We start from the raw sequence: 144,179 nt of genomic DNA on the forward strand, positions 1-144,179 counted from the left end.
ATGGATAGATAGATGGATGGATGGATGGATGGATGGATAGATAGATAGATAGATAGATAGATAGATAGATAGATAGATAGATAGATAGATAGATAGATAGATAGATAGATAGATAGATAGATAGATAGATAGATAGATAGATAGATAGATAGATAGATAGATAGATAGATAGATAGATAGATAGATAGATAGATAGATAGATAGATGGATGGATACTTTATTCACCCCCATAGGTTGATTCCCACCTAGGTGCTCCGTGGGTTGTTAACGGGTCCTCGAGGAGACTGAGGTGACGCTGGGGGAGAAAACAGATCCAGACTATTATGAAGGCTAGGCTACAGAACAACTCTCTTACGCCACTTCTGATGATCCTCACCAATGCCAGACCTATTACCCATGAAACAGATGACCTGGTAAGAAATCCCATGGAAAACCGCTACATTCGTGACTCTTGTATTTTAGTCATCACGGAGACCTGGTACAACGTACGATCCCCGATACTGGCGTGCAGCTAGCTTGTCGCTCTCTACTTCACGTTTTTACACTGAGGGGAGAAGCCCTCCAATTTCATTGTATGGTGGTACCTCTACTTACGAATGTCCCTACATACGAAACTTTCAGGTTACGAAGTACCTAAACAGGAAAATATTGCCCCAGTTAATAAAACGCTTCTGGATACGAAGTCAAATATTCAGTACAGTACGCCCTGCTATTGGCCTATTCCAGGGTTTCCCCGGACATAAACAAACTGTCTATTGCTTAAAATCTCCCTGGCAACCCAGTGCGCTTGTGTGCTACAAGCATGCTCTTCGTGTCACAGTTCAGAGTTGACGAGGAGGAGGAGGGAGGAGGACGCAGCCATCTTTCACTCAGCCCAATTTAAAGACATTTCAGCAAAATTTCATGAAGTCTTGGTCTTGGAATTTATCAAACGGAATCACCCGGAAAAAGTTTTGACACGTTGGGCTATCGCTACATTTGACTGGCGCATTTCTGAATGATTGTCATAAACTGGCCAAAGCAGATATCATTCGATCAGTTTTCCAAGAAACACTAAGCCTAAAGGTAAATCATTTTTTTTCATTATATCTTTTAATCTTTTTTTAACATGAATTCCTTTACATTTTATGTTTGCTCTGCGGTAATCTAATTTTAACATGTATTTATTTCATGTTCTCTTTATGATTCATTTGAAAAATCATACTGTACTTTTCCGGTTTGGAACAGATTAGTGCATTTACATTCAAAAAGCGTCTGTACTTATGAAGTTTTCATCTTACGAAGCTACTTTCAGAACCAATTAAATTTGTAAGTAGAGGTACCACTGTACTATTGTATAATGATAATAAAGACCATTCATTCAACTTCAATTCTGTGCTTTTGTATTTCTGTTTTTAGATCCTTGGTTGTTAGTTTGTTACAGTCTTATACATTGTATGTTACTGATATCTATAAAATTGGTTTTGACTAACGCGGGCTTTTTTAAACGCAAACCCCGCGCAAAACAGAGGATTACTGTAGAAACATATTTATCGGGGTCCATTGCCCCCACATTAGTGCTGGTCACATGGGGTCATTACACATCCCCCCTTTTTCTTTTTCCTGCCTTGCTTCCTTTCTTCCTTTCTTCCTGCCTGGTAGTCTTGCAAGCTGACACAGCGCCTTTGCGGCGTTAGCTGCTTTATGGCTAATAGGATGTGGCGGGCTTAAAGTGTCATCTGATAAAACTAAGATGCTTGCTAGCTACACGGTGCCCGCTTAACCAATTTGGACTCAATTAGGATAATGGTGCGGGAAACAAGCAAAGAGGGACAGCTTTAATATATTAATGTGATAACATGATTATCAATTTCGCTAGCCAATGACTCTGTGCATGTCACCATTGGCTTCTTGCTCATTTCAGGATTTACAATCAACTGTATTTTTATCAGATGGGGTTTGGAATGGCGTGAAAAAATATTTTTATGGGGACACTGTAATATTTGAACATTAGATGTGGCTGTGTTAAGTAGTACAACCTTAAATGAGTTCTACAAAGCACAAGGAAGGAATCACACTACGGAGACTGAAAGTAAAAATACACGCGCATTTTTCTTCTCGTTTTTTATGCCCAGCCTTAATTTGACCACTAGATGTCGCAGTATCGTGTAGTGAAACCGAAAACAAGTGCTAAGAACCACATAGGAGAACACATAAAAACATGGAGAGTAATCAAAACAGCCCAGAAGATAGCCGGCTGCTCTCGACCTAGTGTACAGGAAATTGCCGGCTTGTGATACCGTAGCAGAGCCATCCACATTAAAAAAGGCACTTCCCACCCCAAGCCATCGCCTCTTTGACCTGTTGCCCTCTAGTAGGCACTACTGGTCCATAAAACAAGGTCAAACAGGCTCAGAAACAGATTCTTCCCCAGGGCCATCATCACTCGAAACAAGCGCACAAAACTGTGAAAACATATCTTGGGACTTTTTTTTTAATGCACAATTGTTAATCACTCAATGTTCCTTTAAATTATAAACAGGAAGAGTTCTTTATGGTAAGGCCTGTGGCATTCATTGTTTTGCCCAAAACATATTTTTTTGTATTGTTTTTAATTGTTTACCTCCAATATTAGGTTGAGAGATCACATTGTTTTGTTGATTCATGATTTTTTTCATTTAAATATAGTCATCAAATATGTTTTTTGTCCTTTGAAATCTACAAATAGGATTTCATTAATTTGGTGAATTAAATTTTTTAAATTGCATGACAGTTTGCGAGCTGTGGCTGTGTGGTTAGCATGTCCGCGGCACAGTTCTGAGGTCATGGGATCAAATCCTTTACCAGCCTTTCTGTGCGGAGTTGATATTTTCTCCCCGTCCATGCATGGGTTTTCTTCGGGCACTACGGTTTCCTCTCACACTCCTGAAACATGCCTGTCAGGTTAATTGCCCAGTCTTAATTGTCCCGAGTTGTGAATGAGCGAGTGAGTTGTCTGTCTTTGCAAGTGGCTGGCAAGTTTAGGTTGTCCCCTGCCCACTGCCTGGGGACACCTGGGATAGGCTCCAGCACCCCCGCAACCCTACTGAGGATCAGCGGTACAGATAATGGATAGATTTTTGCAAGCAAGGATTTGTCAAAGAGCTGCTCGGGGTGGCGCAGAAGCACAGTGCAGAAGCAAGGATTAGGGCAACAATGCTTCGTTTATTCAGTCCTGGTTTAGTACACAGGTGAGACAAAAAAAAACCGAGGCAACAGTATCTTCGATCACCAGAGGCAGTTGCCGAGGTCCAGGGGAAGGCAAAGTGTCGGTGATCTGGTAAACTCACACAGGCGAAAGCAACAGCCCACATGTTCAGCAGGCAGAATTTGTGGTCGGGAAAGGTGACAAGGACTCGGTACACTGAGAACACGACAAGGCTCAGACAACGCTAGAACGAAAAAAAGTCGCAAAGAACTGGCAAACGTGCACTAAAAAAGGAGTGCCCAAACAGTAAGCAGGAAAGGTGATTAGGGTGCTATCAGAGCAAGTGACACATGATATGAGTGGAAATCAGAGCCAAGGAGGAAGTGACCAAAAAAGGCAATGGAAAGCGAGGGGGGTAGAGAAAGTAAACCAAACCTGACACCCAGACTGAGACAGAACCATTTTCTCCAAAAACCAGAGCGACAATTCTTCTGACCGAAAATGACAATGACAGAAGCTACAATAAGTTATAAAGCGGGAGGTGAATGGTCTGCTGCAAATGGAGAAAACCCATGCTTGTTGTTGGCAAAGTGGCTTTAATTTTGTCAGCTAGCCTTTGGACTAAAATAAATACAACACTCAAAGGACGACATTGTCTTTTGAGATTGTCCTGTCCAAGACCGTAACGATAAATTTCAATGTAATAAAACATTCCCCCCCCAATTGAAATGATTTAATACATGATTTATATGGTCCAGTCTTCCCCCAAGAGGGATTGTTATACTGTAATGTGTATTCAATGAGCTTTGCTGCCTCCTGTTTACGGCACTTGTATTTGGAAATTAATTGCGGAGGGTAAAGAACATATTTGTCATGTCCTGCACGGTTGTCATGGCGCCCAGCTGGCCCCGCCCCTTGACACCGGCTGAGACGCATTCGACTGATTTCTTTAGGAGTACTTAAATGCCCCTTTTGGGACTGCCTGTTGCCAGACCATTGTTTAAAACCTCGTTGAAACCCTGTTCATGCTTGTTTGATCTGAGTAATGCCTAGTTTGTCATTTTAATTGCCTTTGAACCAGTTTTGTTTTGGGTCCGTTTGTGTGTTTGACAACTTTTATTTCTCAATTAAAGTGACAGATCGGCTATGCAAATGAGTTCCGACTTCCTGCTTCCCGGCCTGTTTCCTGACAATATTTCTTTCGAAATAAGGACTAACAGATTAAGTCAGCTTATTCCTTGAGGCCATCACCACCCTAAATAAGCGCAGAAGACTTGGAAAAATTAGTGTGCCTATGTATGGCTAAAGGGGTATTCATATCTTATTCTGGAGCCTGTATCTCACCAACGTCAGATCCATTCCTCATGAAACAGATGACGTGAAGCTACAACACGAGATAAACCACTACATTTGTGAAATTTGTATTTGAATCATTGTGGAGACCAGGCTGATTCTAAGGATCCCCAACGCTAGCGTACAGCTAGACACCTGCTTTCTGCACTGAAAAGAGTAGACCTCATTGTACAATTTTATAAAAACAATAAAGACCATTCATTCATTCAGTCATGTGGAATTCTGTGGTCTGTGATTTGATTTGTAGATCTATAGTTGTTATTTTGTTACAGTCATATACATTGTATGTTAAGATAAGATAATATAATCCTTTACTCGACAATACAATGGGGACTTTTCTTTTGTTACAGCATTAGGACAGTGAATAATGAATAACAGCTAAGAATATGAACAGTATAAACAAGTATTTATAAATATTAAGAATAAAAACCAGTATATTTCCAATGGAAGGTATGCAGAAATATTTAAGGTAAAGTGGCCAGCAATATGCAAATATGCAAAGTCATGGGGGGTGTGCAGTCTATCAGAAGAACTGCTTATTATATAGTCTGATGGCTGCAGGAAGGAAGGACCTGCGGAATCGCTCCCTCACACACTTGGGGTGAAGCAGCGTGTCACTAAAGGAGATCTCCAGAGTAGATATGGTGTCCTGCAGGGAATGGGAGATGTTCCTAGCAATGGATGACAGCTTAGCCATCATCCTCCTCTCCCCTACTACCTCCACTGAGTCGAGGGTACATCCCAGGACAGAGCTGGCTTTCCTGATCAGACTGTCCAGTCTTTTCCTGTCAGCCGTCGAAATGCTGCTCCCCCAGTATACCACTCTATAAAAGATGGCTGATATCACCACGGTGTCATAAAAGTTCTTCAGGAGTGCCCCTTGTACTCCAAAATACCTGATATCCAATAAATATATGCAGGTCTCTACTCGGGTTACGAGCTGGAAAAAATAACAGCTGGTTCATGTAAGTTGCGCTTGGTGCCGTTGAAAATATACGCGCACACATTTTCCCCCCGATTTTTACGAGTCATTAGATGACCAAACCCCCTAATTCCAACACCTATTGCTGAGGGCCAAGCAGGGAGGCAATCGCTACCAATGGTGTCTTAAGTCTTATGTAAGGCTCAAACCTGTGACACCCAAGTCTTGGACCACCGAGCTATTCATACACAAAATAGGATGGGAAATTGTATGAAGAGAAAAGACTTATTGCCTGTAAAATCCTGTGCAATGCTTTTGATACTTTCAGAGTCTCAGGTCAACATCAGCAAGGAAAGGACACGCTTGTCCATTTTTGGTAACAATTCCCTCTTTTTTTATTTCTCTTACACGTAGAATGTAAATAACCAAGCTTAAGAGGAATACCTAGCAGACATGTTTTTGGTGACAAATTAAAAAAATGGAATGACACTACAGGTGCTTTCCATTGGCTTCGCCTTCAAGTTAAAAGTCTTGTCCTCCGTCACTTGCGACACTGCAGCCCATAATGAAGGGATTAGTGCACAACTCTCGCTTCGTGGCCTTTATCTGGCACACAATGGCTTTTTTGAAAGAAAGTTTTGTCAAGGCTTCATTAGCGATGGACCCCAACTGGGTCCTGAATGCAGCGCACATTCGGAGCAATTACTTGCGGGCAGAAAACAAGTGTCAGTCATCCTTAAAGGGGAAGGATCCCCATTCAGAGACCTCTTGGAACCGCCTGCGTTTGTCTTAATTTTCGCAGCTATTGTTTTTTTCTTTCTTTTTAACAAAGAGTTTCTTTTGACGGAGGAAGACGGGACACTGTCTTCACATTTGCTCACTTGGGGAGGAGGCGAGTGTGTGGGGAGTGGTGGGGTAGGATTTGGAGGACTTAAGTTGGAGCAACAAGTGCCACTCACAGCCAGATAGTGTCAGTAGACCAATTTGACTAGGTTGGATTGTCTTGTTTCTTGGAGTTCATGACTCTTCGATGGTTATCGAAGACAAATATGTCCGTCCGGCGGTGGTTCTGCAGTACAAATCGCTAAAGACCTCTGAGCATCGGCATTCCGGTCCACAGCGCAAGTCCCCCCTTCCTCCAAAAGGCTCGAATGCATTTACCAATGGATACCCTAGCAATGGTGGAAGATGGTTGCATGGACAATTATGACCTAGTGAAGGGCCCTGGCGGGTCCAGTACCGGGGGCCGGGTGCACAGCATCGATGTCATCCTGGGTTTCGCCAAGGAGCAAGACTGTCTGCTCCACCACGAGCACCACCACCGAGACGACCACAGAGACAGCCGGGAGGAAGACCTCAGGCCAAAAGCTACGGAGGAAAACCCGCAACCTCAGAACAAGCAGGATTCGTACGGGCAACTTTCGGAACTGGCTGAGAATTCCCAACTTTCCACCTATCACGGTGAGCGGTCACAAGAAGAGTTAATATTTTACAAGTCAAACCTAAGGGATTTTGCATTCTAGAGAACATTTGGAAAATAGTTTGGAGGCAGAATTGGTACTTTGCGTACATGAATTATTCCAACTACTGACAACAAACAAAATCTAAAATGGACAAATAAAAATGTCCCAGTTTTAAGTGATTAGTGACAAGATCATTCAAAATAGATACAATTCATTTCAATTGATCAAAATTCTAAACACTGTTGTGTGAAAGCGTAAAGCAGAGGTCTCCAATGTGATGCCTGCGAGCATCAGGGTGCCCCCTAAAGACAGCTTGGGTGCCTGTGGACCTATTCTGGAAAAAGCTTTCCAGTAATTAGTGTTTGTGAATTTCTAGTAAATTATTTTTAGTGGTTGATTAAGTCTATTTAACCTGACTTCCAATAGTTAACCTGGTAGTAACATAGTATCAACATATTAATAATATGATATGTTGTTATTTCCGAAATGCATATGAAACTGGGTGCCTTTTGCGCTAATTAGGAGCAAAGGTAAGCTTTCATCAGACCCCTGGGATATAGAAAAAAATATATAAAACTGGCTTAGGAATAAATAATGCCTCATATTTGTAAAATATCTACATTTTATCGACACTCTTGACTCAGATATGAAACGGTTAAAATTATTTTTTAATCCTGCATTTGTCTGCTCTTTAAAAATAACATTTTTGATGTTTTTTTTTACATTTTAAAAGTTATAAATATACTCAACTTTATTTGTTTATAAATTTGACATGAATAAGAAATCTGTATAGGTCGAATAAAACAGAGGATTTGACATTTGTTTAAGAATTCAAATAACATATATAAAACAAAATTGCCATGATAATTTCACTCATGTGAACCTGTGTGAAAGAGCGAGGGAGCGAGGAAGAATGATGGAGATTGAGGGAGCGAAAGATAGAAAGAGAGAGAGAGAGAGAGAGAGCGGGAGAAAGAGAAAGAGAATTTGATAATCAAAATTAATATTTAAGAAAAACGTGAATATATTTTGATGCTTAGCTTACCTGGCTGAAAAAAATAAAATTCAGGTATCTTTCCTCACATGATTATTCTGTGCCTTGCTATAATCCTATTCTATTTCTATTCTTATTCATTTGAATTTTTTTGTTATATTTTAACCATTATGTCTGTCTGTGTATGAGGTGTTTTGGGTTGTTGGGTGGGGATAAAGAAGGGGATTTTATTGTCTTATTGTATACTGAATATTTTATACAGCACTTTGGGGGGAAATGTATTGCCTGAATCTGCTTTACAACTACATTTGATTCTAAAATTCAAAGAAGATATTACTTCTTAATTGATATGAGAAGTATTTCTACTACCACACTGTTCATTCATTCATTTATTCATTCATTCATTCATTATCTGCACCGTTTATCATCAGTAGGGTCGCGGGAGTGCTGGAGCCCATCCCAGCTGTGGGCAGGGATCACCCTGAACTGGTTGCCAGCCATTGGCAGGGCACACAGACAGACAACTTACTCACTCATTTAAACCTATGGACAATTTGGATCAGCCAATTAACCTGAAACGCATGTTTTTGGAATGTGGGAGGCAACCGGAGTGCCCGGAGGAAACCCAAGCAAGCACGGGGAGAACATGCATACTCCACACAGTACGATTCGATCTCACGACCTCAGAAATGTGCTGCACACGCGCTAACCACTGCTCCGCCGTGCTGCCCCGCACTGTTCATATTATTTCTAAAAAAACAATTGTGCCGGCTACACCAGCAGATACTAATTTGTTACTGGGTTAATGTCTGCAGTATACAATAATAAATTTTGTTTGGTATCAATACTTGTACTTTTTTGTTTAAAATATATTTTTGCAGTTCTGTCTTTTAATCATTTGCCATTTTATTGTCCATAATTGCAGACATGTTTTAAATAATCTTTAAGCTATTGGAAAAGTATGACCTATTACAAAATTATATTCAATTTGAAGATAAATTCCGCTTTTTTTTTTTTTTTTTTGTCTTTGATTTTAAAGAAATACCCAAGTGTGTCAAAATAAACTGAGTAAAGATGTGCAATCAGGCAAGGATATGACCAAGGTAGATAGATAGATAATTATTATTTTTTTGCCGTGAGAATATAGTCAACTATTTGTATTGCTGGAGACGTAACAAAGCGTCCTTTAATACAATTAAAAGTTTCTTATATCTTCATTGATACAGTCTGACCAGTTTCTAATCACTTAGAGGCCCAAACTACAAATGACGATCATCACAAGTCAGTACCTGCCACGACAATGTTCGTTTTTAGTAGACACAATGCGAACTTCGTGGAAGGATTATAGTGGGACTTAACTAGTAGGTAGCATCTGTCCCTGTGGGATTACTTTAAGGAAGGAATTCAGTGAAAGATGTCATGTCACTTGGGGCTTGCCAGGACCCCCCATGGTAAGAACCCAAGGTAAGGACAGATTTCACTACTCCTTCCACCTGGACCTCATTTCAAGTGACGCTTTCCAATAATCTGACAATATCGTCTATTTTTTCAGATGCTGACCTGTTCTCCAGCGACAAGTGCGATGGGGAGATGGGCGTCGATCAAAAGGATCCGGTTGAGGACTCCCCCAAGGGCCTCCTGGAGGAAGAGCACGGCAAGAAGAAGCACCGCCGCAACCGGACCACCTTCACCACCTACCAGTTACATGAGTTGGAGCGGGCTTTTGAGAAGTCCCATTACCCGGACGTCTACAGCCGAGAGGAACTGGCCATGAAGGTCAATTTACCAGAGGTCCGAGTGCAGGTGAGCACACGGTAGAGGTAAGAGCCCGACCTGATTTTTAGCCAGAGTCGGGCATAAAGTGTCAATCATTACAGTTGGGTCGGGCTAGACTTCTCTCTTTTTGATCATTTAAAAAAATTACCTTGTGTGCAAGAAAAAAAACGTGATTTAATCATTAACTTATCGCAACTCACTGTCCTATTACACTGAGGCATTTCGAGGCTGTGAGTAGTTTTGGCCACAAGGGACCATGGTCCTCAAAAAAACAGGGGTTGCCTCATCACAACACGCAATGTACTAAACTATTGCAACATCAATTCAAAGAACTCCTTCCTGTCTCTGTCTATTATCCACTTGTAATTGTTCTTCTTTGTCTCCCTGGCTCTCTCTGCTAAGCTAAATTCTTAAGGACGAACTGTCGTTGTAGTTTATGGCACAATTTTCAACCCGTCAAAATGAGAGACGGCCTTAAAGTTTTCCCGTCACACTTAGAAAAACTCTGTTCAGTGAAAGAAAGTTGTCGGTTAATGTGACCTCTGCGGGGACAGAATTATAAAATAGGTTTTGTTTAACTGAGGTTTCATTACAAAAGACATGGTTTAAAGTGATATCAAGAATCACTTCTCTTGTCACAAATGAAATATGAATTTTCAGGTTTGTTTCGGGCCTAGTCCTGCGAATCAGGTTAGTTGGTCAGTCTCGGGCTAGGTCAGGCTTTAATACCCAACGGCCTTGGTTGGGTTGGGCTGGATTTCTTTTAGACCGATTTTACCTCTGGCTCACAGGGAATGCTTAGGGGCCAGGATCCCAAACGTCTAACTAAAACTGGACAGATAGAACTGCTCTATTTTAGGTCATTGCTTTGTTGCACCATGGCGGTATATGCAACTGACCTCTTTTGTCCATTTTGCAACAGGCATAGCAGGTATTTTTTTCAAGGGTTTATGCTACTACCCGTTTAATAGCTAGCTTTTAGTGCCATTTTCAATAGCATGCCCACTTGGAAAACAATCTGTTTTCATCATATTGCAGCTCTAACCAGCCACGCTTTATGGTAACACACCAAATTCGAATAATAAAACGCTAGTTCAGAACTATCCCTTTATATACCTGTCAACCTCTGCTAATTGATCCACTTATTAATATCGCAATTCCCCTTATTAAGCCACAAACACAACGAGTCAACTGTTTACTCACAGAAAGACAGACCACATGCAACAATATTAGCAATCTATAATGATGTTGTCTGGTACAAGTGACCGAGATGCTCCGGGTTGGAGCCAAAAAGGGCAAGACAAAATGGGTCTAACAAAAAACGAGCTTAGACAAAAAGAAAAATGCTCCAGTCCAAACATTTTTATACGGTGTACACCAATTGAAACGATAAAAAAAAAAAAAAAAAAAATATGGAGAAAATGAACAAGTTGACAGTTATGCCGTTACTAATTATTAGTGCAACATGTGCCCAGTTAAAAACAAATCATATTAAAAACGCTCATAATGTTGTGTTATTGATGTGTTATTACAGTGTTATAGTTAACTCTGTCAAATGGACCACAAAAATCATTAAAGCATTGGCTTACAAACAGTAGGGCGTGAGGCTCCGTCAAGGGGGGCGTGTTTGACATCAGGGAACTTTTTCAACCGGTAGTGCAATAGCATCTCCACTACACTAGAGGAGCAGTGGTGCTCTCTTACCGCTTCCATATAACATATAGCACGGAGTAAGAGCAATGAGTTTTGTAGACACAATGTGGAGCAGACCCTCATGTGACCCCTTCAAAATAGTTTAACCCAGATGAGGAGACAAGTGAAGAGAGACAGGGTAAAAGGAAACAAAAGTCTCCTCGTGAGACGAGGAAGTTTGACGTGGCGTACCGCAGCCGTTCGACCATGGAGGTGGAGACAAGGAAAAGACTATTGTTGACAGCAGACAGCATGAAGGCAAATAATTAAATAAATAATTAAAGTGTTACTTGAACACATTACACCCCAATCACGCCGATAAGACGTTCGGGTTTTTTTCTGCAAAAACCTGCTGAAAGGCGGAGATTTGGCTTGTACGGAGCTTACCTGTTCCCTCAAAATGAAGCACTTGTTGTTTTGTCCCTCTAATATTATGTGATCATTGAATGATCATTTGATCAAAGCAGCACTGAAAGGGTTCAATCACACTCTCTCCTAAAGCATAAGACCAATATTTAGTACCTGCCCATACCTTATTTCATGTGACTCTTGTGTTTTGTTATGATATGGTTCTCAGTGAGAATTGAACTAGTAAATTAACGGCAATGCCTTAGCTGGGATGCTGGGGGTATTTTTAGAAGTAAACCTAACACTTTTTCTTTTTTTTTCAATGCTTTATTGAAGAAATGCATAAGCAAACATCCTACAATGTTGCGTAAACAGTACACTCAAACTGTACAACAAACTAAAATAACCCGAAGCTTTACGGTAGAAAAAACATTCTCACATGGGCCAGACTAGTAAATTAATGGCAATGCCTTAGTTGAAATGCTGCGTGTCTTTTTGGAGGCTACCAATCAAATTGTGATTCAGGGATGTAAGTTTCCTTTACTTAGATTGAATCTCTTGTAGTGTTCATCAACTGTGCATTTGAAAAAACAAAGGAGAAAAAAAAAAGCAAAACAACAATTAGATTAATTTCCACTTAACTTTGTTTAACTTGGGAAACTGGAATGTGAAAAAATAGAGATACAAACAAAAATTTTAATGATCGATTCAATTATTTAAAAGTCTTTCTGCTTTTTAATTTTAATGAAGATGTTTAGCAGAATTCGGGAACTTCGCTGTTAGATCTCATATTTATTATACCAAGGTGGCGAAGTATAGGTCTCAAACACGCAATGATCGTTTGTAGACCCGGTCTTAAAATAAATAAATAAATGAATAAATAAATAAATAAATATATAAATAAATGCTTGTTTTATTAATGGTACTGAGAAAATACAGCTACAGTGGGTGCTTTGCGAGTCTTGCTTTGATGACATCCAGTAGACATATTTAAAAGTTATTGTGGCTGTTTTTTCTCTTGTGCTTCTCTCAGCATTGTCTTACATGCCACATAAAATGATGAGGCAGACCTTTTTTGACACATGGATACTAAGTGAAGTGTGTCTACTTCCAGGTGTGGTTCCAGAATCGTCGTGCCAAGTGGCGACGTCAGGAGAAGATGGACTCCAGCGCCATGAAGCTGCAGGACTCCCCCATGCTCTCCTTCAACAGGCCCCCGATGACGGCGGGCGTGGGGCAGGTGGGCAACCCAGGGCCCTTGGATCCGTGGCTCACCTCGCCCCTACCCAGCAGCACGCCCATGCATGCCTTCATGGGCTCGCCGCAGCCCTACATGGGCCACAACTTCCTGGGGCCTCCCGGCATGGTGCAGGGCATGCAGCCGGTTGGGGGACCGCCGCCCTACCAGTGCCCGCCCAGCTTCAACGACAAGTTCCCCATGGAGGATGACAGAAGCTCCAGTATTACAGCGCTCAGGATGAAGGCCAAAGAGCACATTCAATCCATGGATAAAACCTGGCAACACATGTGATCTTCTTTTTTGTTTCTTTTGTTTTGTGCTGCTCCAGTGAATGTTTACAATCAGATGATGAAACAAAGAAGACCTGAGATGTCTTCTTCCCCCAAGACCTTTGAGAAGAAATTCTGCCTGACTTCAGTCTTACCGAGGGTCCTTTGTCCATTTCTTTTTTTTAGGTCCAAGAACCCTTTGGGTGGGGCTTTACCTTCAAACTATATGTTCAGACAAAGTTGAATTTTTTTTTTTTAATTTATATTTTCTTAAGTATCAGGTGGAAATGGGGAATTGTTTTTTTACTGTATGTATTACCCTGAAGAACCCAAGAACCCTTTTCTTCTTTGGAAACTCATGAGCCATGGGTGCTCCAGGGTTAAAGAGGGGAAAGTCTGACACGTCTTTTTAACCTGCATTTAAAAACATTTTGAGCATCTATGTTTTAACGCAGGCTTGTCAAACGTAAGGCCCGCAGGCTGGACCCGGTCCATTGGAAGAATCAATTCGGCCTGCCATAAATTCCCGAGTATGTCAAAAAAAAGCTAGTCTTCGGGTCATTTTTATCAAAAGTTATGATTTTCTAAATAAATAAAACCAAATGCTCCATATGGCCGCTGGAGGGCTGTAAAGTATCTGCTCTCAACTTCTGTAGGGCCAGCCAAGTCGTTTCATCTGATTTAGTCAAATCTTACTTCCCATGCACAGCTAAAACTTTTATTTTGTATTGCATTTTTATTAATTTCTAACCAGGATGTCAATTAAGTCAAATATTACATCCTTTTTCAAAGATCCTACTGAAATTGTATAGCGTGGTGAGTTGGTTCTTATGCAGGGGTGGCGAACACGTGGCCCTAGAGCCGCATGCGGCTCTTGGCCAATAAGAATGCGGCTCTTTGCCTCGTCATATTTTCTATATACTGTGGCTCTTTGCCTTGTTTCATTTTTAGTTTTTTGTGTGTATTGAGGGTGGACACTTTCCTTGAAATCAACACAAGAACAATACTTGTTGCATTGTAAGGAAAGGAGTGTGATATGGGAAATAATGTTTTTTTTTATTGTTGGTTTTGTGTATGTGTCTGTGTGTCATGGCAGGTGAGTGCGTGGTGAGGCTCTTTGACTCTCACAGTTAAACATTTTGGCTCTTTGTGTCAAACTTGTTCGCCACCCCTGTTCTTATGTAAAGCTGCATTAATTCAACTGTTAAAATAAACCTGTTAACACATTCAATGCCAAACATGAAAATCAGCTTTTCCCATTGTTTTTGAACGAATGTTTTATGCTTAGAAAAGATCCCTTGTCATTCATAATCATAATATATAGGGTAGGTTAATAAAACGGGCTGAGTGAAAAAGTGTTATATAGAAAAACTACAATCAACTAAGAATGTTAAGTTGACATACTTTTACTGATCTAGCCCGCCTGGGAACAGAAAGGCTAGAACCAAACTGGGTTTGACATCGTCGTTTTAACGAAAAGAAAAGAAAATGTCGGTCTCATTAGCTGCTGGTGAGAATTTTTTTGGGTGATATTTTTTTAACTGAGCCATCAGCTGAACTGCATCCATCTACTGATACTAACCGTGTATGTCCTGTTAGAATAAAACAACTACTGCTTTGATTTAAAAGTTTGACCTTGCTTGTTTTGCCTCTTGAAACCAAACAACATAGTCTTAAAAATTTTGCATAAACATGAAATTTGTAAAAGGTTCTTTTGATTTCGGGTTTGAGGTGGCCGGATTTGCACAAATTAAATGCCAAAGAGGAAAATGCTGAATTACAACATGTTTTAATTATCATTAGAAGTGGGTGAGGGACAGTGGCAGAATCTTCATCCATCCACTATCCGTGCCGCTTATCCTCAGTAGGGTCGTGGGGGTGCTGGAGCCCATCCCAGCTATCTTCGGACACGGGACACCCTGAACTGGTTGCCAGCCAGGGCACACAGAGACAAACAAATCACTCGCTCATTCACACTTTGGGACAATTTAGACAGGACAGATTACTTGGCATGCATGTTTTTGGAATGTAGGAGGAAACTGGAGTGCCTGGAGGGGGGAAAACCCACGCAAGCACGGGGAGAACAAGCAAACTCCGCACAGGAGGATTCGATCCTATGACCTTAGAACTGTGCCACAAACGCGCTGACCACTCATCCGCCGTGTCGCCCAGTGGCAGACTATTATCACCCGGAATCAGCTTATTTTTTTTCTAAAAATAAATAAGTTGAGGCAAGAAAATTCAACCAGACCAAAGAACACAAGCCCCAAAAGACAAGAGAGTGTTTCATTTTAGAAACTAAGATTTGACAGACGGAAACATTGAAAATTGACACACCTGTACACTGCAAAAATAAATTGTAAAATAAATCACATTGGCTCTCATGGTTTGCGGATTCACACGTTTTATTTTACTTGTTTTTCTCTCTCTTTTTCTTTTTTTTTTTTTTTTTTTTTTTAAATAGAAAAAAACTCCATTCAGTCTAGAAAAATAGTCTTGATAAGATCTTATATAATTTTGATCATTTTCACAAATATTTTCTACCGAGATGAAAAAAAATCCGAACATGGGCAAAACAGTCCACTATCTTCTTTATGAGACTATTTTACTCATTTTAAGTTTGCATTTTTAAAATTCATTAGCAAAAGACATCAAATATCTTAATACAAGTAAAACTACAATGCTAGTAATATTTCCGTTTGTCTGTTACAAGATCAAGACATCTTAACATACGCAGGAAAATATATCTAAACGCTTTTTGAGTGAAAAACTTTAAGATCTTCAAATTTTGTTTGTGCATTATTTTCAATACTTGTAGGTTGAGAAAGTAGCATTTTTCATAACAGTTGGTTCAGGTGTAAAACTACATTAACTCAACTGTTAAACTAAACCAGTTAATGCATTTAATGCCAAACATAAAGATATTTTTTCCCATTATGTAAACAAATAAGTAATAATTAGCCTATTACACTTTTTGGGTGAACCCAAGTGCAGCGAAATGGGAAGTAAGGCAGGGCTGCTCAAAGTAAGGATGGTATTTAATAACAAAACTAGGAACAAAGTAACAAACACATAAAGGGGTCACATAACTAATAACCTGTTCAAAAACAAAACTAAACCTTACAATATCAGACCAACAAAACAAAACAGAAAGTTCTTGGGATAACTAGGAACAGGTGTGTGGAAATTTGGATCAGGAATGTCTTGCTCCACACCTGACTTGTGTCCTGTATGGGAAGGTGGCATGCCAGATGCACACAGCTGAAATGATTGTCCATTATCATGCTGCTACAGGTACCTTTCAAAACCATAAACTTTGTGATAGGCTACTCAAATAAAGAAAATAAAAGAAAAATGGTTTGCTTACACTGAGTCCTCATAGTTTGCACTTCTCCATATGCGCTGTAGCACTCGTTTTTGGTTCCACTAAACCAGGGGTCTCCAAAGTGGTGTCCTTAGGGGGCACCAAGCTGAAGTGCCCGCGGACTGCTTCTAAAAATAGCTCACCATTGCCGGGTCATTGTTATTTTTTAGAAAAATGTCCTTTTTGTATTTTTGACCCTATTTCCAAATAACCTGGTAATAACATAGTAATCACATAGTAACATGATCAGGTGGTATTTTAGAAATGCATATCCAACTGGGTGTCTTTTGCGCACAAAAAGTATCCCTCAGCTTGGAGACTCCTCCTCCTACGAAATACAGGAATATTTAGTGAGCAAATATGGCACAGTGTCTTTTAAGGCATTCTAAGATAGTTTGAGACATGATGATGGCTGGACATGTGTTTTTGAGGACTAGACCCCTGCAACCAATATTTCTAAATATTTAATATGTCTACAAATCTGTAATTTGCCTAAAAGAGGAGCCTCCTGAATTTCATTTTGGGTGTTTTAGAACATTCTCATCACAGACAAAACTTTCTTTTTTTCCTTTTATTTCACATTATTGGTTCAGTTCAACTGACTATCGGTGCTTTCTTTGGCATTTTGGTGGCGAGCACGTCTATGCGGCCCTGCCTCAAAGTTAAAGAGTGCAATCTGGACACTCAGAGGCTAATTTGAACAGACAGGCTTGGCTCTTAACACCTAATTACTGCTTTTAAAGCGATTAGGTCCAGATCCTCTGTCAGAGACGGAATGTCCTCACATGCCCCTGAATACAATTTAAAAAAAAAAGCCATTTCATGACCTGATTGTTAGCTCAAATGGACCCCTTAGCTTATTTTGAAGATGGATCATCTTTAAACATTGTTCAAAAAAAAGCAGAGGGAATCACAGCTTTTTGGTAGTATTGCCACCTCACATCCCCGGCCCTAACATCCCCCCCAGACAATACCTCCCCACTCCTTTCCTCCTCCACACACAAAAAAACCAACTTAAATTACAGTAGCTCCAGTGTAAGCCTTGTTTTTCTTGACTCGGCTGCTCTTAATGAGGGTCCGTGTACAATGGGTGGGATGGCAGCCCACCGTGGATATTTGCCAGGCTGTTAGCAAGATGAGGCTCCACTCCATCAGACCCAAGAGGGGGGACGACACCAGAGCCCCTTCCTACTACGCTAATTGCCCTCCCATAAACTTCAACCAACAGCATCTTGTTGTCTTTTCCTGAAGATTAAAACTTTGGGACGGGTGAAGTCACGTGAGAATCATTTTACCTGGACCATCCGGACAATTGGCTGATTTGTTGGGGTCTTATTGTGTGTGGTTTTTGATTTACTGAGATGAGCGGCAATTTCACAAAAATGACTCAATTATCAATACATCGTGTACAAAGTCATCTATACTTGTCGTGATAACTTGGAGATGTTTCATCCACCCATCAATTTCCTGCACCACTTATCCTCACTAAGGTCGCGGGGTGTATATATTAAAGAAAAAAAGGAAAAGTCGATCTAATTTTCCAGAAAAAATAAAAGAGGGAAGATTTAATTTCCAGTAAAAAACGAACTAATTAACCAAAAACTACCGTTTTCAATTGATAAGTTGTGGAACGCCCTTCAGCGGTACAAACATATATCAATTTTTTTCCCATGAGTTTATACATGCAAATATATTTTTGTTATAAGAAATTAGAGGACTATATACCATTACAATAAAAAAGGTAGATTTGTAAGTTGCTCTCTGATTACCCTCACCTGCGCTCACTCCTTCAGCCCCAGCTATCCCTCATGTCCTCATTATTCCTCTCCCTATTTAAGTTCTTCCTGTCCGGTCACTCTTTGTCAGTCCATCAGCGAACTGTCCGCCTCGCCACCTGTCACCAGCCGCGGGGGCTTCCTGTTTAACCTGCCCAGCGAGCACCAGATCGTTGTCTTTTCCTCTCTCCTTGATCCCCCCAATTCCTTGATAAAGTGTCGTGTGAAACGTTACTCATTTGGGTCCACTGTTTGTTCTTGACACTAATAGATAATTACAAAATTAGGGGAAACCTTTTCTGTGATTTTCAAATACCTTTTACGGTATACCAGTTAAAAATATCATATTCATATGTTTGGATTGGCCGGTCCAAATTGTCCCTAGGTGTGAATGAGTGAGCGCGTTGTCTGTCCCTGTGTGCCCTGCGATTGGCTGGCAACCAGTTCAGGGTGTCCCCTGCCCACTGCCCGATGATTGCTGGGATGGGCTCCAGCACCTCCGCGACCCTACTGAGGATAAGCGGTGCAGCTAATGAGATGAGATGAGATATTAAATAAAATGTGAGATTTTTTTTCTTTAAAAAATTCCCCCCATCTATCCATCTATCCATCTAGCTTTCTATCGACTCGTAATATGGTGGGATTTTGAGGTAATTTTTAATTATTATTTTTCAATTAAACTAATAAAGGTGTTTGGGTGAGTAAAGAAAATATTAGTGGTATCAGTATTTTAAACATCAATACAGTTATTAGTTACTATTATCTATTTTCAATTACATTAAATTTTGAATTTGTCTAAAAAGTATTGCTATCTTGTGTCACTGGAATTTTTTTTAAAAAAAACAAACATTGTTTGTTGCAGTGGTACTCAAATTTTTCTTACCACAACCAGTTCATTTTCCTCAGTATTTTCAGGGCCCAACTCGAGGGTGGCATTAAACAGGTTAATACTTTATCTAAAATAATAATAACAATAATGACATTTATAATAATAACACCATTAATAATAATATTGAGCGCAAATCCACTGTGTAGTTTTTTGCAACATTTAATTGTCCTCAAAATATCAGACCTAAATGACATTTATTCAATCTCCAAACTGCTTACTGTAGCGAGAGTCGCTAGAATTTTGGGCCCATCCCAGCAATGTTTTTGGAATGTGAGAGGAAACCAGAGTGCCCATCGGTAAAGTGTGAACATGCAAACCCTACACAAGGAGACAGGTAGTTTGAATTGAGCCCAGGACTTCTGAACTGTGAGGCGGACTGTCATGATTACTGATGTGCTCACCTGTGCCCGCTCATTTGGCGCCAACCGCCGCGGGTTGTGATTGGCTCCCTGTGCCTACTAAAACCCAGTCCTGTCAATCCCCTGCCATTTTCGACCCTGACTCCCACCTGTCCCGTTTTTTGCTCCTGTTTGTCTCCGGCTACGACTTGTTTGGATCTTGACCACGTCTACGCTCCCGTTCCGGATACGACCTGTTTTGATCCCGACCACGTCTGCTCTCCCGTCCCGGCTTACGACCTATTTTTGATCCCGACTATGTCTACTCTCCCGTCCTGGCTTACGACTCGTTTCCGATCCCGACCAGGTTTATGCTCTCCTGTCCCGGCTATCAACCTGTTTTTCCGTCCGTGACACCGCCATCGCCCGCTACGGACGATCCACTTCCGTATTCAGATCACAATCCGATTGCGAGAGCGACTTGCTTCCCGCGTCTAGCGAGCACCGGATCGCAGGCGCTGTCCTTCCTCTCTCTATCTCAATAATCTTGTGAGAAACGTTACGCGATTGGGTCTACCCTTTGTGGTGGACGTGACACGGTGTGACTAAAAGCAATACATTATGGTCGCAATCATAACACAAAACGTCACATCGAACCGCGTGCCAAGTCGTTAAAAATACGAACTCACCAAATGAACAATTTCGTGAAAAGCTTCTTGGTGTTATGTGGTCTATGTGTCGTGTTCTTGACTTAGGTAGGGATTCATGCATTATCCAACCCCATTGGCAAAAGTTTTCCATAGCAGCAAGTTTCTTTACAATCTTTCTTGCAAGACGTAGTGGGCTGCAGTTGACCATACTCCACGCTGATTGGCTACACAGACGCTACCCTACCTAAGATCAAGAGGTTCAGGACGATCGTTCGTAAGTTGAATTTGTTTGTAACTTGCTTCAGTGCTGTATTTTTTATGTTTAAGGTTTATATAAGTGTGTTTAAGGCTTATATAAGTAAATAAACATTTCATAAAATACTATTCTCTATAAATATAAATAAAGTGAAGTTTAACTTACTTTAGAAAGATAAGCTTTCTAAAGTAAGACTTTGTCCTCAATGGTAAAAAAAAGCGATCCAATCATTTTCTTAACCGCATCAAGCTTTCTTTTTCCACTTTCATTTCAAAAGAAACGTCTCGCCACTTCTTTACACTTTATACCAACCATATTGAATGGATGCACGAGATATTAAACAATAAAAATGTCAAAGTTCTTAGCACGCTGGAGATACAGGATAGAATGTTTACACATGAACTAGAAAGTAGAAGCCAGAATTCTTCTTCGGATTGGATGCTGGGTGAGCTCTCACATTGCCACACATTGCATACTCGGAAAAAGGTGCACAATACAAAATCCAACTTTCAGCAATGTCCAGATATTTTTCGACATACTGAAAAAAATGTTCATATCTACCGTTTTTTGTAAGTGCAATGGTCGCAAGTAAAGGAGCTTCTGTACGCACAAAAGTTTGGTTTAAGTCATCCTTCAGTGTATTTTCGGCTTGATTTTAACTACCACCCCAAAGCCCTGGTTTAAGTTCAGTCTGAAACATACCAGTGTCACTAAAAAAACAACCAGTAAAAAGTAATGTAACTTTTTTTTATTGTACGGCCGGGTACCAGACTACCCATAGCCCGAGACGGATCCGTGACCTGGTGATTGCAGACCACTTGTTTTTTGTACATACTTTGAGGACAATTGGAGGACAACGTTGTCGACCCGGGACTTTAGTCCTCAGAGTATTAGCAGAAGACCGATCTAAAATGAGTAAAAACTCCATGTACGTTACTTAATTTAGCACCAGGGCCCTGTTGATCAGGCGTGACTGACGCAAGCCCACTGACGTTATTTGTCCAGTGGAGCGTGAGACGGGTCTCCGGTTAACAGGCCAACAAGCAGACGGGGTCTACGGTGGAAATAATAAGGGAAAGAAGCGGAATTAATTAGTTTTGATGCGGACGCCTTTCTCAAAGGGGGACACCACTTGACATAATTGGTTATCACTCGTGAGGGGCGGGGAATGCTCCCTGGATGGTGCCACTTCCTTTTCCGCTGTTCTGTTCGAGTGTTGAAAAAAAAAACCCTCAAAGTATAAAGAAAACGCCCTCTAGTGCCTGTACAAGGTATGTCATGGGCCTCTTAACAAAATACCAGTTGTCTAATAGAATTGCCAATATAAATAGTACGCAGGGGTTGGCATTCCAAATTCTGGAATGAGCCATATTGGACCATAAAAAAACATTTATGGGGCTGCATAAAAAGATTTATAAAAGCCTTTACACATCTATACTTATCTGTATTCATTGGAAATTGTTGTGTCACGTTTTCCTTCTACAGAAACACTACAAATATTTTGCAGCGTGTTGCAGATACTTGATAATATGGAAGAGGATTGAGGCCAGTTGATTAGAAAAATACAATAATTCTCACTTTTGAAGTCAAAATTGTCACTTGGACATGTAAATTGAAATTACAATTTTTTTTTTGTTCTATCATAATTGACTTTGAACCTGGACTTAAGTAAATTTTGAAATAGAATCTAGACTCATAGCTAAATGTTCTCATTGCTGGCCCTAATCCTAATTCCAAAAAGAACAAATATAGAATGGCATATTTTTTGGAAGGAAGTTGTGTATTATTTAGGACCTCCCGGTGGTAAAAACAAAAGTAAGTTTAATTACTATATAAAAAAAAAAAACAATACGGATTTTAAAAGCAAGCAAAAATTACCTTAACTATCATTTATACATGTATTCAAAAAATATATTGCGGGTCAATAAATTAGTATTTTTCTGCACAACATGATGCTCACCTAGGGGGAGCTGGCATTGTCTGCCATCCTCTTTCTTTGTCACGATCCTGTCAGTTGCCCGCTGATTGCCCTTACCTGCACTCACTCCTTCAGCCGCAGCTGCCACTTGTTTCCTAATTAGTCCCCCTCTTCCTATTTAAGCGCTAACCCTAACCCTTTCCAGTCACTCTTTGTCAGTCCGTCAGCGAACCTCAGCACATGCAAGACAAGCCCTTTGTAGTCTTGCTCCTGATTTGATTCCCACCTGTTCCTGCATCCTGCAACCTGCCTGCCCACTTAGTCTTCCTGCCTTCCTGCTATCAATCCCCTGCCCCTGGTTTACCAATTGTTTCTGGTTCCTTGACTTGCTTCCGAGCCCCGACCATGCTTCGTTCTCCTTTACCGGCTACCCGACTTGCTCCGATCTACGATCCCGCTCTGCTCTCCGGCCCCGGCTGTCCGCAACGCCACCTGTCAGCGGCAGCGAGGGCTTCCTGTTCCACCTGCCCAGCGAGCAACAGATCTCTATTTTTTCCTCTCTCACTGATCCTCATCCGATCCCTTAATAAAGTGTTGTGTGAAATGTTATGCATTTGGGTCCACTGTTTGTTCTGGTCGTGACAAACTTAAGGACATTCTTAGGGTACCCATAAACCTCCAAAAACCTGCGAAAGCTAGGCAAAAAGTGAAAAGAAAAATGGTGTTGTTTGGCCGATTTGAATCTTGTTGTATGTAATCTATTTTGTCCTTGTAGCACTTGTTTTTGAATCATGACAAGTGTTTGAATCCAGCCAACTGTCCAACATAGATATCCATTGTCTGACCTACTACGGATAGGTGTTAATCAAATACAAAAAAAAACATTTACCAACATTCCGTCCAATCCTCGACTGGTCTTCAATAAATTGCAGAGGTACACGTCGATAGGGACGTTTTAATGTTATGATGAAGCTAACATGCTATCAGAAATAAGTGTCCAGGTTCCAGCCTTTAACTTCCAAACAGTGAGTCAAACATGTTAACCACTCCAGAAATTATTGTCGCGTAAATGATGTCAACAACGGAACTGAATGATACGAGTTCATCTCTCAGTTTTTGGGATTTAAAAAATCCAAAATACGTTTGTATTTTTTGTAAGCTTCTCTTGTGGGATAATATGCATAACCAGAGTGATTTACTTTTTATGTAAATTACTTCCTTTAAGATAAAATTGATTTTAGTTTAGTTTTTTTTGCTCTATTTTAAATGCTTTTGTCAACCAAAACTGCACAATTTTGCCATTATTTCTCAACTCAAAACTAAACAAAAGCATGCAATAATTTCGGCACTACAATCATAATAATGTATTTCAAAGGTTTACGAGTCCGTAAATTAATGTAAAAAAAAAAACAGGTCTACTACGAGTTTTTCTGCAGTGATTTAGTATCTGGTATCAGCATTGTCAAATTCGTACCAGGTGGCTTAAAAGTGCGCTGTGAGGGGCTGCAGCAGATGTACTCGCTAGGGCCACTACGCTCTGATGCCAGCTCTTAATAGGGGGAGGATACTTCAACCAAACAACAACGCCAACCAGATGATGAAGGTGCTGTATTTGAGTATGATGAGAAGGCTTCTCCTGTCACTGGTAACTATGGAAAACAGTCATATCTTTTTATGTAGGGGAGCAAACCCTAACCCGCTAGGCTGGTCATGCCCAAGACACACCACAGAAAGTGGTGCCCTGACAACCCTGGCGGTTAAGGGATCTATGAACTGTAATCTGTTTCTTGAGGATATGTGGCTTTTATTAACCTATTAAGTCATGAAAAGAGACAAGCATTAATTGCGCTCCGCTTAGAAATCAGACCATCAAATTGAGAAGTTGAATAAATAAAAAGTACTTTTTAATGAGAATGAGCATACAAAGTAGAACAATGAACACGCTCATTTGATATCGCAAAGGAGGGCAACGCCACGCATAATCCAGTGGTCGGGTGGGTGGAGGGTGGTCAGCACCACAGCGGTGATGTAATTGAGGTCGGTACGCTTAGGCTTCTTATAAATGGGACACACGTAGAATTTAGGGTCAGGTGGCGCGGTGGAGTTGATGGCAAACATGTGGATGACAGGCAAGGGTGTAAAGAGCACTTTGGGTGCCGACTCGCAGAGGACCGACTGCTTCTTGTCCCAGTCGGCGCCCTCCAGGAACAGCCCGTGAACGTACACACCTTCCTGTTGAGCATAGAAAAAGACAATAAACTTACCAACATAGACAGAAATGGGCCTCGTTTGCAACCCCGGTTAACCGGCAAGTGTTTGAGTCTGTTGTGCTTACCTCTGGGTCAGCCTTAATCTCCTCTCTGGTCTTCTTTAGGACTTTGTTGTTAAGGGTGACTGAGTCCAGAGCCCAGCCTTTGTTTGCTCTTGTCACCTCTTGTCTCATCGCAGTGAGGAAACCTGCACCGCACAAGGACAAAAACCTGATCTTCTCGTTACACTTTAGCTAAAGTATTGGACAGAACTCCTTTAAGGCCAACCCGGTCCTCAAGGGCCGCATGACCTGCATGTTTTTGGAGTTTCTCTGCTGCAATACAGGTGAGTCCAATCGCCAGGGTCATTATCAAGCTCCCACACAGCTTGCTTTACAAGCTTATAATTTGCATCACCTTAGTTGGAGAAGAGAAACTTCCAAAACATGCAGGACATGCGGCCCTTGAGGACCGGGTTGGTCCCCCCTTCTTTAGGGGTTAAGTTCAATGGTCTGCAACCTTTTCTGTACCCAGGACCGGTTTAATGTCTGACAATACTCTTACGACCCGGTCCAACAAAAATATTTGTAATAACAACGATAACAATGACGCTAATAAACTTAAATTCACTGTGAATTCACTAGACCACTGATGATCGATGACATCACACTATTTGTACTCACTGTACCACAAACAAAGTTGTTGTGAGAGGAGTTACGTTCAATACTGAACTACTGAGTTATCCGACGCCGTTGGAGCAAGGAAGACGTGCTAGTTGTTAGCTGAAGGGACTGGAGTTAATTACTGTTGATTTAATGTGATCTAAAGTAACAATGCTTAAAATGGTCCTCAGGTTAACTAAAACGATCATCTTTATCCAACTTAAAGTCTGTTAAAATACGCCGATTACAAAAGACACGAGAGCCAAACGGACACCAACAAGCCGGTTTTAGCGTCAAAACCCTTTCCCTGTGCAGGTGGGATACTTGACAGACAACACCAGTCAAGCAACATTTATACACCACCACATTAACATGCGCCACTCCATGGTTAAGACAAGAATAACAACCGAAGGCAAACATACCATTTGGCTCCTTCAGTTGTTTTGGCTGAACTCTCTACCATATTGCTCCACTACAACTTTGTACAACGTGGCACCGTAAGTAAAAGTACTGTAACGATTAGGTAAAATCAAATGCCTTTTCCCATAGTGCCCAGATCCGCACGGCCACAGTCCATGCTCGATTCCAGTTGCATTCAATGCTGGGCAAATATGGTCAGCGGAAATTATCAACCGATCAAATAATGTCCGAATAATGTAAAATCTTTCTGTAAAACCAGGTGAATAACACGCACTCAAGCTTTGAGTTTTCGGGGCTAAAAAAATGGATAATTACTGTATTAGCAAAAGATAAAAGCAAATGTTTTCTTCCTGTGGTGCTCAGTACCAAACAACTCGTGGTTGCTGACTACTAGTTGACATCGGGGTTGAAACTGTACCACTCACCCTGTGGGTTGAAGAAACCAGTCATCCAAAAGGTTTTGGGTCGCCGGTTAAACACCCAGGTGAAAAACTGTCTGTTCCTGTCCAGGAGCTCGGTGAACCAAAATCCGATTGTGGTGGACTCCCATGAGAGCCTCCTCCACAAGTTGGGCACGCGGGCATCATAGATGTTGTCCAGGGCGTCACGCAGTGTCTAATGGGAAAACATGGCGGGAATTTTTCAAACGTTTTCAAGCCTTGGCACATTTCCATTTATTGAAAACAAAATCAAGGGCAATCATCTGAAGCAAAATTCAGTGCTTGAATGCGATCTGATGTTTTGAGTGTCTGTATTGTCAAGAGGTCATCTAAAATAACAGTTGAAAGCTTTCCTTTTCCATCGTTATTTTTGTCAGCCATGGTCCAAGTGTTGCCATGGCTAAATATTGTTGTTAAATAATCATGGTTTCAAGTGAATTTTGACAATACACTGCAGAAAAAAATATTTTTAAAGGCAGATGCACTTTTTTTTACTTTGAAGGGCGCACTGTTAAAGCCACAGGGTGTAATATTTGTCCACTATATGGCACTGTTGTCTAAAGCAAACAAAAACCAGTGCCACAAAGCACAGCGTAGCAGCAATATCCCAGACAAACATCGCGGCGATTTCTAGGTAGGGATTCCACTGATTAATAGGAGGCACTAAATATTACATATTGTCCTTTTAAAAAGTTGAAAACCTAACATTTTTTTAATTGTGTGTTAACAATACCCAACTTAGTTCAAATAGCCATCACGCTTTATTTTCCACAATGCCTATCTGCTTTTATCATACTTTTAGTAAATCTGTTCAGGGCAGGACACATAAGACAGCTTATTAGGGGGTGGGGTAGTGGTGGAGAGTGATTTCATGGTCGTCGTGGCGGGTTTTTTCGTTTCTATTTGTCAGTGTAGCATGAAAATAGTTTGATGATGAGATCAAATATAATGCCTTCTCCTATGTCATAAAATTTGTCTCTTGTGCCTTGAGTGAAAACAGCGTGATGATGAGATAAAATCAAATGACCCTCCATGTATCATTTACACCCCCAGTGGACTAGCAGTTAGAATTCTGCTCCCTCATTGCGGCTGATGAAACCACTGTTGTGCAAATATAGTTGCTGGTATTTTTTCACTGATCAATCATTGGTCAAATACAGTAATATATTACCGTAGGACCTCTTGTACAAGACGCACCCACATTTTGAGTTATTCTATGGGTTAAAAAAAAGCGTTTTGTAGAAGCAAAAAAATGAAAACTTCTTTCTTCTTTCTGTGTGCCCCAGCACCAAACGATCCAAGGCCCAGAACCGGTTCGCGGCTCGGTGGTTACTGACCTACCTGTCAACCTATAAGTTTTTGCCGTACAAAGTACGTTTATTGTGCATTTTAAGATGTGTACGACGTACAAGAAAATTTGTACGGAAAAAAGCAGATTTGTCAATTATGGGTACCATACACCGACTATCACGAAACGGCAAATCAATCAAGTCAAACGATTTAGCCGCGGTAGCCTCTATCTCGGTATCATATTTTTCGTTGCAAACGAAGCGAGCGGTTTGATGCTACTGTGCGCATGCGTCTGCCGCCTGGGGATTTCCCATCATGTATCATTCTGATCCCACGTGAACAAAGCGAAAGCAGAGCAGTAGGCCTACATTACATCATAGTTTTGAATTTTCTTTGGATACAATCATCCTGTCGCAATGGCTGAACCTGAATTAAAACGCAGTAAGTCATTCTGATCTGAAAACGACAGGCGGGGTTGTTTGAGACCATTTGAAATACAAGTGGTCTTAAAAAACATTGGATTTCATGTGGTAGTTGTGTAGTGAAAGGAAGTCCGTCTCTTTTTAGAGAACCGGCTTTTTCGGCTCAACTCATTAAAGAGAGCCGGCTCTCAAACGGCTCACTTGCTTTGATGCATTAAACTACGAATTATTGTGGTTATCCCTTTAATCAGTATATTACCAACAATAATTTAATGCAGAAAATAATTCAATAATTTGAATAAGAACATGTATTACTCTACTTAATTATATTTGCATGTATTTTTTTCCTTTTACAGTGAACGTCCAAGTTACTTCATTTTTAAACTTTTTTTATTTATGTCGAGCAACTCAGTATCTCAAAACAAAATGTTAATTAACAATACATATGATATAACGAAACACATGTACAATATAACATGTTAAACTACATGAATAAATACGTTTGAAAAAAAAATTATGGTGTAAGATTATTTTGTATTTTGTAAGTGAAAATATGACAGTTTGAAAGGGCATGGAGCCCTGGAAGTTGACAGGTATGTACTGACCACTGTTCTAAATAACCCAATCTGATTGGCCTTGTTCTCTTATACATTATTCCGAGATGAATTGCAAGGCTGGACAAGAAAACACAGAAAAAATCACGATTGCGGACAGACCTCGCTCATAATGATGGTGCCCTCAATGGCCAGCTTGAGATCTTGCAGAGTGGAGCGCACCACAGAGATAATTCTCTGCATGCGGTCCACTTCTTGGCGTAAGAAGATGTTCATGGGGTTGAGGGCCCCCATCCTCTTCAGGCAGGCTCGGACCTCGTGTGGGATGTAGTCGCGAGGCAGCTTCTCCAGCATGTCCTCTGCCATCGCGTACACGATGCTCTCTCGGGTGGCCCCCGAACCGCCGCCGCTCTCCTTGGGCTGGATGTTGGTGATGGTGTCCAGCACCTCCGCAGACGTATTTCTCTGATAGCTGAGGGAAAACCATACGAATGGTTTCTTTTATTTCAAAAGACCATTTAAAGATAGAAAATAGATAAGTACGTAGGTAGGCAGGTGGGTAGGCAGGCAGGTGGGTAGGTAGATCAATACACACACTGGCAGTTAATTATGTTCACATGCTAACTTTCAGGGAAAATAAATAATGTATCCGCCCTCTACCAAGTCCGATTATTTTAGTGATAAATATAACGATAAATATTACAAACAAATACAAATGTAGTCTGCCAAATCAAACCAATTCAGAATTATATATAATTGATGAAAAAAACAGTATTACAAAAACTATCCTTTCATTCGGAAAATAATTTTGCTCATTTGAATGAAGTAATACTAAAAAAAAATGTATAAAATATTATAAAATAAGAAACATTATCCTTAAAATGAGCAAAATTATATGCTAGTGGAACAAATTATTTTGCATTACTTTAAAAGCTTATTTTAAATTATGTTATAAAAATAATGTAGTTATATTAAAAACAGTACTGAGAAAAGAGTAAAATTTTCTGCTAGTTGATTCATTTATTTTGATTATTGAAAATGATGTGATTTGGCAGATAATTTTGCACATTGAAATTATTTTTGTATATACTAAAATAATTGTTCACAATGTTTAAATAAAAAACACTATCAAACTGGAATTTTACAGTCAGATGTAATTGTCAAATTGGAGTTTTTTTTAGAAATGTTTTTGAACGATGTTTCATTCAGCATTTTTAAAAAAAATCATTTTGTAATGAAATTGTATTATTTTTCAAATCACAATACATTCTAATTTTAGAAAATGTATTCATATGTATATATATCATATGTATTTATCATATTGAATTTTATTACGATTTCACATTTTTGAATTGGGATAATATGCATTGGATTAATTAAAGAAAATCGTATTTACACAATATCAGCATTGGGATGCAGCCCCAGAGCTTGCGTGGAGTCCACAGCAGGCAAGCCCTGAATGTAGTCCACATACTCCTCGATGGTCTTGCATATTGGAATTTGGTAGTCAGTGTAGAAGCAGAAAGAGGGGTCCAACATTTTCTTACTGAACCATACCTGGAATCAAGAACAATGGAAGAACACCAAAAGCAACAAAATGAGTTGTTTTACAATTGCATGTTAAATAAAGAAATATAACATCAATAATTAAAGTAAAATTAGATCAAATAAAATAGCCTAATGATTTAATACAAATCGACATTGCACCAAACGAAAACAAATACCCCCACAAATATCCTTTTATAGCAGCAGTTTAACGGCCTGGTGGCTCTCCAAACTTTTGTTTGTGGAACCTCTGGCCAACTTCATTGTATTTTTGGACTCATTCACATTTACAACACATGGAACACAAAATTTTCCCATCATTACCAGTAACAAAAAGGGTCTAAACCAGGGGAGGGGGTGTCAAACTCATTTTAATCCAGGGGGCCCATGGAAGAAAAACACCCTTAGTAAAAAAGCGGAAAATTCTCATATCTACAAAAAGCACTAAAATGTATGGAAAACATACAAGAACTAGTGAAAAGTAAGAAAAAAAACCCTGAAAATCTATCAAAAAGTAATTGAAAAAGTGTTTGTAAAATATGCTGTTACTTAAAAGTATGGAAAAGAAAGACAATACATAGATTACTAAAAAGGACTGAAAAGGCACAAAAAGGTACTAAAAAGTATGGGAAAAGTTCAAAAACTAGTGAAAAGTATGAAAAATTACTGAGAATTACAGCATGAAAAAGTGCTAAAATACTACTAGGTCATGTAAAGAATAATAGTTTTGCTGAAAAGAATGAATAGGAACAGAAAAGAATGAAAAAGTACTAAGTATTATGAAAAGTATGAAAAAGCATAAAACATTTGCAAAAGTACAAAATACTATGAAAAAGTAATAAAAGGTAAGAACATTTGTTGAAAAATACTAAAAAACAGAAATGTAAAGAAGAGAAGAATGTACTGCGAATTATGGAAAAGAGTAGAAAAGTATAAACGTATGAAATATTGTGAAAAGTATGAAAAGTATACAAAGGGAAAAAGTAGTAAATAGGAAAAATAATTGGAGAGTACAAGAAAGCATAAAAAGGTATTAAAAAAAAATCACTAAATAACGGAAATGTAAAATGTGAAAACTATAGTGAAAAGTATAAAAAAAGTTTTAAAAGTGTTAAATCATGTTAAAAAGTACTGAAACGCTTCAATACGTGCTAAATAGTAATGAAAAGGACAAAACGTAGTGAAAAATACGGAAAACAGTGGGGATTAAGGGCGTGAACTTTTTTGCAAAATCTGATGGACATATTCAAAACTGCGGGTCAATTTGGTTTTTCCCTGTGCTGCTCTCAGGATTGTCTAGCGGGCTAGATTGAATCCATTGACGGTACTAATCTTTCTTGGAGGCCAAATTTTTGACACCAGGAAGGAAAACATGGAAAAAAGGAAAACATGATCCTTACCCGAGCAAAACATTTGAGCAGTCGTTTGTCATAGTCATCAGTGACCCTGCCTCCATATTGCACCTCTGCTAACATGTAGCGCAGAGTCACCCAGGACACATCCTATGTGAGAATGTACGGTTAGGAAAAACGGAAAATTACAAAACTATGGCATTGTTTGCGTCCGTTTGTGTATTTTTGTGCGGTCACCTTTCTGGGCCCACAGTCATCCAGGTGTCTCTCCACAAACTCAACACTGGCTGTGAAATCTGCAGAGTTAAACTCGTATGGAATGTTCCATCCCAGGGGTCCAAATTTACGACGTTCCTGGGAAAAGTTAACAAATAGTGTATTTGCTGCACCATAAGGCGCACCAGATCATAGGGCACATAGAATTAAAAGTACAGTAAGGGTTAGGGTTGCACTAAAAATAAATAACAACTCTATACATACATACATTGATTTGAACAGTCAAAATATATCGCTGGTTACAATTGAATGCAATGGGAATCAAACCCAGATCGCAGTACAGTATTGTACTGCAGACTTGCAAAGTCTTTACAAAGCGCACAAGCTTCTGAACTGACAGAAGCGACAGGCATTGTGGGAAGTAATTCGGTGACCCTTAAAGATATTAGCACGTGGCCACAGATATTCAACGTTTGTCACTTTTAATAATTAGATTGAGCAAAAATTTAAACAGATTTTTCAAACACTTTCTGTTTTCTCATTTCTCTGACATTTGTATCTGATACGGTGACAACAAACAGTGTGACAAAAAAATAAGACCTATTACCGTTTCTTAAGTAATTTATATCCCTAGTGGCCTGGTGGTTAGGTTTCGAAGCTCGTGCCACTGCTTTCCGAGTTCGATCCCTGTTGCCACCATTGTCATGCAAATGTGAATAGCGATAAGTATCAACTGATCAAGAACTGCGTAAGATAACATGCAACCATGCTTTTTTAAATATTCTGTACATAAGGCACATTGGATTATAAGGCGCACGTTTCAAATTTCTGACCAATAGGTCTTTTTTTCGCTGTGCCTTATAGTACGGTAAATAGACCATTTCATTTGTTTGTAAACATTGTGACGTATATTATCTCCAGCTTCAGATGTGATGTCATGTAGGCTATGAAACAGTCCATACTGTTTGTGGCTGGTTGTGCACAGTGCATGCCACATTTGTGAATTTGTGGCTCGTGACAAAGTAACCCAATAACTTTTATGAAAGTGAGCCACCATGTTACCTGAACAGCAGAGTGAAGAAAGGCTACGCCGTACAGCAACGGCTTCCATGTGGGCAGGTTGCTCACTTCAAGCTGGTTTTGCGAAATGCTTACAAAGGTTCGCTTTAAGCTGGCACGGAGTCCCTGTGGCGGGTCGTTGGTAAACTTGATGGAGGACTACAAGGGTACAGAAGTAAGGGTACTTTAGTGTTATGGCAATAGGATCTATAGATTTTTGAGGAATTCCTTACGTCAACATTGTAGCCTAGACCAGCTTACCCATAAAATAGAAGAATAAAACAAAACAAAGCGTATTACAGTACATTATTAGTACAAGAGCATATACTTAACATTAGGTACAGTACGTTTGAGTCTATTTATTTTAGCCTTTTCTTTCACTACTTTTACTCTTCAGTACTCAATGATATGGATATAAGCAAACTAAGATTGTGTTTTGAGCATTTTTACCACGTTTATAGAATTATTATCTCATCTCATCAGCCGTACCGCTTATCCTCATTAGGGTCGCGGGGGGGCTGGAGCCCATACCAGCCATCTCCAGGCAGTGGGCAGGGGACACCCTCAACTGGTTGCCAGCCAATCGCAGGGCACACGGGGACAGACAACTCATTCGCTCATTCACACCTAGGGACAATTTGGACCGGCCAATTCACCTGAAATGCATGTTTTTGGAACGTGGGAGGAAACCGGAGTACCCGGAGGAAACCCACGCAAGCACGGGGAGAACATACAAACTCCGCACAGGAAGTCTGAAGCTGGATTTGAACCCACGCAGGAGGTTCCCATGACATGAACTGTGCCGCACAAGCGCTAACCACTGCGCCGCCGTGCTGCCCATAAATTATTATTATTATTATTAATATTTTCAAATGACCAATGGATTTAACATAAAAAACTGACGGGCAGCAGTGTGTTAAACGTGTATTCAGTTCCTGATAAAGTGTCCAGACAAGTGTCTGACACCAGTAGCGATAGCTGTTACAGGTACAGATACATTCAAATATGATCTGGTATCGGTCCAATACTGAAATCTGGTCTAATACCTGAATTCTCAATCAAAGAATTCTATACAAATGAATGAAAGCCAAACCAAAAAGAAAGATTTACTTATTTCAATATAATTTAGCCCATAACTTGACTTTACTTGATTGGAAAATTACAGTATTGTGATAAAAGTATTTAAATTCTGTAATGCTAATAAAAACCATAAATTAATAATTCATTCTGGGTACAACTAAAACATTGCACGTATTTTATTGTTTTAAAATAGAAAAATGGAATAGGGGGTTGGTACTTAAAAGTTCCAGCTTTAACCTACTCCCTTTGGGCACATGTTTATGTATTATAGTATTGTACTGCACGTCTGTTTTTCTGGGCAAATATTTCATTGTTTCTTTTTATTAATTAGTTGTAGAAGTTGCTTTGTGTGCTGTGCCTAAATAAACAGCCACAAACAAACAAATAGTATTTCTGATTATGGTGAAAACTCAAATATCCCATCTCATTTTATTAGACTGAATATTATGAAAAATTAAACAAATAGACGGCAAGGCATGATCAGCAACATTAAAAGAATAGATGGTTTGCCATATTTCAGTTACTGTAATTTCCAGACTATAAGCCGCTACTTTTTTTCCAAATGTTCAGCACTGCGGCTTATTCAGTGAAGCGGCTAATTTATGGAATTTTTCTAACGGCCACCAGCGGCGCAGGAGTTTAAAAGGTAAGATTAAGTCCAGTAGATTATGTGCACCAAGAAAGACTGCAGTCTTTCGCAAAGTTTTAGCATATATTATCTGTAAAATCGTTCCGATACTAAGGAAGATGCCCTTGGTGGCTAATATGAAAAGGAAGTTGAAGACGATCTATTGTGAAATTCACATTTACGGGAAGCTTTTTCAAAAATTGTGAGCGTGATCCTACTAGCGTGTTGGTACCTTTCAAAGGCACGGTTTGGGATGAAAGTTATATTATTATTATTATTAAAGCTTTGAAAACTCTCTCGGTGTACTGTCTTTCTTCGTAAATATGTGTAACCATGTATAATGTGTATTTGCAACTGTATATTTTTGTAATGTATTTATTTTAGAGATTTATTCTGTTATGTGTTCTACGGATGAATCAAAAATAGGGGGCGGAGCAAACACGGGCTGATGGGAAATGTGGTAAAGCTGAGTTACCGATAGATCTGTCTGTTGTCGCAGCAGACAATACTGGATATATATTTTTCCCACCCTTAAATTTTGAAAATTTTGTTTCCTTGGATTACTTTCATCGGGACCCCGACCGTACAAGTCTGCATCATCCCTTAATTACGGGTATCAGTTTCTATATGTGATGTCAACTGTGGTTCAAGATTGTATACTATCTATGAAGTTTCAATGGGGATCTACAGCCTGGCCCAGGTTAAACTTGTGACGGTATCGCAAGCTTTACTGTGGGCGCCCGCGGCTTGTACTTGGGTGCGGCTTGTATACGTACAATATTGTCAAATCACTCAAAAAGTGGTGAGTGCGGCTTATAATCAGTACGGTAATTTGTAGCACATCCCGAATGTATGACACCTTTTAAAAGCACATTACAGGAAAAAAGTTTATTACACCATTCTAGCTTTCTGAGACAGTCCTGTTAATGTTGACTGAATTCAATGCGATACTTTGAGGAAAACAAAAGAGTTTACCTGTAGAAGAGTGATGGAAAAGAGGTCATGTGGTTCGGTGGTGACCCAGACCCTAAAGGTTTTGTGGACTGGTTCTGTGTGTGTGACGGTGTCCAATAATTCATCCATGAACTCCAGCCCTAAGTGACAGTTCTGGAGAAGAACCCAGCCTCCCTGCAGGCAAAGACGGAGTAATAGTTGAGCCATTTCCAATATTGCTACATTTACCAGACAGGACAAAAAGCAATGTACCTCCGCCATTGAGGTATTTACAAGCTTCCTTGCATGCACCTCTTGTCCTTGCCCCATGGAGATGGACCGACACCCTGGGAGAAACATGAACACCATGAAAAGGTGGCAAATCATTGCTAAATATATTTATATTGGTAAAGGCGCAACAGACTTACCAACATTGAGCTTCTTGGCGAGGGCTTCTATTTGGTTGGTGGGATCCGAGCCCATTGAGAGGAAGCAGATGAGTGGTGTGCGGATGTCGCTCTCTTCCCATGTGCCCAGCAAGTTCAGAAGAACAGGCTCAGCAAACCTGGCACCCATGGACTCACCTACATACTTCCTGGCTTGAGCCAAGGTGCGATCTGGGCACCAGGACCTGGGAATCAAAAACCTTTTTCAATATAGGTGTGTTTGTGTTTTGCAACTTATAAAAACATAAAAAAAGATCGCAGCACCTGATGAGCATAAGCTTATTAAAGACATCCAGGTTGTTGTAATTATCTGGGATAGGAGCCTCCTCAGGGGCGTCGCCGTTTGCCCAAACCTTCCAATGTTTCCCACCCTTGGATACCTGAAACACAGAGCGATCAAGACAACAGGTGAAAACACGCACACGGAATCAAGATGCTATGAAATTTGCGAATATCGACCTGATTGAGTATGTTTGCAAACTGAGGCAGTTTACTGAGTTCCACAAGGTTCAGCCACACAATGTCAAGCACCCAGGAGAAAGGCTTTGGCGGGCAAGCCTTCAAATCCAGTGCAGCACCACCTGCAGCAAACAAGAAAAAACTGTTGAATCAAATAGTGAAAAGTTATAATGGCAAAATACACAAATATCACAAGACAAGATGCGCCTCAAAATTATATACACAAGATGAGCATGAGACGATATATTAAAATAAAAATATCACCACTATGCAGTATGTAAGCAGTGAATGAGCTGCGTATAAACACATGCAAAAGGGGGCCTGTAAACTACTGCTGTGAATTATCATCATATCTGACGAGATTTAACAGCGCGCAACCTTGTACTATGCTCAGAGGATAAACGAAATTGACGACGCCTCGTTTTTTCCAAGCAACTTACCTTTGATAAGAGTCTGAAATTGGCTATGCTGTATTCTTCCATTCTGCAGGTCGATCTTAAGAGCCATAAGCATGGTGAAGATGAACTTGTGGTTTTCGTACAGCCCACGGACAGTGTATCTAAAGACTTCGTACGTCAGGTATTCGATGATGTTGGCGATTCTTTTGGATGTTTTGGACGACTTTTCCGACCTGCGGCATTCAAATTCATGAAATCGGGGGCAAAGGGATCATCTTCCTACTTTCTCCCGACAGAAAACAATGAAAGACTTTACCTGGCTAAAGAAATATCGAATATTTTGAGGAATTGACCGAGCGAGGTCTGGTACATGACGTTGACCATGCTCATCTCGGTGATGAGGAAGTACAGGATGCTACCTCGGCAGGCCACCGGACGGTATTCCGACTGAGCCGCCTTGATTTTCTCCTCTGCCTCAGCAGCGATGTTTAGCTTGATGCTTACCTCGGCAGCGGTTTGTTTGGTCGTGCTCAAAATGCCAATCATGGAATCGTCATCCACCAAGGAACCTGCGGGCCACACAGAAGGGAAAAACTCTCAAACGTATTGAGTCTCGGGAAAAAAATAAAAACATCAGATTGATTTTTGACCTTTTGTGGTGCTGAGTTTGTACAGAAGGTTGTCCTCCAGCTCCTGCATCTTCCTCTTGTTGGAGGTCACATCCTCAATGAGCTTCAGCCTCTCGTTTTCTAGTTCCTGTTAAATGCATTGCAAGAATCAAGGGCAAAGAAAAGGGGGACAAGGTTGGAGATAAAGCGCTTATAAAACAAAAAATTGGCTGAAATTCCAAAGTGTGACTCATTTTTGAATGCACATTTAAATTAGGTGCATCTTATAAGTCAGAAAATAATTAAAATTGGAAATGTATTACTATTAATTGTTACTATATATGGTAACCATTTATGAAATCATCGATTTCTTTAAGTGGTGGAACCACAATTTACAAGGTTGCATATAATGTTTCACAACATTGATATAAAAGACAATTAAGATAATTTAATTCAATTTATTTACTAGAGAATATATATTTTTTAATTCCCTGGCTTTTTATGCAACCCTAGGTCTTACAATATTTTTAATTCTATGTGCCTTATAGTGCCGCGTGCCTGATATATGAAGATATTTCACAAAAGGTGTTTTTGAAAGTGCACATTATAATCTGGTCTGCCTTATAGAACTGAAAACACTCGTTATTTTTTCTTTAAATAAAGACACCAATGTCTTCCAATGACAACAAAGTTAAACTTAATTTAGGAAAACAGGAGAAATTTCGAGAATTAGGATTAATAAACAGATGAACACAAAAAAAAAAACGTTACGAATCATTTTTAAAATGTATATGGAGAAAAATTAAATTGATGCTTTAAAATAGGTCGGACCAACCTTCTTCTCAGCGAGGATGACACGGCCCAGCAGCTGGTCTTCCAGACCCTTCATGTTGACAGTGAAGTCGATGATGGACGTTTTGGCGCTCACCTCCGGAGTGTACGATGGATTCGGCAGTTTGGTGGTAATGTACATGCGGAAGTTGTTGGACACGTCCACATCCTTGTCTCCCACTTTAACCTCCACAGAAAAAAGAAATGATATGTAATTTAGGTTGATGATAATACAAAGTTCTTTTGTATTGCGTTATTTGAAATATGAAAAAAAAAGATAATGTGTCACTTTTTGGTGACAGAGAACTGGAGGGAAAAAATGCACTCCTTTGTACACGTCGGACGGCGATTTATTTTATTTTATTTTATTATCATCTTATTTAACTTATGTAGAGGAACTACACTGCCACAAATCAATTTCCCCTAATCTTTTTCTAACCATTGACTCTGCCAACATCTATAAAGACACACAATTCATTCACAGGAATTAACCAGACTTTATAAAAGAGCTTTGAAACCCCAAAGCGTTCATTTTTAATCAAAAGATTAATGATTTGCACATGTGTCATGTTTAATGCCATAGAATTTATTTCATTGTGTGTTCAAATAAAAAAAAAAAATTTTGCTTATTATCAACAATTACTATCATGAACTGGTCCGCCCCCTATTTTTGATTCATCCGTAGAACACATAACAGAATAAATCTCTAAAATAAATACATTACAAAAATATACAGTTGCAAATACACAAAGTAAGTCAAGCGGTCACAGGACATGCCTCTGTTGACTGACATCACTATCCTTTAAAAGAAAGGCACAAACTGCTTTCTGTCTCTTTCTTCATGCGCGCTTTTCTGGAAAGGGAGCCTAATTAAGGGGCCTGATTGGCCTTTGGCCCCCATGCAGACAAAGAAAGCCAGGATCAAGAGCAGGCCCCTCAGCGAGTAACTGGCCCCTTAACTGGCGAGTAACTGCTTCCTTCTGGGTAAATGCTAGACACAGTATGAGGCTATTTTTAACTCATCTTTGCGGAAACCGTGAGCACCACTTGCTGGCCGAATCGGTAACTGAATTAGATTGTGAAGCAAATATATATAATTTAAAGCAATTTACTCTACATTTATCACTGTGTTTTTATGTTTAATTACTATTTGAATGTGTTTTTCCAAATCAGGGAAATGTGTTTTTAGCTATTTAGGGTTAACTTGGATGCTTTTGGGAGATCGGGAACGGATCAATTGGTTTTCAGTTATTTCATCTCAGGAAAGTCGCTCTGGATACGAGCACAATCCGGGAATGGATTATTCTCGTATAAAGAAGTATCTTTGTGCTTCAAATCACCTTGTAATTGGAGCCAGATTTGAAGAAATTTTTCTCCAAGATGTTGTCTAGAGCCGGATCAAGCTCTTCACCTACGTCTTCAATAAGTAGCGGCCTGCCCAAGGATACAGAGTCCTCCAGATGCGTACGGAAGAACTTGTGGTTGAGGGATGTCATCTGGAAGCGGGGCAACATCAAGGGTAAAAGACGTTCATCTCAACCATGGTAACTTAACAATAATACCTGTAGGGAATTGGCCTTTTCTTTTGCCGCGATCCAAGTCTTTCCTTGAGTCTGGGGATCCACCAAAAGAGGATACCTTGATGCTTTGGTGACAATGATGCCGTTCTGTACCGATAGGTCATCTCCTGGAAGCCCCTGAAGATTCCACTCGCTAATCTAAAGTGTAAAGAAACACGTTTGTCCCCACCCGCACACACGTATCAAAACAACTTTTTCTCGTTCTCACTGTGGGAGCGTCCACTAATGTTGAGATAAGGTTGAGATTTTCCGTAAATGGAATTTTGTTGTCAATGAGCTCGTTCTTCCACATCTCCAGCAACATGTCGCGAAAGGTCTGGTTGAAGGGTCCACAGTATGACAGGAAACCTGTGAGCTGAAGAACGTCGCCCACCAGTCTGACCAATGAAAACGAAACAAGCGTTTGACACCTTTTGAAGAGTCAAGCAAAAATGACTCAAAAGCGCATTACTTTCAAAGAAAAGTATACTAACTGATTCTGTAATACTTAAAAATACATATGAAAATTACTTGGACAAAACTAAGAAAAACACAAGAAAACATATTCCCTCGTATTTGAAAAATAAAAAGTATCTAAAAAAAAATGTGTGTTTCATAGGAAAAAAATTGACAGAAATTCAAAGACACACTTCAATTTGTTTTTCTTTGTTTTAGGATAAAAGAAAACGGATCATGCAAAAGGAAAAGTGAATAACCCAGTTAATTGAAAAATCAGGATAATCCCCAAAACAAACAAGAGATCAAATGCTATTCAATAGATAAAATACATCTTACATAAACTGAATTAAAAAATACAAAATGACCAAATTTGAAAATGAAATGGGAACAAATATTTTTGGGGAAAATCAATTAATCAATCAATCAACATATTGGAGCCATACCCCCCCTCCTGGGAGGTGGCTAGAGAAAAAGACACACTCCGATTGACCAAACATTCATTCGATCTTCCCAACCTTACATCTAACATTAAGCCCACAGCACAACAAGGGGTGAGTTGCTGTGCCGTGCAACCCTTCATCAGTCGAGAGACCCGACAGCATATACTGGTTTACACACTACTGACTGACAATGTAAGCATATGTAAGAATATTACTCACACCACATGCCACGATCAGCCCCACTACCACAAAGGGAAATTATTGAAAAATAGATCATATTAAAAGTAAACAACTAAAAATAAAAAGAAAAGAATCTCAATCTAGTTGGAATTAAACATTAAAATGGGATTTGAATTGAAACTAGAAAACAAAAACAATCATTTGGGGAATGAATGACTTTCACAGATTTTTTTTTTACAAATGTTAAGTATTAAATTTAAAAAAAAATACGTGTTCAAGCATGGAAAGAGTAAAAACAAGAACGTCAGTATTTATTTTCCTTTAGATTTAGATTTGTCTACTGTATACTGTATAACAGAGAAATACCTCTGCTAGTGTAAGCTGAAACAAAGAGAATAGTAAAACATTTGAAATGATTGAATGCACAAAATATTTCCATACATTGCCAGTCCTTTGACATCAAAAAATGGTAAATTTTATTGGGCACTCTGTTTTTACACACAAAACTCAATCTGTTGCCAGAATATTAAAAAACAAATAAAAAACGTTTGCTCGTTGAGAACCGGAAGTGGCAAACTTACCAAAACCAACCTAATGCTACGGTTGGAGCTGTTTATTTATGCGGGGCGACTTAGTCTCGCTTTGAAATCAAGCAGCTGTTGACTAAAATACTAGTCTCAATTCAAGATATTTTTGTTCTTTGAATTTGAAAAAGCAGTCGATTTCTTTTCTACTGAAAAGTGTCGACGTTTGGCAGGTATGCATTTCTACTTACCTTTTGATCTGGGATTTAAATTCTTTGCTCTGTTGAGTCCAGCGAACTTTCTCGTTACTGAGCCCACCGATCAGATCCGAGGCGGCCTGCATTTTGTTCTTACACATTTGGGATTTGTCCAGCAATTCCTACAGAAAGCCACCAGACAGTGAGCATCATGCACGTTAATCACCATTTGGGGCTTTCAGTGAAGTTGCTGACCTGCTTCTCTTTGCTGGCGGCGTCGCTCTTTGCCTGCACCAAGGCCAGCTCGGCTTCCTTTTCGGCCAGCGTAGCCTGGGCAGCCATTTGCTCGGCGCTGGCTTTTTTGTAACGTACTTCTTGAACGGCCAGATTAGCCTGAGAAAATAAATAGCAATTCAATCTACTGAGTGACAACAAACTGATAAAATTATTAGCAAAATATTAAATGTCAAGAGGGGCAGCACGGCAGAGCGTGTGCGGCACAGTTCTGAGGTCATGAGATCGAACCTCCTGTGTGGAGTTTTCATGTTCTCCCTGTGCTTGCGTGGGTTTCCTCTGGGCACTCTGGTTTCCTCCCACATTCCAAAAACATGCATGTCAGGTTAATTGGCCGGTTCAAATTGTCCCTAGGTGTGAGTGAGCGAACGAATTGTCTGTCTTTGTGTGCCCTGCGACTGGCTGGCAACCAGTTCAGGGTGTCCCCTGCCCACTGCCCGAAGACAACAGAGATGGGCTCCAGCACCCCGCGACCCTACTGTGGATAATGGTGCAGATAATGGATGGATGGATAAACGTCAAGAGCCTTTGTGATGTCTTGATCAGAATATCAAATATAATATCTCCCATATCAGAAGGTGGCAGTAGATCATGCATCAGAGCTGAACCTTTGGAACAAATTCATTGGCAGTTGTACAACTTCTTACTGGGTGCTTATATTTTTCATCTGTTTCCTCTTACCTTCAGCGGCAAGACTTCTTTGTTGATGTCATAGAAGGTGGCCATAGCCCTGGTCCACGCGAGCAGACCAGCCACACTGCCGCACACCTTCTTGGCGTTTTCCATAGTGTAGTCTTCCATTTCAAAGTAAGGCTGCAACAGTTCCACCGTTTCCTCGTTGATCTTGTCCTTGACAAACTGCTGAAGTGACTGCAAGAAGCCAGTGCTGCCCATGAGCTGAAAGAGACACAGAGAAAAAAATAAAATGAGAAATGTGGACATTGGGCCTATTCCACTGAAAAAGAAAACAGCGCACTCTGAGGGCATCAGGCCACGACGGCTTGAGACAGGGTAAGTTGGGATCCAACTGGACAGTCTCCAACTTTCTTTGGAACAACAGCAGACAACAGTCCATGATTCTCATGATCAGGTGAGGAGGCTTGGCCAGTTTCCTCACAGTGGCGATATCAGCAGGCTTGATGGTCTGTTGGGTGCATTTTTTTTAATATTCTGGTGAGCAACAAACTGAAACAATGTCTTGAAAGTAAGATGTTTAAACCATGTATGTTGGTCCCTCTACATACGAGCTATTTTGGTTATGGAAAATTGGAGATATGAGATGTCTTTTGAGAGAATATCCAAGTTATGAGAATTTGTCGATGCTACCAATAATGGGCCAAGTGCTCTAGACCGCTCACTGCCAGCATCATCTCGTCTTAGTAAGCACATACACCCTGAATCAGGTCTTTATGGCAGGAAATGTATTTTTTCTATTGTGCTTTCTCGTACTCCCTGACTCCTCCCGCACCTTCCCCGCCCCACTCCTCTACCACCATCCCATACACTTCCGTTAGCAACAGCCGAATTCCTTCATGCTAAGTGCTCATAATAATGTCGCGTATCTAATAAATATCTAATTACTTTATTTTTATGTTTAGTTACTAATTGTGTTTGTGTTTTAATGATCAGGAAGATGTGTTCTATATATATATCCAGCCTTAACTTGGATTATTTTGAGAGGCCTGTAACACAATAATTGGAATTAAGTGTTTTTGTTCGAGTTACGAGAAATTCTTGATACGAGTTAGATTCGGGAACAAATTAATCGCCAATGTAGAGGGGAAACTGTAATTAAATAAACATTTTTTTAAACCAGTTCTACTTTATAAGAAAAAAAAGCCTCACATTCAAAGCGTTTTCAGCCTCCTGTAACGCTGGTTTGGCCGCCTCCAGTTTTTCCTCTGCAATGGCTCTCTCATATGTGATTTCATCCACGATCATCTGGGCTTTGTCACTCACAGTCTGGACCTCATTCTTGATTATAGTGGCCGCCTCAGTTCGGATCATCACTTCAGCTAACACCTAAAACATCCATTGCACTCAGTGCTTTGAAAAAGCAGGGCAGAATTGCTCTTGGTGTATTTTGTACCTTGTCAGCTTTGGCAGAAGCCACCACCAATTCCTTCTCACTGACTTCCAGCTCTTTGGAGAGCTTAGCCACAGACACACTGGCCTCCATCAGTTTGTTCAACCCTGACATTGAGATATAGTGTATAAAAAGGCTATAAAGCTAGAGTGCATTGCATGGCATTTCAATATTACTCTCGTGTTAAATCATAAGGGATTCATTAAAAACAACACACTTCATTTTAACCCCCTCTTTTTTTTAATGTGCAGGTTGAAACGGATACCAAGCTGGTGTAAACATTTACAATTTTGGCACAGCATTTTTCTTTACAAATCCTTTATTTGGATGTAACATAATTCTAAAGTGTCATAGTGGAGTTGTATGACTGCTAAGACAATTGCTTATTTGTGTCACGGTTGCCATGGCGCCCAATTGGTCCCCGCCGTGTGGCGCCAGGTTCTGTCACGGTTGCCACGGCGCCCAAATGGCCCCGCCCATTGAACCCAGCTGAAACGCGTTGACAGATTGCTGCCAGACTATTTAAACGCTGTCTTGTGAGTAGCCTGGTGTCAGAGCGTCTGCAAAACTCCTGCTAAACTCTATTCCGATACCTCAAGCCCTGTGATTCCCCATATTTGCCTGTGTTTTTGTTATGGTTTTGCCAAACCTGTGAATCCCTGTTTTTGCCTGTGTTTTGCTACTGTTTTGTTCTGACCCCCATTTGTTTGATTTTGACCACTCCCGCAACCAACAATCCCCGGAGCGTTTACAACTTTTGTGTTTTCATTTTTTGTCTTTTTGAATTACACGAATTCTCATGGGATATCTATTGGCATGTCCCACTTACCATCTTGAAGTGCAATATGGTCGGCAGCATGTGCATTGATAATATTCATGATACAAGTCTCTGGTTTGCAATTAGTAATAATTGCTAAAGCAGAAAGTGCACTTTTCTAATATGTTAGTATTGTACAATTTGTTACAGATTGTTTATTTGTTACTGTATTTTTATGTAAACTTTAAGTCATTTTTGTTACTTAGTACTAAAAGTTTTGTGAAACAAAATGTGCTCTTACCAACATTCATGCGCTGGGCAAGGGTGTTAATGTGCTCATGGTTTTGATGGTAGAGTGTCTTGTAGCCGTTGATAAATGATAGGTAAGATTTGGGGGTGACGTGAGTCCTCCTCCTGAATCTGTAATATCGAGAAAAAAAAAATCATAGTGTCCACCTCTAAACCTCATCAAGATGAAGACAATTTATCATTGAAAGGAGTCAAAATTGTTGTTACCGTTCAAAGTAGCTTTCGCAAGTCTCTGACACTTTACGGTGGTACACACCCATGGTGGTAACCATGGAGGCTTTCACCTCTGAAGAGCAAACCACGGGAAATTCTGACAGAAAGTGTTGAGCCACTGCCACCAAAGCCTCTTCAGGCCAAGGAGCAAACCAGTCCATTGTGCAGCCAGAAATTAAACCAGGGAATTTCAGAGATCTGGAGCGAAACTTTGGCCCTACCTGCATATAGTTCATGACAGATGCAGTGCTGATAAGTGCTAAATATTCCTACTGTTGTTTGCATCAATATTATTCTGCTCTCTGTCTCTTCTCCCCTTTACCCTTGTTCCTGTCTGTTACTCACTTTAAGTTGAGCATGACTGCATTAACAATCTTACTTACCGGTGAGAAGCACAACACAACGTGCAGATTCTTCCGTGCCCGAGATATGAAGTAGTCGTAAAGATTGTCGAAAGTAGGAGGTATGCGGGGAAATTCCTTTTTCATTACCATGACCAGGTTTTGGGTAATCTCTTGGATCTCATCTTTTGCAAAAAGGTTGGAAACCTGCATAAGGACCAAAGTTCAAGTAGGACATCACCCCAGCAGAAAGTTAAATCTTCCTGGAATAAGTATTGACCTCTCCAGATGACAGAACATTGTTGAGGTACTCAAGAAAGGCCTCCTGTTTAATTTCATTGTCAGTAAAAAGGAAAGTGATGCCACGGCCTTCGCCTCCACTTGATTTGTACAACTTTTTTAGATCTTCCATGAAATTAGATATATTGTAAGACCTGAGGAAAAAGACAGTAATCTGTATGACAGTGACGGTAAAGAATCTAAAGAACATCTTATGAGTTTTCATGTCATTAGTTTGTCAATGATGACGAGAATAAGACATTTTGTACTTTCAATAATGTGTGCGGCTAACACATTATCTACAGAACACCTAGCAGCCAAAAAGCTAAGTAAATCTTCTGCTTTCCTTACTTGGTAAGTGTAATCTGGTTCACTTCGTATCCGGCTATGTATGAAGCAAGACGGGTCAAACTCTGCTTCCCAGATCCTCCCACGCCTACCAGAAGGGCATTGCCAACATCCGTGCGAATGATGCGTGAGATCTATGGAAAATCAGATGAAAAAAATCACTATAGCTTCAAAATGAAAGTTATCTTTTCAGTTATTATTTGCTAATTTCCCACAAGATAGTTAGGAGAATATCTTACCTTGACAAGATGAGTCATGGCATCTGTGAAGAACACCAAGTCCATGTGAGCGCCCCTCACCTCCTCATTGTGCTTAGACTGATAGAACCTTAGCTTCTCTTCTAGAAACTTAAAGGTGGGAACCTGACAGAAATATTATCAAAGTTGTTGGAGGTCAATTGGCATGCTCAAAAACAATCTAGAGAAGCAAAATGTTATCATACAAGCTCGTAAATTTTAGGGGCATCAAAGGAAGCGCTTTCATCCTCCTCGCCGGTTGGTTCGGGTGCATCTCTTAGGAAGTCAACAAAGTACGGATCCTGATGGATGGAGTTGGCGAGACTGGCGTCGACATGCTCTTTGACCACACGGCTTATAGAGTTCTCAAACCATTCTTTATCCTCAGGGCAAATGAACCTAACAAAACAAGAAACATAATTATTTGATGTCATTACAGATTCATTATATAAATTCAAAGAGTTTATTAAAATTCTTACTTTGCTGTCCACACAGTTGCCAGTGTAAAAAAAACAGAAACTAAGAATATTTTAATCATTAAAAAGATAAGAATACTAGATTAAATACAATATGATATAATGAACTTTATGGACATTTCCAACAGAAGACAAAATAAATTGGATCTACAATACATTCTGGACTACAAGCCACTACTTGTTTGCTACATTTTAAACACTGCAGCTTTAAATATCCTACGATTTATTTTTGTGCCGGCACCGAGTAAATGGGCAAGCGGCTCTTTTCCACAACGCATGCGCTCTCAATATGATATGTGGAAACATTTATGATGCTCTTTAAGATGAATTAGTCAATGTTTTTAACAAAATTATTCATATAATAAATATCAGGAGGAAAACAGGAGGTTTGACAATACTTTTTTCAATATTTACAACATACTCACGATATTTAAACTTTTTTAACAACAAATCAAGACCTCAATTTATTCAACCGTCCTATCAAAAATGCTATACTTCTTTTTCCGTATCATCTGTGTCAAAGGTTGATAAAATTTCCTTTAATCCTCGAGGAACAATAACAAGCGAATGCAATTTGGTACATTACAGCATCAACCGCCAATGAAAAAAAACACAGAAAGACAAATGTTCACGTCTGTTTGCATTTTGGCACTATTCTCAACAGTATGGCTGTCGTGGCCCTGTCGTCTAGAAATATAGGACTCATATTTTGCACGACCTGGGTTCATCTTTGTAAATACCATCTTGAATGGTCGCATATTACGAAAACATGTCATGTAAACAACTTACGGCAAAACCAAGCGAAGAACGGTGTCCTGTTCATTTTGATGACTATTTTAGCCTGTGGCTTAAAAACTTGTATGGCTTGTAAATAGACAAATTCATACCTGTCAGCCTGTACGTTTTTGTCGTACAAAGTACGTTTATTATGCATTTTAAGACGTGTAAGAAATACAAGAAAATCTACACGAAAAAACGCAAAATTGTCAATTATGGGTACCATCCGGTATACACCGACTATCACGAAACGGCAAATCAATCAAGTCTAACGAGTTTGCCGCGGTAGCCTCTATCTCTGTATCGGTTTTTTTTTGCTGCAAATGAAGCGAGCGGTTTGATGCTACTGTGCGCTTGCGTCTGCCGCCTGGGGATCTTCCATCATGCATCATTCCGAAAAAAATAAAAATATGGTGTAAGATTATTTTGTATTTTGTAAGGGAAAATACGACAGTTTGTACGGGCATGGAGCCGTGGAGGTTGACATGTATGGAAATTTGAGTTTCGTACTTAAATTTGAGCATGCGCCTTTTAATCAGGGGCGCTCTGAAGTCCGGACTTTACAGTAAATCACCTACGGTAAATGTATGTGTAGCAGCCCTCAAATCACTGACTGATTTTGAGGTTTTCTTATCTGTTCTTCTGATAAAGCTATTAAACACTATTGTGCTTGTCTCGTACGACAGGACAAACGTAGTATTAAACATGTCTTTACTGGTTAAATGAATAATTCATTCTATTTTGAATAATTGATAACCCCAAGTCTTTATTTCCTTTATCAGCCACTAAACTACCATTTTTTTCCCCTTTGTACTGTTCAAGTTGGACATCGTCATGAAATGTAGAAAGCCTGCCAAATCTCAAGTATTGTCAGAAGTAGGGATCAAACCACTCCTGCAAGCACTTTTGTGTGTTAAATGAGATAAGCACCATTTAACTTTTGTGTCCGTGTACCTGTCAGCAATGACGCGCGTGCACTCGCTCTTGAAGAGGGCCACAAGGGTCTTGAAGTCGTTACATTGCTCTGACTCCACCTTCAGCATTCCTTGCCAGATCCTGGACAAGTCTCGCAAGTTGAAGATGTAGTGGAACTTGGAGGGTGTAGGCAGCATCTTTATCTAATGTAAATTAATATACAATACATCAGCTATTGTGAAATCTTCAACCTCAAATTGTTTTCAATGTTGCATACATGCACCCCTACTGTTAAGCTCTGGGAGACAAACGACTAGGAATATTCTCTCAGCTTTAGTAGGCCCAGGTCCTCTATTTTGCTTTGTTTTGTTTTATAAAACCAGCACATTTAAGGCATTTTTTTCTTAGCTCCCGCTTGAGTTTGAATAGCATGGTGAGTTGGTTTGGGTGTAAAACTGCATTCAATCAACTGTTAAAATAAACCAGTTAACGCATTCAGTGCCAACCACCAAAATTTATGTTTGCCCATTGTCTATGAATAAATGTGCTATTCTTAGAAAATATCCCTATTCATCTGATTATGATATATATGGTAGGCTATATGTGGCCCGGAGAGGGATGGACGCCACCAGGGTGTACTTGCCCAAGACACACCATTGGAAATGTGCCCCTACGACCTGTGTGGTTAAAGTATCCAACCAACCAACCAACCAACCAGCCAACCAGGCTACTAAAGTATGCTTAATGACTAAGAATAATACTAAAAAACAAAGCTAAGAATGTTTTTGGTTAAATTCTTTTACCGATCTGGCCCGCCTGAGAATAGAAAATCTGGATACAGCCCCAGAGCCAAACTGAATTTGGCATCTCCGCTCTGATCGGACCTTTGGGTTACTGGATGTCTCATGAGCCTCAAAGGGGACAACTGGCTACTTGGAGGTATAGTGATCTGAGTTGTTTGATTAATTTTACATGAAATAGGAAATACATACCTTGGTCCATTGCCATAAAATCCTCCCAGCCGACACAAGCTTCTTCACCATGCCTGTTATCTGTTCCTTGAACTTTCTACACTGATGGAAATAGCCACAGCCTATCACACCTGCACATGAACACAAACATGATCATCAGTAAAGGGAGTCCATTTGAAAAATATCAATTTGAAGATCGATAGTAGTTACCGAAGATTTTATCAATGGAGGTATTAGAAGGCAGTGTGCAGTTGAAGACAGTAAACTGCCGTTTAAGTCTCTGGGGAATGTCGTTTCGTCCTCCGCCGGGGTGGATCATGGCCGCCAGCATTTGCACATCCACAATGGTGATGAAGTCGCCTGGTTTGTCCAAATTGTACATTCCCCCCATTTCCATCATTTGTCGGACTATCTCATTGGTTATCTAAGAGAAGTTTACAAAAATATTAGGTCCCAAATCCTTTTACCGGAATGCATAACAAAGATTTTAAGAAAGATAATTGACAATAGGAGACAAACCTGTGTGTGTGTGGGTTGCATAAAGTTAGCTTGGCCTGATGACAAAGCATTATAATAATAATAATAATAATAATTTCCTTTGTATTGTCATTCTGTGTAACAATGTACACAGAACGAAATGTCGATACACCTGACCCGTTGTAGCGAGCCGATGCAGCCGCAGCCAACAGAGGGCGCCGCCATTTTACCAATGTTATAAGTCTTTGGTATGACTCGGCCGAGGCGCGAACCAGCGTGTTGTAACAGTGAAATGTGTAAATGGATATATGATTAGGATTGTATGATTTCTTCATTCATGTTTTTATCATTTCAGTCATTCATAACTTATTCACTTATTTAGTATTAATGAATTAAATTAATAATAATTCATTTATTTGAGTGTAATTATTTGACTTCTTGATGTATCAATTTATTCTGTAGTTCTTCCGTTTCAAGTGGTGTTCTTTTATTTGCAGTCAAAAGACGGCCTTGAGCATTATCATTATTACCAGGACCGATTTAGACAAAGGGCTGGAGTAGGGATTTTTCCATTACCTGTATATCAATGTTTTTAATCACTGTGCTCCGTGTGCCGAGGTAAAGTGATTAGTTGTTATACTGTGCCGTGGGAAATCATCCAATTTATGTGCCTTTGCAGTCTAGCAGAAGCTATTTTTATTTTGGATTTACTTTTACTAGAGATACAACGGCACCAAATGTTTTTTTCAATGAAAGTAATGTGCCTTGGCTCAAAAAAGGTTGAAAAACACTGCTCTATACTTTAGGTTTAGCTTTAATCATATGCCACCCTCCTAATATAAAAGTGATTGTCAGGAAATGTTGATCTTCGCACTTCTGATTTTACAGCCATTGTTTTTTACCTCACTAGTGCCCAGAATATTCTGTAATAAAAACCTCAACTGTACTGCTTATCTCCAGCACTTGTTTTACCCGTCTCACAACCTGGATGTAAAACGCACAAGTGGAGGAAGTAAAGCCGTTCGTCTTCACACACTTCCCTTGAGTCCTAACAAAGGTGTTCTAGAGCATGGCACAAATCCAAACACATGCGATCAGAAACGTACCTGATCTCCCCATTCGTTGACGAGTGGCATATTAATATCATCAACAAAGACCGACATCCTGCGCCCTCCTGGTGGACCATACGTGCTGCCAATTCTTTTCTCAATATAGCTCTCCACTGTGCGCTGTTACAAACCACATTACATTTTTATACCTATGCATCATTTCGAAGCAAGACAACAAATGTGTGTTCATGTACACTTCTTTGTATTTATAAATATTCTTTCCATCGTTAATCACCTAAAATGTACTTGCCGTTCTCTTATACTTAATTCTGCACCCTAATTCCATTTTACCTGGAACATGATGGGCTCAGTAGCTGAGGAAAAGTTGAGCGACTTAAACAGATCCGTCTCAGGGTCAAACTTTTTGGCATGGCTTTTGATCATTACCGTTTTGGCCGTTCCTTGCTCACCAATAAGTAAGACGGCCTGGGGAGTTTTTAATATTAATACAAACAGTCCCAAGACTTAATGTTTTGATTTTAAACATTGCAAATACCAATACCTTTAACTGTTTAGCAATAGTTTCTAGCAAAAAAGCAGTCCGGGTGTTGTCTACATTGGGCACGAGGATGGAGGCATAGTCTGGTACGTGATCTGTGGGGTACTCGTACTCCCCTACATGTTCATTCCAATGACACCACTGACCTGGATGTGAAATGAAAACAAGAAAAAACATCTGAATATGTCATATGAGGCTGAACTGAAGAAAACTTTCCAAAATTGTTACTCATTTCTGAAGAAGCATTCCAATCAATCAAGTCACCACACAGAGGATCTGGTACTCCATGAGACATATTTTCGGCCATATACTGTACACCTACCCAGGCAAAATAATTTTGATAATAAAAAACTACAACCCTAACTTAACTACATGCTAGAAACACTTGACAAAATACTGTACGGTCAAAAATTGATCAACCGACTGAATCAATTTGATCTATCTATCCAGATTGTTCCATACAAATAGTAATAATCGTTTCAAATTTCAAAAAATGGTTTTGGATTAAAACACGAACAAAATTTCTGAGGTTTAAAACAAATGTACACATTTTTGAGGTCGCTTGAACAACATCAACCAGTTTTAGGGTGGTTATTTTGTATGATACACAACCCGAAAATACATGCAAATATTTTGGTGTACCACAGAAGCATAATTTTTTTTTGTTATTTCAAACATTTCTTTCATAATTATCGTTTTTGAAAAAAAAAAAAAAAAAAGCATTTTTAACCTTCTGAATTTAAGATTTATTTGATGAATAATCTTTCAAAAGTAATGGCATCACTTGAGAATTTTCCTTGAAATGAGTTTAATCTGTATGCTTCATTTAAAATTTTAAATGCCACAAATGCCTTGGTATGGCATCATTCGCCAAGGGGTACACCACCACAGAACTTATATCCAGTGATTTATCAAAGGGGCTACAAAATAATGTTTCATCAAATTTTACAATTAAGTATGTTAGGCTACAAAGTTGTGACTATTCAAAATACTACCACAACCAGTCAGGTGGGATATATAGACGGGGACTTCGAGAAGCAACAATCCCCGGTTCTTTTACGTTGTCTTTTAGGGCTTCTTGTTTTATAAGCCTACCATCAGCCCCGACCATGTATTCAAACATGGTCTCTCCCTCGTTAGTGCGCGGCAGATCAATGTTGCTGCTGTGCTCTCGGATAAACCCCTCCATTTTGTCACGGTCGTCCAACTCCAAAAGGGACCCCAGACTCCACATCAGACCGAAGACAAAGAGTCGCTCCAAGTGTTTGTCATTGACCAGGCCACCCATTTGCTTGGTTGGGATGAGGCCTTCAAGCAGATTGCAAGACTACAAGATGAAAAATTTGTCAGAATAGATAAATGGTAGAGGTGGAGGTGTCTATTTTGCAATCTACCTGCATGATGTAGTTACACTCCAAAAATGGCATTTTAGGCTTAAGGTTCTGCCTCATGAAAGAATACGCGTCCCAAAATATCCTGCCATACAGATTAATGATGTTCTCTGCTTCTTCAGGATTACGATTGTTTGTCCAACCCTAGACAAAGAAAGATTTTCATTATGCTGAATTTTTAACTACCAATTCCATCGTTTTGGGGCAGATTAGGGCTGCCTTCCCAAAACTTTTTTAAAGTATATCAATTTTTTTCCCGATTAGGCACCGAACGTGTAGTATTCCTCCTCACAATTATGCAAATATTTTGAGAAATATTCTATGCGCCGGAGGACTCTAGAAATTTAGTCTAAAATGTGATCCATCTGGCTTGGTTCATGTAGGGCTGTGATGTCATTGAAAGAACACAACACTTTCAAAAGGGTAAATCTCATTAACACAACATGCGAGGTGACTTCTGAAACAGAAAGGAAATGTAGGGTGGATTTTCATTTGAGTTATTTACCGCCTGTGTCGCGGTTGGAATAATTTTGTCCACCTAAAGGTCCACGGTGTGAGACCAAGTGGAAGCATTTGTTGGCCTGGAGATTAATGGGTGCCACATGGCTGTACCTGCCCAGGAGACACCACAGGAAATGGTGCCCCCATGACCCTAGTGGTTTAGGGATACCCAGATCCTGAAGTCTTTATTTATTTTGTTTGTTCGCTGCCAACCATGAGTTTTTTGGCTGGCTATCCTGGCGTAAACGCCGGTTTTGCCGTGTCAAATCGTTCATTCCGGACTGGCTTTGCTTTTATTGGTGTAGCCATTGTCGCTTTTCGTTGTTGGCTCCCGGTTAGCCTGGCTGCTCACCGCGTGTATTTGAGTTGGCTAGGCTAGTGTTTGCGCCGGTTTTGCAGTGTCTCTTGGTTTATTCTCGACCGGCTTTGCATTTATCACTGCAGCCATTGCCACTTTTCATTTTTGGTTCCAAGTTAGCCTGGCTGCTCAACATGTTTTTTTAGATTGGCTACTCTGGCATTAGTGACGGTGCTGCAGTGTCCTTTGGTTTATTCCCTGCTGAGTTTGCATTTATCGCTGTAACCGTTACCACTTTTCATTGTTGGTTCCCAATTAGCTTGGCTGCTCAACACGTGTTTTGAGATTTGCTAGTCTGGCGTTAGTGCCAGTGTTGCTGTGTCCCTTGGTTTATTCCCAGCCAGCTTTGCACTTATCACCACAGCCGTTGCAGCCTTTCCTAAATTGGTCTCATAAGCCCCCTGTTGGTGTTTTTTTCTTGTTTTTTTTTTTGCCAGTTAGCCCCTTTTTTGTTGCTTGCTTTATTTACCATTACTGTATCTACCTACGACACAATGCCTAGGCATTCACCACAAAAAATTACCAATATAGCAATATGGCGGCTGGCTTACTAAGGTGTTGATGTTCCTCCAAAGACGTCACAGCTCCGGATGACAAAGACAAGACATACTGTCTCCAAAATACATTATTTTGGAAAATAATTGGAACATACTAATAAAATATGTATATATATATTTTATGCATGTTTAAGAATTTGGGAATACCTTTGCCAAGTTAAACAGTATAAACAAATCCATTACTCAAGTAGTTCTCCCTATTTCACATGTGTGATGGCAAGCGCACCTTGAGGATGGGCTCCCAGCTCAGAGCTGAGGAGCTCATAAAAACCATGCCGACACGGGACACGGTAGCTGGGGAGGCGTTCTCAATGTTGTGCACCTCAAACACCAGCTTGCACGCTGGTGACATTGTGATACGGTCACCATTAGCAAGTGTGAGGGTTTTGTTGTCATCCAACACGGAGTTGAGGTTCTCAATCCAGATGGCGTCCACAGGACCATCCAAAACAATCCATATGATCTCCCCTGCAAACAAAATGTACTTATTACTACCAACTTAAGTACATTCTATGGAACCTGCTTCAAACAATATAGTGGCAAATGATTAAACATGGAGTATTTCTCTTGTTTAAAAGTCTCCAGACCTCTTGTAAATAGTGATTGTTCTAATAAAGGGTTAAGGACAACAAAACCTAACACAGGGGATCAACTTGTGTCATTTTCTACTTGTAAATTTCAAGTTTTGCTGTGATGAAATATGTTTTATTGGATGTTAAAATCAAGAAAATGCCATTCAAAGTGACTTTTAATAGAACTTTAAGATATTAATGACAACTTTATGTGCTTTTCAATACCAATTGTCCTTACTTTCTCGGTATTTGTATATGTGTATCTTTTTAAAATTTAAAACAAATAAATACTGGATGACAATAAATGTACATAAAATTTGACCACTTTTTTTTTAATCTCATTAACTTTTTACAAAAAGGATGAAACAAAAAATTGTTTTAGTTTTAAGGGATGCACAATTCGACCTTTTTACCAGATTGGTATAGTCAGGTCTTGAGTACTTATCAGTCATGATAATAAATAAAGATCCCAAAATTAAATAAATTCATTTCAGTAACCCCAAAAAAGCATTTGATTTAAAACAAATAGCTATCATTAAGCCATTATTTTTGCTTGAACCATCAAGTAAGCTAGGTGGGGCTGGGAGGTGTGGATAGGGTAGCTCATACTGTTGTCTTAGTTACATGCGCCTTAAAGTCAGGTGGGCATTGTGTATGAAAAATAAATGACAATACACTATTTTAGGGGTGTGCCTAATAATCTGGTGTGCCTTATAGTGCTGAAAGTACTTTTTACCTTTCTTTGCTTTAAGTGTCCTCCTCCAAAGAGTGGAAAAAATACCATCAGTCCAGTCATTGGTGGCAGCGTCTAGACGGCCAAACATTTGGGGCGCGGTGATGGCCTTAGGGTTCATGCGCATTTCTCTGTGTGGCGTTCCGCACTGTGTCAGCGATCGCATGAGGATGTTGATGACAGCCGTTTTACCAGCCCCACTCGGTCCCAGGGTCATGAGGCCGTGACGCACAAGGGAAGCCTCATAGAGCTGTTAAAGGGATCATAACAGTGTTTTAACTCCAAAATCTGTTCAGAGCTGAGAAGCAGCACACTTTGTGATACCTGGACCAGCTTTAGGTTCCAGTTGGGGTGATTAACCAAAGCAGCGAGATCAACTTGATTTTTCACGGCAGCCTGAAGTTCGTTGTAGGTACTGTTGTCCAACTTGATTCCAGGGAACAAGTCATTGATGAGACTGAGGAAGAGTGGTTCGTCCTCATCCACCTGAAAGAGTGTTACCACTTTTAGACTTTATCTATAAACTATTTAAAAAAATAAAGACAGGGAAAGGGTGCACATAGGTTGTGCACAATTTAGTTTGCCTGTGTGATAAGTATAGTGAAGCTAGGACTGTCTCCAGGCACAATGCTTTTTTTCCACAGTCTGCCAGTAATCCTGTTTATATTTCCACTTAACCACTTACAAATACACTAAATCACCAGTATTTTAAAAAGAGGAAAAATATGTTCTATTTCTGAAGCATACATTGCAGAAAGTCCAAGTATGAAATTATAGTAAAGTAAGTTATCTTTCCAAACGTAATGTTCTTGTTTTGTTGGCAGATAATTCTGCTACTATCTTTCTTATTATATAATTTATTTTGGGAGTTAGAGTGAAGCCTTGTTTGTTGCAGGGGTTACATTCCCAAAATAATCTGTGAAAGGAGAATTTTGTGACGTCGAAACCTTCAATTGTTTCAATTAATGTTCAGATAAATACTTTATTATACATTGAAACCAAAGAGCAGACCTTTTTTACAGGTCCAACCATTTGTTTACCGTATGGAGTACTGTTTCATTCATTCTTTTTTTTTACAAATACCTATTCTCTTTGGGTCTTTTTGGTCAATCTGAATGCAGAACACAATGCATGATGAAAATCCATGAACAGTTTCATAGCAGGGGATTACTGTACTTTCAAGGCAAAATATAAAAAAATGTTATGGTGATGGACAATTGTCATAATTTTCATAACTAAATTATAATCTGAGATCTGCAATTGGAGTTTTTATTTTACAATATTTTTAAAATATAGTAACATAAGAAAATAATATTATTTTTATTTTAACATTTCAAATAAACAAATTGTTATTATCATTTAACATTGTTTTCTCATTTTAGTCACAAACATAGTACTTTGTAGTAAATCTTAGCTGAAAATCCATCAAAATGCTTTACGATTTGCAGACTATACCATTACAAAGAGCAATTCTAAAATAACCCTTAACAAAACTAAAAGCAAATAATCAGGCCTCCAATCACAGCTAGGTTGTCCTTAAAAGAAGAAAAAAAACACTATATAAATCATTGAATTTAACTGTTGTCATCAAGTATTACCAATTTTGAGAGATTCATGTCACGCAGCACTCTCATGACCGTGCTTGACTCCGAGTCATCGGGGCGTGCTCTCTTGCAGGCTCCCAGTGTTCTCAACACAGACAAGATGTTCCTCAAGCCAAAGTCATAATGCACCTGAAATACAGTAAAGCAGCAATAGTGACACAAATTCTACTTTTGAGTGTGCTAAATTTTAAAAAAGCACCGTAACTGGTCCTGCAAATTTACAAAAAAAATCTGTGACATCAATAGGAGTCAATTTAGGGCTTCCTAGTTGTGCTAATCATGTGCTGTTTACCTGTTTTGTGAGCTGCTCTTCACACAGTTTATAGAGCACAAAGAATTTTTGGGCAAGGAGCACATTTTCATTGAATCCGCAACTGGCCAGCTTGACCCTCATAATGATCTACCAAAAACCAAAGGCAACACAGTTATTAGACATGAACAAACACTGCAAGAGGAAGGTTCCGCCTATCAATAAAAAAAACGTACCTGTCGATCAGGCACCATCATGGAGACAGTTCGGAATTGCACTTTCAAGTTTTCAGGAAGTTCCTGACGACCGGCATAGCCCGGATTCTGCATAGGAAACGATGACATGTTGGTGCGCATTTGAATGTTGTGCCAATTTATTTTTTGTTTTGTCCTACCATCGTGATAAAAAGTCCAAACTCTGGATTCAAGTCAACTACGTCTCCATCCGTGAAGATAAAAGTAGGTTTATGCGTTTTACGAGCTACAAGGACAATGTAAATTTGCTGAGCTGCCACAGACAAGACTGGAAGGTCGATCCTGTTGAATTCGTCAAAGCAGCCCCACGAGCCAGATTGAGCAAGGCCTGGAAAAAAAGAGAAGAAAACTTCCCCTTTCGCTCAACAATATATATACTGGCTGGCCTTAAAGAATACTCCAAGGGGGGCATACTAAAGGTTTATTGCAGCATCTTTGAATACCTTTGTAAATTCTGCCTAAGCCTCTGAAGTCCATTTGGTCAGAGCAGTTGAAGACCACCACATATTTTCCAAGACATCTACCCATGTCTTTCGTAGTCTCTGTCTTTCCTGTTCCAGCTGGTCCAGCGGGGGCTCCTCCCATACTCATGCCTAGAGCCTGAGACAGTGTAATGTAGCACCTGTAAAAAGGGAACATTTGAACAAAATCAATGAAATCTGACAACGAGATATCTTAATGACTACTAACCACTTTCGTCTTACCTGTCAGTCAGAGGGGTGATGACCAGACGATCTGTGCAGCCGAGATATTCATTCTGATAAATGAAGTCAACGTTGGTGATGGACACAATGATCTTATCAGTGCTGTCGTTGTAGTAAAATCTGCTTTGTTTCAACCACTCAAAGTCATTGGTAGATTTGACTGATTTTGCAACCTGGACAAAAAATTTCACTATGGTAAACTGTGAATCGGAAACAGACCAAGTAGTTTCTACAATGCGTTGCAACTAATCACACTCATAACACATACAACGGTATATCTGTGGGCAGCTGGTATCATAAACAAAAGAAAAAAAGATCTAAATTATGAAGCAAGACTGAGTTTACCAGCTCTTCAAAGATGTCATACTGGTGCACGTGGATGGTGACAAGAGTCTCATATTTGACCCTGTCAAATTTGGTCAAGTCAAAGGTGGTCTGTTTGATGAGAGTTCGGAGGATGTTCAGGAATTTCTTTTTAGTGAAGATCATCACTTCTTTACTGTATTCTGCATTTTCCAGAGCCTCTTCTGAGTCTCTTGTCCAAAGCATTTGGATTCCAAGTAGGCCCACCTAAGACAGGGACAAGAATTTTGTCTGAATACCAAAAATGAACACACAAGATGGGGCAACAAGGTTGGGGTAGAATTACATCTTAAATTATTTATTAGCAACTGCCGGAGGTTTGAAGGAAAAAGTACACATGAGCAAACATTCCTGTAAACATGATCACCTCTACATTTAAAAGACTAACTAACACGTTTCAAAGTAGCTATAAAGAACTATTACCGTAGTTTTACTAGTCATGCTAGCACTAGGTAATAAATCAAAATAATTAGTTGAATTTGTTTTGAAAATTGATGATGTATAAATGTGTTAAATCATCAAATAATAGGAATGAATTTAGGTTAACTTTAACAAATCAATGCTTGCAGTACAGTAAGACCTCGGTCATCGCGGTTAATGGGGACCAAAACCACCCGCGATAAGTGAAAATCCGCGAAGTAGCGGCGCACCTTCAAAAAAAATAAAAAACTTTTTTTTTTAATTATTATTTTTTAGACCCGGTTAATGGGGAAATAAACCAACCACAAAAAGTGAAAATCTGCGAAGTAGCGACGACCCTTCAAAACGGAAAAAAAAAAATCTTTTTATTTTTTTTGAATTATTATTTTTTAGACCCGGTTAATGGGGACCAAAACCACCCGCTCCATCCATCCATCCATCCATTGTCGTCCGCTTATCCGAGGTCGGGTCGCGGGGGCAGCAGCGTTAAAAGGGAAGCCCAGACGTCAGGATAGATAGATCCGACGGGACCCCGAGGCGTTCCCAAGCCAGCCGAGAGACATAGTCTCTCCAACGTGTCCTGGGTCGCCCCCGGGGCCTCCTGCCGGTGCGACATGCCCGGAACACCTCCCAAGGGAGGCGTCCAGAAGGCATCCTTATTAGATGCCCGAGCCACCTCAACTGGTGAAAACAAAGACTGAAGATTAAAATCGATTAAAAAGTAAGCAGTTGTACTGTTTTTATTTGAGTTTAATGATGCATCCATTATCTGCGCCGCTTATCCTCATTGTGACAAAGGGCAGCCCTGGCGGAGCCCAACCCTCACCGGGAACGAATCCGACTTACTGCCGGCAATGCGGACCAGACTCTGGCACCGGGCATACAGGGACCGCACATCCCGGATAAGACTGTGCGGTACCCCATACTCCCGAAGCACCCCCCACAGGGCCTCCCGAGGAACACGGTCGAATGCCTTCTCCAAGCCCACAAAACACATGTAGACCGGACAGGCAAACTCCCATGCACCCTCAAAGACCCTGCAGAATGTATAGAGCTGGTCCAGTGTTCCACGGCCAGGACGAAAACTAAACTATTCCTCCTGAATCCGAGATTCGACTTCCTGGCGGACCCTCCTCTCCAGTACCTCTGAATAGACCTTACCAGGGAGGCTGAGAAGTGTGATTCCCCTGTAGTTGGAACACACTCTCCGGTCCCCCTTCTCAAAGACGGGAACCACCACCCCAGTCTGCCAGTCCAGAGGCACTGTCCCCGATGTCCACGCGATGTTGCAGAGGCGTGTCAACCGTGACACGCCCACAACATCCAGAGCCCTAATGAACTCCGGGCGGATCTCATCGACCCCTGGGGCCCTGCCACCGAGGAGTTTTTTGACCACCTCGGTGACTTCAACCCCAGTGATACGAGAGCCCAACCCAGCGTCCTCAGGCTTTGCTTCCCCAAAGGAAGACGTGTCGGTGGGATTGAGGAGGTCTTCGAAGTACTCCGCCCACCGATTCACAACGTCCCGGATCGAGGTCAGCAGCGCTCCATCGGCACTATACACAGTGTCGATGGAACACCGCTCCCCCCAGTTGACAGCTCCGCCCCTCTCTTCACCCGAGTGCCCAGAACATGCGGCCGCAGGTCCGACGACAAAGTCGATCATCGAACTACGGCCTAGGGTGTCCTGGTGCCAAGTGCACATATGGACACCCTTACGTCTGAACATGGTGTTCATTATGGACAAACCACCCGCTAAAAGTGAAAATCTGTGAAGTAGCGACGCCCCTTCAAAAAAAAAAAAAAAAAAAAAAATCTCATCTCATTATCTGCTTATCCTTATTAGGGTGACGCCGCGTCCGCCGAACTTGCTCCGTCGCGCGGCCCGGGAGTGACCTCCGCCGACTTAAGAGGAAATATTCTTTCATGCAACACAACAAAGTCATCAGAATGTCCAAAAATGTGAATCAGAGGAAATGGGGGTTATTATTACTTATTCTTGCCTGAATATTTTGCACGTTTCCTTTTCAATCAACACCTCCTTGAGTATAAGTTTATTGGGTGATGTTTTCAGTGTTACTTGAGAGTGATTAAAATGCCCAGAATGCTTGAAAAACAATACTAGATTTTATGTCTTGGGCGCATCACCAGTCCCTAACACACCTGCGCTTGGAATTTATCTAGAAAAGGTATGAGCTCAAACTCTTCGTCATTGATGACATCGTCAGCCGCTTTGATCACAGTGTGTAACGAGGACTGCTGCTCTGCCAGTAACTTCCCTAACCAGAGTTCCACAGGACCCTGTGCCAATACCGGTTTGTCCAGCTGAAACAAAAAGCAATTCAAAAAAAGTAAAAATACTGTGCTGTTCCAGTCAGAATTTGCAATACATTGTCTTTAGATCCGTGACCTAAAATGAGAAGAAAAAGGCCCCAAACAATTGTTGGCATACGTACCGGTAATTTCTCTGATTCTTGAGACAAGACAGCCAAAATGCTGTCATACTCGTTGGCGTCAAACTCTGCTTCATTGACATTGTCAAACACTCCAAGAAGATGTGCCTGAAGTTGAGGGGTTGTAATATTTTTACTTAACTGATTTGTGACAGTATTGCCATTTGGCTATTCCAGCTTGCATTGTAGGTAGTGTGACATTTTAAGTGAGACCATTATGCCTTAATACCAAAATAAAAATGCTCACCTGAATCGTGTGTGAATCGCTGGCCTGCCCAAGGATTTCCAAGAGGGCGGGATCTGACACGAAGAAGAACCGTGGGAACAGTAGACGTTTTTTCTCAAGGTACCTGCAATATTCACGGTTGTTATCTATTTTCAAAAGACTTCTTGCAATCACATAATTTGTTACATCACTTATGTATGTAGTACTGTGTTTCATAGTAATATATATATATATATATATATATATATATATATATATATATATATATATATATATATATGTATATATATATATATATATATATATAGAGAGAGAGAGAGAGAGAGAGAGAGAGAGAGAGAGATAAACTTGCAAAAAAAGAGAAAAGGAAGTAAGAAAATATTATATATATATATATATATATATATATATATATATATATATATATATATATATATATATATATATATATATAGCACTTTCAAAACAATTAGCTTTAATGCAAATAGACGAACAGCAACAGTGACAATGCTTTTCTTAATCTACGCTTTACACACTTCTGTCAATGTTGTGTTTGATTTGTCACTCTTTCACAGAGTTGTGTCAGGGTAATGTGATGTAATACGATATAATACGACTTGGCACCACTTGGTGACATGTTGTTGTTGAAACAAGGGATCTTCAGAGTTAGGCTTGTTTTATGAAACTAAAAATTACTGGGCTACTAACTTGAAACAGTAACAGAAAATCGCACACCCTATTTGATGGGTGTTTATCACTCGTCAGTTATGGCCACCAACCAGCCAAAGCTCAACTCTTAGAACTTTATCCCCTTCTGTCTCTAGCCTCTGCCAATTAAGGGAGTTCAACTGTAGCTGGTTTTGAGTAACTAAGTCAAAAATATGAATGTACCCTGTGAGAGACTTCTGACAAAAGTCCAGTTGTTTTTGAAGATCTGGAAGGGTTTCAGCCAACATTGTGGTGCCAACACAGCACTCAACCACGTTTGGGACTTCTTTTGCCCGCGCCATGATGTTTATCCATGTGGAGTCAATTTGCTGAAAGCGCTCAGCTTCCTACACCAAAGGAAATAGCATAGAAGTAGATTGGAACATCCTTGACCAATTAAGACAATGAAACTATTTTTGTTTTCTTTTCAACTCTATTTTCCCTCAAAAGTAATTTATTTCCCAATGTTAAATAATACATTTTAATACATAAATAAAACCAACAAAAACAATTTGAAGAGGCTTTAGGGAGCAATCCTCGGACGGGACGATCCTTAGGTAAGCAATGCTTTTTTTTTACATTTATATAAACAGTGGATATAAGTATTATTAGTTTTACAGTTACAACTGGGTGTCTTAAACACAGCTAAACGATGCTGAAGAGAGGCAGAATCACATTGAATTAGAATGGTTTTGCAACTTACAACATAGAATAGAATAGAATAGAATAGAATAGAATAGAATAGAATAGAATAGAATAGAATAGAATAGAATAGAATAGAATAGAATGGAATGGAATAGTATGGAATATACCTTTATTATCATTGTTACAAAATGGGTTGAACATATTGTGACAACGAAATTGGACGTAGCACTCCAGGATCACATTTTACTGAGAGAATTAAAAAAAACATGGTGCCTTCAGGGGAGTAGTTTCACATTAATCAAATTTATTTGATTATTACCTTTTAAAATTTACAGTAAATAGGTTAAAAAACATATCAGCATGGAGGTGCGCCAGCAAAAAGAGTTATGATTAAAATTATGATTTATTTTTCTTTTAGGGTCACGTTCAGGTAACTTTACCTGAGGCAGGTCTTTGGCAATGTCACCACCAACAAAGACGGCCTCCAAGTAAATCCAAAGGTTTTGCACAATGACCCACTGCTCAATCACATCTGTTGAGACTGACAGGTTGGAGACCCATTCTTGAATCTCTGCTTTATAGAACGTGCAGTACCTGCATATAAGGAAAGAGTATTACTGCACATGTACAGTTTAATTGTAAGTTTGATGCAAAATTACACTCCAAAACCACTTAAACACTGTATCAGATTTTTTTAGGAATTACAATACAAACTGAGGCATCTAAAAGCATTTTAATGATGGTAAGGCGCCCGCTTTGAGACTGGGAGGTTCGGGTTCGCGCCCCGGCCGAGTCATTCCTAAGACTTAAAAAGTGGTCGGCGGCGCCCTCTCTTGGCTGCGGCTGCATCGGGTCAGGTGCAATCGACATTTCGTTCTGTGTACATTGTTACACAGAATGACAATACAAGGAAATTATTATTATTATTATTATTATATATATATATATATATATATATATATGTACTGCACAACTAACAGTTAGGGCAGACAAGTGGGAGCTTGATGCCGGAAGATTCTGGCTCAAGCTCCCATGTATTGTTATTTTAATTGTACAGATCAAAACACAATGGAGGGCTCTGTTGCCTGGGGCGGACCCCCTCTCGTAGCAAAGTTCAAATATACTTTGTATGATAAACAAACACCACACAACAGTCAGTTGTCACCAAAAGCCCTGATGAGAATTCTTGTTACTATAATAGATACTCTTATTATATAGTATGCTGAAAATTTATGGAGACAGCAATGATGATGATGATGACGTTAAATTAAGTGATGCCAATGATAATGATGATGATGATGAAGTGACTGCATCCACAGAACTTATGTAAAATTGTAAATTGATAAGATACTTGTTTCATGTAAATACACAATAGAGCTATCCATGATACAAGTTTTATTCATTCATTCATTCATTCATTTATTCATTTATCTATTTACTATCTGAGCATGGTGGGTGGAGAAAAAGGGTACATTTATTGTTATTCTGCACTTACAGTTGCTTTTAATGTGTGAAGAGTGCACTACAAACACATATGAGATGAATAACCAATAGGTATGCAAACATTTGTATACGCCAATATAGTTTTTTTTGGTGGGGTGTGTCATTTGAGGTGTCCTTAAAAAGTTTCAAGAAAACTATTTTCTCAGTTTAGTATGTGTGAACAATGTCAAACTGAGTTCAAAGGGCCCTAATACTCTTTTTTTCCACCACGTCTACCTGCCGAACACATTAGGTACAAGGAATGAGAAGGACGGGGGTGGGGTGAAGTGTAACTTCATCTTCTTCCCAATGTTTTTTCCTTTCTATTTGTTACTATAGCAAGAACATGGGGAAAGTAAGAAGGGGCTTATTTCAAGAATAGTCCAAACGCCAATCCCAAACCCCAAGAAAGATGAAAAAAATTAGAGTTTATTCAACACGTTTAAAATGCATGTCCTTGCATGTGCATCATGAACAAGCTGACTAGAGCTTCAACCTTGACTTAAGTCAGGAGACCAGTTACAGAAAGTTAAAATCTTCCAAATTATGTTCAGCTCATTTTAGCTGCCTTTACTCCCTGACTGATATTTATTTTTATCTTTTTGTGAGATTCTGTTTGATGGGCACTAAAAAATAGGCTGCATGAAATTTGTCGACTTGACTCTCTCCTCACCGATTGCTGAGCAGCGATCCCAGCACCATAAGACTGTCCTCCAATGTTGTGAGGATCTCTGTGGTGTCACCGCCTCGCAGCATGAGCTGTCCTCTGTCCTTGAAGTCGTTTAGTGTAAGGTTCTGGTCGCGCCACACGGCTTTCACAGCCGTCAGTTTGGCCTCAATGTCCCTCTCTTTCACAGCAGATATGCATATGTCCTAAAAGTTGCAAGATCAGGGGATGGTGTAATTGTAACCTATGCAGTCCTTTGAGATATTTTGTGATCAAGGGTATAGAAATAAATGTTACTTGGGCGGTAGGGAAAAAAAACAGTCCCTGACCTCAATGTCGTCCTTGTACTTTAACAGTGGTGCCGCCATGATGTTTTCCAATAAGCAGGTGGGTGACTCAACGGGAAACTCGTGGCCAGTCATGTTGGCGATCTGATCCCAATGCCTGCGGATCATTGACTTGTTGGTCATCATCTCGAGCAGAGGACACAGTTCACTAAAGTCTTCGATAGTCTGCTTGAGGTCCAGGAAAGCCTGCCACTCCTTCAGAGCCTTGGGAAGACGTCGGCACCTGGAAGAAGACGTCACATTTGCTGCTGTCATGGAGGTCATTTTGGATCGGCGTAACTGTTTGAAGAAGTTAGATTTTTTTATTATCCAATAACTGTATTGCTCCGTGCAGTCAGAAAGGTTTTCAGTTATTTTTGAATTTTGAATGACACCACCCCTTAAAAGAAACACCTGTGCCACATCAAGGATGGGGCAACTTACCTGCATCACTGTGAGGTCCTTCAGATGTCTTCATAATACCTATAGCTTTACTTTTGTTGTAGTTATATTTTAAACTTTAATCATTACAAATTTTTGAATATTACTGTTCTCCCACAGTAATTGGAATAATAAATGAACTCGTACTATGCCCATAGATATTTTAAAATTAGATAAAAGACCTGTTCTGGAAGTCCATAAGCTCACTGTTGATCTTTTCGATATCCACTTGTGTCCACAGGAGCTTGCAGTGACCACTGATGGTCCGCATCACACTGTCATACAAACCGTAGAGCTTCTGAAGAAGTTCCAGCTCTTTCCTAATGTAGAATTACAGATATTAACATTAAGCAAGGCTATTCTCATTGAGAGGTTTTATGAGTTGAGCTGATTACTTTTTATTTTGAAGGCACTCATAGTCAGAGACCGGCAGGCCAAGGAGCTGTTCTCCAGAGTTGTAGGTGGTGAAGTTTCGCCACAGCTCAGAAAACCTGGCCTGGAAAGGGGTGAATACATGTGTCATTAAAAATATAGAAATGATCATTTACATACCACAGAGGATAATGAACAACCACCACAATTACCTGGAAGGTCTGGAGCCTACGGCTAGCTTCTTTCGGTTCTATTCCTTCAGCCATGGGGCCTTCCTGCAGTGTGTTTACAAATTAAATAAGCTTGTGCATTGTTTACTGTTACATAAATGAAATAGTGATTGATTACTTTATGCTTACAATGTCATAATCATCCATGAAAGTGTCAACATCTTTCTCGAAAACGCCGACGCGCTCCATCAGGTCTTGCTTGAGGTTAGGCTGCATGCAGAAAAGCTGATCTTGAACGGACATCTGGGAGAGGAAATGTTAAACAGTAAGCACAGGAAGGGAAAAGGTTAAATTAAGCTGTAAGAATTGTAGGTTATTTTTTTATCTAGCAAAAGAATTCTGATGTAATAAAGTAATAATATGTGGTATTATCATGACTAGATTGTCGTCAAACATGTTATTTTGTAGTTTTTTTTTCCAAAGATATACAACTTAACATCTCTATCTTAGTTTTGCAATAGCCCAATTATCAAATTGTTGTCTCATTGTTATGAACTTCTGTAAGTGTTTTGTAAAGAATGCACAATCTATAACAGGGGTCGGGAACCTATGGCTCGCGAGCCAGATATGGCTCTTTTGATGATAACATATGGCTCGCAAATCTGGCTCGCAGATTTGGGTTTAAAAAAATTATCGTTTGCTTAAATGCATCCATCGATTTTCTATTGATCATGTCTTGTGCAGAGTTGCAGTTGCACGAGCGATTGTCTATTTTAATTGGATGATAATACCCTATGTTGGCCTTTACTGGGGGGCACAGGTACACGCCCCCTTTAAGTCCATTGGCACTTGGCCGTTGGTCATTAACTCAAAGCTAACTCTTCGACGGAGAAGATGGCGAAACGAAAAAAAGATGATGAATATCGTACATTTTAGGACGAATAGCCCGAAGAATTTGCCTTTGTGAAGAGGTATGCCTATTTTGCAATGACAAAATTGCATCGATGAAACAGTCGAATGTTTACCGGCACTTCGACACACGCCATGCCTCCTTTCCACGGTCTGCTTTTGCAGTGCAATGTGCGCTGGTTGTCAAGAGGAAAAGTGCTCAGCCGTTTTACGGCTTGCCTCAACGAAATACGGATTTTTCTTGAAACGAAAGGCAACGAGCATCCTGAGGTAGCGAAAATTGAGTGGCTCCTCAAGTTTTATTATCTCGTCGATATTACCGAACATCTAAAACAGCTCAACGTTAAAGTGCAAGGCGTTGGAAATACAGTGTTATTCCTTCAACACGCTGTGCTTGCTCTTGAAAACAAGCTGGAGCTCTTGATCAAGGATTCTGAAACAGGTCGCTTACTACATTTCGAAAAAAGAGTTTACAGAGGCATACACAACAAGTGAGCCCACTCAAAACATCTCCACCAGCTAGCTGGCTTCACATCCGGTCTCCTCCAGTCGTTCAAAGCGCGCTTTGGAGAATTTCGTGAGCACTGTGGTCTTAAGTTCACCACCCATCCAGACGAGTGTTCACTGAACACAGCCGACCTGAGTTGCATTCCTGATGTCTCCCTGGTAGATTTTGAAGCAGAAGTGGCTGACCTGAAGGCCTCAGAGATGAGGATGAGCAAGTTCAAATCACTGAATGAAGAATTGGAAAGAATTGCACGACAGAAAGCGGAGTTGGCGAGCAAGCACATGAGGACAGAATTGGACAAACTTCAATCCAAAGATGAGCTGATTCTCAAAGCTTGGAACGCGCTTCCAGTCACATACCACACACTGAGGCGTGTGAGTATTGGTGTATTGACAATGTTTGGATCGACGTATTCATGTGAGCAGTCATTTTCACATCTCAAAAACATCAAGTCCAACCTACGATCACATTTAACGGATGAAGGCCTCAATGCCTGCATGAAGCTTAAACTCACCAAGTACCAACCAGACTACAAAACCATCAGCAAATCCATGCAGCACCAGAAGACGCATTAATGGTGAGTAATATAACATCATTATTTAAAATAATAAATTAAGACGCTTGTTATGCTGACATTTAATTGAATTCAGTCTTAAAATATATTATATGGCTCTCACTGAAACACATTTCCAAAAATTGTGCTTTTATGGCTCTCTGAGTCAAAAAGGTTCCCGACCCCTGATCTATAACAATGAAATTCAAAAACTTTAGTGAATATTTTTTCTAAACTGAGGAGTCCAATGTTAAAAATATGTCCATTATTTATATACCTACAAGTATTATACTTTATTTTGAAGGTAATTAAGCACATGAGGATCCATTTAGCGGCCATACTTGAAGGAGGTTGATAGTGAACTCTATTTACAATCTATACCAGTATATACTTGACTCAGTGGTTGGCCGTCAGGGCCTGCATGGACTTCTCTGCTGTCCTAAATAATATCTGAATCATGTGACGTTAATGATATTTTTTCCATGAATACTTAAACATATACTTATTTTGTCAGTTTACAAGCATTGCTCTTCACCTGATTGTGCTGCTTCCAGATGTATGCTTTAATATCCAAGCATTAAACCAGTTACATTTCAGGCATTATTTGTTGCCGGTGTCAGAAATCTATCCGGAGGCCTTCACTATCAGTTCTGCCGGCCCAGAGGCATGAAATAAGTGACAAAAAAAAGTTGGTTTAGCCAATTAAGATTTTGAGTTGGCGGAGCCAGAGCCTTCTAGACGGCCTAAGGAAACGTCAACAGTTTCACAAACTATGATTGGTTAAGGGGCGGTAACAAAAGTATCACAACGATAGGGTGAAGAAAAAAAATCCCTGTGTCCACCACTTCTGTCGAATGGACATTTTCAGCCTTTAATCGAATGAAAATCGAGATAAGAAATACGGCAGGAAAGACTTGACTTTTAACATATGCTTTAACATAGTAATGAAACGCATGGATAATTTTTACGCAGAGTAATTAAAATATAATTGAGGAAAGTAAGGAGAGTGGATTTTGTGCACAAATGAAGATTATTTATGGTGAGTAAAATGTGGCTATATTCCTAAATAATATTCAATATTATGAGGTTATCATTGCCTTTTAGATTTGTTGCAACTTTAGCGGCAGTAAACATATATATATATATATATATATATATATATATAAAGCATTTATATATATATATATTTTCACACTATGAAACACAGAACTACATATATAAAAGAACATACACCTGAGCATGCTAAAACATATCGCCCACAAAAAAAAAAAAACCTGAAAAATTATTAACCAGGAGACAAAAAAATCAACTGGGATATTTTTAAGATATCTCACCCTCTAAACATTTCTAGATTTAATTTTCAAGCTTTTTTTTATTTTATTTCCAATTCAGGTTGAACACCCGATTTTCCTAACACATTGCTCTTTTTTTTTTTTGTAATAAATAGGACCGGACATTTCCCAACTTTAGAAATCCTGGATTCTAAGAACCCGACTTACTGCCTTAGCCAGAAGTCTGGTGAAGAACCGGCCAAGTCCGTACACTTCTCCAGGTTCCTTCTCAGTCATTTCGGCTTGGTAAAGAATTAACACTTCATACGCATCCTAAAAACAAGGAAAGCTTGACTGCTCAGGTCTAATGTAAAAGAATGATAATGCTGGAAAGTGTTTTTTACTTGAGTGGAATTCAGTGTTATGTCCATGTTTATCTCAGAATCGCGAAGGCCGGCCAGTGTTTTCATAGCGCAGCGGACGTCATCCAGATTTGTAATGGGATGTGAAAGCTGCGTGAAGCTTTTGTGGGTAAGCAGGCTGATGTCGATGATGTTCTTCCGGCACTCTATTCGTAGATATTTGCACAAGAGCTTCTTCCAAGCCTTAGCTTCGTTCGTTAGGGATTCTTTAAAGTGATCTGGTCAAGGCAAAAAGATTTATTAAAAGCAATTCTGAAATTACTTAACATGCCAATAATCAATGCCAGATTACAAAAACATTGACAAACCATATTGTAAAATGTTTTTCTTTTTAAAGACAAAAATTAAACTACAAAATAAAATAATTGCGTACAGGTTCGTTGCTAGCCATTTGGGTGCCCTAGGCACAAATGCTTGAATTTTATTTTATTTTTTTTACAATTTTGTTGTATTCTGGTGCTTTACTTTGTGATAAATACTTAATTAAACCACAATCAAACTTAGTTTTGTGCTTTTTTTTCAATACGAATACTTGTTTTGATATTAAAGGCAGTGAGACTCGCATCATCTAGACCAGTGCACCGGAGCAGTCTTATCTAATAGGCCAGTGCGTCATATGAGCAGACAAAAAAATAATTTTAACCACGGAGAGAGGACCCTTTAAAACAGTGTGCTAAATTGGTGTGGAAATATGGTAAAATAATGAACTTTATTTCAACATTGACTACCGGCAAGCGACGCAAGAGCATCATCTCGTTTTGTTTTTCTTTTCTCAGCTACAGACTCTTGTTGCCGTTTTGAGGCCATGTTCGCACAGGTGTTCACCAAATTGCGAATACCACTGGGGAGGAAGAGGGGGGTACCATGAGACTGGAGATAAGCCAGGGCACAAAGTAGATTCACCCCTTTTCTCTGGAAATTTGGTTTATGCTGCTTTTGTATTGTTTAACCATATTAGCGCATATTATTAACACTTTTAACACGTTACACTTTTTTTCTTCACTACCCTGATTTCTTTTGGTGCCCTCCTGGGCACTTGGAGCCCTACGCAGTGCGCATTATATGTGTTTGCAGGGCTACGGTACTGATTATGTAGTTGTTTGTTTATGTTATGAATCAGACTTTCAAATTCTAACAACAATTTTGAGTTACACAGTTTTAAGGCAAAAATTTGGGATGTCAGGTTAACAATGAAGTGCATTCCAATCCACTTTTGTGTTTAAACAGATGAGCACAGAGTTAAACTTACCAGTCGACAGCTCAATCATCCCAACGACGATGACATTTTTTATTTCCTCAACTTGGCTTTCCAACACGTCATAGTGCTGCAATTTATCTTTTATCTCCATTAAGGACGGTTTGCTGTCAATAAAGGCCTAAAAAGATAAAGTGAAAAATTCCCTAGCACGCAGTCAGGTGACATTTGTGGATCACATAACCTAAACCTAAAATTCCCCAAGATACGAAAAATGACATCAGTTTCCGTGAGTGATGTACAATACAAAACCTTGATAACGCGCTCCTTGTCATCGCTCCACAGCTCCTTTAACTTCTTAAAGCGGTCTAAAACAGCAGCCGCATTGTCCCTTTGCAACTTCAGGGCCGACCTCAAGACAAAAATGATTGCTTTCACATCGTCATGTTTGTTAACGCGACTGTAGAAGTCCAATTTCTCCCGACCTGTGTGCGAGTGAAGAATTATTCCAACTAAATGCAGTATTGATTCAATAATCCATCGTGACTCTACCTTCAGAAGTAGGGCATTCGTGTCTGTACTCAACCTCCCAGCATAGGATTCCCTTGCTAACGTCCAAAATACATTCAACGATTTTATGAATGGCATTATGAATTTGCTCTACTGTAGGTACCATCACCTGTGCACAACCAGAAATCAAATGACGTTTGTTGTTAATAGTCAAAAACAACATATGTTAATGTTTTAAACCAGGATTTGTTTTGAAATCGAGGCTTGGGATTTTAAAGAAGGCTTTTGAGGTGGTCTTAGTGTTCAATATTAGGGTTTTGCTGGAAAATCAATCCGATTGTTTTATAGTTATGTTTCTCACATTACTATATTAAGAGTGTGTTTACTATAAAGAAATAAATAAAATAATACTTTTTAAAATGCAATATCATTTGCTGTTATCTGAATATTTCAACGTTAAAATATAACTTAAAACAACCTACTTAATTAAAATGTGCAATTTTTTTCTGAACGGGACAATATATGGTTTAGGTTTTTATTGGTATCTTAAAAAAAATTCTGGAAAAATAACACTTTAAATGGTTGAAATTAACATGGCTGATAGGCGATACATTTTTCTTATTTTACAAAAAAATTCTGAGAAAATGTTTATATATATATATATATATATATATATATACATATATATAAGATTGATAAAAATGATGCAAATGTTTGATGATAAAATTATTTTAATTATAAATGTCGTAAAATAAGGAACATAGTATTCAAAAAAAGTAAAAAATAGGTATAATTATGTTTCGTTTTCTAAAAAAAAGATGTAAACTTGTTCTATTAGCAAATAACAAGTACTGTTTAACTGTATACATTAAAAATATTTAAGAAAAAAAATATCTGAAAAGAAAAAAAGAAAATTGTACAACATAAGATGTGTATTGTCTTTAATTTTTTTGCATTGCCTGTTTTAACAGCTGCGACATTTAGTACCCAAATTGAGGAGGCCTGGATCACATGTTTAAAAGGGTAATTTTAGCCAAGGTTTGGGTTTCAAATCAGAAGTTTTAGATCAGCCATTCACAATTAGCAATCACCGACTGGTTGAACCTATATGGTCCTTATTCAGAAAAACAATGATCAATCGATCATATCTATATCATGTGGACATCATTCATGATCAGCATTGGGTTCTTGGTTTAGCATCATCCAGAACCTCTTTAGGTGTATGAATATCTATTGTTACCTGTGGTTTACTTACTATATTTGGTGCTTGCAGAAGCACATCAGATTTCATCATGGGGACCCAGATGGAGTCAGCCCTTTTCTGACTGCAAGACCCAATAATTGCATGAACATCAATGATCCAAGTTGTGGTTTCAAAAGCAGCAACAAAGACCGAAAATGACTTACTCATAGCCACAGACTCGCCTCTCCACAGTTTTTAGGGACAACTTGGTCATTTCCACCAGTGCGTCCAAAGTCCTCGCACCAAAGGTGTCATACTGCTTTGTGAATTCCTGAAATTGTCAATGTTGTTCGCGTAGGTAATTTATGTGTATGTCATACTGTATTGATTGATATACCGTATTTTCCGCACTATAGGGCGCACCGGGTTATAGGGCGCACCCCCAAAAAATAGTTTTTGGTCCTATAGCTTCCATACATAAGGCGCACCGGATTATAAAGCGCTACAATGGGAACGTAGACAAAACAGTCAGATAGTTAAGTCCAACTTATTACCCCCTTAACATTCCCAAAGCTTGCAAAGACGCAAATACGTGTCGAGAACACGTGCGGATGCGATGTCCGTACGATGTCACTCAAATGCATCGTTCCAAATATCATTCGGAAGGTTAAAGTCTTGGGATTAAAGAAATGCCAACCATTCCTTAGTTTCTATTTTCTTTTTCGGTCGCAACTTTACTGTGCATATGACAATAAACACTTTAATTTAAAAAAAGACCCATCACAGAAACATCGATATCACTCTGAAACAAGATACTGGGAAAATATATAGCCGGAGTAGCTCACCGAAGTCGTTGCGTTCAATAATAATGTGCAACCATGGTCCTCTTATATCCGTGAGTGTAGTAAATCCAAGAAAGTAAAATATTTACAAATACAGAATGGTAAAACATGTTTCCTCTATGCCGTAGACAACCAAACTTGCTATTCACATTTATCTTTTTTGGCCAATTGCAGGCTTTGTTTTGCCCCTTTAGCCTATGCAAGCCAGTAAATGATCAAAAGGATCCGACCCCTTTACCACCGAATAACTTTAGCCAATAGTGATCGATTCAAATGATGATTGACACATTGGCTGGGAAATAAAATGCCGGCATATGTATCCCAGCTTACACCGCGGACCACATCGCCTACGAGGAAAAATCTAGTCGGCGGCTGCTTGCCTTTGTTGCGAGACCTTGCAACTTTATATCGATCCATATATAAGGCGCACTGTATTATAAGGCGCATGGACAGTTTTTGAAAAAAATAAAGGCTTTTAGGTGCGCCTTATAGTGCGGAAAATACGGTATGTAAAAATTTGTACAATAAATGTTGGAGCTATAATGTGTTAACCGAAACCTTTAAGCAAACTAACCTTTTCAAACCGTGTCGCTTTGTACTTCTCTTGGTTCTCTGATGTGGCTTCGGAAGTCCTTTGGGGTTCTTTCTGAGCTACAATGGCAAAATAAAATCCCATAATATTTAGTTTGATTGGATTTATTGTGTAATTTCTAGGGGAGAATAAATATATGTTTAGGTACCATCTGCGGGCCTCGGGGCTTGCTTGGACTTATAAATGGCATTGAAAACTCTGCCCAGCTCGTTTACTGCTTCTTTCACATGGCATACTTTTAGTTCTAGTAATTGGACCCCCTTATTGCACACACTCTAAAATAAAAGGAATGAATCGATGATAAATGTTCTCAAGAAACATTCACTCAGAAGTTATCATTAATAAAGGAATTGGAACAATATCCTTTCACCTCAGTGTGATAAACGAGAGGATCAATTTCAGTGGCACGATTTTCAGGCAGTTCAATTAGAACAGTCTCTGAGATCTCTTGAAGGTAATCATCAATGTGATACTTGCAGACATTTTTTACCTAGGGAGAAAAATGGAAACATGAATTGAGGTCAACCTATGTAAAACTCCAATGCTGACTTGTAACTTTATTTTCACACCGAAACTCACTGTAAAGAGTACCCGAACCTTGCCATCTTAAAACTAAATCTAAATTTTGACAGCCTCTACACCGGACTAATATCCAAATTTTAAACTTTAACCATAGCAAAAAACATACTTTAGGTTTGACAATGATGAAACTTATCATCCTGAAGGCAAAATACTTTTCTCATACTGCTTTGAAAAGAGAACAAACATAGGAAATTAAGGTACAGTACTCACCTTGGTCAAGATTGTTGTGAGTTCACACAAGGCATTGTCAATATTTATAAAGTACTTCTCCAGTAGCAGCGAAGACCACATGACCATAACAGATCCATAGCGAAGCAAAGACTCCATCTTGGTAATGGGCACAGATGTATGTGGTAAATCGTGACGATCTCAACAAATAGCAATTTTCTTTTCTTTTTTTTTTTGCAGAATTTCAGCACTTTGTTACAATCGCAAAAGAGCTTACCTGGGTGGTCTTTGATGTCATCAAGTTGATAAAGTCAGCTGGTATGCTCTCACAAGTTTGCTTGTAATCCAACAAAATTGTCTATAAGTGAGAGTCACAAGGACACCATCATGTTGTTTTCATTGTACGGCAAGAAGAGTAAAAGATGAACAGAAAAGACTTACTTGAAGACGATGGTGACATGTCTTTAACTGACCCTGAACCTTAAGGAAATGTAATGCTTCCTTGGGAACTTCAAGACCCATCTTCACCAAACTGCTTGCCTCCTGGATTGCCTCACTTATTTTGGGATCAAAGTTAACTAAATACTTTCCCGTAACAGTGCAGCGAATCAAGAGTGTTGTATTCAAGGCTGCCAAGATATAAAACAAGCAAAACACAGACTTATGCTCTGATGAAACCATTACGTGATAGTTCTTAGACGCTAGCCCCCTTTCACACAGTTTTTCCTGTAAACGTGCACATTGGACATGTGCATTTATACTGTATGTCCCTGTCTTTCAAGAAAAAACTCAGATGGCTCAAGTTGTTTTGGTGACTTTCGCAGTAAGTGTAGTACTGTAGTTTATGATTAGACTGCTAACTTGTTGATTCTGAGCTGTCAGCAAATTCTACTAAAAGCCCACCTGTAACACTAAAGACAAGGAATATTTTGCAAGTGTCGCTTCCAAAATGTACATTAAATTAAAGACAACATTTTTTGAGAGAACAATATATACACTGGACTAAATATACTGGAGAAAGAGGGTCCAACAGGTCTTAACAGGCCCCTTTACAGCATTGTCTAACACGGCTATATCAATTGATCTTATAAGGCGCTGCAAAAGACTAATAACGATTTTCAGATTGTGCTTTTCAGGCAATTACAGGTTCAAACTCGGACAAACAAATACATCCGCAATTTACTCATTAAGTTGACGTATTTTGACTGTCTTTTTTTGAACTAACAACAGAAATCTAGAACTTTTTGAAGATCTAATGAACACTAATATATGTTTGTGACCTTATTCATTCATAAAACAAGTGTGGTGTAATTTAATGCATTTTTCTACGACGCAGGAGGAGCTCATCAGCAAACTCTGACAGTCTGACAAAGATGTGCTGTTCATGGAATCAGATACAGTACAGGAACACTCAACAGAACAGATAGGAAGGATAATGGCTCTTGAGGACCAGGATTACTACCCCAGTCCTACCCCAGTCCTAAACTGACAGAGCTCGGCTGCAGTATCAACATTTTGAGTAGTTTATATGGAAAAGATCAGACGTTTATAGAGAATTTGCAAATAGATAGAGATGTTAAAGTATATGTCTCAAATGAAGTCCCAGTCAAATCTTCAGAGCCCTTCAAAAATCCAGGCTATCTTCAACACTGCGGAAAAAGGCCTGCTTTGATTGCCAAAGGGCAAAGAAAGTGCTACACAATATTGGTCGACTTAAGCAACTGTGGGTAAAGCTTAATTGGATCGTGCGAGTGGGCGTAATCTGAGATCAGTCTCACATATTACTTTGGAAAAAGTAAATTGGCAGATTCAAATCAACAAATCACAAGGGACTTTTATAGATGATTAAGACTTGGACACAACATGAAATTTTGTTTCTGGTAATAAGAATTGAGACTCCAAAAATAGGGTTAAGAAGTAGAATGAGTTATACGCTTTGGTAAATATTGGCCATGACCCCAAGTTTACAACTGGATAGTTTACTAATCAACTATACCTTTACTTCCTAAAATAAAGTATATTCATTAAAGTTCAATTAACAGGTAAAAGGGTATCTAAGGTCCCTACTGGTCACTACCTAATGTTCAGTTTTCTTTTTAAAAAATGTAAGAAAACAAACCAAAATCCAGCTTTGACACTTCTGCAGTCCAAGCTTTGTGGTTGTCTGACTCGAAACGTTGTAAAATGGCTGTAGTCTGGTTGTACAATTTTACCACAGCACGTCCCTCAGGAGTGGTCAAGATGTCAGAGTTCTCCTGTAGATAGAGAACAGTAGATAAAGGCAGCATTGTTGAAAGAGAGAGTTCTTGTATCAAAGCTCATTTCAGCGTACTCGTATATACGATATGGGCTCGTGTATTTTCCTGTAGAGGTGGCGGGCCCAGCAAATTCTCCCAGAGACAGGTGGCATGTTTCGAGACAACGGCGGATCTTCGTTTTGTTTTTCAAATAACTGCGGGAAAAATGATGAACAAATGATGCTATATGAGAATGACACACATTAAACAATACATTCTTATGGTACGCTACCTTTGTCACCACCTCGACTTCGGAAACGTACAGCTGGAGAATAGTACCCAAAGCTGAGGGCATTTCTGCCTTTAGACAAGGAATGTTGAGTTTTTGAAAACTGCAACCACAGCAAAAAGTAGAAAAAGAAACTTGATTCATTGATAAGAATGCATTGTTTGTGGTTTGATTTTGACTCACCGTTGTATTACAACAAGAGCTTGCTGGGACGAGTCAAATCTGGTAAAGCTCGAATTCATGAAATTCTTGAGCTGCTCCTAAAAAGACAAAAAAGAAAGATGGACATATATTTTAAGACAAAATTGAATAATACCGCAAAACAATTTAGTAATAATATTGCCAGAGCATGTGTCTCATATAAAAAAATATACCACCCACAGTTATTTAAAATCGCTTAGGCTCATTATGAATTTTATTTTTGTTGTTTCAAGACAAGGTGCGAGCAGAGTTCTTTTGTAAAAACGTCACAAAATACTACAAGTGAGAAGGATGCGAATGTATTTACATTCAGCCATGTGATGTGGGGACTGATCTAAGTTTGGGAATGGATTGGTTATTTTTCTTCCAGCATTCCGTTTACAGATGCAAATAAAGAGAGAGAAGTGTGTTAAGTGTGCAAAGATTCACTCACCCGATCAAACTCTTCTAGGTTGGCGTGTTAGTGTGTTTGTTATTTGGGTTTTCTTCATGAACAGTCTCAACAGTGAACATAACTTGTTTATGAGGTTCTAAATACAGGATTCCAGCCAAAATGGGGTCTGATGGTGTAAATCTGCGACTCTAAACAGTAATTGAGACTCTGTCCTTGATATACTAGACCAAACCAATAGCTAATTGAGCTGTTTAGGCTGCATATATACTAAAATGAGGTAGATCAGCAGGTATTTCGCTTATCTCCAAGCCAGATGTACTCATGAAACGTGCCATATCTGGCCATACATTCCTGACCCCTGGTCTGTAATAGTCTTCTGGACTGTTTTCCTTTATTTTAGCATCATAAAGTACTCCAATCCAAATCATATTGTCCACATACCTCCAGAGTGGTGACATGAGACATGAACGTTTCAAAGTCCGCTTCAAATGCCACCGTCCTTGACGCAAACACATCCGCTTGCTTGTTCTTCAGCTCGGTGGAGACTTTGCGAAACTGACCGGCCAGAGTCTCGATGCCCTCAATGTTGGACTTGGACAGGCACTCAAATGTCTTGAACACTGACATTATTTTAGTAATCTGCGAAAATGTAAGCAGGTTTTATTTTTATCTCACTATCTAATTTGAGTAAATTGTTTGTTTTATTGACATCTATCTTTTAACATGATAAGACTGAGCACTATGCAAGCATTCCAATAGGTGACTTGCAGACAATCTATCATCTTAACTGTTAGTATTATTTGATTGCAATGGATTATGTCAAGTGGTGTCCCCTAACCAGTGCCCGAAAATAGCTGCTACCCCAGCGACCTTCGTGAGGATAAGCGGTGCTGATGATGGATGGATGGATAACGCAAAGTCGTTTTGAGTCTGCCACATTTCTTTTTTCTGATTTGTTATTAGTTTTGCTGTGTGTTAAAAAAAAAAAATTCTCTTCAAATCGTGTTCTCTGGTGTCTTGAGACCTTATCTGGTGTGCTTCAGAAAATTGTTCAACTTAATACAATTACTGAAAACTAATTTGAAAGTACATTTGCAAATGGTGTAGAGTCAGTTGTCCATATTTTATTGAGCTGTTTCTTTAAGAAATCACTTAATGAAGTCACCACTGCCCAGAAGAAATGCGCACGATTGTTGAAAATGTTAGTTTTGTGGAAATAGCCAAACATGATATTTGGATTTTACGATATTTTCCAAAACAATAACAAAAATCATTCTTAAAATTTGCAAAAATATTTTGCCAGTGGAACAAAAATGTTTACCTGTTCTAACTTATTCAGATTTTTGGTTATCATGTATTGTTTTTAAAAGGAGAAAATTCATTAAAATCAGCAAAATTATGTACAAAAGTATTACCTTATTTTATTTATTTTGTTATTCCTGCAGTGCAATCTTAAAAAGCTTCGTCATAAAAAAGGGGTTATGAAATATATTTCCCAATATTACCTCTTGGGTGGATAATTAGTACATAGCAAGAAAAGAAACGGTTGTGCTGCCGCCTATTGATATGGATGAGTGTTAACGTTAATCAGCTGATCACTAGTCGAAGGCAAATAATACTTAACAATGCTTTTTTGCAAAGACAATCTGGGCAATTACCTGGAGCACACGAGAGAAGGTCTCACAGCACTCAAGAGTGCCCAGTCACACTGATCTAGCAAGTTCTGTTATATTGGTTATTTCCTATTACAATTACAATACTCTATATTAATTCTACAGTATTTAAATTGCAATGTTAAAATGTAAACTGGGGCTGAAAACATTTCCTAATGGTGGTAGTTTGCGATTTTTTTTTTCAATGAGAAAAAGTTTGCCCTTCCTCAAAATATGTTGAGAAAACACAGTATTGAAAGGTTATTTGTTGTTGCCAAATAAAACTGTGAAAAAAAATCAAAAATAAGATAAAATGTGTAAATACTTATATTTACAGTATATATACGTATACTTATATTTATATATTTTATTGTTTTGTTGTCTAATTTCCTTATTTTTTATTTTTCTTACTTCCTTTTCTTTTTTTTCAAATTTCTCTCTCTCTCTCTCTCTCTCTCTCTCTCTCTCTCTCTCTCTCTATCTATCTATCTATCTATATATATGTGTGTAACGGGTGTAATAATAACTTTTGTTTTATTGAAATTCCTGCTGAAATATGTGTATAGTTTTTGGTAAATGTCCTGCAATGCTGAGTCCAACAGTGCCATCTGCTGGTATGGGGTGGGGTTTGGTTTTGGCTTCTAAGATGTGACCAGGAGGCGGGGTTTGTTGTTAGTCTTACCAGAGAGAACTACCCCACCCTGAGCCTTTCTGCGCATGCTGTACCGCTTTCCCGCTCAGGCTTAGAGCCCTACGTTAAGCGGCCATTACCTCGTTTACTAAGCCTAAGTAAAGTACAAAGGTAAGACCTATCTTTTGGTGCTCCACAAAAGAAGTTAATTTTAAACATTATAACCCCAGCTGACAAATCTCTCACCATGCATAGTAATGTGATTGATATTGTCAAGCTGTTTACGTTTATTTTCGTTTTGATACTGTTTTACTAAAAAATAATTCCCCTTGTAGAGATCAAAGAGATCAGACCCAGCAGAAAAAGCTAATGTTGTGACTCATCCATTTGCAGGTAAATTGTACCCATTTTTATACTCATTATTGTTTTTATTCCTATTTTCTCATATACATTAAAAAAGGATGATGTTGGTTAAAATTTAGACTAAGAAAAACATGTTGAATTCATTGTAAACGTTAAAAATCCACTATACGATCTCTTGTTAAAAGTATCTTGTTAAAATGTAAAGATGTAAAAATGTATTGTGATATTCTAAAATGTATTTTCTGTAAAGTGAAAAGAAAGCTCTTTGATATGCTTTGTTGTTAGTCTTACCAGAGAGAACTACAAAGAGATCAAAGAGATCAGACCCAGCAGAAAAAGCTAATGTTGTGACTCATCCATTTGCAGAAACTGTAATAATAAAAACCTCATCATCCAGTCCAGCGTGAATGTGGATCTTTGGTGGGACATGTACACCGCGGTTACATATATATATATATATATATATATATATATATATATATATATATATATATATATATATATACAGTATACACACCTTGTTCACACTATGCACTACTCCTCATTGCATTATTAGTTTTATAACTTGGGCAAGTTTTTCCAAGCACTATGTTGTCATTTTTCTTTTCTTTTGACCTACTTATCCTTATAGTCTTCTATCTTTTTTTTCTTCAAGGTCTCTATATTACATGTTTTATTTACCCTGGAGTGCCATGTCTAATCTTGTTGCATACAATGTTTCACAACGTTGGTATAAATGACAATGATGAGAATTCTACTTCTAATTCTCCATCCAGCCATTATTTTCCGCTTATCCGGGGTCCGGTCTATTTCTAGTCATTTGTATATGCAAGAGAGTACAGTGACTTGTCATAGGGAAACGTTTCCCTCATATAAAGTAAGCAATACCTACTATAAGTCAAGTCAAGTCATATTTATTTGTATAGCCCTTTATCACAAAAGGTCTCAAACGGCTATACATAAGCATGTTAGCAATTCTTAATTGAAAAATTACCATTATTTATGAATAATTCTTATACGTTTTCGATATTCTGTATGCTGATTAAAAATCCCAGATGAAACATACATTTTCAAGGCGTTTGCAGAAGACCTCAAACTTTCTCAACACGTGCACCTCTGAAAAGACAAAGGGCCTCTGGCCTGGCATTTCTTTAGCTTTTTCCTGTGTTTTTGCCAAGCAAGACTCATACTCCTGATACAAACAGAGGCACTCCTGTCGAAAGATCAATTTAGACATAGCAATGGAAATTATATCAGCATAGTTTACACCCGGGGTGTCAAACCTATTTTAGCTTGGTAGAATCATCGTAGAAATAACACTCACGAGGGCAGGAATTGTAGATTAAAAAGAAAGAAAGCGAGAAAGTGAGAGAGGAAGAGGAAGAGGCAAAAGGAGATGAAGAGGAAGAGGCAAAAGGAGATGAAGAGGGAGAGGCAGGAGAAAGAGAGTGAGAGACAGAGAGAGAGAGAGAGAGAGATGGGAGAGAAAGGCAGACAATTAAAGTGAAAGAGAGAGAGGGAAAGAGTTACTAAGAGAGGGTTAGAGAGAAAAAGAAAGAGCGTAGGAGAAAAGAGGGAGAAAGAGAGAGATAGAGATACAAAGAAAGAGCAAAGGAGAAAAATAGAGGGAGGAAGAGAGACTAAGAGAGAGAGTAAGAGAAAGGGAGAGAGAGAGAGAAAATGAGAATTACAGAGAGGGAGAGAGAGAGAGACAAAAAGAGAGAGTGAGAGAGAGAAAGAAATACAGCTTCAGTTGCTTTGTGAGTGGTGCCTGGCTTTTGTGACATCAGGTGGATGAATTTCAAACTGCAGCTAGTTTTTCTCTTGCGCTCCTCTTGGTGTTGTCTCGCAAGCCAGATTAAACTCGTTGATAAGCCTGATCTGACCCGCGGGCCACAGGTTTGACACCCCTTGTTTACACAATATAACTAGCACGGTTATGTCCCTTACCTTAATTTTCATCACCACACTTCGACAGTCTTGGTCCCATATTGCTGTGCTGTTGTTGGCAATATATCGCCTACATGCTATGATCATCTGATTTGTGACCTGATTGTACATTGTATGGTATTAATTGTTGTTTTAATAACACAATTTGAATGCAGCTTCAATAACGAATGAGTCGGAAAATCAAATTCACTCACCTTGATAAAGATGGACGATATCTTATGACTTGTATAGTAGTATCGTGACACAGTGTGGATCATCTGAACTGCATTAATGATGTTCTGCACACTTTTCACAATGGTGGCCTGGCAAAAACAAAATCAAATCATTTTACAGCTTTCAAAAGATTCTTACTCGTGAAAACAAATATAGTAGCTACCGGGTCGCTGGTATGAAGAGGTTGGCATACTTTCTCCAGTATGTCGAGGAACTTAACATTGTCTTTGGCCTCGTTGTAAATCTCTGTCACTCTAGCTTCCAGCATCGGCCAGGTCTAAAAAGGACAACATGCCATTGGAGATGTACAATGTCTTTAGAGTAACAAAATACTCACAGTGGTACTGGCTCAGTTGTTCTTGTTTCTTGCAGACGATCGTTGAAAATAAAGCTTTAAAGATTGTCATTAGACAAACTGATACCAAAAATAGTCCAGCTAATGCTTGCGGACCCACACCTGGCTCGTGATAAGGTTTTCTGCGGCCCCAGAGTGGATTTCGGTTCATTATTGAATCATACACCAGGATTCGCTGTGTACTCCTTTCATTGTGCATTTCATCTCCTTGAAGAGTGTGCTTTATGTGTGTAATAGATTTATAGCTTTAGTTTTTTGTATTTCATCCATCCATTTTCTGCACCGCTTATCCTCACTAGAGTTGCGGGGGTCTTCGGGCAGTGGATAGGGGAAACCCCAAACTGGTTGCCAGCCATTCGCAGAGAACAGAGACAGACAACTCACTTGTTCATTCACACCTAGGGACAATTTGGATCAGCCAATTAACCTGACATGCATTATTTTGAAATGTGGGAGGAAACTGGAGTGCCCGAAAGGAAACCCACTCACGCACTGGGAGAACATGCAAACTCCACAAGGGGAAGCCGCGGTAGTTGATATTAAACCCTGCATCTCCACACGGTGGGGCTGCGTACTAACCACACAACCGCCGTGCCGCCATCATTGTATTTAAATTTGATTTTATTAAGATTCTTTTTTTTTTCTTTGTAGTAAATGTATCCCACTTTTCCTAGAATGGAACCTATATGCTCTTTAATTTAAAGTTGGGTTGCGTCGTTTGATGCGTCCTTAAAAGGTTGAAAGTATCATAGTTTCTCTGTTAAATATGTGCTTACAATTCCCGTTTGAAATCAAAAAGCCTTAAAAAATTCCCTTGTGCTTATCTGCTTTTATCTTACTTTTTTCTATAGCTGTTCAGGACACTGAACACATTAGGAAGAAGAAAAGGAGGGGAGGGAGAGATATTTCATGCTCATGCTCGCGGTAGAAAAAGACTGTTTCAAATACAGTCCAAATGCCACCCGAAACCCTAAAAATGATGAGAAAAGTTTGAATACTTCTAAGACATGCACGTACTTGCACGCGCCACACAATAAGTTTGACAAAGGATGCAATGATGATTTAAGCCAGAGGATGTCGTCAGCAAGTACAACATTTTCAAAATATGGACTACACCTTTTGTGTAATCTTATAGGGATTATTATATCAAGGGAATTTGTCTTTTGTACCTGATAAAAAATAGAGATTAAGAACCATGAGAAAATATTACTTTAATCAAAGGTGGGGTGCGCAATTTGAGGCGTACTTAAAAAGTTTAAAATTAAGAGTGATTTTACGTTGTGCTGGTTGTTTTAAATATTCAAGGATGAAAATGATGAAGTGAGAATTTGACTGTTTCAAATTCAGTCCAAACCCCAAAAAGATAAAAAAGGAAGAGTTTATTCAAGCACATCTAAGAGAGACACGTACATGCGCGCGGCACCCAGGCGGCTCGGGAGAGGCTGCAATGAGGATTTCAGCCAGGCGATGGCATTAGCAAGTCGAATAAGTTTGAAGTTACGGACAGGACCATTAACTGATCATATAGGACTATATTTATTAGGTTTTTAGTAAGTTCAATTAGGTTGACTAGACTACGTGAGTTATTTTAACTGTTTTCAACATTCAATCATTTCAGCCCATGGCCTGGAGTCAAATTTTTAATTTGGTCCTCTCTTCATTTGGCTTTGACACCCCCGACCAAACGTGCATATATCCAAGGCAAGCCTTTCAGGTTCTCATTTGTAGTGTTTGGTATTTTATTTTCTCATTTTAATCTGCATACAATTTAAATCAAATCAAGTTTACTTGTAAAGCACTGTAGCATCCTTAGTGCAGGTGGGCACTTGGAGCACTTTTGACAAGAGCATTTCAACAGTCACAGCAGACATTTATCATCTAATAAGTAATCACGTTGGATTTGCGAAAGAGCATAATTTCTGACATCACGCTGTAAAAATTATCTTTGTAGAAAAGGAACGAGTCCATACCTTCAATGCTTTAGAACGGTTAAGTTTGAGCACTTTTGTAACAGCCTTGCACTTTTGGCCATTGATGTGACCAAGTATGAAGTTGAATTTCAAGCACGCCTGCTTCCAGTAATCCAGTTCACTTAGTGGCCCTTCTGACACGAGACCGTGTTTTAGGGCTTGAGTCTCCAACAGGACCTTTTCATCAGAGACAAAGAAAATAGTGTTTTGCACACTTCTATCTTCAGCTTGTGTTGTAATCTTTTTGTCTTACATTACCTGATCAATTTGCTTATACCACTGTATCAATATATCCTCCAGCTGTTTAACCATGTCATTGTCTGCCGCTGCTGCTACCATATCTTGAATGGATGTCAGTTTAGTAAAATCAATGTTCTTGGCTTCTGCTAGTTTAATGTTCTGATAACTCATTTGGATCACTAGGATGGAAACATGACAAGGGTTTCAACAAATAAGCCACAATGATTCTTTAAACAAAAGATTTGACAGAAATGTTTATGGGTATAAACGATTGATTGATAAGTAGAGATAAGTGAAGGTCCGGCCAGCGAGTGTCGGGCTCCTATTGACACTTGGTTCTAAGTGTCCTGCCATCAGCCGTCTCTCCAAAAAGTGCAGATTTTTTCTTTTTCTTTTGGAGGGGTTATTAAATATTTTACATTGTTCGTGCTTCCCATGCAGGCACTATGAAACTCCCAGAAAACATCTGGGTAGGGAACGGACCGGTTGTGAAAATAGTCACCAGTGGATCGTTAAGATTTTGTAAGATATTTAAAAATGTAAACTATGGGTAAAATAATATCGTGTTTTAAATGAGTTTTGTAACATGGCAAGTGAGTTTACATTAGTGATTGTCATGATTACTCATTGCCCTCACCTGCGTTCGCTCGTTCGGCGCCAGCTGCTGCTTGTTGCCTGAGTGATTCCCCTCCTATTTATACCCAGTACGCCAGTCACTCCTAGTCAGTCGATCAGCGAACCTCTGCTTACGCAAGGCAAGCACTTTGATTCTGGCTGCCGTCGGTCCCGTTTTTTCATCCGTATTCCCCATTTGTCTCCGGCTAACGACCCGTTTTTGACCACTGACCACGTTCTGATCTCCCTTCCTGTCTAACGACGCGTTTTTGACCACCGACCACGCTCTGACCCCCCGCTCCGGCTATCGACACGTTTTTCCCGTTTGACCATACTACAATCTCCCGCTCCAGGAGATCCACTTCCGCATTCCGATCACGCTCCAATCCCGTGAGCGGCTTGATCAGGAGGATCACCAGATCTCTGGTGTTTGTTTCCTCGAGATCCCAATAAACTTTTGTGTGAAACATTATGCGATTGGGTCTACCATTTGTTCTGGTTCTGACAGTGATTAAGTTTTAATAAGTAATTCTGAATACACTTTTGGAGTCTGTAACCTTACTCTTAATATTTACGAAATACAATAATCCATTAAAAACATAGCAGCAACAAATTAAAATATAGTTAATAGTTGTTATTTCAGAAATGCAGACACAGGTAGCCTTTTCCACTAATTAGTAACAAAGAAGTAAAAAGAAAAGCGGGGACCCCTGTTGTGGTTTGAAACATTACTGTACACATTTGCTCCATGTGTATATTTTCTGTAAAATGTTTTCTTGTTTCAAAGAAAAACATTTAAAAACACAAAGAAGCTGAAATTTTCCTAAGTAGTTTATTTGCCCTCTCTGAGCACTTGCCCTCCAAAACGTCTGTACGCGCCACTGGTCCCTGCTTTTATTAATTTGAGGGGACCAAGTCAAGTCAAGTCAAGTTATATTAATTTGTAAATGCAAAATCTCTCAAAGGACTGCACGAGTTACAATTTCACCGTTTCCTGATCTTAAACCAGCATGCAGGCAAGGAAAAACTCAAAACCTCGGCAGGAGGAAAAACGAAACCTTGAGAAAGGGCCTCACAAGTGGTAATCCTCCTTCCAGGATGACCAGATTTAGAATTGGGTAACAGTACAAAATACATAGTGAACATCCATAAAAGAAAACAATAGGTAAAGCTGATTGATTGATCCCTGCCAAAAAAAACCCCGAAAGAAAACAACAACAAATATTTTTAAAGATCTTGGATCCCTCTGTAGAGGTCAGAAATAATCAGCAGCTCCTCAGCTATGAGACGATAAATACGATTTATTTAACTCAGGACAACTGCTTATTTGCAGTTAAAAAAATAATATTTGTTATCATGCATGTAATGTCTTAAAAAAGTGATCATGAAAATGAATGGTTAAACACATTTCATTTAGATATGAAATCAGTGAAGAAAAAAAACACACTCCTTATACCTTACCATCTAAGCCATTCACACAGTACTTGAAGATGTGCTCAAAGTGTGGCTTAATCTTGGTTCTGCCCTTGGACATCTCAATTTTTAGCAGCGCTTCAAAACTGGGCAGGAGGTTGTTGAAGCTATTCTTGATGCCTTTATAAAAGCCCTCCCGTGCGTCAAACATTGAAAAATAAGTCTCCTGAAAAGCGGATATAATGTATTGAAATTATTTACTAATTGATTCGATGACACCAAATGAAAGGCAGACAGAAAAGGAAATTGCATTGTACAATATTGATAACTAATTACTAAGTCATTTTTTCCATTCTACAAAGGTTGCTGTATATCCAAACATTTTGTTCTGAGACGAGGTGAATCAGTAAAAGAGTGTCAACTCCAAATTTTTTGCTGTATTTTTCAGTGTTTTTCTTGATCATTGAGCCTACATTCGTAATTCACCCAATATATTACAATGATGGATGACAAGGGATATTTTCTAAAGGAAAAAAAATATTCACAAACAATGGGGAAACAAATGCTAATGTTTGGCATTGAATCAGTTAACTGGTTTAATTTAACAGCTTATTAAATGCAGTTTTACATCTGAACCAACTTACCATACTATACAATCTCAACACTGCTCACTGGCAACCAGGGAGAGCATTTGGTTTGCATTTATTAAAAAAAAAACACACACACACAACTTTTGATAGAAATGACCTAGAGACTTGCTTTTTTGACATACTCAGAAATTATTGGAAGGCCAGATAAAATCATGCAACAGGCGAGACTGTATGTTTGACATGCTCGCTGTATATTATTGCTATCATTGATTACATGAATACTTTAAAAGTGTGCATATGATGCATGAATAAATAGAAAGTGTGCATACTAAGTGAAATGTTCTGTGTATGTTATTTCTGGGTAGTTGACAGTCCAAACATTCATCATTATCTTTTAAAACTTGTACATAATAAACAACAGTTAAAAAAAATGTTGATACAATACTGCCGGCCTTTTTTCGGGTTGCAGATATTCACATTTACATGAAATGATAGTTGTGAAAAACACTCCTTGCAGTTCTTTCCCCTTGCATTTATAGTGCCCTTATTCGTATTTTCTTAACATGTATGCAATGTTTAAAATAAGAACAGTTCAATCATGTTAAAATTGAAAAATTATAATCAATATATGTGTTTTTCACAATACAGTTACAATAATCATTTGTCACTTATACCATTGTATTCTCTGTCAAGTGTCAAAAACACGTTATTTTGGGCACTGTCCTACCTCGTGTATGTTGTTTGAAATCATCTCGATGTCCGTCCGTATCCGAATGAATGAACAATATATGCCCGTCAGGGGCTCCTTTGATAAATTAGCGTGGATGAGTCGCACTGCTTTCCGCGGCCCAGGAATGGCACGGCCACACTCTGGGGTTCAATTCCAAATTAGCTCTCAGGAGATAGACACTGAAGAAAATGTTATTGGTTGTTTAACGATGACACCTACCAGACCCAGGTTGTTTAGCCTCTTGATACATAAAGGCAAGAGTAGATTTTCCATTTGCAGCAAAAAAATCTTTAAAAGGAGTCAGCTAGAGGAAAAGATAGAGAAACAACATTAATTGACTACACCAAGATTTAATTTCATAAAACACAACTGTCAAAGTAAATATTTACAGTTTACTAATATTGCTGTTCTTAGTGTGGAAAAAAATATTATATTTTAACTTTAGATTAGAAAACTAAACAGTTAATAAGTGCAATTGGTTGTGCTATAGCCTCACCGGAAAGTCCAGAACGTATTGTTCCACTGTTGACGTTTTTAAGCCCAACCTGAGAGACAGCATTTTGATCACGTAGTGGTAAGTAGGGCCCAAACGCTCCTTTCGCTCCTTCCTTGCATGCTTGTAATTTTCCTGAACAATTACAGGCACGAATGAATAATATTATATGAATTACAATTTGCGATTTTCACATTGGGACAATGCAGAACATTTGCACCCTACTTGAGGCTCCATGATTTAGAACTCTGGCAGGGCTACAACTTTGAAGGTAGTCAGTTCTCCACTTCTTGCCTGGATTTTTAAATCATATTAAAAAATTAGCCGCTTATCATTCCAAATTATGCAGCTCCACACAGTAATCAAGACATAGGCCAGTAGCGACTCCACTTCTCAGGAGGAACAAAATGGAGAGAATAGGCATACGGCATCACCGTGTGGTATGCTGGGAGCACAGTAGCAGACAGAAAAAACACACAGAAAGAAATCAACAAAACCCAGAAGATCATTGGCTGCTCTCTGCCCAGTTTATATATATATATATATATATATATATATATATATATATATATATATAAAATGTATGTATACACACACACATTTATTGGTCTGATGTATATTTAAGTCAAGTCATGTTTATTTGTATAGCCCTTAATCACAAAGAGTGTCAAAGGGCTGCACAAACCACATATTATTGCAAACCACAGACTATCATGACACCATCCCCTGATCTAAAACTTACATGAGGGCAAATAATACACAGATATTGTCAACATAAAATATAGGTTATCCATATGCTATAGAATAGAAGTGTGTATTAAGCTTAGAATGAAACATTTCCACTGAGGTTGCGGATCGAATCTCAGGGGGAAGAGCATTCCACAGCACCGGGGCCCGAATGAAGAATGCTCTCGAACCTGCGGATCTCTTCGTGGCTCTTGGGATCGCTAGTAGACCAGCATTTTCAGAGCGAAGGCTCCGGACCGGAACATAGAACATATACCTTTTTATATATACCTTATTTTGTTTTCATGGCACTATTAATACAATGCACTATTCTTTTTTATTGCACTTTTATTAGAACTCCGGCCAGTCTCCAAAAACTATGTTGCAATTATAATTTTTTTGCCTATTTATCGTGTAAGTGTATTGTCTTTTTTCGTCTTCAAAGTCTTTATAATAAGTTTTACCCGAGAGAGTCATGTCTAATCTTATTACATAAAATGTTTCATAACGTTGATATCAATGACAATAAAGGCAATACTGTACATCTATCCATCCATTATCTGCACCGCTTATCCTCAGTAGGGTTGCGGGGGTGTTGTAGCCCATCCCAGCTATCTTCGGGCAGTGGGCAGGGGACACCCTGAACTGGTTGCCAGCCAGTCGCAGGGCATACAAAAACGGACAACTCACTCGCTCATTCACACCTAGGGACAATTTGGACCAACCACTTAACCTGACATGCATGTTTTTGGAATGTGAGATGAAACCAGAGTGCCCGGAGGAAACCCACGCAAGCACGGGGAGAACATGCAGACTCCACACAGTAGGTTCGATCTCATGACCTCAGAACTGTGCCGCACACGCGCTAGCCACTGCGCCGCCGTGCAGCACAATACTATTCTATTTTATTTTATCCATAAACACTATTTTAAAAGAGACAGCAGTTAGCATAAATACAATTGGAATAATAGTCTACATCAATTAAACTTTCAAGTGCAAATTATTTTTGTATCAAGCTCAGCATTAAAAAAATGTTTTATCTGATTAGCAGTGACAGCATGACATTTAAAATGAAACGGATAACAAAATGAATGATTACCTGGAGCATGATGAGTAAGTAATAAATAATTTCCTAACAAAGTCACCAAATATGTTTTTGTTGGTTTTTTGCACTTGCTGAGTTGACGTATGCTAGTGTAAAATCATGAATAAAACATGTTTTTGTTTTCTCTTTGAACGCTTTGTCACTGTTCCTACTTCTTACGTCGTGCTTTTTGAAAATGAATGAATCGTTTTTGCCCAAGTTTAGAATGTGCAGGTATTTGACGTCTTTTTTGTTGTTGTCTGGTCGTTGTGTGATTGTGTGGCGTAATGTGCGTCACGATTCACTCTTACGTCACTTAAACAATAACGACGTTTTCCCTTGAGAGATCATAGTTTTTCTAACACACAACCGCTATGCGTTTGAAGGTGTCGGAAAGCTGTACAATTGTTTAATGTACTCACTGAATGTTAATGACACTTAAAATATGGAAAATATTATTTTGTAATTACTGTAATCACACCACAATTTACCTTTATCACGACTATTCTTGCGGTTGTGAGAGAAATGTGTTAACTATTACACCGTTTCGTAGTATAAATTATTTGAAATAACATTTCTTGACTTGTGTTGTGAAATAACCTGTAATCCGTAAAAATCTAACACGTTTTACGGTCTCAGACTATGTTGCGGTTGATGTTTCGTATTATAACAGTAGACTCCAATAAAACACTGTCGTGTAAATGTTCTACTTTCCTAAATATTTGAATGTAGCGCTGGAACTGCTCTGCGTCTGTACTTACAGTACTCCCTTTCGGAGAAAAAATGTGTTTGAAGAAATATGTTCATAAATGTTCAAGTAATCTTATACCGTATTTCATATGAACTCGTGGTGTGTCATTTGCGAACGAAGCGGCTTTACGAGTCGGCTCTTTATAGTGATCGATGCCAGTTCACTGATAGAGACGTTTTTTTCTCTCTTGTGATTGGTCAATATGCATTTCCCCATGGACTCCATGTTGTCGACTTTTTAATTGTTGATTTTAAAAAGTTTAAAAACGTTTTTTGGGGGATTTTTCTCTGTTTCTGCAAAACTTTTAACTGTTACCTGTGTTTTTTCAGTGTGGTTCACGATTAGCTTTTTGGAAAATTAAATGTTTCTTCTTGTATTTCATAGTTCATTTGTTTGTGCGCTTTTAAGTATATATTTTGAATTGACATTGTGTTGTTTTTCAGTGGCCTGCCTTTAAAGTTGCTAAGTGTTCATTCCTTGATGCGGTTGGCCCAGTTCTTTTTCGGTCATCCTCTTTTCCGGCCCCCAAGGACGGCACTCTTAAGGAGGGGACGGTAATAATCCTGGTGATTGTATGACAAAAAGCCACAAAAACAATCCGAACAGTCGTCGGAAAGCCTGAAGGCCTGGCTCTTTTCAATGAGTCAAGCTAAAAGATTCAGTTTGCTAAAAGGAAACGGAATTCCCATCACAAATACAGAGCCCCCCTTGCTACTTCCCGCTTGGGTTACGCTGCTTCACTGCTTGGCGCGTTTTGAATTGAATTGTCTTTATTGTCATTGATATCAACGTATAGTATCTTGTGTTTTGATAGACGTGAGACAGCTTTCTTTTTTGGGTGGGCATGACCGTATGCGCGGCTCTGATAGCCTGGTGTCTGCTGTCACACAAACAGCCAGGGTAGGAGGGCGCACAACTTAACTTCTCCGGACCAAGACAAACTGGCGACCCCTAGCTTTTAGTGGCTACATTGAAAATAAATCTATTAATTCAATCAGACCATGAGGAAAGTCAGAAGAGCCCCAAAAAATCGTCAGCGGGTGCTTCTTGGATTGTTATCGTGCCCAGGAATGGACTGAGGCGGTGTCGGGAGAAAAAGCACGAGTGAGGCTGTATGTTCGGCCTAGTGTTACGGCTTGGCCAACAACTCTCGTAAGCCACCTCTGCCGAGGGGTGACGCTATTTCATGGATTTTCACTTTTTACTCATAGTTCGGGTCCCCCATTCACCCCGATAACCGAGGGATTTCTGTACTGTTTTTTTGTGTTTCTTCTTGCCCTCGTAAAGGTTTTACATCAATGGATGGTGTAATAATAGTTTGCAATAATCTGTGTTCCGTGCAGCCCTTTGAGACTCCTTGTGATTAAGGGCTATATTAATAAAAATGACTTGACTACTGTATTCCTAAAAAGTTAGTACTGCACAGTATTATCAGACAGCATCATTGAGAAATGTGAAGTCGGGAAAGTGCGACCTCTACTGACAGACTTGCATACAGGTAAGTGCGTGTGTTAATGAATACGCTGATCCTGGGTCAGCGAGTGAGTGCAGGCGCTGTTTCGTGGTCCACTGTGATTAGTCTAGCAGCGCTTCGTGCTCGTCCTATGGCGTGCGGACATCTGTTAGCTTGAGCTGCACGGAAAGACACTCCACTCCGTCGTCGAGTCTCTCTGCCAAGACCCCCGAGAAGGACGTCACTTCTGACGAGTAAAGATGGGCAAAATGCAAATTTGGGCCGCTGTTACGGCGCTTCTTGTAGCATATTGCGTACAAGCCAAGGTGCACTTTCGGGAAGAGTTCTTAGATGGCGGTAAGGTCCTTGCCAAATCGAAAATGTATGTCCAAAAAGATGGAATTTCAAATGAGCTTATTTTGTATGCGGTACGGATTTGTCAAGTCTTCTCCTTAATGTGAAATTTTGCTTGAATTATTGCCAAGGCAATGCCCAAAGAGGCGTTGCCTCTGGAGTGGGTGTAGGGGAACTGACGATGTATTCTCGTGCAAACCGTTAAGTCAATTATCTGCCTGATTACATGTGTGCGTTTGCTGTTCAGATGAATGGACAAGTCGCTGGGTGGACTCCAAACATAAATCTGACTATGGCAAATGGAAACTGACCGCTGGGAATTTCTATGGAGATGCTGAAAAGGACAAAGGTGAGCTCCTTGTCACTCAACTTTGAATTGTTTCGAAATTGCTTAAATGGCGGAAGTCAAGCCATGTTTATTTGTTTAGCAAAGTGCCGTAGTTTTTGTTGATGTTGTCTGTCATTGCAATATTGAATGATGTATGTCGGATTTGCTGTTGTGGATGTCTTTTTGAATTTGCTTAAATGTCTAAACTAAAACAAGAAAAGGAAAAATATATTTTTAAGGCCTAAGAGGTGATTAAAAAGTGTTAACAACGCACTTTTCCTTGTTGATTGGAAAGTTGATGCAATAATGAATGATATATGTGGGATTTGCTGTTAAGGGTATTGACCGTATGCCAAGTTCATTGACTTGATGGATGCTGTGGGCATTGACATATGAACATGTTGGTTAACAGTGAGAACCAAAGCTTCAGGTGACAATGAAAACAACCAATGTCCCCTTTTCCAGTTTAGAAGTGGTGCACACTGTGCATTTATTAATGTGCCTGCTTCTATTCCCAGCAAATTCTAAGAATGTAATGAATATATGTACTTCAGAATTAACAGCTCCCAACAACCAAGAAGATATTTGCTATAAATTTTGGCCATGCAACCTTTTGTTTCGACATGTCCTCTTCAGTTTGCCAGTTAACGATGCCTGAAGCCCATCTGGACAGTGTTGTGGGAGCTCCCAATGTCTGAAACTGCAAAAAGTTGACTCTTTTTGAAGCACAAATGGTATTGACGAACTAGAAATCAGAAAATCTCCCGGACAGGTAGACAATAAATTGCACTACTTTTTTAACTAGTATGTATGCAACGCAGCATCTTCATTTTGAATACTTTTCCAATAAAAAGAAGTGAGGGAGGGGTTGGTTAACTGCTTGAATCGGAAAAATATACAGTAACTACAAAACTAAAGAGCGATTTTTCTTTTTTTCTTAAGTATGTCAAAATAAATATTTTGAATAGCTACTTAACAAAAACTATCAACAGTATAGTGGTAATTAATACTTCCAGAAAAAAAAGGTTATTTTATATATATATATATATATATATATATATATATATATATATATATATGAAACATTGGGCAGGTAAAATTTGTCAGGTGGCCTCATTCTGTGGTGAACTATTCCCTATTAAAATTCACACATTGCAATTTGTGTATTCCTTAATGTTCCTAAACTTGCTCTTTTAGGGAGCCCTCATTCAAAACCTAGCTAACCAACACAATTACAGTGAATAATATGCATTAAAAATAGCCAGAATCATGTACAAATATTACACATTTTAAACAATTTTGTGTTAATATTTTTTAAGGTCTTCAGACAAGTCAGGATGCCCGATTCTATGCCTCTTCGGCTCGCTTTGAGCCCTTTAGCAATGAAGGCAAGAGTCTGATCATCCAGTTCACAGTCAAGCATGAGCAGAAAATAGACTGCGGCGGTGGCTACGTTAAGGTCTTTCCCGCAGACTTGGATCAGACCGCAATGCACGGAGACTCCACATACTATATCATGTTTGGTAAGTCACAGCAATGGATATCAGTGAAACATTAGCGCGCTTGAGTGATTATGATAATTGATTTCATTTAGGCCCGGACATTTGCGGCTACAGCACCAAAAAGGTCCATGTCATTTTCAACTACAAGGGCCAAAATCACCTTATCAAAAAGGAAATTCAGTGCAAGGTAATCTATCTAGGAGTTCAATTGCTCCAAAGCAGGTTCGAATCTCTCTTCCTACATATACAGTACCCTGCTGTCTTTTTTTTTTTGTTTTTAGGATGACGAGCTCACTCACTTGTACACACTGATCCTGAATCCTGACCAAACCTACGAGGTGAAGATTGACAACAAAAAAGTGGAGTCAGGCACCCTGGAGGAGGATTGGGACTTCCTGCCCCCAAAGAAGATCAAGGACCCAGAGGCTAAGAAGCCTGAGGACTGGGATGATCGTGCCAAGATTGACGACCCTGATGATACCAAGCCAGAGGTGAAGAAAAAAATAAAATTTAACCAATTATTGCTATACATGTGTGGAAAAATGAGAACTTCAAAGTTAAGCTATTTTGCTTTGAGATGTAATGATGCCTAAGCAAGAGGTTAAAATTCAAAATTTGGGAAATTTCTAAGGACTGGGACAAGCCTGAAAACATCCCTGACCCCGATGCCAAAAAGCCAGAAGACTGGGATGAAGATATGGATGGAGAGTGGGAGCCCCCCATGGTACCTAATCCAGAATACAAGGTACATGATAAAACGTAGCTAACTTTTATTAACACTTGTAGTTGGTTGTCCTTGTTTTACACATTGATTCTGAACTACAGATTTTATTATGGTCTCTGTATAAATTGAATTTATATTGCAGGGAGAGTGGAAACCTAAGCAGATGGACAATCCCAACTACAAAGGAACATGGATTCACCCAGAGATCGACAATCCTGAATATAGCCCTGATGCGAATATCTACAAGTTTGACAGCATCGGTGTAATCGGACTTGATCTTTGGCAGGTAGGAAAAACGAACGGCCTGTAAAAATGTCACATTGACGCCAAATTTAAATTGTATTTTTTTTTGCCTAGGTAAAATCCGGCACCATCTTTGACAACTTTGTGATCACGGATGATGTGAAAGAAGCTGAGGACATCGGAAATGAGACATGGGGTGTCACAAAGGTATTACCCGTATTCCCACGGAAAAAAAATTACAAGATAGTCTGCCATACAAAGTGACGTATTCTTCCCCAGGAACCAGAGCGTAAAATGAAAGAGGAACAAGATGAATTGAAACGCAAGGAAGAGGAGGAAAAAAACAAAGAACAGGACACCCATGCAGAGGAGGATGAAGAAGATGAGGATGAAGATGAGGAAGACGATGGGGATGAAGAAGTGGAGGAGGATGCCAAGCTTAAAGATGAGCTTTAAGATGGTTGTCTTTGCAGAGAGAGAAACTCTACATTCCAGGGATATCATGGCTGCTGTGCATCCTCCTAAAAAAAAAAAAGAAGCCTCTTCAGATAAGCGTCACCCTGGCCGCTATGTCAACGTTGCGTACCTCACACTGTCGAGATTCACATTGCAATCATATTTCTTTGAAATTCCGTCATTTGCGATCAAGGAGTAATTGCTTGTCATTTATTTTTCATATTTTGGTCAGTTACTATTACATTTGGTTATGAATGAATGGGGGACTTTCCACAATCATTAATAAAAGACTGGCCAGATGCTTTGAAAAACAATTGTGTTCGATTCAAATTACCCAGAAAAAGGTGAGGTTAATTCACCCCTGATGCAGTGCAAAAAGAAAAAAATCCATATAATGCTTTCAAATGATGTGAAATTCTAGTGTGATTCAAGATGTGTCATTTCCTATTGTTTGAAAAAAAATCCTATACACCAAAGTTTTTAATAAACATTTAAAACCTTTTTTGTTTTTTATTTTTTTTGTTAAGAGAAATGCAGCCATAGAATTTCTGAGACGGATTTGAAGTGATATATTTAACCAAAATGACTTCATATCAGTCAAAACTAAGTCTAGCCAATCCTGGGGTGTTTAACATGCAGCCTGCAGGCTGAATCAGTCCCACAAAGGGTTGTATTCCGGTTCATGAGACAACTCTTAACGTAGAGCAAGAGAAAAATGAGCTGCAGTTTTATAAATGTCCACTTGGAGTTCCCAAAACCAGGTGCCAATGGCAAAACAACTGGAGCAGTATTCCTTTCGCTATTTTTTCTTGTTTCTTTTTCCCCCACTTCCTCCCTATTTTTTCTCTTTGTGTCCCTTTTTATCTCATGTTCTCTTTTTGCTAGCTTTCTCTCTCACCCTGTCTTTTTTTTTTTCTCGGACTGTCTCTGGTCTTACTTTTTTCTTTCTCTTTCTCGTTTTTTCCTCTTTGTATCTTCACTCCCTCTGTCCACTTCCTATGTTTCTCCATTATTAATCCCCCCCTCTCTTCTCTTCCTCTTTCATGATTGGGTTTTTAGACACTAGTGGCTAGGATTCGGCGCTCTCACCGCCACAGCCCGGGTTCGATTCCCGGTCAGGGAAATTCTTGGCTTTTCTATGAAGAAGTACAGGTTCCTGAAGGTATTTTACCTCGATAATAGTTCAAAAATACACCCAGAATTTACATTTAGGTATTGATTGAACTTCTCATTGAGGACATCAGCACTGCGAAACACATCCTACTATTTCACATTTCTTGTGCAATACAAAGATAACAAAAATAACTTTATGGAAAGCTTAAAATCACCAATGTAATGTAACGCACTTGATCAGAGAACACCCGCCTTTCATGCTCGCGCACTGAAGGGGCGGATGGACGCGCGCCCCCGAGACACCAGGAAACATGGCGGCGCTCATGACGCTGAACCAGGTAATAACTAACGTCGAAAAAGTTCTGAGTTTCAGCATTTTTACCCCCCTCCTTTACGCTAACTCTACATATAGTACTGCAGTGGTTCTAAAGTCTGCGATTTGTGCATAGCATTTCTCGTCTAATCCGTATTTAGCTTGTTTTGTTGTCAAGTAAAACCGCTCAACTTCCCTTAGTCAGGACATTAACGTTGATAGACAGATCAGCCGAAACGCAATTTAACGCCTCAGCCACTCATTATAATCGTTTGACTCCCTTCTCATTGAGTTTATTTTGTTTGTCCCAACCCCCCCAGTTATCGAGTGGCAACCCAGCCTACGAGAGCTACTACAGACAGGTAGTTACTCAATTGCGATTACTTCCTCAAGTCAAGCAAGTGATCTTGTGTGAGACAGTCTCATGATGGGTCTTTGTTTCTGCAGTTGGATCCAGTGAACAGTGGCAAAATTTCAGCTGGTGATGCAGCTCAGTTCCTGAAAAAGTCGGGACTCTCAGACATCACACTCGGAAAGGTTTGACGTTCATAAATCCTACAGTGTTTCCCAACCAGCTCAGGCACATATTTATCAACAGTTAAGTGTAATGGCACAACAATGACACCGCCAAACAAATGTCTCTATAAGTCTAACTACTGAAATTATGTTGACGTTATATACATTTATTAGTAAGTGGAACCTTGGTTCATGGATTTGTTTCAGTGACATTCTGTCACAGATTTGTACCGATGTTTATTTCACTGAAGAAGTGTTGCAATTGAAGTCTTCCTGCACGACTTTCCCTATTGACAACTATAATCATAACACTCAGCATCCGATTCATAAGTCGAATTTATTAATAATTATTTATCGGTGTCAAATATTATAAAATGGCTTGCAGTGAAGGAGACTTTTGTTGATGAATTGTAAGGGATAACTTTGGTACCACTATTCTTACAGGCCAATCCTTTGTAGTAATTATTATGATACCATAAGTAAGTTTCTGCCCTTCTGCAAAAAATATATATATATAATATTGAATACAACTTAAACATGATATACCCTTAAATCACAACTAAATATTTTTCCTTTGCATACCTCTCAACCTCAGCAAACTACTCCCCTTATTAAAGATGGTGTATGTAACTTCCAAATATTTTACTTGCTGGCTGATGTCCTCTTTGTAGATCCTTTTGTTGCCCGGGCAAGTATGTAAAATTCTTAGATGCATTTGAATAAACTATTTCTTTACATCTTTTTCTTGTTTTTTTTGGTATTTGGACTGTACTTGAAACAGTCCTTTTCTTTGACCGTTTTCATCCTGGAATAAACGAAAACCACAACCAAGCAGGTAATATCATTCCGTCCCCTCGTATCCCCCACCTCCTTTCCTTCAGCCTAGTTAATGTGGCTCGTAGCCGGAACATCGATGATAAAAGCAGATAGGCATGGTGGAAAAATTTATATGAAGTTATCTTTGAAATCAGTGTGGCATTGTTAACACGTACTTAATACAGAAAATATTTAATTTTTAACTTTTTAGTGATATCTCGAACTACGCACCCCACCTTTATCAAGCACATTTAGTAACAGTTGTAATGTTTTTTGAAGTATGAAATCTAACTATATTGTTGTGTTGGGGGTGTGTGTGCGATTATGCGTGTGGTTGTGGTTTTCTTTTATTCCAAGATGAAAATGGTGAAAGTAAGAAAAAGGACCCCAACAAGATAAAAAAATCAGCTACAGTATTTTCTGCACTATAATGCGCACCTAAAAGTCTTAATTTTTTTCAAAAGCTGACCATGCGCCTTATAATACAGTGCGCCTTATATATGGATCAATATTAGGTCGCAAAGTCTTGCAACTAATGAAAGCAGCCGCCGACTAGATTTTCCCCCAAACGCGAAGTAGTCCGCGGTGTATGGTGGGATTTATATACCGGCGTTTCATTGGCTAACCAATGTGTCAATCATTATTTGAATCCATCACTATTGGCTAAAGTTATTCGGAGGTAAAGGGGGCGGATCCTTTTTATCATTTACAGGCTGGCGTAGGCTAAAGGGGCAAAACAAAGCCTGCAATTGGCCGAAAAAGATGTGTCAATCATCAGTTGAATCGATCACTATTGGCTTAAGTTATTTGGAGGTAAAGAGGGCGGATCCTTTTTATCATTTACAGGCTGGCGTAGGCTAAAGGGGCAAAACAAAGCCTGCAATTGGCCGAAAAAGATGTGTCAATCATCAGTTGAATCGATCACTATTGGCTTAAGTTATTTGGAGGTAAAGAGGGCGGATCCTTTTTATCATTTACAGGCTGGCATAGGCTAAAGGGGCAAAACAAAGCCTGCAATTGGCCGAAAAAGATGAATGTGAATAGCATGTTGGGTTGACGGCATAGAGAAAACAGTATTTTACTTTTTTGTACTGTATTTGTAAATATTTTACTCTCCTGGATTTACTACACTCACGGATATTAGAGGACCATGGTTGCACATTATTATTGAATGCAACGACTTCGGTGAGCTACTCCGGCTATATATTTTCCCAGTATTTTTTGTCAGAGTGATATCGATGTTTCTGTGATGGGTCTTTTTTTAAATTAAAGTGTTTATTGTCATATGCACAGTAAAGTTGCGACCGAAAAAGAAAATAGAAACTAAGGAATGGTTGGCATTTCTTGAATCCCAAGACTTTAACCTTCCGAATGATATTTGGAACGATGCATTTGAGTGACATCGTACGGACACCGCATCCGCACGTGTCTACGACACGTATTTGCTTCTTTGCAAGCTTTGGGAATGTTAAGGGGGTAATAAGTTTGACTGAACTATCTGACTGTTTTGTTGACGTTCCCATTGTAGCGCCTTATAATCCGGTGCGCCTTATGTATGGAAGATATAGGACCAAAAACTATTTTTGGGGGTGCGCCCTATAATCCGGTGCGCCCTATAGTGCGGAAAATACGGTACTTCGAAAGCGTCTAAGAATTTTCGATACTTGCACGCGCTACAAAAAAGCTGCACTGATTTCAGCCTGAAGATGGCGTCAGCAAGTACAATATTTTGGAAGTTACATTCGCCACCTTTTCATTGTACCTTCTTTCATCTAGGTGAAAAAGCTGTTATTGTTCAGTCTGTATTTGACTGGCAGCAATGACCAAAGATGCAATATATGGTGTAAATGAATAAATTAAACTTGTTATTTAATTTTATTATACAACTAGCAAAGTGGTTGGGAATCACTGTTATTATGTTCACTATGTAAAGTATTCATTTTAATATCACTTTTCCACTCATGAAGATATGGGATTTGGCTGACTCTGAGCGAAAAGGCTATTTGGACAAGCGGGTAATGCAGATTCTTTTGTACAAAATGAAACGGGCATTATGTGTGCTGACATGCACACCAGTCACTGAGTTTTCTCCAATCATTCCCTTACCTTTTTTTGATTACAGGGTTTTTTCATAGCTTTGAGATTGGTCGCCTCGGCGCAGGCAGGGCACGACGTTAGCATCAGCAACCTCAGCCAAATAGTGGCGCCTCCTAATTTTGTGAGTAGCAAAAAGAACTGATACATGCATGAGACATACATACTGATACATATAACAACATAGTGTACATTGTTTACAAGATTACATATGGCACTCCAAGATAAACATGTTTAAGATCAGGGGATGGTGTAATTGTAACCCCTGCAGTCCTTTGAGAAATTTTGTGATTAAGGGCTATACAAATAAATGTGACTTGACATGCAGTATTAAAGAAATCTAAATTCTCCATCCATATTGAAAAGAACAATAATAATAACAATAATAATACGTTGTACTTCGAAGCGCCTTTCAGGACACCCAAGGTCGCTGTACATACAGTAACAAACAATAGAGCAAGAATAAAACAAGCAAGTAATAAATAGCAAATAAAAACAGAGTTAAAAGGGGCACTTTTAGATGCACTTTTAGTGCATTCACGACTAATTGACTGAAATGGGTACAATATGTGGGGATGTGTGTCAATGTTTTATTTTTATTTTTGAAGAAAAATTAAACATTTGTTCTGTAGTTCATATTTTAGCGATTTAAAAAAATAAGTCAATGCAGTTGGGGATTTTAATTGTATCCAGACTACAAAAACAATGAGAGGTTTAATCAAAAAAGTGGGTGTTTGTATAAAGATGCACTTAAGTTAAAATTGAACTCTCTCCTTAAAAACGTTTTTTTGTTGTTGTTTTTTTTTCACCAGAGGGACACAAGCAGCCCATTATTAAGCACTCCAGCAACTGACTCTCACTGGGCCATAAGGGTGAGTTGTTTTTTTATTTACTTTATTTTATTTTTTATTTATTATTATTCAGCCAGTATCAACATGATATCTACCGGAAATCATTTTGTCTCGCGAAGCTATCGACGTGACTCGCGACTTTTTCATGTTCTCTTACATGTGACACTTTTATCCTACACTATTTGTCTATTTTCTTTCCTAGTCTGATGAAAAAGGGAAATTCGAGGGTATTTTCGAAAGCCTGAACCCCGTGAAGGGCCTCCTCTCCGGTGACAAAGTCAAGCCTGTCTTGATTAACTCCAAACTCCCTCTTGACGTTTTGGGGAAGGTGACGTATTTGTCTGATTTCATTTTATGATGTTTGTGAATGAATGACTATAGGTGTCGGGTAATTTTTGATTTACACTGGCCTCATCTAAAATTGATTTCATTTCCAAATACAGTCAGAAAGGTAGAGGATGGATTCTTGTCCCCACCTAAATTTGCACAAAATAAATCAAATTAACCACATAATACACAAATTGTAACAAACCCAGGTAAAACAAATGGATGTGAAAGAGATTGTGGAGTAAACCTAGCAAGATTGAGCATGGGAGATACATTTTAAATCCAGGTCTGAAACAAAATACTCGTATTGTGCACTGTTTTTTTTCTTTGTCTAATATGATGGGAATGTACAGGCAAAACCTACTCTAACTACATCCAAGCAAAGTAGTTTACACTCCATTCGATCCCTCTGACTTAATCAAATAAGATCAAGGTTTGTTCATATTAAATAATGCCTCTTGCCAGCTGAACAATTTTTGTTGTCATGGGATGAAGAGTCAAAGTTTTCTTACTCCTTTTGTCATCCTGCAGATTTGGGACCTGGGTGATGCCGACAAAGACGGCTACTTGGACAAAGAGGAATTCATTGTGGTAACTTGTGCACTTGTCGGTGAACAACAACATTGTTTATTTTTTGCTTTTGACTCAGCTTTTCCCACAATTATAGGTCATGCATCTTGTATACCGAGCCATGGAGAAGGAGCCGGTGCCAGCCAGCCTACCTGCATCCCTTATTCCACCATCAAAAAGGAAAAAAGTTGCAGGAGCGATGCCCGGCGCCGTGGCCGTATTGCCTTCAAGGTCAGCCTCGTTTGCGCTTAAGGATAGCACAAGAAGCATCTCTCCCCTCGCCAGTGCCTCTCCTTTCACAAACACATCGACCAAGCTAACCCCAAAGCGCTCCTTTAAAGCCAGCCATAAGGTATGTTATCTACTTGTTGTACAGTATTTCTTGTACATGCCTGCAGGCATCTTAAAGGAATTTACTTTCAAGTTACTAGCTTTCATCCAGATTTGTAGTAACACTAAGTTGTTTCATGTATTTATATATGTATTTGAGCAATAAGGTGTTCTGTCGCACTTTTTGAAAAAAATGTTTTGGATTTTTAATTTTAAGATTTTACTTTTTGGAAAAGTTTAAAAGATGATTATACTTCTAAGGAAAGTAAACTTGTAATGGTAGTGTTTGGAACTTGAAACTCAATGGTTTCATAACCCAACCAATTTTTGATGAATCCAAGTCATTTTTACTACATTCAATAGTCAGTTATCATTGAAAGTCGATGATACCTTCCTTGGCGATGACAGTTTGCTGACAAATGAGATTTATTTTCTTATGCTCTTTTCAAGTTTGTAAACTTCCCTTATAAATAATCAGTTGATAGTTTGTGGTTAAGTTCAAGCACATAAGCACTATTCTATAGTAATCAAAAAAACATGAAACTGAATGTCAAACTTGCATCCATTGCTTTTTTTTTGCTCTTTAAAGTTTGGTTATAAAACAAGTTGTTAATTGAAGTCGTTTTAATTGATAGGTAATTGTTAAATTTGTAAAAACAATAGTGCTTCTCTACATGAGTCGGTGACATTAAGTAAATTCAAATTTGACTAATAATTGCAAACACAGTTCCTACTCTCATCCCTAAAATATTTGCCAATATCATAAATCATGTTCAAGTTTTATTCAGTCCTAAAAACGTTTTATTAAGAAATATTAAACCGAATGTATAAAAAACAATTAACAGTTGTTACTTTTATTTGTCAAGTCACTGATTTAGGCTATTTAGATGCAATTTTGATTTAAAGGTCCTAAGCAGTTAAGGTAGCAAAATTGACCTTTCACTCATTGGAATTCTATCCAGTTGTGGCTCGACTTGTTTTGCAACTCTGCACCATTCCTCACTCTTAACGTTTTTTTTCTGCTAGAGGGTTCTTTCACTTGTGTTTTCGACAAACAGGTTTCAACATTGGTCAGGTATTCAATCCAACAGATTTGATCACCTTTTCCTACCTTTTTCCTCACACCTTCTCTTTCGTTTTCATCACAAGGATTTTGTCAGCCATATTCAGAGCAAATTCAACATTAAGTCACATTTACCAGGTTTTAGAATGGTGCCACTAAACTGCAAATCACAGGCACACTATTTAATGTGTTTGTAGCACTGAGTAATTTGACATAATCAAATATTTGCTTACAGTAACAGACTTCATTATTTTACATACATACTTTAGGCCTGATGACGCATTACATTTGTGTAGTAATATAGTTTCCCGTGTTGATTTTTAGCCCGAGCCAGACTGGGTTGTGCCAGTCGCCGACAGGGATCAATACAAGGACATCTTCAGGAAAACCGACACAGATAACGACGGCCTAGTTGACGGAACTGAGGTTATCGAGATATTCATGCACTCCGCCCTCTCTCAGACCATGCTGGCACAAATCTGGTGAGGAAGTGACACCCTTTTCCATGCAAAATGAAAAAAAATGCTTATTAAAAAAGTGCACACAGCTGTCTTTAATGGAGTGGTGACATAGCACTGTTATCCTCTGACTCTGTAGTTGGCAGGTGTTTACCCTTAAACCTGGCTTGGACTTAATACATGTAATACATGTCCTTTTACCACCGAGGCCTTATTTCAAGTAAGATGGCTTGCACAACAAAATAAACCTCGCTGTTTTTGCTACATTTTGCCACAGCATTATTCGAAATTTTTAAAACGTGATTTAAGAAAACATAAGAAAAAACAACAGATCTTAAGTTTTCATTTAAGACAGACACACATAATATACTATTTCGTGCACAACCGTCATTGACCACAATTCTTCCTGAGTTAAATGTTGAAGTGTCCTTGAGCAAGACACTGAATCCCTAATGCACCCGATAACCAGAGAGGCGTCTTGCATGGCTGATTCTGCAATTGGTGTGTGTGTGTGTGTGTGTGTGTGTGTGTGTGTGTGTGTGTGTGTGTGTGTGTGTGTGTGTGTGTGTGTGTGTGTGTGTGTGTGTGTGTGTGTGTGTGTGTGTGTGAGGTCGACTGATTATCGGGCGGGCTGATTATTGGGCGGGCTGATTATTGGCACGGTTATTTGTGGATTTGACGGATATCGGTATCGCAATATTATGAAGCCGATATTAAGCACAGCACCGAGCAAAAGCCAGCCCCAGCCTTGTTTTTCCTCTCCTGGCTTCTTTGTCACCTACCCCGCGCCTTCTGATTGGATAAAGAACCGTGAGGGAGCCTATGAAGTTGGAAGTCCTCACTTTGCACTGTCCGCAGACACAGACTGGAGCGAAAGTTAGAGCTGTCGCGGATATTTTTCATATTTGCGAATATTCGCAATTAGCTACTCTTCACCCCCTTTGTGATCACTCTTGACTGAAATATTGAGTAAATGTCATCAATGTGTGGTGACACACACACTGAAGCAGGAGTCACCGAGGTGCCTAATTCCGACCCCCACTGCAGAATCTGACTCCCCTTCATGTGAACACAGACTCAGTTGTTCCTATGCTTCTCAGTGCTGCGCTTCCGATGGAATGAGTGTCGCGATCAGCAGTCTGTATAGTGTTAATAAAATAATGTTAAATGGCGAAAAAAAGACAAAAAAACCTGATTGTTGCCCAATTTATTAAGACATTCACGTGAACGTCACTAAAACATGAGGCGACCCAATGTAGCTAAACGCTCTTATATTCACGACCAGGGGCGATTTCAGAGCTTTGGGGTGCTAAGCACTTAGTCTTTTCTCACTTACCCTTTACACCAACATCCACTTACAAACGTCTTTCAGTCATTACACATAATAATTCAGTCATTTAAATAAGTAATAAATAATCAATAGATAATCAGCCTTTGTGTTCTCAAACACAAGCTGTTTTATTATCAAGAAGATAAAAACTCAGTATCTTAAAAATCAGTGTCAATTAATATTTTTTTAATGGTGAATGGTTTATAGATAATTTTCAAAATGTGATGATAATGTGGTCAACTGTTGAGGAGAAAATACATAATTATCAGAATACATCTTAATGCAGTGCTAGGAAACAAACGGAAGGAACTATTTCAAAGCAGGGGAGTGTTTCCAGCCCTGTGTTGCTCACATTTGTGTTTTATTTTCCTTTTTTTATTATTTGTTTAGCGTTTTCATCATATTTAAGCTTATCTCGTTTAATACAAGAAAAATAGTTTTTAAAATGCTATAACTTTTGGGGGTGCTTGAGCACCCCAAAAACGGGTTGGTTACGCCAATGTTCACAACCACGACTAGTAGTACACAAGTAGGCTTTATATAGAGTACTATATTAGCCATGTGCTATAAAAGCCCTATTGCAATGCATGTTTATTGTTTGTAGTTATTCACTGATTGCTGTAACAAGGGCTGAGACCCTGGTTTTATTGGATTTCCCTGTGTAAACCATCCATTGTCTTCCGCTTATCCGAGGTCGGGTCACGGGGGCAGCAGCGTTAAAAGGGAAGCCCAGACGTCCCTATCCCCAGCCACCTCTTCCAGCTCATCCGACGGGACCCCGAGGCGTTCCCAAGCCAGCCGAGAGACATAGTCTCTCTAACGTGTCCTCGGCCGCCCCCGGGGCCTCCTACCGGTGGGACATGCCCGGAACACCTCCCGAGGGAGGCGTCCAGGAGGCATCCTTATTAGATGCCCGAGCCACGTCAACTGGCTCCTCTCAACGCGGAGGAGCAGTGGCTCTACACCGAATCCCTCCCGGATGACTGAGCTTCTCACCTTATCTCTAAGGGAGAACACAGCCACCCTGCGGAGGAAACTCATTTCGGCCGCTTGTATCCGGGATCGAGTTCTTTCGGTCATGACCCAAAGTTCATGACCATAGGTGAGGGTAGGAACGTAGATCGACCGGTAGATCGAGAGTTTTGCCTTTCGGCTCAGCTCCCTCTTCACCACGACAGACCGGTACAGGTTCCGAATGACGGCAGACGCTGCACCGACTCGTCTGTCGATCTCCCGTTCCATCCTACCCTCACTCGTGAACAAGACCCCAAGATACTTGAACTCCTCCACTTGGGGCAAGACCTCCTCCCCGACCCGGAGGGAGTATACCACTCTTTTCCGACTGAGAACCATGTCCTCGGACTTGGAGGTGCTGATCCCCATCCCGGCCGCTTCACACTCGGCTGCGAATCGCTCCAGCGAGAGCTGAAGATCACGGCCTGAGGAAGCCAACAGCACCACGTCATCTGCAAAAAGCAGTGACGCAATGCTGAGGCCCCCAAACCGGACTCCATCCCCGCCAAGGCTGCGCCTAGAAATTCTGTCCATAAAAGTTATGAACAGAATCGGTGACAAAGGGCAGCCCTGGCGGAGCCCAACCCTCACCGGGAACGAATCCGACTTACTGCCGGCAATGCGGACCAGACTCTGACACCGGACATACAGGGACCGCACAGCCCGGATAAGACTGTGCGATACCCCATACTCCCGAAGCAACCCCCACAGGGCCTCCCGAGGAACACGGTCGAATGCCTTCTCCAAGTCCACAAAACACATGTACATGTAGACCGGACAGGCAAACTCCCATGCACCCTCAAAGACCCTGAAGAGTGTATAGAGCTGGTCCAGTGTTCCACGGCCAGGACGAAAACCACACTGTTCCTCCTGAATCCGAGATTCGACTTCCTGGCGGACCCTCCTCTCCAGTACCCCTGAATAGTCCTTACCAGGGAGGCTGAGAAGTGTGATTCCCCTGTAGTTGGAACACACTCTCCGGTCCCCCTTCTTAAAGACGGGAACCACCACCCCAGTCTGCCAGTCCAGAGGCACTGTCCCCGATGTCCACGTGATGTTGCAGAGGCGCGTCAACCATGACACGCCCACAACATCCAGAGCCTTAATGAAGTCCGGGCGGATCTCATCGACCCCCGGGGCCCTGCCACCGAGGAGTTTTTTGACAACCTCGGTGACTTCAACCCCAGTGATACGAGAGCCCAACCCAGAGTCCTCAGGCTCTGCTTCCCCAGAGGAAGACGTGCCGGTGGGATTGAGGAGGTCTTCGAAGTACTCCGCCCACCGATTCACAACGTCCCGGGTCGAGGTCAGCAGCGCCCCATCGGCACTATACACAGTGTCAATGGCACACCGCTTCCCCCCCCCCCTAAGACGTCGGATGGTGGACCAGAATTTCCTCGAAGCGGTTCGGAAGTCGGCTTCCATGGCCTCGCCAAACTCCTCCCATGCCCGAGTTTTTGCCTCGGCAACCGCCAAAGCCGCATTCCGCTTGGCCAGCCGATACCTGCCAGCTGCTTCCAGAGTCCCACAGGCCAGGAAGGCCTGATAAGACTCCTTCTTCAGCTTGACGGCATCCCTCACCGCCGGTGACCACCAACGGGTCTGAGGGTTGCCGCCGCGGCAGGCACCAACTACCTTACGGCCACAGCTCCGATCAGCCGCCTCGACAATGGAGGCGCGGAACATGGTCCACTCGGACTCAATGTCCCCCGCCTCCCTCAGGACATGGGCGAAGTTCTGCCGCCGTTCCTAACAGACCCTCACAACACGCTTGGGTCTGCCGGGTCGGGCCGGCATCTTCCCCCACCATCGAAGCCAACCCACCACCAGGTGGTGATCAGTTGACAGCTCCGCCCCTCTCTTCACCCGAGTGTCCAGAACATGCGGCCGCAGGTCCGACGAAACGATGACAAAGTCGATCATCGAACTACGGCCTAGGGTGTCCTGGTGCCAAGTGTACATATGGACACCCTTATGTCTGAACATGGTGTTCATTATGGACAGACCATGACGAGCACAGAAGTCCAATAACGAAACACCACTCGGGTTCAGGTGAGGGGGGTCGTTCTTCCCAATCTTGCCCCTCCAGGTCTCACTGTCATTGCCCACATGAGCGTTGAAGTCTCCCAGCAGTACGAGGGAGTCCCCAGGGGGCGCGCTCTCAAGCACACTCTCTAAGGATCCCAAAAAGGGTGGGTACTCCGAACTGCTATTTGGTGCATAAGGACAAACAACAGTCAGGACCCGTCCCCCCACCCGAAGGCAGAGGGAAGCTACCGTCTCGTCTACCGGGGTGAACCCCAACGTACAGGCGCCGAGCCGTGGAGCAATTAATATGCCCACACCGGCTCTGCGCCTCTCACCACGGGCAACTCCAGAGTGGAAGAGAGTCCAACCCCTCTCGAGAGGACTGGTACCAGAGCCCAAGCCGTGCGTAGAGGTGAGTCCGACTATATCTTGTCGGAATTTCTCAACCTCACGCACCAACTCGGGCTCCTTCCCTGCCAGAGAGGTAACGTTCCATGTCCCAAAAGCCAGTTTCTGTAGCCGGGGATCGTCGCGCCAAGGACCCCTCCCTTGGCTGCTACCCAGCTCTCTGCGCACCCGACCCCTTTGGCCCCTCCTACAGGTGGTGAGCCCATGGGAAGAGGGTCCCACGTCGTCCCTTCGGGCTGTGCCCGGCCGGCCCCCGTGGGTAAGGGTACGGCCACCTGGCACTCGCCAGCGGACCCCACCTCCAGGCCTGGCTCCAGAAGGGGGCCCCGGTAACCCGCGTCCGGGCGAGGGAAATCGAGGACCAAAGTTTTGTCTCATGATTAGGGGTCTTCTGTGTAAACCACCACACTTATTAGTCACGTGAAAGTGAAAGAATAGCCATGTTAGTTGTGTTGAAATTCTGATTTATTACCTGTGAAAAACAAAAATATCATTGTGCTAGTAATGTTTTTCTCGACCATAATCCGTTTCAGAACCCTTTTAGAAAACCGATTTGTTCGATCACCGAAATCATTTTTCCCATTAAAAATAATGTAAATCGTTTTAATCCGTTCCAACACCCTGAATATTTACCTGAATGTTCAACATAAACATAATGCTAACCCAGGCTAATCGTACGTTGGCGTTATCGTAATCTTCCGTACGAAAGATTACGAGAACATGAACGTGTAAAAATAAAAATAAAAGGATAAAGAAAATTATGAATCGGATTTCTTACCTTTGTGGTGGTCAGCAGAAGGCGCAGGTGGACGGTGGGGTATTCCCTAGCAAGATCAGACACTCCACCTCCTTCATATTTTGCTATTATTTCTTTCTTAATTGCAATAGTTGTACGCACTACTTTTCTTTTTTCACCTGTAGCAACTTTGCTGCTTGCACTGACTTTCTTCGGAGGCATAATTAGGGGCTAAAACACTTGGGACACCTATATTAAAAACGAAAGCAAAACGAAACACGTCCGCACGCGATAACAGTTGGTCAGGAAAAGAGCGATCTACACCCAAACGCCGCTCAGCATCGCACCCTAGCGTACGCACTCACGCTTTACCGGTGTTCAAACTCCGATTTTTTTTGACCATACAGCGAAGCAAGAATTTTTTGAAATTTTTGGTCGGACTCCAATTTGTTCGAACTGGGAGGCGTTCGAAAACCGAGGTTCCACTGTATTTGAATTTAAAACAAGTATTATTTGTTTATTTTTGTAATATTGTTTTCCTACGCCAATTTTACAGCAAAAGTATATCGGCTGCAAGTATCGGTTATCGGTCTCATCTTAATACTAATAATCGGTATTGGCCCTGAAAAACCCATATCTGGCGATCCTTAGTGTGAATGGGTAAGATGTGAAGTGCATTTGACTGGTTAAAGTGCCATATAAATGCTGTCCATTTACAATACTTGGTCAGAAAAGGTACTAGTAGATTTAAATTCAGCAATCTCCTATCAAAATAATATTAAAGTAGTTGTATTTTGGATACTAGGTATTTAAATTTATCCCAACACCCTTTTTAAGTTCATTTGAAAAGTGATCTATGATTACCTTGTAAATGGGCATGGAGTTTCTGAGAGGGTGACGAGTGTCTCATGTGCAGGGGCCTTGCTGACACCAAACAGACAGGGAAACTGACCCAGGAGCAGTTTTCTTTAGCCATGCATTTGATCCAGCAGAAGATAACTAAAGGCATTGACCCGCCAACAACTCTCACACCAGACATGATTCCTCCCTCTGAGAGGTCGACAAGTGCCGAAGTTTCTACAGGAACGCTTCCTGTAAGTAAATGTTTGAAAATGTTGGAGTACATTGCTTTTGTTTTTCCCCTCCTGCTAGAACAACTGGCCTTAATTTTGCTTTACTTGCTCACTCTACACTTTATTTGCTTTTTGCCACTAGGGTGGGTTAGTTCTCTATCCAACTACTCACTATATGAGCTGCGTTTTTGTTTAACTTTTCCACCCCCTTTGTTTTTGTGGCTTTTTTTATTCAGACACAGCACACAAAAACAACATCAATCGTTATTTAACAAAAGGAAACTGTAAGCTATTTGCACACAAGCAGGGATAAAATACAATAATACTACACTTAAACACGTACCCAAAGAGAGAAGGCTGGAGTTGAAGTTTTAAGTGCCTAATCCTGTTCCATTTTTCCTTGCAGAGAAGACATTTTCAAACTCAAAACATGAAAACTGAACTTACACTGTAAAATAAAATTGGAAAACAAAGAAATTACATTTCAAACTTACAATAGCGTCGCTAGTGACAACTATAATAACAAAAGAAACTTCCTCAATGTTAACCTTCTCTAGTATATTTATGTAAAACGCGTGTGGTATGTTTTTTTTATTCTATGCAAATAAGACTACTAAATGTGTGTGACTGGTTGTCGCTTGCTTTCTTCTGCTTAAATTTTCTGAATGAAAACATATTCATGCTGTAAAACGTTTTCTTACTATGTAACAAGACGTAGTGCTTACACTGACGCATATCTATTAATTTTTTTGAACACTACTTGTTATGCGTTATACAGGACTGTCTCAGAAAATTAGAATATTGTGATAAAGTTCTTTATTTTCTGTAACGCAATTAAAAAACAAAAATGTCATACATTCTGGATTCATTACACATCAACTGAACTATTTCAAGCCTGCTGATTTTGGCTTACAGCTGAAAAAAACTCAAAAATCCTATCTCAAAATATTAGAATACTTCCTCAGACCAAGTAAAAAAATAATTTTATAACAGCAAAACTAAATCAAACATTTGAAAATGTCCATTGATGCACTCAGTACTTGGTTGGGAATCCTTTTGCACGGATTACTGCATCAATCCGGCGTGGCATGGAGGCAATCAGCCTGTGGCATTGCTGAGGTGTTATTGTCAAGTCAAGTCATTTTTATTTGTATAGCCCTAAATCACGAAGAGTCTCAAAGGGCTTCACAGATTGTTACACTATATTACACAAACTATTTTCAACCGACAAGAGGAGTAGGTTATTCGTATGCAATGGAGTAGAAGTGAGTTTTAAGTTTAGATTTAAACATTTCCACTGAGGTTGCAGATCGAATCTCAGGGGGAAGAGCATTCCACAGCACCGGTGCCCGGATGGAGAACGCTCTCGAACCAGCAGAAGACTTCTTTGCTCTCGGGATCATCAGAAGACCGGCACTCTCAGATCGTAGGCTTCGGACCGGGACATAGTGGCAGATCAGATCTGAAAGATAAGAGGGAGCAAGTCCATGTATGATTTTGTACAATACTAAGAGAACTTTGAAGTCACATCTTTGGCTAACTGGGAGCCAATGCAGGTTAGCCAAAATCGGTGTTATGTGATCGTACTTTTTTGTCCTAGTTAAAAGCCTCGCTGCGGCATTGATGCCCAGGATGCTTCGATAGCGGCCTTCAGCTCATTTGCATTTGTAGGTCTGGTGTCTTTCATCTTCTTCTTAACTATACCCCACAAATTCTCGATGGGGTTCAGGTCAGGGGAATTAGCAGGCCAATCAAGGACAGTGATGCCATGGTCAGTGCACCAGTTACTGGTGGTTTTGGCACTGTGGGCAGGTGCCAGATCATGCTGGAAAATGAAATCCTCATCTCCATAGAGCTTTTCAGCAGATGGAAGCATGTAGTGCTCTAAAATCTCTTGGTACACAGTTGCATTTACTCTGGACTTGATGAAACACAGTGGACCAACACCAGCAGCTGACATGGCTCCCCAAACCATCGCTGACTGTGGGAACTTCACACTGGATTTCAAGCAACTTGGATTTTGCTCCTCTCCAGCCTTTCTCCAGACTCTGGCGCCTTGACTTCCAAATGAAATGCAAAACTTGCTTTCGTCTGAAAAGAGGACTTTGGACCACTCTGCAACTGTCCAATGCTTCTTCTCCATAGCCCAAGTCAGACGCTTCTTCCGTTGTCTTGAGTTCAGAAGCTGCTTGACCATGGGAATACGGCTATTGTAGCCCATTTCCCGGACACGTCTGTGAACTGTGGCTTTTGATACCTGGACTCCAGCTTCAGCCCACTGTCTTTGAAGCTCCCCCAAATTCTGGAAGCGGCTCTTCTTCACAATTTTGTTAAGACTGCGGTCATCTCTCTTGGTTGTGCAGCGTTTCCTGCCACATTTTTCCCTTCCAACAGACTTTTTGTGGATATGCTTTGAAACTGCACTCTGTGAACAGCCTGCTCTTTGAGAAATTTCTTTTTGTGTCTTACCCTCCTGATGGAGGGTATCAATGATGGTCCTCTGGACAGCAGTCAGATCAGCAGTCTTCCCCATACTTGTGATTTAGTTTACTGAACCAGTGAGTGTTTTTAAGGCTCAGGAAACCCTCGCAAGGTGTTTCGAGTTAATTAGATGATTCAGGTGATTAGTTGAATAGCCTACTTGTATACTTTTTCATGATATTCTAATATTTTGAGATAGGATTTTTGAGTTTTTTTAAGCTGTAAGCCAAATTCAGCAATATTCAAATAATAAAAGGCTTGAAATAGTTCAGTTGATGTGTAATGAATCCAGAATGTATGACATTTTTGTTTTTTTAATTGCATTACAGAAAATAAAGAACTTTATCACAATATTCTAATTTTCTGAGACAGTCCTGTACAGTGCATCCGGAAAGTATTCACGGCGCTTCACTTATTCCACATTTTGTTAAGTTACAGCCTCATTCCAAATTGTATTAATTTAATCTCCTATCTCAAAATTCTACACAAAATACTCCATTATGACAATGTGAAAGTTTTTATTTACTTTTTTTGAATTTATTAAAAATAAAAAAACAAGAAATCACATTTACATAAGTATTCACAGCCTTTGCCATGAAGCTCAAAATTGAGCTCATGTGCATCTTTTTTCCACTGATCATCCTTGAGATCTTTCTACAGCTTAATTAGAGTCCACCTGCAGTAAATTCAGTTGATTGGACATGATTTGGAAAGGCACACACCTGTCTATATAAGGTCCCACAGTTCAGTGTGCATGTCAGAGCACAAACACCAAGCATGAAGTCAAAAGAACTGTCTGTAGACCTGCGAGACAGAATTGTCTTGAGGCACAAATCTGGGGAAGGATACAGAAAAATGTCTGCTGCTTTGAAGGTCCCAATGAGCACAGTGGCCTCCATTATTCGTAAATGGAAGACATTTGGAACCACCAGGACTCTTCCTAGAGCTGGCCGGCCTTCTAAACTGAGCGATCGGAGAAGAAGGGCCTTAGTCAGGGAGGTGACAATGAACCCGATGGACACTCTGTCAGAGCTCCAGCGTTCCTCTGTGGAGAGAGGAGAGCCTTCCAGAAGGACAACCATCTCTGCAGCAATCCACCAATCAGGCCTGTATGGTAGAGTGGCCAGATGAAAGCCACTACTTAGTAAAAGAAACATGGAAGCACGTCTGGAATTTGTCAAAAAGCACCTGAATGACTCTCAGACCATGAGAAACAAAATTCTCTGGTCTGATGAGACAAAGATTGAACTCTTTGGTGTGAATGCCAGGCGCCATGTTTGGAGGAAACCAGGCACCGCTCATCACCAGGCCAATACCATCCCTGCAGTGAAGCATGGTGGTGGCAGCATCATGCTGTGGGGATGTTTTTCAGCAGCAGGAACTGGCACACTAGTCAGGATAGAAGGAAAAATGGATGCAGCAATATATAGAGATATCCTGGATGAAAACCTGCTCCAGAGCGCTCTTGACCTCAGGCTGGGTTGAAGGTTCATTTTTCAGCAGGACAACAACCCAAAGCACACAGCCAAGATCTCAAAAGATTGGCTTCAGAACCACTCCGTGAATGTCCTGGAGTGGCCCAGCCAGAGTGCAGACTTGAATCCGATCGAACACCCCCTGAGAGATCTGAAAATGGCTGTGCACAAACGTCTCCCATCCAACCTGATTGAGCTTGAGACTTATTGCAAAGAAGAATGGGCAAAACTGCCTAAAGATAGGTGTGCTAAACTTGTGGGATCATATTCAAAAATACTTGAGGCTGTATTTGCTGCCAAAGGTGGATCAACAAAGTATTTAGCAAAGGCTGTGAATACTTATGTAAATGTGATTTCTTAGTTTTCTATTTTTAATAAATTAAAAAAAAACTAAAAAAAAAAAAACTTTTTCACATTGTCATAATGGAGTATTTTGTGTAGAATTTTGAGATAAGACATTAAATTAATACAATTTGGAATGAGGCTGTAACATAACAAAATGTGGAAAAAGTGAAGCGCTGTGAATACTTTACGAATGCACTGTGCATATTTGTCTCATCTCATCTCATTAGCCGTATCGCTTATCCTCATTAGGGTCGCGGGGGGGGCTGGAGCCCATCCCAGCCATCTCCGGGCAGTGGGCAGGGGACACCCTGAACTGGTTGCCAGCCAATCGCAGGGCACACAGGGACAGACAACTCATTCGCTCATTCACACCTAGGGACAATTTGGACCGGCCAATTCACCTGAAATGCATGTTTTTGGAATGTGGGAGGAAACCGGAGTGCCCGGAGGAAATGCATTATTATTTTACATTTACAACTTTTGTATCCTCTGCTGCAGTAAAAGCAACCGAGGTGCTTTACCTAAGCAATCTTCCCAAGTGATATTTTAACAGAGATATCATATTAGATTTTTTGGGGAGTAAGTAAGCAGCTTTATGTGTGGAGCAAGCGATATGTACGAGGCAATAAAGTTCTGCGCAAGCTTAGTGGAGGCAAGGGCTGCACCAGATCAGAAAACACGGTTTAAATCGGCCTGCACATCCATCAAGGATCAGATAGTTTTTCAGTGCAGCAAATAAAAATAGAAAATATATGTACTAAAAATATATATAATAAATCAACTTGCGCTGGGAGCATGTGAACAGGTGGGAAAGACCAGCTTCATGCTTGCAAACAATATTTCTGCATGAGATGGGTAAATTGGCTGACTTTGGTCCCTGATTGTTATAAATCCTGACGTGTCCTTTTTTCCTTCTTTTGTGTTTTCACACAAAAGTTTTGGTTGTTTTGTAGCTTTAGCAATGGCAAAATAAATTGTGCTCCTACCTTCGCATCGACTACTCTCTTTGTAACAAATTAGGAAAGGAAAAAGTGATGTATGATGTAAGACAGTCCAAAACTCTACTAGCCACACTTCTTTTAAGTTTCTTTGTTTTATGTTCTTATCAGAGTGCTTTTCATGCATTGTGTGGCTGTTCTGTATAAAAGAGATGCTTTCCTGTCTTCTGTTTTGGCACACACATCAGCAGGATGCTCCATCAATGATCCAAATACCCAATTCTTCTTTTGTTTTCTTCCCTTTTCTGGCATTTGTTTTAATTTTCCCTTCTGTGACAGGACTTTACTGCCTTGCCCCCTGCAGAAGTGAGTGGAATCAAAGAGCTTGATGACCTCAGTCAGGAAATAAGTCAGCTGCAGAGGTGAGTTTCTTGAATCATCCCAGGAAGAATTTGTTTCACCTGCTGTAGCAGTTTTAAAAAGGTATAGTTTGAGTTTATATCAAACAAACCTATAAAAACACTTGTGAATATCATACAAAACACGATGCCAAGCAAAGCAGTAGCCATCAAAGGTCTTTGAGGAGTTTGAGGTTTTCAGTCTTTCTATCCATCATTATTATTATAATTATTATTATTTATATAATCCCCATAGAAATGATAAGGCAATCATCTTTTTCATACTCACTGCATTTTAGTTTCACTGAATTGAAATGTTTTATTCTATGTAAAGTTTTACCTTAATGGTATTTCTCTTATGCAAAGATACTGTATAAGTACAGTTACTATCGGACTATAAGACGACCTGATTACAGACCGCACCCAGTACATTTAAAGGAAAAAATATTTTATACATTCATAAGCTGCACCTGACCATAACCTGCGTGTGCTCCCCCTTCGCCCCCTCACCGGGCTACGCCCTGGACCCCTGCGGCCCCCAAACCCCCAGCTGGGTTTCAGACTTTTTCTCCTCACGTCAATCACATCCCTGCGTAAAGCAATAAGAAAATTCCCTTCTTTTTCCTGGGCTTTACTTGGAGACATTTTAATTAATGTATTTTCCGGACTATAGGTTGCTCTGGAGTATAAGTTGCAACAGCCAAAAATGCATTATTAAGAAGGAAAAAACAAGACGTAAGTTTCATTTTTGGGATAAATGTATTTGATAAAACCAGACACCAAAAGCATACATGTCATACATATTGTTCAGATAAGTTTAACACACGGGTCTCCAACCTTTTTGAGCCCGAGAGCAACTTTAAGGGCAAGGAGGGCAACTTGATAAAGCACTTCTAAATACAGAATTTTAATTTATGAATTAATTAAATCTGCATTTTTAATGACATTTTACTTGAGAATCGATTTTTAATGCAAACTAATTATTCAGAATGATTCAACAAGGTAGGAAACCGATACAATTCAACGTGCAGTATTTTTTTTTCTTTACCTTTCCAACTGTTTCAATTAGAAATGCTCAGACGGAAAAAAAGACAACTATCAAGGCATTTTCCGGAAAATCACGTTGAATTTTCAAGACGCTATCGTCAGTTACAGTTTTGTGAACTCTGCACCAATTTGTACAAATGATAAGTTATGTAGGAACAAAAAAAACTCTTTTTAAATCAAATTAAAAAATATATCACATTTCTATTAATCACCAAATGTCCAGCCATTAAAACACAACCTATATTTTAAACTTAGTAACACATTTTCTACAGTTTTTCAATATTTTAATTTAATTTTGGCCATGGTACTGAACTGTTGCAACCAACGACATTGTCATTTGTCCGTTTGCATGTTAGTGGGAAGGCTGGCATTGCAAGCTCTTCACCAGTTTACTGTAATCTGGAGTATAAATTGACCGTGTTCTCCCCCAGCTCGACATCGGAGAAAGTGGAGAGGATATGGCTGCCATTCTTTTCATCTTTAAGTATGATGTTAAAATAATCATAATTGCTTCTTTAAGAACCGCCCTATCTGAAAATGCCTTCTTCCTCTATCAAAGATTGTGTGGCTCTAAAAGAAGCTTCGGTTGCCCTTTAAGAGTTTTATACCGGGTTGTAAAAAAGTTGCCTTTAACTCGCGGGCCTTTTCTATGCGTGGGGCGCTGCTGGGCGGGTAATTACGGTAGCATGGAAGCTTTTGTGACTAGTGCATTATTGGCACGCCACATTGTGCTGTTTTGCCACAAGCACAGATTAATAAAAAAAAAATCTTCCTCTCATTCATTACGAAAATTATTGTTTCTTCCTTTTTTCTGCTATGTTTAAGAATGTAGAAATCGATTTGGACTCCTTCGCAACGCTCAAGATCATGGCTGCCCTGTGTTATGTCAGAGTCTCAGATTATTGAACTCTTCTACTTTGATTTTTTTTAAGGTTTCTATATATTTTTTATACTTTTTGTTTTTAATTTACATCATTGTAAATGCATTTTTTTTTAAATGGCAACAGCATTTAATCATATTCTAGACATTTATATTTCATGATTAGGGTACAGGGTTGGTGACCCCTGCTCTAGCATAAAGAGCATAGCTAATAAACTATCATATTAACTCTAAATCACTAAATCCAAATACATTTTCATCCTTGGTGACACAGTAGCAATGTGCTGCTTTTTTTCCGCCTCTACGTCACTCGTGTCAGACGTCATTTTTCCATCAAAACTGTGGATCGAGGGATGACGCGATAGATAACAGCATGATTGACTTTGGTGTTTTTTTTTCTTGCATCGGGCCACCAGATGGAAGTTGGATGGCAACTGTGGGCGTCCCAGACCCGGTAGCAGCTTACAAATGTAGCAGGTTGTTTTGAAGAGGGTTTTGGATCACTCCCGGTGTAGAAAAATAGATAATGAACATGTACAGCTTAGTTTGAGATTGACACAGTACGCACCTGTTTATTGAACACACAACAACTCAAACTCTCGCACGGGATCCCTCGCAACACTTGGCGCCCCGGTTACGCAATTATGATGCACGTCACTTTCTCAGCTTCCACAAGCTTTACAAACTTTTTGTCTGTTTTTCGGTTGCTTTCGGTTTGTAGCTTGTAATCTGCCGAATGTGATTTTCTTTTCTTTGGGTGTCCTGAAAGGCGGTTTAAAATGAATGTTATTATTATTATTCGGTAAAGCGTGTTTATGATCTGTGGATATAAATCAGATGTTTATGTTGAAAGAAAACTTCTAAAACCTGCAGTCTTCTAGGATAAGAATGAGAAAGTCTGTTTTGGGAGCACAGAAATGTTTTCAAATCAAATTGTTTTCATAAAACATTAATGAAAGACAATGGTAACGTTTAGGTAACTGCCCATCCCAACAAAGCTGTCATAGCTTAGGAGATATAGATGTAGGGAACTTGTAGGAAAAATACCATTACACCGCTTTAGTATGTCCGGTCATAAATGACTTAATTGAATGAGATTTTTTTTGGGCTCTCCAACAGAGAAAAACTGATTCTAGAACATGAGCTGAAAGAAAAGGAAGAAATCATCAGAAGGCAAAATCAAGCTGTTCAAGTGAGACGAAGCCCCCCAAAACATATTAAACAGATTCAAATCTGGGAAAATTTGTCAAAATAACCATCTAAATTTAAATCGTTTCCAATGTTGTTCTACATTTTAGAACATGCAGCTTGACCTGGACAGGGAAAGCAGCAGCTTGCAGGACATCGAATCTCAGAAGCATGATGCCCAGAAACGTTTAGATGAGATGGACCAGCAGCATTCAAAGCTAGAAGGGATGCTCAAAGACGTCAAGGAGAAGTGTCGGGAAGAGTCGCAGACTGTTAGCATTGTTTTTTTTTCTAATGAACATCTTAAGGTTAGTCATTAAATACCTAATCATCTCCTTTGCCTCATAGATTTCTACTCTTCAAAGCCAAATCCGCTCCCAGGAGAATGACCTTCAGGCCCAAGAGCAAGAGGTCAGCCGAACCAAGATGGAGCTTGACCGCCTGCAGAAAGAGGAGGCACAACTGGAGCAGGGCCTTCTAACTGGCCGTGTCCAGCTGGACAGCATTGTCAAGTCTCTGAAGAGCACCCAGGAAGAGATCAGTCTGGTAAGAGAAGACCTAGACTAGATTTCTCTATCAAAGAAAGACACCCTCTTATAATAAGTTAAGCCATTTTGCCTAGGTTGCTCCTGAAACTCCAAAAAATAAATAAAATGTTAAATTTGGTGAAGTTTGAATTAATTACTTTATTTGATTCAATGCAGCAGAGGTGGGTAGTCACGGAGTACATTTAGTCCGTAACATTTACTTGAGTACGTTTTGGAAAATGTGGTACTTCTAGGAGCCTTCTTAAATCCATATACTTTTAATTGAGTAAATTGGTGAAAACAAAAACGGTACTTTTACTCCTCTACATAAGGCAACATCTAACAACTACTTCGTTAATTGATAAATCCCCTCCATGTAAGTAGGCATCTGTCTGTCTCTGCTATAGCACATTTATGTTGACAGAGACTTCTTCCACGCTCTACCATGTTTAACCAATCAAATGTAGCAGCCTCGTCACGTGACCATATTCAACTTCAGCGTGGTAGTTGTTTACAGATTAAACGGATCAAAAATTTCGCTTAGCAATACCAATTAAGATAATACAGAAGAGGAGGAGCACCCCTGGCCTCACATCAAAATCATGTTCCTCAAAAAAGGTGCGAAACACCAGCTACAATATGCAATGTCTCCTTTGTTCTACTTCACGGCTTAGCCAGTTGTTCTGCCTGCAGAGCCTGTTAAGTATTAGGGCTTCAAGTGTGTTACTTGGTGCTACATGTGCTTAATTTATTGATTTAATTAATACTATTTTTATTTTATTGTTTATTGAAGCACTTTAATTTACGCTGATTATTTTAATCTCCTTTTAAGTTAAATGGTTTTTTGTTGATTGGTTGGACTTTGATAATGTGATGATGATCTTATTGGTTGTTATAAAAAAAATCAATAAATAAAACGCTGCTTCGGTTACTCAGTACTTTATTTTTTCACCAATTACTTTTTTACCTTTATTCATGTAATTATTTGGATGACTTCTTTTATGTCTACTTGAGTAATATTAGTCTGAAGTAAGTACTTTTACTTGAGTAAAATTTTTTGGATACTCTACCCACCTCTGCTATACACAGAGTTCTAGTTCAGGGGAATTGATTCATAATGATGCAAATTACACTACAGATTTGGCAGTCATAGGTCAAAACTTCCACTGTGCATCTTTAAATAAATTATGTAATTACGTGGACTGAATACGTGTAAATAACTTTAAATCATATTTGTCAAACGACATAATTTTATGTGGCCAGTGAGCCAATGCTTAGAGAAGCACAAGAGAAACAAAAACTTGCAGTTTTGAATATGTCCACTGAATGGCGCCACAGTTGCCACTCAGATAGCACCCAGTGTAGCTGTTTTTGCTGACCATCATTATTCAACCAGAGAACATTGAGAAAAAAATATACCTTTTATAATCAAGTCATCCCTGAATCATAATTTATTTGTAAGCCTCCTAAAAGACCCCCATCCTTTAAGCTAAAGAACTTTTTTATGACATTGATTTACTAGTCCGGCCACCTTCAGACTGTTTTTGAGGGGTGGAAGGTGAAAGTTTATTTTTTTCCTGTGGCACTTTCAGGCTCGCAGCAAGCTCTCAATGATCCAAGAAAACCAGAGGGAGTTCACAAAAACTATCGAGCAGTACAACAGCGCTTTGCAAGACCTCGCCGGCGGGAACAGCATGGCAGACACGAACCACCTGTTCTCAGAGAAGGAGAATGGAATCTTTAGGAGTGTGGCAGTGAGCATCCTTCCTAATGGTAGACTCAACTATACAATATGTTGCAGTATGACTGTTCCCCCTCATTTTGCAGGATGACTCATTCAAATCAAGGATAGCCATGTTTAACGCTAATGCTGCAAAGGGCCCTCCAGCAGACCCGTTCCAGAAGGAGGACCCCTTCAACGGTACTCTTGAAAATAGGGGATAAAGCGCAACCCATTTTTATTGTTACTTCTAAACTTTTTCTGTAGATCCTTTCAGGGAAAGCGATCCCTTCAAGGGCAACTTAGGTGTTGATCTATTTAGTGGGGCAGGAAGCTCTGACCCTTTTGCATCCTCTGACCCCTTTGCAGACAAACCCAAGCCACCCGTAAAGGTGACATTTCAAAACAATAGTCTTCAGGGTTGGGTTTGAGAACTATCAATTAACCTTTGCCTTGTTTTTTCATCAGCCTGGATCTGTCCGTGCTCGTCTCGGCTTCTCATCAGTCAGCCCCAAATCAAAACATTCAGGTAACCGTGTCACTAAATTATCCACACAAAACCACTGTAGTTATTGTACAAATTTTTCAAAGTCTTAAAAATATTAACACATTAAGATTTATATTTGTTAGTACTAAAAATATAGAGCAACATTTATCACTTTTTTTTAAAAAATAATTAAAAGATATCCTTTCCTGGCAACATCACGTGAGCCCAATAACGTAACTATCAAAATGATGACATTGTTTCAGTCGGGCCTTTCAAAGTAGACACATGTCATAGTAACAATGGACAGAGCTGTTTATTTTGGACCATTGGAAAGTGTAAATTTAACAGATGTCTATCCGGCGAACGTTTTTCACCATGGCTAAAAGTTGTGCCAGGTAATATGTACGAGGCACGATGTATTGTATTTTTTTTGACTTCGTCTTAAATTTGATTTTAAAAGGCATTAAGAAGTCTTGAAAAGTCTTCAATTCAACTTACCTTAAACTGTAGGAACCCTGATTATTTTTTTTCCTCACCATTATTTCAGATCTTCCAGTAGTTTTGGGCTATTTATAGATGTAGGCCTAGTCATTTCACTCAAGGCGGACTAAAAATAAAATACTCCCTCACTCACCTACCTACCCTGGAAAACGGGAGGTTCACAGGAGCCTAAGACAACAGAAAGTCTTTGACTGTACCAGGACACACGTCACATTAGAGGAACTCCCTGACCTTCCATGACGCTTTACTTCACTTTCGTTATTCAGCTCAGAATTTTTTTAAATGGGCAATAGACGTAAAAAGGGACACTATGTTGCTGACCGGCACGTTGTCCATCAGATGAACACAGAGGCAACTGTAGACCCACGTCTGCTAACTGTGCCTCAGAAGAAGAAACACACACACACACACCCACACACAACTAATCCCCTACATGAATGGGCCCTCTTGTGGTTGTGCGCACAGAGCTTACATACTCGCTTGCTAGTTTTGTTTTGTCACTGAAACAATCTTTCCCCCCCCCCTCTCCCTTTTTCATTGGAGGCATACCACAAAACTTCAAAACAACCTGGTCACAGTGCTTCAACATACACTTTTTACTACCTAATCAGATGCATACGTCAGGTTAAAGAGAACCCTCCCCCTGCTTTTTGGGATTTGGGTAAATGTCATGGAATGTTCAGAAGCCACAGGGTTCTAAAAATAGCCTATGGGTCTTGAGTGAAATAAAAAGGCATTTTTGAGCATATGGTCTATAGTTGAATTCCATATTAGTTTAGGAAAATTGCCCTTAAGTTTCTTAATATTCTCCTTTTTCAGAGTCAGTCCGGGTGCCAAACCACCACCCTGCAGGTAACCCTCTGAGAAGCAATACTGGATTACCAGATTTTAGCCCATTGTCCAAGGTGAGATTAAAACACATTAATCATGGCATTTGTGAGCAGAAAATAGAAGGATTCATCCACCCTTGTGTTGAAAAAATACTACAATTCAATATTATTATTAAAAAATACATACCGTTAAATGAAAAAAGAATAATGAAATGAAATGATCTGCATTTATATAGCGCTTTTCAAGTCAATGACTTCCCAAAGCGCTTTACATTGTGCTTCACATTTCCCAATAGCGGCCCTGATCTGTGCAGCCATGTAAGGCGCTAACCTGCGTATTGGGGTTTCAGTGTCTTACCCAAGGACACTTCGGCATGTAACACGGACAAGCCGGGATTCGAACTGGGATCCCTTAATCCTAAAACGATCGCTCTACCTCCTGAGCTACTGCCGCCCCCATGAAACGAATGACTTGTGAACATACATTTCCTAATTTGTCAACCAAAAGTTGCTGGAGCATCACGGCGGTCATAACATCACGGTGCTCAGAGCATCACTGTGCCCGTAGTTTTTCTTAAATGTTTTATCATTAACGTGGTAGATTATCCTTTCAAAAATAAGTTGTCTATCATTTTCTTTAGAATCCACTGAGACAACTCTATCATTTGCTTTCTCTGGCCCATGTTTAGTGTAGTACCCACCACGCTTGAATAAAAATTCACAGGCTGGGTTTTCGAAGGCCAATTTTTTGACACATGACATTACAACAGGCGCAGCACAGCAACATGCATGAACCATTGAAACGATGAAAAAAGCTACTTACATGAAGCATTGGCGTGCTTACTAATTAGGCCATCGGAGGAGACCCTGCCTTGTTTGTAAATTCGGATGCAGGCTTGAAATGTCACAGTGACTATTGGTCAAGTTGTAATTTGTCCAAAAGTTTAAATACATTTGTGATCCTACTTATAGGACACACTTTGGTTGAACAGTGCCCATTGATAATGTATTTTTAATCCTTCCTAAAAGTATATTTTTTCCAGAGTCTCGTGTTTTTTTAACTAACACTTTTAAACAAAAATCAACAGCAATTCAATGTTAAATTACTTTGGAATTTAATTAGAGTCAGGAACGCATGGCTTTTCATGAGTACATCTATCTTGGAGTTACAGACGTGCTAATTTTCTGTATCGTTCCAATTTTGCTGTATGCGAAGCAACACACCAATAGCGTTGTTCAGTCCTGAATCAAAAAGGCACAGCCCCAACTACGTTAACAGTCAAGGTGTTACACCAACAGACCATGTTTTGGCTCCAGGAATCCTGTTTATAGAAGCTTAATAAAAAAATATATGTTCACTGTTGAGACACTTTATGATAAAAACCCACATGACAAATGTAAATACCAGAAAATGCCAGCAAAACACCCATAGCAATTTGATTGGGTGAGCGGAAGGGGTGAGAGGTCACACAAACCATTATTTACGACAATAACGACTGTCAAAATAAGCCTTAAGGGAGACTTATTTAATTGGTATATTTGTTAATATAGGACACAGGCTCTGTCTGGCATTATTATTATTTCATAGATTTGACCATATCATCAAACTTCACACAGTTAAATGCGCTAGAATATCAGCTTTTGTCTGGAGAGCGGGTTTGTGGTTTTTTGAATTTTGTTTTAAAATAAACGGTGTGGCTCTCAAACAAAAATCCAAATATTTTGCTTTCATGGCTCTTTGAGACAAAAAGGGTTCCTTATCCCTGCTTTATACATATCCAAGTTATTTTTGCAATAAATTTTAAGTGCCCGCGGGTAATGGCAATTTGGTGAATGAGTTTATCTGTGTGTGACAAGGGTTAATGCCGGGACATTTCACTGTGGTCTATTGTAGTAAAGGTGTTTATTTGTATCGAATCACTAATTGAGCCACGGCCTCCTAAGGAAATGCAGTAATTACTGTTTCCATTTGCACATTTCTGAAGGCTATGATCTAGCTTGTCTCTCATTACATTGGTTTAATCCTCTGGCTTCAACCACTTGTATCGACTGTGTTTGTGCCAGGGGCTGCTTGTTGAGTGACGGTTGTTGATTATATATATTTTTTCAAATCACTTTTCTCCTCTGTTAACAGAACAGTCCTGTTCTTCCATCAAAGAAAAGCGTGCCTAATCGGCCTGCTCCACCTTACGGTAAGGATAACTTGTTTGCCTCTGAGTAGAAGTTATATGAATGCAAGCAGCGGTTCATTCCTAATGCACTCTTTTTGGTAGCTCATTAAACACTAAGCCTGATAGTTCAATTTTGATGTTACAGCAAGGTCAGTGCCAAAACAGCATGCCCAGAAATTAAAAAGTGCTACTTCCTTATTTAAAATGCAAGGTACCAGGAGTGTAACTTTGTTTGAAGCTGTCAACAGAAAATGTGTTGCTGTGAGGTAACACTGAATAAGAATTAATGTTGAAAGTGGATTCCCCCCCAAAAATAAATACATTTCTCAGCATACCATTCAAATTTTGATACTGACGACACACTATTAATGTCCATGGATACTTGTACAGTTTCTGTGGCTATGGTGGCTGAATAATAGGCAGTCTCAAGTGATGGTTGAGTTAATCAGAACCATCATATTAATGCCAAGTAGTTAAAGCTGTGTTTTTAGCATAGCCTACCTTGATCCTAATTTGTAAAGGGTACTTGTGATTCTTTTGTCTTTAGAGTGTATTAATAAATATTCCATAATTCTTAAGACATGTCAAGTCATATTTATTTGTATAGCCCTTAATCAGAAAGAGTCTCAAAGGGCTGCACAGACCACAAATTATTGCAAACCACAGGCTATTATGACATCATCCCCTGATCAAAAACCAACATGAGTTCAAAAATACACATATATTGTCAACATAAAATATAGTTTATTCATATGCTATAGAATAGAAGTGTGTTTTAAGCTTAGATTTAAACATTTCCACTGAGGTTGCAGATTGTATGTTTAAGGCTTGTATAAGTAACCTGTACTGTTTTGTACTAAAAAATAAACATTTTATAAAATAACATGCTCTATAAAGACAAATAAAGTTGAGTTTAACTTACTTTTGGAAGATGCGTTTCAAGAGGTCCTCCTCCGTGGTAAATAGTGGCAGAAAAAAGCGTTACGACCATTTTCTCAACCGCATCAATCGTCCTTATTCCACCTTCAATTTAAAAGAAATGGCTCGCCTCTTCTTTACACTTTACACTATTCATATGTAACGGATGCACGAGATATTAAACAATAAAAATGTCAATGTTGTTAGCGCGCTGGAGATAGTATAGACATTGACAATATAGAATGTTTACCCACGAACTAGGAAGAGGAAGCGGATTTCTTCTTCCGGGTGAATGCTGGGTGACCTCTCACAGCGCCACATGCCAGTAGTGGCGGAAAGAAGAACTCTAAAAAGGTGGACGCAATACAAAATCTTACTTACACCATTTTTGAATATTTTTCAACATCCTAAACAAAATGTTTGTATCTACCGTTTACGTAAGTCAAATGGGGAGCGTCTGTAAATCCAAACTTGACCCGATTGCAATGAGTTGTAACTATTCAAAGTATTATGAAGTAAATCAGTGCACCCACAGCCCTTTATGGCAATGTAAATATATATCAATGTTTCATTTTATTTAATATGGGCTAAGTTAATGATTCCTACTAGGGCTGCAGGGTTAACGTAAAAATATTGCGGTGTGACATAGAATTATTGTGTAATCTCATGACATTGTGTTTTTTTCACGGATTTGTAGTGCCGTGACATCGGAAATTATATACTCGTAAATAATGTGTTACACACAAGGCTCCCCAGATTATAATCGCACGCCTGGTCAAACTATGGGGAAAAAAACTGCGATTTGTAAACCCAAATATCTGTTATGTTACAATCCTGGGATTATCATGCCTTTTAAATTTTTGTCGCAAAAAAAAAAACCTAGTTATTTTAAGTGAGTATACATACAGGTGCTCCCTGCAAGTATTTAGGCTATGTTTCGTTTTGTATTCCCACATTTCAGCATGCAGCCCTGTTTAGCAAACCGGGTATGTATAATAACAACTTTATTTTGTATTTAGTGAGGGTTCAGTCATTAAAGTTTTTTTGGAAGGATGTAATGCCTCAATAGAGGCAAGAATCAATCCCATGCCATGAAAAAAGGGCTACTGGTGCTTTGCTAAGACACAAATCATTTAAACTCAGATTTTCATAATGTTACAGGCTTGAGGCGTCGTTGCTGGCATGCACTTTCCGGACAAATTTCAACATGTTCCCTATTCTCTTTTATTGATGTTGACTATATCTGTGTACAGTTACCCAATGCTAAATCTAGTGAGCTCTGGTCATCCTTGAAGGGGGATTACCACTTGTGAGGCCCCTTCTCGAGGTTTCTTTTTTCCTCACGTTGAGGTTTTGAGTTTTTCCTTGCCCGCATGTTGGCGTAAGATCAGGTGGTGGTGTAATTGTAATCCTGTGCAGTCCTTAGAGACATTTTTGTGATAAAGGGCTATACAAATAAATGTGACTTGACTTGACATGTAACTTCATGCTGAAATTCAGCTACTAGACTCACTTTCTAATTGAAACCCTGCCGGTTGTTTTTTCTTCTTTTCTTTTTGCCTGTTGTCACCTTTCCGCACTTCATTTACTGTCAGAGTTTTGTAATGCCGTATTGCACAAAAGGATTTCAAGTGCCACCTCAGAGTGAAGGGTCAAGTGTCCTCTCTTTTTTTGCTGTCTCAGGTAGCACTCCCAAAGATGGTCCTCCTGCCGTAAGTTTGTGATAAACATATATATGATCCAATATATATATATATATATATATATATATATATATATATATATATATATATATATATATAATTTATTTTATTTATTTATTTATTTTGCACGAAAACCATGAACCGACCTTGACATTTTTTCAAAGACTATGGGCTGGTTCTGTTAACAAGCTGCTTATGAATGTGTAGCATCTTTTACTGGCTTTTTTTTTAAGTGAAATCCACCTGTCCAGTCTCAAATGCCCCCAAGTAGTTTTTCTCTTTTCATATTTTGAGAAGAGTTTAGGCCAATTCCATAAGAAAATATCATAACTTACTCCTTTTGCTAAACTTAAGAAGCACTTATTCATTTCTGGTGTAATGAGTTACCACATAATGCAGAGGTGTGACTGCACTGCATTTGTTGTAGCATATTGGTAAATAGGGAAGCAAACTAATTGTTCAATTTTACTATGGTGAATGTCTAAAAACATAGATCCATAAAAATGTCTAAAACAATATACAAACTGAAAAGGTCCCGTCATGCTGATTGTATAGCCATCCTTTGTCATTCTGGCTAAGAAAAGAGCATGTATCTTTGAAGGATAACATATACAATTTCAAAACTGTTTTTACAATCCAGTATTCCAATTTTTTTAAGTGCTATATTTTTGGTTGCCATCAGTAGCCTAGATGGTAGTGTGCCCGCTTTGAGACTGGGAGGTCGCTGCTTCGCGCCTCGACCGACACATACCTAATTGGTATAATGGCGGCGCCCTCTGGCTGCGGCTGCACCGACTCGCTACAACGGGTCAGGTGTATCGACATTTCGTTCTGTGTACATTGTTACAAAGAATGACAATACAAAGGAAATTATTATTATTATTATTATTAAAGTGTAACATACCATTCAAAACTGGCTATGGTAGAGGTAATAGAATGCAGTCAACATAAAACTTTGAATTGACCAGAACAGACACAGATGTGTTAAAACCGGGATGGATTTCAAAAGATGTGTGTCAAGAGTACAGACTAATGTATAAATAAAATAAAAATGTCATTTACTTCACTTTGAGAGAAGTGAAAGCACAAGGGGCAATGAGGTGTTGCCTCTTGCAAAAAAAAAACTCAACCAATTACATTAATTTCTCCATGTCAATGTTATGCTGTTTTATTGAAAAAAAATGTGTGGCATATATTATATTATATTATTAATACGAATGTGAACAGCGCTGCAAGAAGTGTCCATCTTTCCACCAAAGGAGGATAAGATGTGAATGTGTATCATGTGTATCAAAGTGTCTCAACAGTGAACATGTATGATATGACATATTGAGTGACAAAGATTTTGAAGTTGAGTGATTCAATATGTTTTAATTAAATAGATTTCTAATTTATATTTTAAGGTTTATTTATCGAGGGTATTATTCAATTAAAGATCATTTTCCCTTGGTAATGAACTTGTCAATACTCCACATTTAATTTGATGTGTAAATCAATTTGATTCTTTTTATCTAACAATTTCAGATATATTATTTTCTTTATTTTTTTAGCAAGTGGCAGCCTTGTTGAAATAATCCTATGTTCAATTAACTAGACGTGCTCTTCTAATTCAGAGCTCCTATGTTATTGTGACCTAGTACTACCCTGCTTTCAAAGAAAACATCTCTCTCATGACTGTTTGCTGTCATGCCCGGTTATGAAATTGTAGCTACTTCTTAACTACCAGGGTGTTTAAACTGCAATAGTGTCTTGTAGATCTGGTACAAAAATACCCATTTTCTTTTGTGAGAATTGATATTGACTTTAACTTGGAAGTTGTGAACATTCTGTATCATACAACAATTTATAAAATATTTGGCATTTGTACTACACTACTTTTTGGGTGGCCTGAATCTAAGCCCATGATGGGGATGTGAATCTTGTAAGCTGAATTGATTGCTAATTTTCTTCGCTAGATTGTAAACTGCTCAAAATGACTAATGTTTAAGCAGGCTATATATACTCCCATTTTTTTTAGAAAGATTAGGATACCTGGTGGATTTTTCTTTGTCCTCCTTTTTTATTTTGTTTTAATCTTTTCTGAGCAAGTTCTCCCCTTTGTGTCAGCATGAAGAGTCGTCATAGGCTTTGTTTTGTTTTTCTTAATTTCCTGCCAGGATGTGAAGATGACAAGGTAAGGTCAGTCAGCGGGCCTTTCTCCAAGCTTTTGCATGTGCCATGATCATCAACCTGTTCCAAACAAGTTTGCATGTACGTCTGGTGTGCTCCTCATCAGTTATATTGGATGTTTTTTTGTTTTTGCTGTGTCATCAATTTAAATGTCCTCTAATTCTGCTAAACGGCCGCAACCGTGTTTCGGAAGTCTTTTTCCTGCCAAATTTGCATCCAGCATTCAGCCCTGTCCTCGGGTCCCTGGCGCCTTTTTAGCCTTTGCTCTTTTTCCGCGGCTAACCTCTCATCATTTGGCTCCTGCAGTTTGGAAGTGAAAGTCAGCAGCTGGAGTGGGCCAAGCGGGAGAGTGAGCGCGCAGAGCATGACCGTCTGCGGAGACTGCGGCTCCAGGAGCAGCAGGACCTGGAACTGGCTATCGCGCTCAGCCGGGCCGACACTACGGGCTCCTGAATGGGTTTACCCACTAGCCTCTCACCTAAAAGCCCCCTTCCTGCAGACAGTTGCACTGATGCCCACCTTACTGCCCCAGACTTACACTTTTTCCTGATCTCTTTGACGCCCCCACTGCGCAATGGCCTCATCTTACTCCATATTTAGCTTGTAATCTATGTCCATTGCTTCCAAACGACAAGGCAACTATAATCATGACTGGGATGGATGCTCTTGATGTCAAGTGCGGCTTCATCTGCACGCAACGTAGCGATTTGGAGAAAACACGAAGCAGATGGGTACTTGACCCTGCCTTACTTCAAATCCTTCAGGGAAACTATCTTGATCTTTTTTTTTTTTTTAACTTATATTAAAAAGGAATATTATGATTTGAACAATTTTTGATTTCTCTTTAAAAACCCTTTGCCAATCCTTTGTCTGTGTATGTCAGAACCCTTTCCACTTTAACTGTGTTGCCACAACACACTGGTCATTTTGATCAAAACCTACGCAATCTCATCTCACAATTCACAAACATGATTGTCAAATATGGCCTTTTTAGTAAGGCAGTTTCTGGGTTCCACTGCAGTCTTGGGCCTTATTCAGTTTGGGAAATTTTTCTAAGGACACATCTATGTGTTCTTAGATCAATAATTTTGTTTTAGTACGTTTCCTCAACTGTCTTGTTGCCTATGCATCAGTTTCAAAATCCCATCAATCCAAAGCATTTTAGCACTAAAATTGAAAATAATTTCAGGAGGAATAATTCTGGAAAAAAATTTTTGTATGTTCAGTACAAACCCCCTCCCTCCGACAATATTTAAAGTGGCAAGTCCGTACTTCTTATCAAATCAAATGTTTGCCACATAAGTTTATTCATTCCCTGATGAATGTCTTTGTTATAACTAATGGAATTTCAAGCTGATTTATTTAATGTTGGAAGGACTTCTTGTTTATCTCGTTAATAATAAATCTGATATTTAACATTTTTGGAGCGAAATTGAACATTCCCCTACTGTTTCTCGTGGTAACTTAGAAGTAAAGTGATACATTTGCATTGACCTATCTTATTATTTTGGGACAGGAGAACATTTCTTATTAATAAGAACAATGACTTGTCCTTTCAGAATAGTTTAATACGCCTCTGTGCCACCAGCTTTTTCTTGGTATGGGTGAGAATGACATGCAAAATAAAATGTGTGAGATCGTTTGATGTTGTACTGAAGGCACAGTCAATGACTGGTCATGTACTGCAACTGCGCACAAACGCGGCCACAATAACATGCTAATATAGACTCTTTATTGTGGTCTGCTTTAGAAAAATTTAAAATGCTATGCTAAGATGACGACAGCTTGATGAAAAGAGTCGAGGACACGGCTAGATTTCTGTTTACTATTACTTTTGGAGTTATACAAACAAATCATCATCATCATGCTGGCATTTTTAAAATTATTTTTTTGTTAAAAGGGTTGTTTACGCAACTCAAAAATCTAATTAAATATAGCATTTCCTTAAACACGGAGTACCATATGTTGAAATAATGAGTTATTACAGAACCTGTCGGTAATCTTCATGACATGTCTCTTGGAGTATCCTGAATCCAATGCGTCAATTGTGTTTTTCCCCCCAATCCTGGCTGTACCTTTACATGCAGGGAGAAGTCAGATAGATTAAAATCAGAATATTGCCCATATTTGCATTTTTTAAAGCCATGTATGGATGTACAACAATCCAAATTTGCTCTTATTCAGACTGCTAATAGTTCGGCCAAGATGGTTGGGAAATGCAGTCCATAGTCTGATTACTTGGTTAAGTGAACCCCTTCGGCTTATTCGATGTGTTATGCGCATTTTCGATTTATGTGGCCATTCTTGTGTGCTGCAAAGAATTTTGTGGTTGTAATACAGAAACAAGCTCTTAACGCTAGCTCTAAGCCTCATATGTATAGCTTGTTTTTGCCACAATATTTTCAGTTTTTTTTTTTATTACAGCACGATTTGTACAACATTCAGAAACAAAGCAGTTTAGGAGCAAGGAAAAAAAAATCAAATTTAATGTCAATACTGACTGATTATTTGCATAATAGCGTCGTTAATCCTTTTCCCCTTTCAGTCAGGTAATGTCAAATGCAGTTTTGTTTGTATATGGGTTAACCCATGGCCCTCATGCATGCTGACATTTCTATTTGGTCCAAAAATCCGAATTATCTTTTGAAATCCGACTATTCCCAGCATGTAAAGATACCCAGAAACTAGGTTTCATGTTTGTGTCCCAACAGTACTCTTGCTTAACCGGTGTATCATATTCTGCATAGTATTTCTCTGATTTAAATATTACATTGGAGCATTCTTAAAGCATTATTCTAATCCTAAATTATTGAATTAAGAAAAATATTTGTCAGTTTCCAGTCAATCCCAAGGACCAAACCACTAACATAGAACTCTTGTTTACTTGGGGTGTGGCCCACTCTGCCCACTGCTCCTCTTAAACGCGATAAATGGGGAGGACAAATATGCTGCATCTACAATGAATAGGCGTCTCCATAAATGTTAATAGAGCGTTTATGACAAATTTTAAACCACTGGTTACATAGCAAACATGAAAAGCTATGTTAGGCTGCCAGAAAACATCAAAGAAATGTTGTGGAACCAAATACTTGGACAGATGGGAAAAAAAACTTGGATGTGTTTCTATAAAAAACATAACTGACAAAAAAAAATGGGCATAGAACAAAGTCTAAGGTAGGGTTTGAGAACCTTTTAGCCCAAAGAGCCATAATTGCAACACATTTTGATATTGTTTTGCTAATGTGAATTTCCCTTCGGGGATGAACAAAGTATCTATCTATCTATCTATCTATCTAAAGAGCCATGCCATATATTTGAAAACAAATCCCAGCAAAACCACCACACCTGCTTTTAAGACAAAATCTAATTTCTGAGCTCCTTTTATTTCACTAGATGATTTTATAGCATTTATAGAATAAGAATAGCCTGTGTCCCATATCATCAAATATACCAGTTTAAACTTGTCCCCCCCACCACCACCACTCAAGATTACCTAAATCATTGAGGGTCTTTTTGACCTTTTTTACCCCAAATAATGGTTTCAAAACAAGGTGCAAGCAGTTATTTTGTAAAAATGTCCTAAAGTGCTGCAAACGAGGATACTGCGCTATGTGCATAGCTCCGTCCACCCTTTACCACTCACCCAATCAAATTGCTCTGTGTGTTTGGCTGGCATTTCTGGCCGTTTACAGTTTTTATCATGGAGTGTCTCAACAGGGAACATGTATTTTTTTAATGAGCTTCCATATTAAGGATTCCCTAGTGATGTACATCCAAACCAGGTTCTGTTGGTGTGACACCTTGACTGTAAGCCTTAGTGGGGGTTATGCTTTATATAACTGTTTACATTATTGTTGCTACGTCAGCTTTGCGCGCAACAGACTCTGCTCCCATCAGAATTGACACGCTATAAGTGTGATTTTATCTCCAGGCCATATGTTCCCGACACTTTAAGGCGTACCACATTATGTTGAGATTTGTATCTGACTCTTAAAAGTTGTAAATGATGTTTTCCAACGCTTTCAAGAATCTGAACGAGTACGATTACATTTACAAACAGATTTATATTTTCTATGAGGTTGCAGTCTTACTCAAGACTAATCTAAAATAATGTTGACAATGATGGAGAGCTAGTGGTGGGTAATTATTATTTGTATTATACAAATTGAGTGGGAGTTTAAATAATTGAGAAGCAGTGGCCTGAAAGCGAGAAGAATTAAGCAGAAATATTTGGCTTCTAACAGCATTGACATGAAGTGATACAACAGCGTTATGAAGAAGTATGTGATGCAAAATTTGGATGAGGTAAAAAAAAAATCTAATTAATGTAATGTAGAGGCCAAAGCCCAAATCAGCAATCTAAGTGCAAGCAAGCTAACAGAATAAAAAAAGAAGAACGCCTCATGAAAACATGCAAGGTTTTCTTTATAATGTGTTTATAAGTATTTCAACCTTAATAAAGGAACACTTGTATTATTTAGGTCCTTTGAGTGGTTAAAAACCAAAAAAAACATTTGAAAACAATAGTATTGTTTGGAATAAAAAGGAAAAAAACACATGAATGATCATGTGAACATGCATTTTCTTTATTTTAGGTACATGTAGGTTGATAATTTTGAATTTATATCACATAACATTAACCTCACGTACAGGGAGCTGACATGATTGTCCACAACTTGCTGCCCAAAGCCCAAAAAACCTTGATCTCGCGTGTTGGAAAATTTTCACAGGAAATAAATGAGAAAATGGTGCAGTTTGGTCACCTTGAGTCTTCATAGTTGACGTTTTTTTGTGTATTGTGGCACTCATTTTCAGTTGCACTACACAATACAGCGGCATCTAGTGGTCAAATAGTACAGTGTCCCATTAGCTTACATGTTTGAATCTTTTTTTCCTGGCCTGACATTCCCATTTGACATATAGACTGCTCTTTTCTTTCACATGTTGGCACTTAATTCATCACAGTGGTGATAAGACAATACTCATGGAAGTTTGAGGTAAAGTGAAAAAGAAACACTGTGAAAGGTTTTAACCTTTTTTTCCCTTGAGAAGCCAAATGAGGGTAACCGACATTTGCAACAAGAAAAGCATGAGCCGGTCACATAAAAGCAAGATAAGATTACGTGTAGCACTGTTGTTTGTCAACGTCTGCCAAAAGAATATTGCTTAGAAAAATGTTGCTCGCGATACGAGTTAAACTTTGCATATTTGAGATGTATAAGTGAAGTGATCCAAAAAGTGCAAAACTTATTCCTTGTCCTTATCAGTTAACAAGCATAATGACCTGGCCTTGCGAGCATTCTACTTGGGTGAGTGCTTTGGGACTGTGCTTTGTTAAAAAAAGTGCCAGGGGGGCCGCTAAGGAGTGCTAAAAAGCCCTGTGCAGTCCCAAAGCCTTTGTACACAAAAGCAGAGGTTGATTGACTTTTTGGTATTTTGGGGGGTGCCTTGATACGAACGCTAGATAGAGACACTCGCAGTGACCTAATGTATCACTGTGTACATTTTCACAAAAATTGATTCGGCTCTTTTGGCGTTTATAAGTCACATACACACAAACAAAACAGGATTTATAAAATAGTTTAGATGACGAAGCATTGATTTGCTTGTATGTTCTTATGTTCATTTTAGTTTATTATCATAAAATGCCCACAACAGATACAAAATCCTGGATATTGTAAACGACTATTAATACAAATACAGTGGAACCTCGGTTCTTGACCATAATCTGTTCCAGAACCCTGTTCGAAAACCGATTTGGTCGATCACCGAAAATCGTTTTTCCCATTAAAAGTAATGTAAAATCGTTTTAATCCGTTCCAACACCCTTGAATGTTTACCATGACCTTAAACATGAAGCTAACCCAGGCTAATCGTACGTTCGCGTTAGCGTAATCTTCCGTACGAAAGATTACGCTAACATGAACGTGTAAAAATAAAAAAATCAGGTCGTTTACATGTCATTTAGCACCCGGGTCTCCACAACAAGTGGTGAGCAATTAAAGGATAAAGAAACGAATTATGAGTACAATTTCTTACCTTGGCGGTTGTCTGCAGAAGCCATGCTGTATTCCTGAAAGAAGGAAAATTCGCACACCTTCTTCATATTTTGCTATTATTTCTTTCTTAAATGCAATAGTTGTACGCACTACTCTTCTTTTTTCACCTGTAGCAACTTTGCTGCTTGCACCGACCTTCTTCCGAGGCATAATTAGGGGTTAAAACACTCCGTTCACCGATATTAAAAACGAAAGCAAAAAGGAGTGCGCGCTCACGTGACAACAGTTCTTCACGAGAGGTGAGGGCAATCTACACCCGTACGCCGCTCAGCATCGCCCCTAGCGTACCGGCGTTCGAACTCCGATTTTTTTGAACGAAAAGCGAAGCAAGTATTTCTTAAAATTTTTGGTCGAGAAACGATTTGTTCGAACTGAGAGGCGTTCGAAAACCGAGGTTCCACTGTACGCCGAAAGGAAAGCATACGAAACTTATATAATTTTAATGTACGTTTTGATATAAGCTTCAGCAGATTTGGAGAGACTAGCTGTGACTATTAAAGTTGAAGGCCTCATAAATATGTCTTCAAAGAAATAGGTCTTTCCTCTTTTTATTTTTCTATAGAACTTGAACTTTTGATTAAGATGTTCCACCTTTCCATCCCGTTTTGATTTTTTGTACTGTATTTCAAAATTCTCGTAGTAGAGTTTCAAGGGGAAAAAGCAAATTATACCAGCTCTGTCATTGTCCAAATACTAAATGCTACCTTGCGCATTGGCACTTAATGCTTCTGAAGTTCCTCCGAATGGCAGTCGCAGACGTCGCACGAGGCCAACTCAGCAGCTTTTCAAATTGCACTGTGCAATTGTCGTATTAAGGGGCCGTTTTGATGTGTTACTGTAATTGGGAGGCTTCAGAAAGTTCTGTAGAAAAAGGGCTCCCTGATGAAGCTTTTGCCATGTATCCCCCGTCCCCTCCTTGTCCAGACGGCGCTGGGCTCCCTCTGTAATTATGGAGATGGAGTGTTTGTATTTATAGGCTAAAGCCCACAAGTGGCTGCAGATTGTGTGTATGTGCAGTCGGTTGCAGCTGCAAAACATCATAGCAGTGGAAATCAAGCACTCATATTTTGAAATTCAATTGCTTACACAATGGCAACATGTGTAGCCTACTTAAGTGCTTATGTCGTGATGGTTTGCAGCACCATATGAAGCTACTTGGAGTGGGTGGGAGAAAAGCAATGATGAGGATCGTTTTTCATCGTTTTTAATATTTACAATAAATACACATTTAACAGTATAAAATCCATCAACATATTTATATATCTTTAAGTAGAAAAGAATGCACAGGACGTCAAGCCCTGATAGTGTACAGATGGGGCTGGATTCAGGGGGTGAACTGGGGCATCCGTTCAATTCATCCTATGAGGCAGTTTTCTTAGGAGAAAAACATTGTCTATACCAGAGATGTCAAACTCAGTTTGGCTCTGGGGCCAGATCCAGACTTTCTGTTTTGAAGTGGGCCGTACTAGTAAAGTAATGCTCCAAACATTTAACTTTGTTTTTTTTAGTGATATGCTTTATCATTCGACCTACACTAGAAACATACCCTTTACATTACAATCTCAGATGACAGGGTATCTACGTATTCACAAACAAGGGGGAGATCATATTTTCACGTTTGGCATTGAATGTGTTAACTGGTTTATTTTAACAGTTAAGTGAATGAAGTTTAACACCAGAATCACTCACCACGCTATACAAACTCAACACTGCCCTCTAGCAGCCTGAGACAGCAATTGGTTTTCAAGTATTTAAAAACTTTTGATAAAAATGACCTACAGATTCGCTTCTTCCTTTGACATACTCAGAAATTGATGGCGAGCAGGAATTTAAATCATCCAATGGGTCCGATCTGGCCTGCAGGCTGTATGTTTGACATGCCTGGCCTATACACTCCTTTCAACACGATTGTCTTCTACGTGGTGGTAGTTGTGTCACCACAAATTATTTGTTTAAACAGTAGCAGAGTCAGAGAAAGGCACTTTTCATACCAAAGACATTCCAGTTCAAAGGAGACATTGTACAAGGGCCAGCCCCTTTTTAGTCTGCTCTCAAAGAAGCAAAGTAGTACCAGCTACACATGATTGGAAAATAAAATATTTAGATAGATTCAAGGGAGGGGCTTTAGTCAAATGGAAACCACTTTAAATACAAAAAACATCACAATAAGTCTCTGGTTATTGTCGCCTTGGCTTCCTTCACATGTGTCTCTTCATGTGAAGTGCGAGGTGGTCAGACCTGGAGAAGGCGCGCTCGCACAGGTGACACTGGAAGGGCCTGTGTCCGGTGTGTTTCCGGAAATGACGCGTCAATTCGTCCGAGCGCGCAAACTTCCAACCGCAACCCTCCCAGCTGCAGTGGTACGGCTTCTCGCCTATAGAAGAACGAAACAGAAGGGACAAAATTAGAATAACAGGCATTGTAGAGCAGGTGTGACCACTATATAGCCGTGCGCAATTGCGCACAAAGTCCGGGTGAGGTGAACTTACCCGTATGCGTCCTTAAGTGGGCTTTGAGGTGCGAGCTTTTTGTATACGTCTTCCCGCAACCGGCGAACGTACATGTGTGCGTAGCGGTGCGTTTGCGCGGCCAGGTGCGGCGCCCGCGCTTGGGTTTGGACTCGAGCAGTTCCAGAGGCGAAGAGGGCGGCGTGAGCATCGCCCTGTGCGGCTGCTGCTGCAGACCCAGGCTGGCATCGTCGTAGACGCTAAACACCGAGTGGTGCGCGCCGTGGTAGGCCATGTGCATGTGTTGATGCTGCTGCTGCTGCTGCTGCTGCTGCTGCTGCTGCTGCTGGAAGGAGGCGTTGTTGTGGTACTTGTGCCCGGCGAAGCAGCTCATTGGTGCACACAGTTCGGAAGCCACCGCCTGCTCATCTGGACTGAGTGGCGGCGTCATGCTGCTGCTGGCTGCCCGCGGGGAGATGGCCAAGCGCGGCTGCTCAAAGGGCATCATACACGAGACGTTGCCCTCCTGTTTAATTTTGCTGCAGCTTTGGGGCACCATTCCCAACATGGGGCCGTAACTGTCCATGGGGGGTTCCACTTTAATGTCCTGGCGCGGGAAATGCGCTGCGTAAAACCGGCCTTGCACCGCCGGTTGCGGGGCGCGCGTCACTCCGTAGCTCGTGTCGGAGCGCAGCAGCTCGGTCATGAGGCTGGCGCCGTACGGAGGTGGCGGCGTGCGATGATCGCTCGCGGGGAAGGCTCCAGGGAGGGCGGAGGCGTCTGTCGTAGAGTAGGCGCCAGAGTCGGCCGGGGCCACGTATGCCGAGGCTCCGTCGAGAATAAAATCCAGATCCAAGAAGTTGCTCAGATCCTCGTCGTCCTTTTTGGGGAACAGGTTGTCAGTGCCATGCGCCATCTCCAGCATGAAGCAGCTGCTGGTGGGCAGCTTGTTGTCATTTTCTGCTTTCCACCTCTGGAAATCCAAAACAATTCAGTCAGGCAGCGTAACAAGTAAGACTACGAAGGCGCAAGTGTTCAATTTTTTATTTTCAAACAATAACATCCAAAATTGAACTTACGTTTTCCCAGCTTTTCTCTCTTTGGTTGGTGAGTGTAGCGAATGAAGGGAGCATCACTCCCGATAAAGCCATGTTTTGGTGTGGTTCGGTTAAAAAGGCGCAATCCGTGCGCTTGGATGGCTCAAAAGTGGCTGCAGTCCCACTGCCAAGCGACAAGTCTTCTCAGAGCAAGTGTGTTCCCACCTCCACCGGCCTCAGCTCTTTATAAAAATCCTCTTCAACCGCCCAGGAAACCACGTCGGCCTCGCGTAATTTTAGCTCTTATAAAGTGGGCCAGTTCTCGCACTGCTTCCAATCGCGCGCGCTGGTCCGAGTCTTGACAGACGCCGACTCCAAGCCACTCAGTGGGCTTCCTTTAAACCGGCAAGGGAGGGAGGGAGTGGGGTGTGCCCACGCGTGGTGACGCACACGCTCCCAAAAGTCACGCCTACTCAGGAGTTGGAAAAAGGGTGGCGCAGAAAACAGACACACGAGTGTATATACACAGCCCTGGTTCATATAGCAACCGACTCGCTGCATTACGTAATCTGGCGCAAGGAAGAAAACAGTGCTGTGGGGACATCATCGATTTGATTTATACTCCAGATCTCACAAAAAAACCCACACCAAATAGTTCCCACATTTTAACAGCGTTAACGCGCACATAAACATCAGTCACCGGTCACAACAACTGAATGACGGCCAATGAGTGTGGAGGGGAAAAGTAAGACTTTATAAACATAAACCAGAAGACATTTGACAACAAATGTTCAAAGTTGGGGCTTCACATATGATCCAGACGGAAACGTGATCATTTTCTTTCTCTAAAGCAGGAGTGGGCAAACTTTTAGAGTCTGAAATGAGTCGAGTATGACTATTTTATTTTTGTAATATTTCTGTTCTAGTATTTTCGTTTTAGTATCGTTGTAGAATTTCTGTTGTACATCTATAAGATTTCCGTATTCATATTTTGTTTGTATTGCTGTGATATTTCTGTAGTACTATTTATGTGTTATGGTATTATTGTAGTAGTGTCTTTGTATGATTTTTGTACTATTTATTTTTATTTTGAGAAAAAAAAAACAAAGCAATATGTTGGGTTCCTGTTTAAGGCATTTAATTTGATAGATTATTTCGTTTTGCAGTATATTTTTTAGTATTACTTTTGTATTTTTGTAGTATTACTATTGTATGTTTGTAATATTTCTGTAGTAGTATGTTGTTGCTGTATTTCTTTACTATTTCTGTAGTATTTCTATAAGGTCTCTAAAGTAGTATTTTTACAGAATTGCTGTAATATTTCTGTAGAAATTTGTTTTTATAGTAAAATTGAAATAGTATGTTTGTAGTATTTCTGTAATGTTTCTTTTTTTCTTTCCAGAATCAAGCAAAGTAACATATCAGGTCCCCGTTTTTAGCACTTATTTCGATATTTTGTTTTGTAGTATTTTTGCTGTATCACTATTGCATTTCTGTGACATTTCCTTAGTATTTCTGTAGTAATATTTTTGTATTACAGTATTTTATATGATAGTATTATCATAGTTGTATTTGTGTAGTATATCTGTAATTGTTCTTTTTTCTTTCCAGAATATAGAAAAATAATATATTAGGTTCATGTTTTCAGGCATTAAATTTGATGTTTAGTATTGTGATATTTTGGATAGTATTATAGTAGTATTCTTTTTGTAATTTTAGTATTTTTGTGGTATAACTATTACTATATTACCATTTTATATACGTAATAATTCTGTAGCAGTGTTTTTGTTGTAGTATGTTTTAGTCATTATTCATGTAGTAGTATTTTGTAGCATAGCTGTAGTATTCCTTTAGTAGTATTTTCTACTATAGAATTGTTGTAATAGTAGTTTTTTAGTATTTCTGTAATATTTTTGTTTTCAGAATAAAGCAAAACAATACGTTAGCTCCTTCTTTTAATATTTAGTTTTATATTACCTGTACTTTTGTAGTAGACACACAGAGGGGCACAAAAAAGAGGCACTAGTACTTTATATATATATATATATATATATATATATATATATATATATATATATATATATATATATATATATATATATATATATATGATATGTTTCTTACTATTGTTTGGCGGGCCAGACAAAAAAAAGCCGTACGGGCCACACACCGTATGCCAGATTTTTCTCTACTCTGTCTTAATACATGCACGTTAAACTTTTCCATACATTCCCCGATTTTAAAAAAATTGTTTGACGCAACAAATCTGAATCTTTAAAGTCGCTGTCCGCGGCCCGGTCTCGGTGCACGCTCACGTCTTTCGCTCGGTGCCGTGCGCACGCCCGCGCCGTGTCCATGAATGGAAGCGGTTGCCCAGCAGGCTTGTCCAAACAGGCGCCAGCACGCCGAAGATGTAAACACAATTTAGGGAACACTGACATTCAGGTGCTAATAGGAAGGGGCCAAAAGGGCAGGGGG

The 144,179-nt window shown here is 39.6% G+C and overlaps 6 protein-coding genes across 8 annotated transcripts; 3 read left to right on the forward strand and 3 right to left on the reverse strand.

Moving 5' to 3' along the window:
* Positions 1-6,350: 6,350 nt before the first annotated feature.
* Positions 6,351-15,998, forward strand: LOC148373585 (retinal homeobox protein Rx2-like). The gene is made up of 3 exons (XM_088326948.1): positions 6,351-6,902; positions 9,451-9,701; positions 12,829-15,998. The coding sequence occupies exons 1-3, from the start codon at positions 6,593-6,595 to the stop codon at positions 13,243-13,245; spliced, it is 978 nt and encodes a 325-aa protein (XP_088183074.1). The 5' UTR covers positions 6,351-6,592; the 3' UTR covers positions 13,246-15,998.
* An 8,289-nt stretch (positions 15,999-24,287) lies between these two features.
* On the reverse strand, positions 24,288-83,590 carry LOC148373586 (dynein axonemal heavy chain 8-like). The gene is made up of 84 exons (XM_088326962.1): positions 83,477-83,590; positions 83,295-83,402; positions 83,101-83,199; positions 82,217-82,363; positions 78,946-79,143; positions 78,093-78,169; positions 77,913-78,012; positions 77,716-77,835; positions 77,503-77,638; positions 75,825-76,012; positions 75,661-75,741; positions 75,426-75,542; positions 75,004-75,123; positions 74,782-74,908; positions 74,616-74,692; positions 73,424-73,530; positions 73,272-73,341; positions 72,059-72,185; positions 71,819-71,991; positions 71,561-71,687; positions 70,294-70,529; positions 70,118-70,222; positions 66,838-66,951; positions 66,691-66,753; positions 66,502-66,602; positions 66,289-66,426; positions 65,669-65,909; positions 65,346-65,545; positions 63,631-63,784; positions 62,729-62,892; positions 61,859-61,961; positions 61,615-61,719; positions 61,322-61,483; positions 58,721-58,945; positions 58,376-58,548; positions 58,115-58,293; positions 57,812-57,999; positions 57,654-57,740; positions 57,460-57,567; positions 57,162-57,296; positions 55,888-56,049; positions 55,567-55,813; positions 54,485-54,726; positions 52,846-52,986; positions 52,547-52,778; positions 51,455-51,597; positions 51,244-51,378; positions 50,950-51,072; positions 49,577-49,790; positions 49,388-49,497; positions 48,435-48,598; positions 46,434-46,626; positions 46,231-46,353; positions 45,995-46,125; positions 45,645-45,798; positions 45,407-45,571; positions 45,018-45,244; positions 44,803-44,921; positions 43,748-43,851; positions 43,504-43,680; positions 42,635-42,802; positions 42,340-42,555; positions 41,620-41,757; positions 41,419-41,546; positions 39,794-39,962; positions 39,568-39,723; positions 39,346-39,501; positions 38,010-38,192; positions 37,217-37,322; positions 36,883-37,135; positions 36,609-36,799; positions 36,169-36,290; positions 35,974-36,089; positions 35,692-35,894; positions 35,537-35,610; positions 35,306-35,458; positions 32,626-32,781; positions 31,585-31,701; positions 31,396-31,497; positions 29,847-30,007; positions 28,613-28,922; positions 26,170-26,359; positions 24,749-24,870; positions 24,288-24,645 (listed from the first exon to the last, which is right to left on the reverse strand). Exons 1-84 carry the CDS (start codon positions 83,579-83,581, stop codon positions 24,358-24,360), a joined length of 12,669 nt encoding a protein of 4,222 aa, XP_088183088.1. The 5' UTR covers positions 83,582-83,590; the 3' UTR covers positions 24,288-24,357.
* Positions 83,591-85,505: 1,915 nt separating this feature from the next.
* LOC148373587 (dynein axonemal heavy chain 8-like) lies at positions 85,506-91,703 on the reverse strand. The gene is made up of 8 exons (XM_088326974.1): positions 91,545-91,703; positions 89,945-90,013; positions 89,723-89,854; positions 89,446-89,530; positions 89,224-89,366; positions 87,955-88,132; positions 85,897-86,057; positions 85,506-85,815 (listed from the first exon to the last, which is right to left on the reverse strand). The coding sequence occupies exons 2-8, from the start codon at positions 89,954-89,956 to the stop codon at positions 85,594-85,596; spliced, it is 933 nt and encodes a 310-aa protein (XP_088183100.1). The 5' UTR covers positions 89,957-90,013; positions 91,545-91,703; the 3' UTR covers positions 85,506-85,593.
* Positions 91,704-93,834: 2,131 nt separating this feature from the next.
* Positions 93,835-97,841, forward strand: calr3b (calreticulin 3b). Its single transcript, XM_088326987.1, has 9 exons — positions 93,835-94,090; positions 94,335-94,436; positions 95,735-95,938; positions 96,010-96,104; positions 96,199-96,408; positions 96,549-96,662; positions 96,784-96,927; positions 96,999-97,091; positions 97,164-97,841. The coding sequence occupies exons 1-9, from the start codon at positions 93,994-93,996 to the stop codon at positions 97,338-97,340; spliced, it is 1,236 nt and encodes a 411-aa protein (XP_088183113.1). The 5' UTR covers positions 93,835-93,993; the 3' UTR covers positions 97,341-97,841.
* Positions 97,842-98,682: 841 nt separating this feature from the next.
* Positions 98,683-133,590, forward strand: LOC148373589 (epidermal growth factor receptor substrate 15-like 1). 3 transcript variants are annotated; one of them, XM_088327001.1, is made up of 24 exons: positions 98,683-98,791; positions 99,087-99,128; positions 99,214-99,303; positions 102,066-102,113; positions 102,221-102,316; positions 103,005-103,064; positions 103,246-103,371; positions 103,902-103,961; positions 104,038-104,292; positions 105,658-105,815; positions 112,224-112,401; positions 117,959-118,041; positions 121,064-121,136; positions 121,243-121,404; positions 121,481-121,678; positions 123,252-123,413; positions 123,487-123,580; positions 123,647-123,771; positions 123,848-123,908; positions 125,187-125,272; positions 127,332-127,389; positions 129,970-129,998; positions 132,146-132,162; positions 132,465-133,590. In XM_088327001.1, exons 1-24 carry the CDS (start codon positions 98,765-98,767, stop codon positions 132,706-132,708), a joined length of 2,532 nt encoding a protein of 843 aa, XP_088183127.1. In that variant the 5' UTR covers positions 98,683-98,764; the 3' UTR covers positions 132,709-133,590. The 3 variants fall into 3 exon arrangements, with proteins under 3 accessions (XP_088183127.1, XP_088183146.1, XP_088183136.1); XM_088327020.1 differs by lacking the exon at positions 132,146-132,162 and having other exon boundaries at positions 132,465-132,611; XM_088327010.1 differs by lacking the exons at positions 102,066-102,113; positions 102,221-102,316.
* Positions 133,591-139,405: 5,815 nt separating this feature from the next.
* On the reverse strand, positions 139,406-142,068 carry klf2b (Kruppel like factor 2b). Its single transcript, XM_088327031.1, has 3 exons — positions 141,744-142,068; positions 140,707-141,637; positions 139,406-140,591 (listed from the first exon to the last, which is right to left on the reverse strand). Exons 1-3 carry the CDS (start codon positions 141,813-141,815, stop codon positions 140,416-140,418), a joined length of 1,179 nt encoding a protein of 392 aa, XP_088183157.1. The 5' UTR covers positions 141,816-142,068; the 3' UTR covers positions 139,406-140,415.
* Positions 142,069-144,179: the final 2,111 nt, after the last annotated feature.

Source organism: Urocampus carinirostris, chromosome 1 (assembly GCF_059441175.1).
Source record: "Urocampus carinirostris isolate Australia breed hairy pipefish chromosome 1, RoL_Ucar_1.0, whole genome shotgun sequence".
In the NCBI taxonomy this organism is placed as follows: domain Eukaryota; kingdom Metazoa; phylum Chordata; class Actinopteri; order Syngnathiformes; family Syngnathidae; genus Urocampus; species Urocampus carinirostris.

Excerpts from the sequence above, each read along its gene's own strand:
- LOC148373585 (XM_088326948.1), top strand. The coding sequence starts at position 6,593 with ATGCATTTACCAATGGATACCCTAGCAATGGTGGAAGATGGTTGCATG. Across the intron at positions 6,903-9,450 it reads CCAACTTTCCACCTATCACG|ATGCTGACCTGTTCTCCAGC; the intron begins GTGAGCGGTCAC and ends CTATTTTTTCAG. Across the intron at positions 9,702-12,828 it reads TACCAGAGGTCCGAGTGCAG|GTGTGGTTCCAGAATCGTCG; the intron begins GTGAGCACACGG and ends GTCTACTTCCAG.
- LOC148373586 (XM_088326962.1), bottom strand. The coding sequence starts at position 83,581 with ATGCTGGAAGCTAGAGTGACAGAGATTTACAACGAGGCCAAAGACAAT. Across the intron at positions 36,291-36,608 it reads ATTTCAGACTCTTATCAAAG|GTGGTGCTGCACTGGATTTG; the intron begins GTAAGTTGCTTG and ends TGTTTGCTGCAG. Across the intron at positions 35,459-35,536 it reads TAAATACCTCAATGGCGGAG|GGAGGCTGGGTTCTTCTCCA; the intron begins GTACATTGCTTT and ends CTTTGCCTGCAG.
- LOC148373587 (XM_088326974.1), bottom strand. Across the intron at positions 88,133-89,223 it reads TTTCAAACAACATACACGAG|GAGACTTATTTTTCAATGTT; the intron begins GTAGGACAGTGC and ends TCCGCTTTTCAG. Across the intron at positions 85,816-85,896 it reads GGTATAAGCAAATTGATCAG|GTCCTGTTGGAGACTCAAGC; the intron begins GTAATGTAAGAC and ends TCTGATGAAAAG.
- calr3b (XM_088326987.1), top strand. The coding sequence starts at position 93,994 with ATGGGCAAAATGCAAATTTGGGCCGCTGTTACGGCGCTTCTTGTAGCA. Across the intron at positions 96,105-96,198 it reads AAAAGGAAATTCAGTGCAAG|GATGACGAGCTCACTCACTT; the intron begins GTAATCTATCTA and ends TTTTGTTTTTAG. Across the intron at positions 96,928-96,998 it reads TCGGACTTGATCTTTGGCAG|GTAAAATCCGGCACCATCTT; the intron begins GTAGGAAAAACG and ends TTTTTTGCCTAG.
- LOC148373589 (XM_088327001.1), top strand. The coding sequence starts at position 98,765 with ATGGCGGCGCTCATGACGCTGAACCAG. Across the intron at positions 98,792-99,086 it reads CGCTCATGACGCTGAACCAG|TTATCGAGTGGCAACCCAGC; the intron begins GTAATAACTAAC and ends CAACCCCCCCAG. Across the intron at positions 102,114-102,220 it reads AAGGCTATTTGGACAAGCGG|GGTTTTTTCATAGCTTTGAG; the intron begins GTAATGCAGATT and ends TTTTGATTACAG.
- klf2b (XM_088327031.1), bottom strand. The coding sequence starts at position 141,815 with ATGGCTTTATCGGGAGTGATGCTCCCTTCATTCGCTACACTCACCAAC. Across the intron at positions 141,638-141,743 it reads GAGAGAAAAGCTGGGAAAAC|AGGTGGAAAGCAGAAAATGA; the intron begins GTAAGTTCAATT and ends TTGGATTTCCAG. Across the intron at positions 140,592-140,706 it reads CCACTTAAGGACGCATACGG|GCGAGAAGCCGTACCACTGC; the intron begins GTAAGTTCACCT and ends GTTCTTCTATAG.